Source organism: Haematobia irritans, chromosome 3 (assembly GCF_050003625.1).
Source record: "Haematobia irritans isolate KBUSLIRL chromosome 3, ASM5000362v1, whole genome shotgun sequence".
Lineage (NCBI taxonomy): Eukaryota > Metazoa > Arthropoda > Insecta > Diptera > Muscidae > Haematobia > Haematobia irritans.
In genome coordinates this window covers 164,128,118-164,272,296 of record NC_134399.1, presented here as the reverse complement: position 1 = coordinate 164,272,296, position 144,179 = coordinate 164,128,118, and the positions used below count along the sequence as shown (strand labels likewise).

General features: G+C 32.8%; 6 protein-coding genes and 1 long non-coding RNA gene across 7 annotated transcripts; 6 read left to right on the top strand and 1 right to left on the bottom strand.

The window, feature by feature from the left end:
* Positions 1-15,651: 15,651 nt before the first annotated feature.
* Positions 15,652-17,486, bottom strand: LOC142229247 (uncharacterized). The gene is made up of 4 exons (XR_012720364.1): positions 17,320-17,486; positions 16,723-17,262; positions 16,231-16,657; positions 15,652-16,166 (listed from the first exon to the last, which is right to left on the bottom strand). It is a non-coding gene; the product is annotated as an uncharacterized LOC142229247 (long non-coding RNA).
* A 336-nt stretch (positions 17,487-17,822) lies between these two features.
* On the top strand, positions 17,823-22,335 carry LOC142229593 (uncharacterized). The gene is made up of 2 exons (XM_075300163.1): positions 17,823-18,108; positions 20,141-22,335. The coding sequence occupies exons 1-2, from the start codon at positions 17,941-17,943 to the stop codon at positions 22,142-22,144; spliced, it is 2,172 nt and encodes a 723-aa protein (XP_075156278.1). The 5' UTR covers positions 17,823-17,940; the 3' UTR covers positions 22,145-22,335.
* Positions 22,336-29,421: 7,086 nt separating this feature from the next.
* Positions 29,422-39,126, top strand: LOC142231270 (pickpocket protein 28-like). Its single transcript, XM_075301886.1, has 6 exons — positions 29,422-29,813; positions 29,908-30,087; positions 30,260-30,389; positions 34,889-35,037; positions 35,109-35,899; positions 38,751-39,126. The coding sequence occupies exons 1-6, from the start codon at positions 29,422-29,424 to the stop codon at positions 39,083-39,085; spliced, it is 1,977 nt and encodes a 658-aa protein (XP_075158001.1). The 3' UTR covers positions 39,086-39,126.
* Positions 39,127-39,516: 390 nt separating this feature from the next.
* Positions 39,517-48,110, top strand: LOC142231269 (pickpocket protein 28-like). Its single transcript, XM_075301885.1, has 6 exons — positions 39,517-39,548; positions 43,614-43,814; positions 43,873-43,981; positions 44,057-44,205; positions 46,835-47,625; positions 47,686-48,110. The coding sequence occupies exons 1-6, from the start codon at positions 39,517-39,519 to the stop codon at positions 48,048-48,050; spliced, it is 1,647 nt and encodes a 548-aa protein (XP_075158000.1). The 3' UTR covers positions 48,051-48,110.
* Positions 48,111-60,417: 12,307 nt separating this feature from the next.
* Positions 60,418-73,739, top strand: LOC142231268 (pickpocket protein 28-like). The gene is made up of 4 exons (XM_075301884.1): positions 60,418-60,507; positions 67,673-67,821; positions 72,565-73,358; positions 73,417-73,739. The coding sequence occupies exons 1-4, from the start codon at positions 60,418-60,420 to the stop codon at positions 73,737-73,739; spliced, it is 1,356 nt and encodes a 451-aa protein (XP_075157999.1).
* A 5,689-nt stretch (positions 73,740-79,428) lies between these two features.
* Positions 79,429-100,277, top strand: LOC142231267 (pickpocket protein 28-like). The gene is made up of 6 exons (XM_075301883.1): positions 79,429-79,610; positions 93,567-93,767; positions 93,831-93,939; positions 94,012-94,160; positions 98,592-99,403; positions 99,925-100,277. Exons 1-6 carry the CDS (start codon positions 79,429-79,431, stop codon positions 100,275-100,277), a joined length of 1,806 nt encoding a protein of 601 aa, XP_075157998.1.
* Positions 100,278-107,807: 7,530 nt separating this feature from the next.
* ppk28 (pickpocket 28) lies at positions 107,808-127,884 on the top strand. The gene is made up of 9 exons (XM_075301881.1): positions 107,808-107,871; positions 115,213-115,360; positions 115,419-115,619; positions 115,685-115,793; positions 115,866-116,017; positions 126,503-126,707; positions 126,776-127,364; positions 127,508-127,650; positions 127,708-127,884. Exons 1-9 carry the CDS (start codon positions 107,808-107,810, stop codon positions 127,882-127,884), a joined length of 1,788 nt encoding a protein of 595 aa, XP_075157996.1.
* Positions 127,885-144,179: the final 16,295 nt, after the last annotated feature.

Below are 144,179 nucleotides of genomic sequence, written 5' to 3'. Positions count from 1 at the left end.
TTAATATACCCCCATCCTATGGTGGAGGGTATAAAAATCGTTGATGATTCTGAGCATATGATGAAAACTGGAGAACTACTTTGGTCGTATCTTCCCTCTGATTGTGGTCCACAAGATCGAACAGAATGAAAAGTGGTGGGAGTTTGAAAACAAACAAAAATGCCAACATGAATTTGGCAACGTGAAAATTGAAAGTAGTAGTCTGGAGGTGAATATGAGACACGACCGTGTGCGCCTCGAAGTAATGCGAAAGTGGTTCCGAAGTGGAAAGTATACCCCGGAGCAGGATGAGCTTTTAGCAGATTTCGTCGACTATGAAGGTATCCGGCATATGGAACTGCATAAAGTATTTTCCCATCATCACCCAAATCCGACCCTGAGCTACCACAATAGACCGATTTTTTTTTTAAGGTAGCCTGTAATAACATGCATTTTTGAAACGAGATTCTCCTAATAGAATACCTCCTTTCCCATATATGGATATCCAAATTTTCTAATCCTTTTAGAAATCTTATTTTCAATATCCTGCAATCCTAGTTGTACATTCATCACAAAGTGAAACGATTGTGTTTGGCCAATTTGATATCGGGATCAACACAAGTCATGATGCTGAAAACTTGGCCTTTCCAAACTAGGAGGACAAATAATGCCACCAATCTGCCAGTAGTAGTCCATCAAAGAACGATATCGAAACTTTGAGTAGTTGTTGTTCATCCTGGATTCAGGAACATATTAGAGTGGCGACGAGTCAATTACTTTTCGTTTTAGAGGAATATTTCAACAATTCATTGCATCCTTGTTTTGCCAAATAAAAAAATGAGAAAAAATGGAATCCAAGAGAAATGAAGATTGAGCGAATCATGACCTGAAAATTTCTCAAATGTCAGAGACCATGTAACATGCTGAGGTTCTAACGAAGTCGATGATGTTCTTTGTGGTTAAAAGCAGTCAATGGCTGCATTGATGGATATGGGTGTGTACACAATGTGTGGCATAGTGGGGAAGTCGTTCTAATGTTCATCTACCTAAACTACTGCTGCTCATAAAGCTGCTGGCCAATGATGCTGGATGGCTTACAGTTGTCAATTTGTGGCTTTTGTTGAGATATTTTCATGTCAGTCATTTCCTTGTCCTTGCCAAAACCCACTCCCTCTCCATGCTCCATCACCTTACCTCCCCAAAAATGTCAACATAAGTTGGTATTTTGGCCCACAACTTTTCGCCCCCAACGCCATTGTGTTCTTCCGTATGCGTGTTTGTCCTCTTGTAAGGTCAACATTTTGGGGCCAAATGAAGAAGAATAGACTGAAATCATTTTAGTTTAGCCATAATTATAGATAATTGACATTTAATTGAACTGTCATAAAATGTGACATTTAAAATGGAAACGATGAACGAAAAAAGAATCCCTAGTCGACATAGAGTGATGCTATCTATCTATCGTCCATAAAATTGATTTTCAACAATGAAAAGTTCTTGGATATTTTTCGAGTATCGGTTAATGGAACTTTAAATTGGCATTATTTCCATGCGATGGACTAAACGAGATTAGCTTTGGCTTTAAATAAATGATAATGAATTGAGTAGGAGGTGGGATTAATTAGGTGTGTTTTATTGTTGCCAAGAGATAATAGGAATGGTAAAAATGGAAACTAGGAAGTTAATGCTATTCATGATTTTGTGGGAAATTGTTGGAGAATGCTAATTTTGTATGTTAGGTTAAGAATTAGGTGAGTGACCATTGAAGAGATTCAAAAAAATTGAGGCTATAAATATAATATTAAAATTTCGAGGGAATTTTATAAAAAAACAAGTATATAAAGCAGTAAATTCGGCCGGGCCGAATCTTAAATACCCACCACCATGAATCAAATATAATAGTTTACTTTGAAAACTCTTCGTCGTAGTGGGTTACTTGATAATATATAGAAATTGCAGGGGGTTTGATGGCAAATCTTCTCCCAAGCAAGTCTTTTCCCGAAGACGAACTTTAAATATTTTACCTATGAAGACCAGATCAGATTCTGGATTTATGAAAACCAATTTTGTTTGAGTTTTAGAGAATTATAAACATATCGTGTATATGATGAAATTACGCCTTGATTTGAAATCTTAAATCTGTAGATTTTTTCCGCCATTATTTAAACAAATACGATGAGTTAAATCTGGAAATTCTACTTTCAGTTTCAAGCAATTTTCATGACCATGAAAGAAGTGTTTTCTTTTTTGAGAAACGTAATTTAAGACAAGCAAAGTTTTTTTGACACAAATTTTAGAGACAACCGTTGAATAAACGAAAATACTTTATAAGAAAAGGAAATTCCGTTTGTCTAAAATTTCATTATAGATTATTAATTTCCAGCAAATCGTATAAAAACTACGGATTCTAGAAGCACAAGTAATAAAGCCGGGAGATCGATTTATATTGGGGCTATACCAAAACATGGACCGATAGGTATCATTTGCTACTCACATATTTGTGATCTTAAAATACCTCCAGACTTTCAATTTAAAACAAATCGGCTAAAAAATATAGTCTCTAGACGCCCAAGAAGTAAAAATCGAGAGATCCGTCTATATGGGGGTTATACCAAAAAATGGACCTCGATATACCTCAATTTCGGCACACTTATTAGTGGTCTAAAAATACATCTCGATTTCGAATTTCAGGCAAATCGGGTAATAAATAAAGTTTATAGAAGCTCAAGAATTTCAGGCAAATCGGATGGTAAATATAGTTTCTAGAAGCCCAAAATCGGGAGATCGGTCTATATGGGGGCTATACCAAAACATGGACCGACGGGCGCTATTTTCGACACACCTTTTTATGGTCCCAAAAGAACTCTAGATTTTCAATTTCAGGAAAATCGGATAGAAAATATAGTTTCTAGAAGCCCAAGAAGCAAAATCGGGAGATCAGTCTATATGGGGGCTATACCAAAACATGGACCGATGACCTTTTTATGGTCCTCAAATACCCCTAGATTTCCAATTTCAGGCAAATCGGATGGTAAATATAGTTTCTAGAAGACCTAGAAGCAAAATCGGGAGATCGGTCTATATGGGGGCTATACCAAAACATGAACGTATGGGCATCATTTTCGGCATACCTTTTTATGGTCCTTAAATACCTCTATATTTTTTCAATATCAGGGAAATTGGATAAAAACTACGGTTTTTATAGGCCCAAGACTCCAAATCGGGAGGTTGGTTTATATGGGGGCTATATCAAAACATGGACCGATACAGACCATTTTCGACACACCTCTTTATGGTCGCAAAATACCTCTAGATTTTCAATTTCAGACAAATCGGATAGAAAATACTGTTTCTAGACGCGTAAGAAGCAAAATCGGGAGATCGGTCTATATGGGGGCTATACCAAAACATGGACCGATACGGACCATTTTCGACACACCTCTTTATAGTCCCACAATACCTCTAGATTTCCAATTTCAGGCAAATCGGATGGTAAATATAGTTTCTAGACGCCCAAGAAGCAAAATCGAGAGATCGGTCTATATGGGGGCTATACCAAAACATGGACTGATACGGACCATTTTCGACACACCTCTTTATGGTTCCAAAATACCTCTAGATTTCCACTTTCAGGCAAATCTGATAAAAACTACGGTTTTTATAGGCCCAAGACCCAAAATAGGGAGGTCGGTTTATATGGGGACTATATCAAAACTTGGACCGATATAGCCCATCTTCGAACTTGACCTGCCTGCAAACAAAAAACGAATCTGTGCCAAATTTCGGGACGATAGCGCCATTATTGAAGGCTGTAGCGTGATTACAACAGACAGACAGACAGACAGACAGACAGACAGACAGACAGACAGACGGACAGACGGACATGCTTATATCGTCTTAGAATTTCTCCCTGATCAAGAATATATATACTTTATATAGTCGGAAATCGATATTTCGATGTGTTACAAACGGAATGACAAACTTATTATACCCCCGTCACCATTTTATGGTGGTGGGTATAATAACCAATGATGCCACAGTTGCTGGAATTCTACCAAACATGGTAGATGTTCTACTGTTTGATAGATTGATAGAATCCTTGATTTTTTTTATTAGATTTCGCAAAATACTCCCCTTCACAAATTTTCTATAAATAGAATTTTGACAAAATTTTTCATCGAAATAAAATTTTGACTTTTTCTATAAACAGAATTTTTTTTATAAATAGAATTTTCTCAAAAATTTTCATCGAAATAAAATTTTGACATTTTATATAGAAATACAATTTTCACAAAATTTTCTATATATATAAAATTTTGAGAAAATTTTCTATAGAAATACAAATTTGACAAAACTTTCTATAGAAATAAAATTTTGAAAAAATTTTGTATAGAAATAAAATGTTGACAAAATTTTCTATAGAAATAAAATTTTGACAAAATTTTCTATAGAAGTAAAATATTGACAAAATTTTCTATAGAAATAAAATTTTGACAAAATTTTCTATAGAAATAAAATTTTGACAAAATTTTCTATAGAGATAAAATGATAACAAAATTTTCTATAGAAATAAAATTTTGACAAAATTTTCTATATAAATAAAATTTTGACAAAATTTTCTATAGAAATAAAATTTTGACAAAATTTTCTATAGAAATAAAATTTTGAGAAAATTTTCTACAGCATTTTGACAAAATTTTCTATAGAAATAAAATTTTGACAATATATTCTATAGAAATAAAATTTTGACAAAATTTTCTATAGAAATAAATTTTTGACAAACTTTTCTATAGAAATAAAATTTTGACAAAATTTTCTAAAGAAATAAAAGTTTAACAAAATTTTCTATAGAAATAACATTTTGACAAAAATTTTTATAGAAATAAAATTTTGACAAAATTTGTTATAGAAATAAAATTTTGTCAAAATTTTCTATAGAAATAAAATGTTGACAAAATTTTCTATAGAAATGCATATTTGACAAAATTTTCTATAGAAATAAAATTTTAACAACATTTTCTATAGAAATAAAATTTTGACAAAATTTTCTATATAAATAAAATTTTGACAAAATTTTCTATAGAAAAAAAATTTTGACAAAATTTTCTATAGAAATAAAATTTTGACAAAATTTTCTATAGAAATAAAATTTTGACAATATATTCTGTAGAAATAAAATTTAGGCAAAATTTTCTATAGAAATAAAATTTTGCAAAATTTTCTATAGAAATAAATTTTTGACAAAATTTTCTATAGAAATAAAATTTTGACAAAATTTTCTATAAAAATAAAATTTTGACAAAATTTTCTATAGAAATAAAATTTTGAGAAATAAGATTTGTTTGTTGGGTAGTTTGGTGGTAACATTATCTCGAAATTTTGGTAAATTATTTTTGACTCGAGTGACTTCACGGTTTCCGAAGTTAAATTTGCAAAACATAAGATTTACACAGCGGATGGTTATTGATCGATATCGAATGCATATTGCGGCTTTTGATAAAACACAAGATCTATTAATTGACTTTTAACGAAATAATCGAGAATTTGAATTTTAATTAAATGGGGAACACAATGTAGATTATAAACAAAATTTTGGCAAAATTTTTATGGAAATAAAATTTTGACAAAATTTTCTATAGAAATAAAATTTTAACAAAATTTTCTATAGAAATAAAATTTTAACAAAATTTTATATAGAAATAAAATTTTGACAAAATGTTCAATAGGAATAAAATTTTGACAAAATTTTCTATAGAAATACAATTTTGACAAAATTTTCTATAGAAATACAATTTTGACAAAATTTTCTATAGAAATAAAATTTTAACAAAATTTTCTATAAAAATAAAATTTTTACAAAATTTTCTAAAAAAATAAAATTTTGACAAAATTTTCTATGGAAATAAAATTTTGACAAAATTTTCCATACAAATAAAATTTTGAAAAATTTTTATATAGAAATAAAATTTCGACAGAATTCTCTATAGAAATAAAATTTTGACAAAATTTTTTTTAGAAGTAAAATTTTGACAAAATTTTCTATAGAAATAAAATTTTGACAAAATTTTCTATAGAAATAAAATTTTGACAAAATTTTCTATAGAAATAAAATTTTGACAACATTTTCTATAGAAATAAAATTTTAACAAAATTTTCTATAGAAATAAAATTTTGGCAAAATTTTCTAAAGAAATAAAATTTTGACAAAATTTTCTATAGAAATAAAATTTTGACAAAATTCTCTAAATTTTGACAAGATTTTTTATAAAAATAAAATATTGACAACATTTTTTATAGAAATAAAATTTTGACAAAATTTTCTATAGAAATAAAATTTTGACAAAATTTTCTATAGAAATAAAATTTTAACAAAATTTTCTATAGAAATAAAATTTAACAAAATTTTCTATAGAAATAAAATTTTGATAAAATTTTCAATAGAAAAAAAATATTGACAAAATTTTCTATAGAAATAAAAATTTTGACAATATTTTCTATAGAAATAAAATTTTGACAAAATTTTCTATAGAAATAAAATTTTGACAACATTTTTTATAGAAATAAAATTTTGACAAAATTTTCTATAGAAATAAAATTTTGACAAAATTTTCTATAGAAATAAAATTTTGACAAAATTTTAACAAATTATCTATAATAATAGAATTTTCACAAAATGTTCTAAAGAAATAAAATTTTGCGAAATAAGATTTGTTTGTTGGGTAGTTTGGTGGTAACATTTTCTCGAAATGTTGGTAAATTATTTTTGACTCGTTTGGCTTCACGGTTGCCACTCGAGTCAAAAACAATTTAAATTTAATAACCCTTTCTTTAAATAGAATTTTGGTAAATTATTTTTGACTCGTTTGGCTTCACGGTTGCCACTCGAGTCAAAAACAATTTAAATTTAATAACCCTTTCTTTAAACAGAATTTTTCTATAAATAGAATTATCTCAAAATGTTCTCTTATTTCATCGAAATAAAATTTTGACAAAATTTTCTATAGGAATAAAATTTTAACAAAATTTTCTAGAGAAATAAAATTTTGACAAAATTTTCTATAGAAATAAAATTTTAACAAAATTTTCTATAGAAATAAAATTTTGACAAAATTTTCTATAGAAATAAAATTTTGACAAAATTTTCTATAGAAATAAAATTTTGGCGAAATTTTCTATAGAAATAAAAATTTTGACAAAATTTTCTATAGAAATAAAATTTTTGACAAAATTTTGTACAGAAATAAAATTTTAACAAAATTTTCTATAGAAATAAAATTTTGACAAAATTTTCTATAGAAATAAAATTTTGTCAAAATTCTCTATAGAAATAATATTTTGACAAAATTTTCTATAGGAATAACATTTTGACAAAATTTTCTATAGAAATAAAATGTTAACAAAATTTTCTATAGAAATAAAATTTTGACAAAATTTTCTATAGAATTTTGTTTCTGTTTAAAAAATCAAAAAGTCGTCTTTTCATAAAGTTAAATTTTCGAAATTTAAAAAAAAAAAATACAAAGTCGACTTTTCCAAGTCGAAAATATGCAAATCTTGTTATTCAAATTATTCATCGAAAGTCGAGTCTGCTTTATTAAAAGTAGACTTTTAATAGTCAGAAATTTTCTCAAAATTTTATTTCTATAGAAAATTTGTCAACATTTTATTTCTATAGAAAATTTTGTCTAAATTTATTTGTATAGAAAATTTTGTCAAAATTTTATCTCTATAGAAAATGTTCTCATAATTTTATTTCTATAGAAAATGTTCTCAAAATTTTGTTTCTATAGAAAATGTTCTCACAATTTTATTTCTATAGAAAATTTTTGTCAAAATGTAATTTCTATAGAAAATTTTGTCAAAATTTAATTTCTATAGAAAATTTTTGTCAAAATGTAATTTCTATAGAAAATTTTGTCAAAATTTAATTTCTATAGAAAATTTTGTTAAAATTTGATTTCTACAAACGGAATGACAAGGTATAGACCCATCCTACGATTACGGTTATAATGAATGTCAGGAACACAGATACTTGATTTTGCAAACTATGTAACGTCCTTAAATTCTATCACTTAAATAAACAACATGGCCAAAAAATTTAGTCAAGAAGACAAAATACATCTTTTTGCAATGGCATTTACTGTTTTCCATATGTTTCGGTATAAAATTTTTATATTTGGAACTGACATTTTTAGCACATTATTTTTAAGTGTAAGCATATAATGTTCATAAGCTAGTATAACATGTTTGGGACATATGTTAAATGTTAGAACATATTATATTTGGGACATTATATTTTCTTAACTATAAAATTTTTGGATGCACACATAGCAGAAAAGCATGGCAGAAAATCCGCTTTTTTATCGACAAATTTTGTTCAGCGATGAGGCTCATTTCTGGTTGAATGGCTACGTAAATAAGCAAAATTGCCGCATTTGGAGTGAAGAGCAACCAGAAGCCGTTCAAGAACTGCCCATGCATCCCGAAAAATGCACTGTTTGGTGTGGTTTGTACGCTGGTGGAATCATTGGACCGAATTTTTTCAAAGATGCTGTTGGACGCAACGTTACGGTGAATGGCGATCGCTATCGTTCGATGCTAACAAACTTTTTGTTGCCAAAAATGGAAGAACTGAACTTGGTTGACATGTGGTTTCAACAAGATGGCGCTACATGCCACACAGCTTGCGATTCTATGGCCATTTTGAGGGAAAACTTCGGAGAACAATTCATCTCAAGAAATGGACCGGTAAGTTGGCCACCAAGATCATGCGATTTGACGCCTTTAGACTATTTTTTGTGGGGCTACGTCAAGTCTAAAGTCTACAGAAATAAGCCAGCAACTATTCCAGCTTTGGAAGACAATATTTCCGAAGAAATTCGGGTTATTCCGGCCGAAATGCTCGAAAAAGTTGCCCAAAATTGGACTTTCCGAATGGACCACCTAAGACGCAGCCGCGGTCAACATTTAAATGAAATTATCTTCAAAAAGTAAATGTCATGGACCAATCTAACGTTTCAAATAAAGAACCGATGAGATTTTGCAAATTTTATGCGTTTTTTTTTTTAAAAAAGTTATCAAGCTCTTAACAAATCACCCTGTATTAATTTAGCAACTTCCTATAGACATATATATGTTTAGAAACGTCAGAGAGAGAGAGAGAGAGAGAGAGAGCGAGAAAGAATCGAGATAACAAAAGACATGCAAAAATATCTTAAACAAATTTTTGGGATGTAATATTCAAATAAATTATAAACATATGTTTTATTTGACTCCATCTGAACAAAATTTATCATCTATAGACTTAAAATTTAAGTCGGCTAATGCCATGGGATGGTACACTATGTTAGTAAAAAACACGTAAGGAAAGCCTAAAGTCGGGCGGGGCCGACTATATTATACCCTGCACCACTTTGTAGATCTAAATTTTCGATACCATATCACATCCGTCAAATGTGTTGAGTGCTATATATAAAGGTTTGTCCCAAATACATACATTTAAATATCACTCGATTTGGACAGAATTTGATAGACTTTTACAAAATCTATAGACTCAAAATTTAAGTTGGCTAATCCACTAGGGTGGAACACAATGCTAGTAAAAAATATGGAAAACATTTAAATCTGAAGCAATTTTAAGGAAACTTCGCAAAAGTTTATTTATGATTTATTGCTCGATATATATGTATTAGAAATTTAGGAAAATTAGAGTCATTTTTACAACTTTTCGACTAAGCAGTGGCGATTTAACAAGGAAAATGTTGGTACCATTTTTGTCGAAATCAGAAAAACATATATATGGGAGCAATATCTAAATCTGAACCGATTTCAATCAAATTTGGCATACATAGATATATTACTAATTGTACTCCTAGTGCAAAATTTCAACCAAATTGGGATAAAACTCTGGCTTCTGGGGCCATATAAGTCCATATCGGGCGAAAAATATATATGGAAGCTATATCTAAATCTGAACCGATTTCAATCAAATTTGACACACATGACTATTCTACCAATTGTACTCCTTGTGCAAAATTTCAAGCTAATCGGGATAAAACTCTGGCTGCTGGGTCCATATAAGTGCATATCGGGCGAAAGATATATATGGGAGCTATATCTAAATCTGAATCGATTTCAACCAAATTTGGCACGCAAAGCTACAATGGTGAATCTAAGTTAGGTTCGGTTAGGTGGCAGCCCGATGTATCAGGCTCACTTAGACTATTCAGTCCATTGTGAACCACATTGGTGAACTTCTCTCTTATCACTGAATGCTGCCCGATTCCATGTTAAGCTCAATGACAAGGAACCTCCTTTTTATAGCCGAATCCGAACGGCGTTCCATATTGCAGCGAAACCACTTAGAGAAGTTTTGAAACCCTCAGAAATGTCACCAGCATTACTGAGGTGGGATAATCCACCGCTGAAAAACTTTTTGGTGTTCGGTCGAAGCAGGAATCGAACCCACGACCTTGTGTATGTAAGGCGGGCATGCTAACCATTGCACCACGATGCTGAATCTACTCCCTGTGCAAAATTTCAACGAAATTGGGCCAAAACTCTGGCTTTTAGGACCATATTAGTCCATATCGGGCGAAAGATATATATGGGAGCTATATATAAATCTGAACCGATTTCAATCAAATTTTGCACACTTGACTATACTACTAATTGTACTCCTACTGCAAAATTTCAACAAAATTCGGCCAAAAATCTGGCTTCTGGGGCCATATAAGTCCATATCGGGCGAAAGATATATATGGGAGCTATATCTAAATCTGAACAGATTTCAATCAAATTTTGCACACTTGACTATACGACTAAGTGTTATGTTTGTACAAAATTTCAAGCAAATCGGTATAAAACTCTGGCTGCTGGGTCCATATTAGTGCATATCGGGCGAAATATATATATGGGAGCTATATCTAAATCTGAACCGATTTCTTCCAAATCAATAAGGTTCTATTCTGACCCAAATTAGGAACATGTGCCAAAGTTGAAGGTGATTGGACTTAAATTGCGACGTAGACTTTGATCACAAAAATGTGTTCAAAGACAGACGGACGGACGGACGGACAGACGAACGGACGGACAGACGGACATGGCTAGATCGACTCAAGGACCCACCCAGAGCATTATTGCCAAAGACACCATGTGTCTATCTCGTCTCCTTCTGGGTGTTACAAACATATGCACTAACTTATAATACCATGTTCCACAGTGTGGCGCAGGGTATAAACATTATGTTTGCACAGTACAAACAATTGTTTGTTTGAACAAATTCTGAAAATATAAATGCCTGAAGAAAAATATGTTTGGGAGTATATGTTACAGAGGCGATTTTTTATGGTGTAGATGGTCTACTTATGTTATCTTTTAATAAACTCTTCCTTAACCAAATAGTGTGGGGGCTGCTTTCCACTGCTTTAGATAACTTCAAACATGAACATTCTACAACATGGTATGTGTATGTTGCTGTTGTTCTTCTTCTTTATGAATGAGGGTCACGTGGTCAATTGCTTTGGTAACCACAGATGGTAAAAGTTATTCCAATGACAGTATGAGTACAGTATGAGAGTTCATGACATTAATGACTATCCAATTAACTTAAAATTTAGTGAATAATATCGTGTCAAGGGAGGGCGCCAATTTCCCAATGTTTGTGGAACTCCTTTATCATCCGTTCCTACACCCTCAAAAAAATCGCATCCTCAACATAGGGTCAATTTGCCTTAAGGTTGAATTACACACCATGCGTCAATCCGTGCGTTGATGGAAGGGTTGATTTTTTTCTGTTTTCGACAGACTATTCGAACTTTCGATTTCAAAGAGAAATTTCAACTCTTCAATCATCGGACGCATTGAACGCATGGTATGTAATTCTATCTTTACATCCATGTAATTCTACCTTTACCTTCAACACTTTATCCAATAGGCTTGCAACGTAGAATTTTGTTCATTTAGAAAACTTGGTGCAGCTAATGTCTGAGAAAACACTTTCAATTTCTAAAATTGAATTCAAAGCTAATTCGGTTCAAAAAGTTTGGAAGCGTTTTGAGTATAAACATTTGGTATTGGTGGTTTATCAAAAAAAAAAAAAGCTAGGCCACCTACCAGTGCATTCAACACACGTGCATAACAGGGTGGTACAAATTTTCAAATATCTTTACTAAAATAAATCCTCAAAATAGTTTCTCATAAACCACACCGTCATCCTAGTACCATAAATAACTTGAGTTACACACCAAACCATACGCACAATATACAGTAAACAATAGCAATAAAGCATTTTGAGTGTACTACAAAGATGTTCATTAATAAATACCTGGCAAATTTATTTTTCTAGTATGTATAATTATGGCCATGTAGATGTCGCCACATCATCATATAGAAGCCTATTTTCACAAATAAATGTGAAACTTGGCACCATCGTAGTGGAGTACACAACCAACGTTATATATTCACATAGTTTCGAGCTTTTATATATAAGCACATAAAATGGTTGTTATTTTCCTATGCGCCTTGCGAACTATAAGTTTATTCAGATGACAGTGGTCGTATCAAACATATCCCATATATACGCCACATTATAAGTTCAGTCCAAATGCATATGCGGCTTAAAGACCGGTATGCACCTCTAGCGAAATTTTCGGTAGCAAAAATTTATTTAAGTCTACAACAAAAAAACAGGGCTGTGTACACAAATTTTAAACCAGCTAATCGCTTTTAAAAATTGTTAATACATGTTCCAAATATACCTCAAATAAATTATTTATTATTTACAGACCTTTTAAAACTTTTACGCACACAATGATTGTAATAAATTAAATGTTTGCTGCCAAATTATGCTTTTGACAACCCTGTTATTTTCATTAGAGGTGCGTACCAGCTTACGAAATTGAACGCTACCGAAAATTTCGTTAGCATAAATAGCAATGCATTTCTTATGGGAATGAAATTTTTCGCTAGAGGTGCATACCGGCCTTTAGAGACTATAAGTTTTTCCGGACGGAATGTCTGTGTTTATAAAGAATCTTACTGTGTGTCCAATCGATACGACAATTCGTTGATGACTAAATAATCGATAAATGTGTTATCGATCCCATTAACATGCAGCAGTCAAACATTTTTCCAGGAGCTCTTTCAAAATATCTGAATGTCTTTTTTGGAAAATACTATTATCGTAATGAAAAAATATAGAATATGTGCTAATGCGCTTTACAGAATATCAGTTATTCTGGGCGAGAGTGCTCGTATCGGACATATCCCATATATTGTGCACATTATAAGTTAAGTCAAAATCGATACTGCTGCATGTTTATGGGATCGACAACACATTTACCGGTTTTTTAGTCATCGCCGACAAGTCGTATCGATCCGACACATTGTAAGATTCTTTATGCGCTTTACAGACTATCAGTTATTCCGGACGACAGCCCTGTCAACATTTTTTGAATTTGGGGCGCTTCTGAGAATCCCCACTACGTCGAAAACAATCATATACGACATCAAAAACTCGTCGGAAAAGCGCCGTCACTATTGAGAAGTTGTACCACGCCAAGTTACTACGAAAAAGTTTCTCATCAGTGCAATTATTAGGTGCCTATTTAGATCAATTTCGAAGGACGCCAATAAGAACCCCTGCAAACTATCAGAAAAAGTGCATTTTAAGATAATTGTAGAAGAATCATTGTGGTCAAGTATAACACGATTATGTAGATGTTTATTGATTTGATTAAACATTTATAATTTCTTATAAATATAACATTTTTCGGTTTATCTCATCACATTTAACATAATTTTTTGCATTAATAAAAGAATGATGTTGAGTTTTAAGTAGCAAGTTACATATTGCAGCGTCTATCAGCCAGTTTGTTTATTTTCGATGGAGACAGCGTGCCTGGAAAAATATTTGAAAAACGATCAATTTATTCTATTTGGAAAGTCGAAAATTGTTCACCATATACCTTTCACTATTTTAAGCGTAATATCTATGTTTTCAGAACTTTATTTTCGTTTTTATTTAAATAAAATATAACAAGCTGGTTGCGCTTGGCGTTTCACAAAAAATAAAATGGCTCTTCTAACAGTAGTGATGGCAAAATACTTTTATGTATAATTTTGTACTTTTTGATATGCTTCCGCCATCACAGTTCGCGATGGTTGTGGTGACATTTACGAGTCTGTGGTAGCGATGATGATGAAATGGAATTTTGAAATGCTGGCAGGGTATTGGGTTGTAACAATAGTGATGGCAAAATACTTTCATGTACATTTCATACTTTTTCATACGATTCCCCCCATCGCAGTTGGCGATTGTTGCAGTGCCACTTACGAGTCTGTGGTAGCGATGAGAGTGAAATGGAACTTTAAAATGCTGGCAGGGATTCTTTACAAACACAGACATTACGTCTGTTTTTTTTTGGCTTTTTTGCCTAAAACGGCTTCGGGCAAAAAATTCGGCTTCGATCGAGTTCTATTGTCTAAGTTCTAAGATTATCTAATAAGATACCTAATAATTGCAATCTTGGCCCGGTACAATTGCTCTATACGCTGCCAACATTTTTTGAATTTGGGGACTCTTTTGAGAATCCCCACTACGTCGAAAACAATCATTTACGACATCAAAAACTCGTCGGAAAAGCGCCGTCACTATTGAAGGCCGGTATGCACCTCTAGCGAAATTTTCGGTAGCAAAAATTTATTTAAGTCTACAACAAAAAAACAGGGCTGTGTACAACAAATTTTAAACCAGCTAATCGCTTTTAAAAATTGTTAATATATGTTCTAAATATTCCTCAAATAAATTGTTTATTATTTACAGACCTTTTAAAACTTTTACGCACACAATGATTGTAATAAATTAAATGTTTGCTGCCAAAATATGCTTTTGACAACTCTGTTATTTTCATTAGAGGTGCGTACCAACTTACGAAATTGAACGCTACCGAAAATTTCGTTAGCATAAATAGCAATGCATTTCTTATGGGAATGAAATTTTTCGCTAGAGGTGCATACCGGCCTTGAGAAGTTGTACCACGCCAAGTTACTACAAAAATGTTTCGCATGAGTGCAATTATTAGGTGCCCTTATAGATCAATTTAGAACGACGCCAATAAGGGACCCTCCAAACAATCAGAAAAAGTGCATTTTAAGATAGTTGTAAAAGAATCATTGTGGTCGAGTAAAACGCGTTTGTTTAGATATTTATTAATTTGATTAAACATTTACAAATTCTTAAAAATATAACATTTATACCACTATCACATTACATTTAACATAATTTTTAGCATTAATGATGATGTTGAGTTACATGTTGCTGCGTCTATCAACCAGTGTTTTTATTCCATCCCAATAAACACAAACGTTTGAAAAATACTAAAATGCAATAATTTTTCAAACATTTTTTCAAAGGATTAGGGTAATATTCAAGTTGATAAATTGTTGAGAAAATCGCGTTCTCAACAAAAAACAGACATTACCCTCAACAGTAAAATTCAACACAATAGCAATAATCTCTCAATTGTAATCCTCAAATTGAAATGCATTGCTACTCAATAATTTCTCAAACAGTTTTCAATGTGAGACAAATTAAAAATTAATATTGCTGCGAATATTTTCTAACCACAATTTGCATGAAAGTCAATCCCAGTTCTTACTGAAAGTCAATACTAAATTTCTAGTGATTTTGTACATTTTATTAATTTTTTTCGTGAAAAATATAATAATGTTAAAAATAACATTAACAATATATAAAAATAATAATATCAAAACATAATTATCTTATTAAAGGTATTAATAACTAAAACTATCAATACAACTTTAAATAACTTAAACATTTTTCATGTATAATTTCCCCCATAATGTTGGTGTCACATAACTATTAATTAATTAATTATTAATTAATATGCTGACAATTTCAAATAATTACTATCGAGGAACTTGCTGGCCTGCGTGTTAGAATAAATTCCATCAAGAGGAATTCACAAATTATCAAACTGATGACGGAATGTAAATAGATGTAATGCACATTTTCATCCAGAAGTTCTTGATTTAGGAACTGTTTCACTTTGTTTTAATTGGTTGCACTTTGCAAGTTTTCTGGAATCGTTTCTTTGTTGTTTCCTTCATCATTTTTTCACCGGTCAACATCTTCCAAGAATATAACATCCAATGATTTTAGTTTTCTGCAAAACAATCGAGTTTTGCGATTTCCATTACGTTTTCATTTCACTTTTTATTTTGACTTACCAATTATAATTACCGTTTTGGATTAATTTCAGTTTTATGTCAATAAAAATAACTGACCACGTACTTCGTGGCACAAAATGTATTGAAAACCACAAAATTCCTCAAGAACGTTGGTGTCACAAAATTGTTGTAAAACTCATTAAAATTCGGGAAATTAGCAAGGAACTTGATGACTAGAGAGTTAGAATAAATTTCCAGCAATTTCAATTCACAAAATATCAAATTAAACCGATGATGCGATGTAAATTAAACTATAGGCGTGATGCGTATTATCACCCAGTAGTTGATATGGAAAAGCATAAATACCAAGTTTAATTCATTGTACTTTGATTTATGGAAACTTTCTCTTTTCGATAAGCCACCATCATTTTTCATTGGTCAACCTCTTAATGTTTCCAAGAATGCAGCATCCAAATATTTTAGTTTTCTGCAATGAGATTTAAATTTAGTGACTTCTCTAAAGTGTTGATTTAATTTTTCATATTGACTTACCAATTATTATAAACTATTTGAAGCAGTTCCAGTTACTTGTCCAACATTTTTTCTTCGGTCAGTTTTTTAATGTTTTAAAGAACGTAGAATCCATAATTTTAGTTTTCGGCAAAGAGATATAATTTAGTGTCTTCCTTAAAGTTTCATATCATTTTTTTATTTTCACTTACGTATTATTAGAAACTATTGGGAGTAAATTCAGTTTTTTGTCTAAAATGTTTTTTATTTCTTTCAATTGACCACGAACTTCGTTGCACAAACAAGTATTGAAAACCACATGGTTTTTTCGTTGCATTTTAGGGTAGTGTTTTGTCAAAGTTTTCTCATATTATCTTCAACCCCTTTTCAAAGATTTCGTCAACATTTTGGCAAATTGGAAGTAATTCGCAAACAATTTGAAGATGTATTGAATATGAGCTGTTTCAAGTCAAGCTGAATTTATGTTGATAATTATAGTTACCCTCAAACTGAAAAGTTGTTGCATTTGAAAAACGCTCATCCTGTGTTTATTGGGATGGAGGCAGCGTGTCTGTAAAATATCTGAAAAACAATCACTTTATTCCATTTGGAAAATCACCAAATTGTTCACCAATATACCTTTCACAATTTTAAGCGTATAATCTATGTTTTCAGAACTTTATTTTCGTTTTTATTTAATTAAAATATAACAAGCTGGTTGCGCTTGGCGTTTCACAAAAAAATGGCTTTTTTAACAGTAGGGATGGCAAATTACTTGCATGTACTTTTTGATGTACCTTTTCATGATGGTTGAAGTGACATTTACGAGTCTGTGGTAACGATGAGGTTGAAATGGAACTTTGAAATGCTGGCAGGGTAGTGACGGCGCTTTTCCGACGAGTATTCGATATCGTAAACGACTGCTTTTAACGTGGTGAGGATTCTCCGAAGTGCCGTTAAATTCAAAAAGTGATGACAGGGCTATAACCGCTATCTTCTGTATAAAAGTTGCATCCAGTACTAAATACAATGGGTGACATATGCAACGACGACATCTATTGGTGTATCTTACTATAGAAAAGCGTTACATGTTTATTTTAATCAGGGTGGCAGTACCGTCAATAAACAGATGTCGATTTGTTTACAAAAACATATGAAAAGCGGTAAATAGATTTTGTTTGTACAGCAGAGAGGAAAATCTTAGGAAACTTTACAACAAAATCGTGCTGCAGGTTAATTTATGTGCAGAGTGGCAAATTAATGTCAATAACGCTGGACGTCAATGCATTCCTCAATAAAGATGCCTGCACTCAATCGTATCACGATGGAGCAATGGATGTCAACGAGAATAGCGACATTATATCCATGGAGAAGGAAATGGAAACCAATATATTTGATGAAATCGAGCATTTACTTAAGTTCAATAAGGTGAGTACACTGACAATATTGGATATTTTTACTTGGAATGAATTAACGCATTTACACAAAAGTTATCTTGTAATTTCTATTGAAAGTGCTAGGGAATAGAGGACGAAACTTATCGTACAAAGTAAACAACTTACTACGTACTTTTTCGGAACCGAAAAGATATCCTTTCTATCAACCTAAAGTTTAGACATGAAGTAAAGAACTTCTGGTCCTGGGATATTGTACTAAGTAATGAAGCAGGTACACCACCTGCTTCGATCCCTTATATGTAATTCCGTTTGTATCAATTTGCTTATAGAAATTTGCTTCTCACTGTATATGGCCCATACAATAAATCTCGATTTCACATGCTAGTTAAATTTCAGTGAACCCACTACTATTCCAATATACACAAATATGGACATATAATACGTTAACCTTACACTTAAATGGTACAGCTCGCAGTTTTAGTCCGATTGTCGTAAAATTTGGTATAGGGTCCTGTTTCGGCTCAAAGACGATACCTATTGATTTTGGAAAAAATCGGTTCAGATTTAGATATAGCTGCCATATATATTTTTCACCGATCTGGTCATAATTGGCGTGTATATCAACCGATCTTCCTCAAATTCCGTACATCCGAATATTTTATGAGTCTCGAAAAACTTGCAGAATATCAGCAAAATCGGTTCAGATTTAGATATAGCTCCCATATATAGCTTTCGCCCGATTTACACTCATTTGCCCACAGAGGCCAATTTTTTGCTCCGATTTAGTTGAAATTTTGCATAGGGAGTAGAATTAGCGTTGTAACTATGCGTGCCAAATTTGCTTGAAATCGGTTCAGATTTGGATATATCTCCCATATAAAGCTTTCGCCCGATTTACACTCATATGTCCACAGAGGCCAATTTTTAACTCCGATTTAGTTGAAATTTTGCACAGGGAGTAGAATTAGCATTGTAGCTCCCATATATATGTTTTTCTGATTTCGACAAAAATGGTAAAAATACCAACATTTTCCTTGTAAAATCGTCACTGCTTAGTCGAAAAGTTGTAAAAATGACTAATTTTCCTAAACTTCTAATACATATATATCGAGCGATAAATCATAAATAAACTTTTTCGAAGTTTCCTTAAAATTGCTTCAGATTTAAACGTTTCCCATATTTTTTTACTAACATTGTGTTCCACCCTAGTGCATTAGCCGACTTAAATTTTGAGTCTATAGATTTTGTAGAAGTCTATCAAATTCTTCCAGACCGAGTGATATTTAAATGTATGTATTTGGGACAAACCTTTATATATAGCCCCAAACACATTTGACGGATGTGATATGGTATCGAAAATTTAAATCTACAAAGTGGTGCAGGGTATAATATAGTCGGCCCCGCCCGACTTTAGACTTTCCTTACTGGTTTAATTAATTAATTTAGAAATATAAAATAATTTGCAATCAATTTCTTGGATCTGTTCCATCCACTTATGGGCAAATTTGGGAAAATCGGGCGATACATATGTATGGGAGCTATTTCTAAATTGAAATTTGGCACACTTAAAGGGTGGTCAATAGGATTACTTTGTGAAAAATCGGGCGATGCATATATATGGGAGCTATATTAACATTTGATCCGATTTTTTCCAAATTAAATAGGGTTCGTCCCTGTACCAAACAAACGCCACATACCAAATTTCATCAAAAATCAATACTTCTGGTAGGCGCATGTTTTGGTTGATCAAAGTTATTATATCCTGACCACTATGTGGTTTAGGGTATAAAAATGAGAATCCAATAGTGAATGAAATTAATATGGAAAAGTTAGTGGAAATTCGGAGATATATAAATCTGATTCGATATATTGATATTATGCAAATTTAGGGGCTACTTTATGACAAATCTGTTCGTTTAATACAAACGTGTAATAGGACCATATTCGTGTAAATCGGGCTCTAATTATGGGGGATCAAAATATCTCAAATTGTACTTACATTTATAGTTACTTCCTATGGTCTTCCTAATCTATTCTAATGATTTACCACCTTTTCATTACAGAACCTAGAATTTTCAAGTGAAGCTGACCCCAAGGAAGAGGAGAAAAAATCAAAAATTAAAAAACCCGAAGACAATAAACCAAAAACAGACTCTTTAAATCTAGATTTTCTATCACATACCGATGATTTTCTTTTGGCTACCGAAACTCAAAGTCTATTGGGTGAGGATTCTTTATTATTTTCCGTGGAGCAGGATCGTCTGCAACCGTTGACTTCAAAATTTATGGTACCGGGCATTTATAAACGTATCGAAGGCATTGATTCACAGGACAAATATAAAAAAATGCCACCAAGACAAAATGTTTTCATAACTGAATTGGAAAAATCTGGAAAAATCATCACCGAAGACGAATTTCTGCGGTTATATGATCTAGGAGAAGGTATTTATCGAAATCCAATACGTAAAATATTATTGGTGGATACAAATGCCGATAATGTGGCAATTGATCTGCCAATTGAAGTTGCGGATAAGAATCAAGAACAACTAGACACCATAGAGAAAGAATCCCAACCAGAATTGGATAGTCTAAATCGTTTGGCTTGTAATATTCTAAGATTGGCCAGACGTGATCATATCGTTATCGATCGTAAAAATAATGAAATTACCCGAACTCATCATAGAACAAATCAAAAAACCATTTATCGGTTTTGCAATCCGGAAATGTTTTCCTTAAAATCTCCAAATCCATATGTGAAGTCAAATGGTGATAGCAGCAGTATAACTGAAGCAAAACATTCGAATAAGTTGGGTAGACCCCGAAAAAGGATACAAAATGATGCTATTTTAAAAATTTCCCCCAAAATTGCCAAACAGGAGGTTGCGGTTGCTAAGAGCTCAGAAGAAAAACAGGAGGTAACCATAAAACCAATACCACATTCCAGAACAAGATCTGGCCGTTTAGTAAGAAAGCCCAATGAAAAACAATTAAAGGAAACCCCCCTTGAGGTGGGGGAGGAGGAGTCTATTATCAGTTTACTAAATGATTTGAAGGACGTATCCTACCATAACAGTAAAGTAGATATGAGTTCTACAAGACTACAAGAAGAACCAAAATCTCCTCAACCCTCAATTATTTCAAGCTCAGACCAGGGCTCTGCAAATGAAAATAGCCCGCCTAAACGTAAAGTTCCTCCTGAAGCCATATGTCCAACATGTAATAAAATTTTCCTAGGAAAACGATTACAACGACATTTTGCCCAGCATCCAGATCACATAAAAGTGCCCAAGCCGAAAGAGCAATCTCTAGACCTTAATCCCCAATCCTCTCACATAGATTCTTCCAGTGCCAACTCTTTGGAAAATATGTCACTCTTTCGTTTCTTGGTTAATAAACTGCAAAGATCTCAACACCTCAATGAAGATCACAAAGCTGATCTCTTTCTATCCGAACTCAATGATTTCGTGGAACAATTACATCTAAGAAGTTCGCGATTAATACGAAACACTTCTGGTTTACATTTTGTAAATCAAAGATGTTCGAAGCTCTTGGGTATCCCAGAGGGTCAGTATGCTTTAGATTTAGCTGCTATAGAGTCTCCCATCGATCCTGAGATGAATGATAGCGGTCATGGGCAAAATTTGAATTCATCTTCATCCTCAATGCCTGCCCATATTAATTCTCGTAGTTTAGATTATACAAATCTCTCTATAACACTCGATGAAACGCTCACCGATGAAGCTGCCCAAAAATTAAACCTATCGGCTGGAGGCAAGCTATTGCCTCCATCGGAAGAAAGTCTTTTGCGAGCTGTCGACGATTTGGTGCAAACCAATATCAATAAAATACAAACCACCGCAGTATGTGCCAGTGATACATCACTCGCCCCAGCCAATACTAATACCACTTCAGTGGTAGCCAATATTTTGCCACCGCATATTGATCATGTCAGTGATAATGCCGTTGAAGCGGTCAATATGAAGGAAACCTCACCATCAGTTGTAAATGCAACGGAAAATCCTCTATTAGATTTATCTGTGGACTTTTTTCAATTTAATAACAACTAAAATCTTTAAAAGCTCATTTATAGAAAAGTATATACATTCGTATACATATGTACATATTTTAATCAACAACAAATTTCATAAAGTTTTATAAAAAACAGAAGCTTTTATATACAAAAGTATTTGGTACTTATAATTCCATGAAAAACATCGAAAAGTTTGTTGATATTTGAATAAAAAAATATAATCGGAAATTTTTATTATATTTGATAACACGGAAAAAGGTGAGTAATCAATAAAATACTACCATTAATTTGGGAAAAAAGACTGAAAAACACAAACGACAAAAACAATGAAATAAAATTTTGACAAAATTTTTTATTGAAATAAATTTTATAAACAAAAATATGAAATAAAATTTTGACAAAATGTTCTACTGAAATAAAGTAAAACAATTTTAACAAAATTTTCTATAGAAATAAAATTTTGACAACATTTTCTATAGAAATAAAATTTTAAGAAAATTTTCTATATAAATACAATTTTGAGAAAATTTTCTATAGAAATAAAATTTTGAGAAAATTTTCTATAGAAATAAAATTTTAACAAAATTTTCTATAGAAATAAAATTTTGAGAAAATTTTGACAAAATTGTCTATAAAAATAAAATATTGACAAAATTGGCTATAGAAATAAAATTTTGACAAAATTAGCTATAGAGATAAAATTTTGACAAAATGTTCAATAGAAATAAAATGTTGACATAATTTTGTGGAGAAATAAAATTGTGACAAAATTTTCTAGAGAAATAAAATTTTAATAAAACTTTAATTGTATGCGTGCATCTTTGTATATTTTGATATAAAATCCTATAAATTCGATTTTGAGATTCTGATCTAGGAATTCTGCTCATTATAAATTGAATGACAAAATCTGTTATACCATCTCACCTTATGTTGGATGGTATAAAAAGAGATGACCCAATGACCGATATAATGGTCAATGACTTACAGACATATGTATCGCTCCTTATATTAAGGCAATTTGTGTAAATAAACGCAACTACAAACGATTATCCTTCCTGGCAATTAATAATGCGTGTCTAAGTGTGTGTGTTGTATTATAATCCTAGAATTCATTCTCGCATGCCATTATATCTATGCATGTTAAGGTGTGGTTATAGCATATTGACCTATCTCCTATGGCTCAGTAAATCCTTTGGGTCACTCAACAGTTATAATTATAACTTTGTTGTTTCACGGAACTTTATCCACTTTGGTATGAGAATGTCTAAACAATCATCGACGTCAACATGCCCATCATCAAATCATTGATTTAGTAGAATCATACGTTGGGGTTAACCACCATCAATGGATGATAATTTTTGATCTAAAAAAAAAAAACAATGAATATGTTTGTTTTCCAATTTAGTTAATATGAAAAGTATCACGTAGTTAATTAGAGCGGGCAATCATGTTTATTTGGTGGTCAATATTAAGGATGGTCACGGAAGGTATGATAAGAATGAGTTCAATTCTGGTAAATAAATAAAGTAAGGACATTTTTAGTGGTTTATGGAGCCCTCGTAAAATCGCTGATTCTTTAGAGGTAGCAGTTTAAAATCCCTTGATATTCACGTGTCGCAAAGTACATTTTGTGTTATGAATAAAACACAATTATATTAATATAATTGATGGGTATAACAGTTTATACTGTCCTGATATATGTGGTATAGTTGAAGTATGACGGACATCATGTTATAATTTGTCCACAAAATATTTACACAGCAAAAATATCAACAAAATATTTCCAATGAAAAGAGTCGATTGAAGTTGAAAACGTAATCAATTAAAAAATTAAATTATATAATTAACTTTTTAATCAAATTAAAAAAAAACAAGTATATACGGCCGTAAGTTCGGCCAGGCCGAAGCTTATGTACCCTCCATCATGGATTGCGTAGAAACTTCATCTAAACACTGCCATCCACAATCGAATTACTTAAGTTGCGGTAACGCTTGCCGATGGCAAGGTATCTTAAAACCTCCTTACTCTTCTAAATTGTATGTAAGTCCTTACGTGGTATATATTAAATCAAACAAGATCGATCCAATACGTATATAATCCAGTTTGACAAAGTAGACATAAAATTTTGACAAAATTTTCTACAGAAATAAAATTTTAACAAAATTTTCTATAGAAATAAAATTTTCACAAAATTTTCTATCGAAATAAAAATTTTGACAAAATTTTCTATAGAAAGAAAATTTTGACAAAAATTTCTACAGAAATAAAATTTTGACAAAATTTTCTATAGAAATAAAATTTTGACAAAATTTTCTATAAAAATAACATTTTGGTATATTATTTTTGGCTCTAGTGGCAACCATGATTATGAACCGATATCGACCAATTTTTGTGTGATTGGACCAATTTTGGTATGGTTGTTAGCGACCATATACTAACACCACGTGCCCAATTTGAACCGGATCGGATGAATTTTGCTCCTCCAAGAGGCTCCGGAGGTCAAATCTGGAGAACGGTTTATATGGGGTCTATATATAATTATGGACCGATATGGACCAATTCTGGCACGGTTGTTAAAGATCATATACTAACACCATGTTCCAAATTACAACCGGATTGGATGAAAATTGCTTCTCTTGGAGACTTCGCAAGCCTAATATGGGTACCGGTTTATATGGGGACTATATATAATTATGAACCGATGTGGACCAATTTGTGCATGGTTGTTAGAGACCACATACCAATACCATGTACCAAATTTCAGGCGGATCGGATGAAATTTGCTTCTCTTTGAGGCTCCGCAACCCAAATCTGGGGATCGGTTTATATGGTCGCCATGTATAATTATGGACCGATTTGGACCAATCTTTGCACAGTTGTTAGAGACCATATACCAATACCATGTACCAAATTTCAGCCGGATCGGATGCAATTTGCTCCTCTTAGAGGCTTCGCAAGCCAAATCTGGAGATCGGTTTATATGGGGACTATGTATAATTATGGACCTATGTGGACCAATTTTTGCATGGTTGTTAGAGACTATATACCAACATCATGTACCAAATTTCAGCCGGATCGGATGAAATTTGCTTCTCTTTGAGGTTCCGCAAGCCAAATCTGGGGATCGGTTTATATGGGGGCTATATATAATTATGGACCGATGTGGACCAATTTTTGCATGATTGTTAGAGACCATATACCAACACCATGTACCAAATTTCAGCCGGATCGGATGAAATATGCTTCTCTTAGATGCTCCACAAGCCAAATATGGGGATCGGTTTATATGGGGGCTATATATAATTAAGGACCGACATGGACCAATTTTTGCATGGTTGTTAGAGACCATATACCAACATCATGTACCAAATTTCAGCCGGATCGGATGAAATTTTCTTCTCTTTGAGGCTCCGCAAGCCAAATCTGGGGATCGGTTTATATGGGGGCTATATATAATTATGAACCGATGTGAACCAATTTTTGCATGGTTGTTAGAGACCATATACCAACACCATGTACCAAATTTCAGCCGGATCGGATGAAATTTGCTTCTCTTTTAGGCTCCGCAAGCCAAATATGGAGATCGGTTTATATGGGGGCTATATATAATTATGGACCGATGTGGACCAATTTTTGCATGGTTGTTAGAGACCGTATACCAACACCATATACCAAATTTCAGCCGGATCGGATGAAATATGCTTCTGTTAGAGGCTCCACAAGCCAAATCTGAGGGTCCCTTTATATGGGGGCTATACGTAAAAGTGGACCGATATGGCCCATTCTCAATACCATCTGACCTACATCGATAACAACTACTTGTGCCAAGTTTCAAGTCGATAGCTTGTTTCGTTCGGAAGTTAGCGTGATTTCAACAGACGGACGGACGGACGGACGGACGGACGGACGGACGGACGGACGGACGGACATGCTTAGATCGACTCAGAATTTCATCACGACCCAGAATATATATACTTTATGGGGTCTTAGAGCAATATTTCGATGTGTTACAAACGGAATGACAAAGTTAATATACCCCCATCCTATGATGGAGGGTATAAAAATAAAGTCAATTAAGAAAATGATTGAATTTTTTACATTTTCAATTGAAATACTAATTATTAAAATTTTAATTAAATAATAAAAAAAAAAATCTAATTAAAAATATAATTGAAAGTACAGTTCGTAAATAATTATTAATTATAATTATAAATAAGTAAACAATAACACTATAAATAATTGTTACTATTAATTAAAAAATTAATTGAGTTTTTCAATCACAATCAACTAAATTTTGAATTTTACAAATTGAAAAAGTAATAAAAAGTGCGGAATAAATCAATTATTGTTTATTTCTATTTAAGCATGTGATTAATATTATCATTTTCCTGTTTGAAGAAGTTTAAATTAAAATATTAATTGGATCAATTAATTTCGTGATTGAATCAGAAAAAAGCATCCTAACAAGTTGAAATTTTGTACATTGTGTTAGTATATGGCTTCTAACAACCGTGCAAAAATTGGTCCATATCAGCCCATAATTATATATAGGCCACATATAAACCGATCCCCATGTTTGGCGTTCGGAGCCTCTGGGAGAGCAAATTTCCTACTATCGGGTTGAAATTTTGTACGTTGCGTTAGTATATGGTCTTCTACAACCCTGCAATATTTGGTCCATATCGGTTTATAATTATAAGTAGCCTCCATAACCGATCCATAGATTTTACTTCTTGAACCTCCTGGATAATTGGTACTAATTTGGTACTAGTGAACAAATTGGTCCATATCGGTTCAAAATTATACATAGCCCCCATATAAACCGAACCCCATATTTTACTTCTGGCTCTCTAATTACCGTAATTATTTATAGATTCCCCTATATATACCGGACAAGAACTAGAGGTGTGACACGTAATTGTGACTCATGAACATTTTCGTGACTCACGCTGATGGCAACGGCGAGAGTGTGCGTGAGCGTGATTAACGAACCAAATGTCGTGCGTGGTCGTGAGTCACGAAAATAATTTCTTCGTGAGTAACGAATTTCGGAAAAATAAAAAAAATACGCTCACGCTCTCGATTTTCATCATGCTCATATTTTCAGACACGTCGCTAAGGTAAATTACTCATAAAATTATTCGTGAGTCATAACATTTTTATACCCTCCACCATAGGATGGGGGTATATTAACTTTGTCATTCTGTTTGTAACACATCGAAATATTGCTGTAAGACCCCATAAAGTATATATATTCTGGGTCGTGATGAAATTCTGAGTCCATCTAAGCATGTCCGTCCGTCCGTCTGTTGAAATCACGCTAACTTCCGAACGAAACAAGCTATCTACTTGAAACTTGGCACAAGTAGTTGTTATTGACGTAGGTCGGATGATATTGCAAATGGCCATATCGGTCCACTTTCACGTATAGCCCCCATATAAACGGGCCCTCAGATTTGGCTTGCGGAGCCTCTAATAGAAGCAAATTTCATCCGATCCGGTTGAAATTTGGTACATGGTATTGGTTTATGGTCTCTAACAACCATGCTAAAATTGGTCCACATCGGTTAATAATTATATATAGCCCCCATATAAACCGATCGCCAGATTTGGCTTGTTGAGCCTCTAAGAGAAGCATATTTCATCCGATCCGGTTGAAATTTGGTACATGGTGTTGGTATATGGTCTCTAACAACCATGCTAAAATTGGTCCACATCGGTCCATAATTATATATAGTCCCCATATTAACCGATCGCAAGATTTGGCTTGCAGAGCCTCAAAGAGAAGCAAATTTCATCCGATCCTGCTGAAATTTGGTACATGGTGTTGGGTATATGGTCTCTAATAACCATGAAAAAATTTGTCCACATCGATCCATAATTATATATAGCCCCAATATAAACCGATCACCAGATTTGGCTTGCGGAACCTCAAAGAGAAGAAAATTTCATCCGATCCGCCTGAAATTTGGTACATATAAGCCGATCCCCAGATTTGGCTTGTGGAGCCTCTAATAGAAGCAAATTTCATCCTATCCGGTTGAAATTTGGAATATGGTGTTAGTATATGGTCTCTAACAACCTTGCCAGAATTGGTCCATATCGGTCCATAATTATATATATTGCCAGAATTGGTCCATGTCGGTCCATAATTATATATAGCCCCCATATAAACCGTTCTCCAGATGTGACCTCCGGAGCCTCTAAGAGAAGCAAACTTCATCCGATCCGGTTCAAAGGTGGAACGTGGTGTTAGTATATGGTATCTAACATCCATGCAAAAATTGGTCCACATAGGTTCATAATTATATATTGCCCCCATATAAACCGATCCCCAGATTTGGCTTGCGGAGCCTCTAAGAGAAGCAAATTTCATCCGCTCCGGTTGAAATTTGAACGTGGGGTTAGTATATGGCCGGTAACAACCATACCAAAATTGGTCCACGTCGGTCTATAGTTATATATAGCTGATCTCCAATCACACAAAAATTGGTCCATATCGGTTCATAATCATGGTTGCCACTCGAGACAAAAATAATCTACCAAAATTTTATTTCTATAGAAAATTTTGTCAAAATTTTATTTCTATAGAAAATTTTGTCAAAATTTTATTTCTATAGAAAATTTTGCCAAAATTTTATTTCTATAGAAAATTTTGTAAAAATTTTATTTCTATAGAAAATTTTGTTAAAAATTTATTTCTATAGAAAATTTTGTTAAAATTTCATTTCTATAGAAAATTTTGTTAAAATTTTATTTCTATAGAAAATTTTGTTAAAATTTCATTTCTATAGAAAATTTTGTCAAAACTTCAGGAGGTTTTAAGATACCTTGCCATCGGCAAGCGTTACCCCAATCCAAATAATTCGATGTGGATGGCAGTGTTTAGAAGACATTTCTACGCAATCCATGGTGGAGAGTACATAAGCTTCGGCCTGTCCGAACTTACGACCGTATATACTTGTTTTACCTTAAAATATCTTCTTGCCAAGTAAAAATAAAACTTATTTGTAAAAGAACCTATTTGGATATACATTAAAAGTAATGACTTTGGAAAAATTTATAATTTTTCTTTTGCTGGGAGGACTAAAGGGTTTCCCGACAAAAAGTTTTATTTTGAAGCATTTTATTGGAATGAATAATGTGATTTCCCGCCTTATTCATACCACTCTCACTACATTGAGTGGTTTGAAATACAAACAAACAAACAGATTCAAGAGTTATCTGTATTGTATTAACATTGAAAGGATAGCAATTGTAGGTGACTTCATTCAAAATATAATCTTGCAATAGTATCAATAACACCGTCCACCATGAATATTACAAGCCGCCCGAAATTGCATAGTCCGTCGCGAAATAGTTTCGATAAGCCTTTGATGGTAAAACGGAAAAGTTCTTTAAATCTCAAGAAAGTTTTCTCTGAAAATACTGAAGAATTTTGTACACATTCCACATTGCATGGTTTGAAATATGTAGTGGACGAGCATTTATATCCTGCTGAAAGGATATTTTTTGCTTTATCATTTGTCGTGGTGGTGGTAGTGTCGGCATTCTTTATACGCGATGTCTATTCCAAATGGCGTTCAACTCCTGTCATTGTGGGTCTCAGCCCTGAGCCAAGTTTTATTATAAATGAACCATTTCCTGCAGTCACTTTGTGTAATTTGAATCAAGCCTCCAAAAAGAGAGCTATGCAATATAAAGAGTAAGCTGTCTTGTCTTTTTTGGTGGAGAAGAAATCGCGAGTGAATATGTGTACGGAGTGATTTGAAACGGTGTGATTTCCTTTTTCTTTTCAGAGATACCAGTGAATATGCTATGCTTCAAATGCTTTGTAAAAATGATGTTAATATGACTATAGCATCGGGAATTAATTGGAATAAATTCGAAGAGTTTATATTAAATGTAAGTAAAAGTCGTAGAGATGTAAATGAAGAGTGGGGAATGTGTAGAGATTGGTTAAATGATCAAAGATTCCTGTATTGGATAAGTTGGAAAACGGAACTCCAATTCTTATCTCGACCACAGGGTTCAACCATAACCAATATGGAATATATTTTATTATATAGACAGCAGTGAATAGGAACCGGGGGCATTGTAGTTTTAGTTTCTTTTCTTAAACTTTTCTCAGTTCCCTGCCTCCTTTTTCAGTTTCGTTCCCCATGTCAATCCCTATCAAATAAACGTAAGGACCGTATCCTTACGTTTATTTGACCTTAGAAGTGGAACTGTAGGTCCGAATGTCACAGTGAGAGCACTTTGTTCCAAAAAGATCACAGTGGTACTACTATAGCTCGCACTGGGGAAACTGTAGGCCTAAAGCCTCAGTGGTGGGACAATGGGCCCGAAGGTCTCAGTACTGGAAGTGTGAACACGAAAGCCTCAGTGGAGTTATGTATCTCGTACCCTGAAGTTTAGGAATTATCTATGTTTCAAAACGATGTGCGTCAAGGTAATAATGCAAGCAAAAAAGGAGTCAAGTACCCTAATGTCAGAGATTTTATTACGTTTCATGTGCAGACTCGGTAATAGTTGAAACTGTCCAATTGTTCCGAAATGAGATTATTAAGTACTTGTTTGTAGTGTGTTTTTTACATAGACTGACATAGTCCACTAGTTGTCCAAGATTACCCATAAACCTTAAAATAAAACAGACGATTTATGCATTATTAAGCCGAACAGTACAGGTTTTATAGTTGCTCGTTTTTATGGTAGTCATGTTTAATCCTCGGGCGTGGTTTCTCGATTATAGCCGCGGTCGTTAACTGTTCGTTTGTTTGACACGCCATTGGTGGTGTTAGGGAAGCTTTACTATCCCAGCAAAAAAATTTGGAAGATCTTCCAAAGGCACAACTTTAAAAGCACTTCCAGAAGATGCACTCCCAATGATGTCCTTTATTTTAACTACCCAGGAAGTTCTTTAAATTAAAATTTTTAAACTTGGTTTTTTCATACTTTTACTGGGTAATTTTAACTTTTTATACCCTGCGCCACACTGTGGAACAGGGTATTATAAGTTAGTGCATATGTTTGTAACACCCAGAAGGAGATGAGATAGACACATGGTGTCTTTGGCAATAAAGCTCAGGGTGGGTCCATGAGTCGATATAACCATGTCCGTCTGCCCGTCTGCCCGTCTGTCCGTCTGTCTGTGAAGACATTTTTGTGATCAAAGTCTAGGTCGCAAATTAAGTCCAATCGCCTTTAAATATGATACATGTTCCTACTTTAGGTCAGAATAGAATCCTATTGATTTTGGAAGAAATCGGTTCAGATTTAGATATAGCTCCCATATATATCTTTCGCCCGATATGCACTAATATGGACCAAGCAGCCAGAGTTTTATACCGATTTGCTTGAAATTTTGTACAAACATAACACTTAGTCGTATAGTCAAGTGTGCAATTTGATTGAAATCGGTTGAGATTTAGATATATCTCCCATATATATCGTTCACTCGATTTACACTCATATGACCACAGTGGCCAATCTTTTACTCCGGTTTTATTGAAATTTTGAGCAGGGAGTAGAATTAGCATTATAGCTATGCATGCCAAATTTCGTTGAAATCGGTTCAGATTTAGATATAGCTCCCATATATAGCTTTCGGCCGATTTACACTCATATGAACACAGAGGCCAATTTTTTGCTCCGATTTAGTTGAAATTTTGCACAGGGAGTAGAATTAGCATTGTTGCTATGCGTGCAAATTTGGTTGAAATCGGTTCAGATTTAGATATAGTTCCCATATATATGTTTTTCTGATTCCGACAAAAATGGTCAAAATACAAACATTTCCCTTGTAAAATCGCCACTGCTTAGTCGAAAAGTTTTAATTTTTTTTTTTTGGGGTACAAAGACGATCGCTATTGATTTTGGAAAAAATTGATTGAGATTTAGATATAGCTGTCATATATATTTATCCCCGATCTGGTCATAATTGGCGTTTTAGCTCCCATATATATCTTTCGTCCGATTTAGACTCACATGGTAACAGAGGCCAAAGTTTACTACCGATTTTCATGAAATTGTGCACAGAGAGTAGAGTTGGCATTCTACCAATGCTTGGTAAATTTGATTGAAATCGGTTCATATTTAGATATATATCTTTCATCCGATTTGCACTTATGTGACCTCTAAAGCCAGAGTTTTGCCCTGTTTTGCTTCAAATTTTACACGAGAGGTAGGTTTAACGGTGTCGTTATGTGTGCCAAATTTGGTTAAAATCGCTTCAGATTTAGATATAGCTCCCATATATATCTTTCGTCCGATTTGGGCTTATATGGCCTCAAAAGCCAGAGTTTTGCCCTGACTTGCTTCAAATTTTGCACATGGAGTACGTTTAATAGTATCGGTATGTGTGCCAAATTTGGTGGAAATCGGTTCAGATTTAGATATAGCTCACATATATATCTTTCGTCCGATTTGGGCTTATATGGCCTCAAAAGCCAGAGTTTTGCCCTGACTTGCTTCAAATTTTGCACATGGAGTACGTTTAATAGTATCGGTATGTGTGCCAAATTTGGTTGAAATCGGTTCAGATTTAGATATAGCTCCCATATATATCAGCTCAGATTTAGATATAGCTGTCATATATATTTATAACCGATCTGGTCAGAAATGACGTATTTATCAACCGATCTTCTTCCAATTTCGTATAATCGAATATTTTGTGAGTCTCGTAAATGCAAAATATCATTCACATCGGTTCAGATTCAATATACAGTCGACTCCGCTTTACTGAAACGTTAAAAATGCAGCCATTTAATTTCAGTTATCCGAAGTTTTTGCTAAAGCGGACTACGGATAACTGAAAAAAAACTTCCAGTAATGCGAACTTCGGATAACTGAAAAAGTTTCAGTAAAGCGGACTCCGTATAACTGGAAAAAAATCCACTCAATTTCAGTTAACCGAACTTATGACCAATGCTATGTACATAAAATAATAAAAACAAGGTGTTTGATTCCGTGTGTGTGCCATCTACAATTTTACCTTTCAGTTGATTTTATTTACAGAGTGATTTAAACTGTTTTGAAAGTGTCATCTTCACTTGAAATAAAGCGTTCTCAATACGGAGAAGAAAATGTACTCTCTCTCAATAGCGAGAATGTGGCATTTTCACTAAAGCGAAGTCATACTAATGTGACGAAACTCATTTGAACACAAAAAACTTTTCAGTAATCCGATTTTTTCAGTTAAGCGGAGTTTCACTAAAGCGGAGTAATTTAAATGAAATGGACAGAAAAAACAACTGGGGAATGCGATCGATTTCAGTTATCCGAGGTTTTTCAGTAAAGCGCATTGCGCTAAAGCGGAGTCGACTGTATATAGCTTTCGCCCGATTTACCCTCCTATGGCCTCAGAGGTCAATCTTTTGTTCCGATTTACGTGAAATTTTGCACAGGGAGTAGAATTATCATTAAAAATTTCCACACCGAATTTGGTTCAAATCGGTTCAGATTTAGATATAGCTCCCATATATAACTTTCGCCCGATTTACACTCCTATGACGCCAGAGGCCAAATGTTTACTCCGAGTTGCGTGAAATTTTGCACAGGGAGTAGAATTAACATTATAAATATGCACACCGAATTTGGTTGAAATTGGTTCGGATTTAGATATAGCTTCCATACATATCTGTCGTCCGATTTACAGATATGACCACCGTAGATCAAAATTTTCCTCCGATTTACTTAAAATTGTGCACAGGAAATGGAAATAACATTTTTACTAATCATGCCAAATTTAGTTGAAATTGGTTCCGATTTTGATATAGCTGTCATATATATCTTTCCACCGATACGAACTTATATGGCCCCAGAGGTCAAAATTTCACGCCGATTTTCTTGAAGTTTTGTACAGAGAGTAGGACTAACATTCTTGCAACACATGCCAAATTTGGTTGAAATCGGTTCAGATTTAGATATAACTCCCATATATATCTATCGCCCGATTTAGATTCATATGACCACGGTGGCCAAAGCTTCATTTCGAAAATTTTGAAGTTTTGCACTGACCGTTCAATTAAAATTTAAGCAATGTGTGCCAAATTTTATCAAAGTCGGCTCAGAATTAGACAAAGCCCCCATATATATGTTCTTCCGATTTTAGCAAATATGGCCAAAATACCCACATGTTCCTTGTAAAATCGTCACTATTAAATCGAAAACTCGCAAAAATGATTCAAATTTACCTATACTCTATTTAATTAGTATATATCGACCTATAAATTATAAATGCATATTTGCTAAATTTTATGCAATTTAAAAATATTTCCGATATATTTTTACTAACGTTGTGGGCCGTTCCGATCATCAACCAATTTAAATTTTAAGTCCAGACATTTTGTGAAAGTTTAAAAAATTTTGTCCAAATCGGTTCATATTTAAATATTTGTATATGGGAATATAAATCTTTATATAGTTCCTAACAAATTTGAAGGTGTTAAGATGGTATCAAATATATTGATATGTAAGTGGTGAAGGGTATAATATAGTCGGCCCCGCCCGACTTTAGACTTTCCTTACTTGTTTTTTATTAACATTGTGTTCCACCCTAGTGCATTAGCCGACTTAAATTTTGAGTCTATAGATTTTGTAGAAGTCTATCAAATTCTGTCCAGATCGAGTGATGGTTTTACGTTAAAAATCATAATGTTAACTGCAAAGATAGTAATTGGTTGATTTAAGCCAATAAAAAGAAAGACGAATTTAGTACAATTTAGTACCAAGCCTTTTAAATTTCTGAAAATATATCCTAATAAACGTTGCTTATTTCAGATATCCCAACCCTGTGAGGAGATGATAATTGCCTGTAATTATGGGGCATTAGATTACAACTGCAAGGATATATTTCGGACAATTGTAACGGATGAAGGACTATGTTGCGTTTTCAATAAATTGCATCCGGAATTTATGTATAAGATCAGGTTTGTGCAACCATTTGTTGTTAAATTGGAAAATGTTTTAAATTTTCTTTTCCTCTCTCTCTCTCGCTTAGCAAACGCAACGAAGGCTATAAAGATGATGCCGTAGCAGTAAATTGGAATCCTGAAAGTGGTTATCCAAAAGAATTACCTCCAAAATTCTATCCTCGTACCGCAGTTGGCACAGGCCAGACTCTGGGGTTAAGTCTCACATTTGATGTCGATATTAATGATTACTACTGTTCATCGGCTACAAGTGTGGGAATTAAGATGGCTCTACATAGTCCTGCAGAAGTGCCCCATGTTAGAGAAATTGGAACACTGCTACCAGCTGGAAGTGAAACAAAAATTCGTATACGTCCTGATAAAACCGAGGCTGCTCTCAATTTGAAATCGATCAATAAACAATATCGTCAATGTCTATTCAATGGTGAAAAACATTTGGTCTACTTTTCCCATTACAATCGAAGAAATTGTGAAATGGAATGCCACGCTCGTCAGCTTCTGAAAAATTGTGGATGTTTGTCTTATTATATGCCTTTGATTGGGAATAATAGCAGGATATGTGGCATCCTCGATACACCCTGCATCGATCGGGTCATACAAAATAAATTGAATCAATCACGAGCTGTTTTGGAAGATTGTCAACATGTCTGCTGGCCCAGTTGTTTTGATTTGAATTTCTACAGTGATTTCTTTTCGGCACCCATCTCGCATCAGGGATTCGAAGTGGCCAATAAATTGGTGAAGAATGTCAGCAGTGAATATGCCGAAAAGAGTATGGCTGTGGCCCATTTTTATTTTACGGATAATACTTTCCGGAGTACAAGACAAACGGAGTTTGTGGGTATAACTGATTTTTTATGTGAGTAAAAAATTTTGGCGTGCATATTTTGGAAATCTAATTTAAAACAAATATTGGGTAGTCTAAAAAATCTAGATGTCAAATCGTGAGATTAAAATATATGGCGGTTGTTTCAAACCATATAGCGATATAATTTAATAGCTCTATATAGCGAATTTATTATAGTTATATACGATTTTAAAATACTTTTAGAGTTTAAATTTAAAGTAAATAAAATAAAAGTGCTTCCTCGATGCCCTCAAGAAATAAAACATGGACCGATGTATTCCAAAAAATCGAATATCCCTGTAACCCTAAATTCAAACAAATTTGTAGCTCCCATGCCCTCCAGACTAAAAATCGGTGTATATGGGCAATAGATCCATGTTTGAATAAAACCCCCTTATAGACCGATCTACCGATTTTATTTCTCGAGTACCGATACTAAATATTAGATACCATCGTATGGTGGTGTGCAAAAAAGAATTTTTTTTTTGACAAAATTTTAAAACTTGACTATTCGCCTTTGGAAAAGTCATTTTTCGTAAATTTTTATTTTTCAACATTTTGAAAAATCGACCTTTTCTTTCGAAAAAAAAGTCAATCATTGACTTTTATATCCCTTGGAGAATGTGAATGCAAATGATGGTGTATGAGTTTGTGGTAGGGTTTTTTTTTTCATGGGATTTTTAACTCAAAGAATATTTATCCTCATCGTTGATGGTATTTATTAATTAAGTCCATTTTATATGATTGCCTACACCCATAGAAAAAATCATGAACGGCGTTCACGTTTCAAAACGATCGTTCATCAAAGTGAATCAACACACATATGGTGTCAAACCACCATTCATGATTTGAACGGTGGTTACGAATTTATAATCAGACATGCACAATATAACTTTGAATACAAAACACGACCTAAGAGCGCCCAGGTTCAAATCCCGCATCGGACAAATTTTTTATTATAGTAATTTTTATACCCAGCACCATAGAATGGTGATAGGGGTATAAGTTTGTCATTCTGTGTGTAACACATCGAAATATCGATTACCTGTCTGTCTGTTGTAATAACGCTACACCCTTCAATAATGGCGCTATCGTCCTGAAATTTCAAGTTAGAAGATGGGCTATATCGGTCCAAGTTTTGATATAGTCCTCATATAAATCGACTTCCCGATTTGGGATCTTGGGCTTATAAAAACCGTAGTTTTTATCCAATTTGCCTGAAATTGAAAATCTAGAGGTACTTGAGGACCATAAAGAGGCGTGTCGAAAATGGTGCCCATCGGTCCGTGTTTTGGTGTAGCCCCCATATAAACCGATCTCCCGATTTTGTTTTTGGGCTTCTAGAAACTTTATTTACTATCCGATTTGCATGAAATTGGAAATCTAGAGGTATTTTGGGACCATAAAGAGGCGTGTCGAAAAGGGTCCGTATCGGTCCATGTTTTGGTATAGCCCCTATATAGACCGATCTCCCGATTTTGCTTCTTGGGCGTCCAGAAACTGTATTTTCTATCCGATTTGGCTGAAATTGAAAATCTAGCGGTATTTTAGGACCATAAAGTAGTGTGTCGAAAATGGTCTGTATCGGTCCATGTTTTGGTATAGCCGCCATATAGACCGATCTCCTGATTTTTATACCCTGTGAAACAGGGTATTATAAGTTAGTGCATATGTTTGTAACACCCAGACGGAGACGAGATAGACACATGGTGTCTTTGGCAATAATGCTCAGGGTGGGAGTACAATTAGTAGTATAGTCAAGTTTGCAAAATTTGATTGAAATCGGTTCAGATTTAGATATAGCTCCCATATATATCTTTCGCCCGATATGGACTAATATGGTCTTAAAAGCCAGAGTTTTGGCCCAATTTGGTTAAAATTTTGAACAGGGAGTAGATTTAGCATTATAGCTATGCGGGCCAAATTTGGTTGAAATCGATTCAGATTTAGATATAGCTCCCATATATATCTTTCGCCCGATATGGACTAATATGGTCTTAAAAGCCAGAGTTTTGGCCCAATTTGGTTGAAATTTTGCACAGGGAGTAGATTTAGCATTGTAGCTATGCGTGCCAAATTTGATTGAAATTGGTTCAGATTTATATATAGCTCCCATATATAGCTTTCGCCCGATTTACACTCATATGACCACAGAGGCCAATTTTTAACTCCGATTTAGTTGAAATTTTGCACAGGGAGTAGAATTAGCATTGTAGATATGCGTGCCAAATTTGGTTGAAATCGGTTCGGATGTAGGTATAGCTCCCATATATAGCTTTCACCCTCATATGACCACAGAGGCCAATTTTTAACTCCGATTTAGTTGAAATTTTGCACAGGGAGTAGAATTAGCATTGTTGCTATGCGGGCTAAATTTGGTTGAAATCGGTTCAGATTTAGATATAGCTCCCATATATATGTTTTTCTGATTTCGACAAAAATGGTCAAAATACCAACATTTTCCTTGTTAAATCGCCACTTCTTAGTCGAAAAGTTGTAAAACTGACTCTAATTTTCCTAAGCTTCTAATACATATATATCGAGCGATAAATCATAAATAAACTTTTGCGAAGTTTCCTTAAAATTGCTTCAGATTTAAATATTTTCCCATATTATTTTGCTAAAATTGTGTTCCACCCTAGTGCATTAGCCGACTTAAATTTTGAGTCTATACATTTTGTAGAAGTCTATCAAATTCTGTCCAGATCGACTGATATTTAAATGTATGTATTTGGGACAAACCTTTATATATAGCCCCCCAAGATCTACAAAGTGGTGCAGGGTATAATATAGTCGGCCCCGCCCGACTTTAGACTTTCTTTACTTGTTTTTAATATTTCAATAATTTTTTTTTTAATTTCAGCCAGTGTTGGAGGTTTAATGGGTCTCTTTATGGGCTTCAGTTTTATATCAATTGCTGAATTTATCTACTATGCAATATTACGACCATATCACAAAATTAAACGTCATGATCGTGTTAATCAAACCAATGCTAGGACAGAACCAATAAGAAATTATCAAGTGCGTTTCGTTAGTCCCAGCAACAAGCAGGGCTCTTATAATATCCCCGAACATTTGATGAATTCAACAAAGCTACAACTTTTTCCACCTCAAACAATGGGACGGCAGCAGTACAATGGATACTCCAATCAATTTAATAACGATATACAATGGAATAGAAATAATAAATTTAAGTGAATATATGGTTTGAATAAATAAACATCAGAAATTAGTGTAAATATTTGTATATCAATAATTTTTTAGGATTAGGAAAGACCAACATTTTTATTATGATAATATTGTCGTGAATAGACCTCTTTGTTGTGATTCCTATAATTTCCGTTTCCTTAGGAATACAATCAATTAGACAATTAATTAAATGCGGCATTTGACAGTGTGATTATTGAGGGAATGTTGATAATGTCCAAAATATTTTTGGGTTTAGTATAGAGTGGTATTCGTTTATTTTATCAAGTCGTATTGGTGGTATTCGTTTCTTTTTTTATTGGTGTAAAATGAAGAAATTTCAGAAATATTGTGAAAAATATAAAGATCTACATTTAAAAGAGATTTTATCACACAATACCAGAGAGTTTTGTCGTCAGACAACCTTACATGGCATGAAATATATGGTGGACAAGAATTTGGAATCAGGTGACAGGTAAGACATCGTTCGGAAAGGTCCAATAGTTATTGTAATACTATTTAGAGAAATTTTTAGAGATACAAAGCTCGGAACTCGATTTTTTGACTAATTGGCCTTTGGCGACAAAAAGTCGTACACCGAAAAAAATATTTTCATGAGCATCCTAAAATTTGGGTTCATGTACTAGAACCCAATTTTTAGGATGCTCGATTTACAAAATGTTAAGGACAAATTTCTTTAAAATAATGAAATTTTAATTAAAATAAAATTCATAATCTCTGCTTCGAAAAAGGTTATTTATTTATTTTTTTATACCCTCCACCATACGATGGAGGTATATTAACTTTGTCATTCCGTTTATAACACATCGAAATATTGCTCTAAGACCCCATAAAGTATATATATTGTGGGTCGTGGTGAAGTTCTGAGTCGATCTAAGCATGTCCGTCCGTCTGTTGAAATCACGCTAACTTCCGAACGAAATAAGCTATCGACTTGAAGCTTGGCACAATTAGTTGTTATTGATGTAGGTCGGATGGTATTGCAAATGGGCCATATCGGTCCACTTTTACGTATAGCCCCCATATAAAGGGACCCTCAGATTTGGCTTGTGGAGCCTCTAAGAGAAGCATATTTCATCCGATCTGGCTGAAATTTGGTACATGTTGGTGGTATATGGTCTCTAATAACCGTGCAAAAATTGGTCCATATCGGTTCATAATTATATATAGCCCCCATATAAACCGATCCCCAGATTTGGCTTGCGAAGTCTCCAAGAGAAGCAAATTTCATCCAATCCGGTTTTAATTTGAAACATGGTGTTAGTATATGATCTTTAACAACCGTGCCAGAATTGGTCCATATCGGTCCATAATTATATATAGCCCCCATATAAAACGTTCTCCAGATTTGACCTCCGGAGCCTCTTGGAGGAGCAAAATTCATCCGATTCGGTTACAATTTGGAACGTAGTGTTAGTATATGGCCGGTAACAACCACACCAAAATTGGTCCACATCGGTCTATAGTTATATATAGCCGATCCCTAATCACACAAAAATTGGTCCATATCGGTTCATAATCATGGTTGCCACTCGAGCCAAAAATAATCTACCAAAATTTTATTTCTATAGAAACTTGTGTCAAAATTTTATTTCTATAGAAACTTTTGTCAAAATTTTATTTCTATAGAAAATTTTGTCAAAATTTTATTTCTATAGAAAATTTTGTTAAAATTGTATTTCTATAGAAAATTTTTGTTAAAATTTTATTTCTATAGAAAATTTTCTTAAAATTTTAGTTCTATAGAAAATTTTGTTAAAATTTTATTCGTAATCATGGTTGCCATCTACCAAATCTACCAAAATGTTATTTCTATAAAAAATTTTGTCAAAATTTTATTTCTATAGAAAATTTTGTCAAAATTTTATTTCTATAGAAAATTTTGTCAAAATTTTATTTCTATAGAAAATTTTGTTAAAATTTTATTCGTAATCATGGTTGCCACCTACCAAATCTACCAAAATTTTATTTCTATAAAAAATTTTGTCAAAATTTTATTTCTATAGAAAATTTTGTTAAAATTTTATTTCTATAGAAAATTTTGTCAAAATTTTATTTCTATAGAAAATTTTGTCAAAATTTTATTTCTATAGAAAATTTTGTTAAAATTTTATTCGTAATCATGGTTGCCATCTACCAAATCTACCAAAATTTTATTTCTATAAAAAATTTTGTTATAATTTTATTTCTATAGAAAAAAATGTCAAAATTTTATGTCTATAGAAAATTGTGTCAAACTGAATTATATACGTATTTGATCGATCTTTTTTGATTTAATATATACCACGTATGGACTTACATACAATTTAGAAGACGGTATTAGGAGGTTTTATATACCTTGCCATCGGCAAGCGTTACCGCAACTTAAGTAATTCGATTGTGGATGGCACTGTTTAGAAGAAGTTTCTACGCAATCCATGGTGGAGGGTACATATGCTTCGGCCTGGCCGAACTTACGGCCGTATATACTTGTTTTTATTTAATTTAGAACACATATTTTTGAAATGTGCATCCCTCTGTTAAAGTCGTATGTGTTTGAACTAAGGCAATTTGCCCTTAAAGTAAGAAAACATATTTTTGATTTAAAGAAATCGTCCTTATATTAACTCAAAATATTGAATCTTTAGAATTAAGATAAAAACGTTTCAAATATAGGCTAAGAATCATTATGAGGAATTTGTATGTTTGGTCTAAAGATTGTTTTTTGAAGTATCTGTTTTTACTTTGAAGTATCTGTTAAAATTTGAAGTTTCAATGGCATGTTTTTTGGTGTTGGCTGATATGTCCCCGGTCTGACACATAGATGGCGTCGCTAGTATTAAATGCATATTATTTTTATATAGTACCAACCTTCAAATGATTCGTGTCAAAATTTGACGTCTGTAAGTCAATTAGTTTGTGAGATAGAGCGTCTTTTGTGAAGCAACTTTTGTTATTGTGAAGAAAATGGAAAAATAGGAATTTCATGTTTTGATAAAATACTGTTTTCTGAAGGGAAAAAATACGGTGGAAACAAAAACTCGGCTTGATAATGAGTTTCCGGACTCTGTCCCAGGGAAATCAACAATAATTGATTGGTATGCAAAATTCAAGCGTGGTGAAATGAGCACGGAGGACGGTGAACGCAGTGGACGCCCGAAAAAGGTGGTTACCGACGAAAGCATCAAAAAAACCCACAAAATGATTTTGAATGACCGTAAAATAAAGTTGATCGAGATAGCAGCGGCCTTAATGATATCAAAGGAACGTGTTGGTCATATCATTCATCAATATTTGGATATGCGGAAGCTCTGTACAAAATGGGTGCCGCGCGAGCTCACATTTGACCAAAAACAACAACGTGCTGATGATTCTGAGCGGTGTTTGCAGCTGTTAACTCGTAATACACCCGAGTTTTTCCGTCGATATGTGACAATGGATGAAACAGGGCTCCATCACTACACTCCTGAATCCAATCGACAGTCGGCGGAGTGGACAGCGATCGGTGAACCGTCTCCGAAGCGTGGAAAGACTCAAAAGTCCGCTGGCAAAGTAATGGCCTCTGTTTTTTGGGATGCGCATGGAATAATTTTTATCGATTATCTTGAGATGGGAAGAACCATCAACACTGACTACTATATGGTGTTAATGGAGCGTTTGAAGGTCGAAATCGCGGCAATCGGCCCCATATGAAGAAGTAAAAAGTGTTGTTCTACCAAGACAACGCACTGTGCCACAAGTCATTGAGAACGATGGCAAAAATTCATGAATTGGGCTTCGAATTGCTTCCCCACCCACCGTATTCTCCAGATCTGGTACCCACCGACTTTTTCTTGTTCTCAGACCTCAAAAGGATGCTTGCAGGGAAAAATTTGGCTGCAATGAAGAGGTGATCACCGAAACTGAGGCCTATTTTGAGGCAAAACCGAAGGAGTACTACCAAAATGGTATCAAAAAATTGGAAGGTCATTATAATCGTTGTATCGCTCTTGAAGGGAACTATGTTGAATAATAAAAACGAATTTTGACAAAAAAATGTGTTTTTCTTTGTTAGACCGGGGACTTATCAGCCAACCTGTTATAAGCTTATGTCACAACTAACCCTTATCCCACTAAATCCCTGAGAACGGTAGGTTTTTTGGGTATGGCAATCAGATTAGAGCAAAAGTACGCATAAGATCTTGTGTCAACCATCGCAAGACCTCGTTGCTCACATAGGGACCCTCGGGGTGACTCCAAAGGGCTACTACATTATTGAACACAGATAACGGCTTCATGTTGGGAACCATTCCGAATTCCATTTCAATAAACAATGAATCCATGAGTGAGTATAGGATACTCATCCATACAGCATTTAGAGGCTGCTCGCCAGTGAAAACGAAGCTCCTCACCGCCACGGTAATTGCTGCGAAATATTAATGGTTAGGATAGGTAAGCTATAGCGGTGGATTAGTACGTTAGGCTTCCATAGAGAAATAGTTTTCCAGTTTTCTTCAATACATACATACATTCCTCTATACATATATAATTTTCATTTCAGATGTTTCTTTGGACTCTCCATTGCGACAGTGATAGTGGCTGCTACCTACTTAATTGCCCGTGTCTATGACAAATGGTCAACGACTCCAGTTATTGTTGGTATAAATCCTCAACCAACTTTTATAACGGACGAACCTTTTCCCGCAGTGACAATTTGCAATTTAAATCATGCCTTAAATGATTCGGTCGAAATGTTCTCCATGTAAGTAGATGACTACAATATGGGAGTAATTTTTCATTTAATTCTTGGATATCTACAGTAATTCTAGCGAATATACCATGTTGCAATTACTGTGTAAAAGAGATGTCAATAGAACCGTTGTCAAGTCAATTGCGAATTGGAATCATTTGGAGAAATTTATTGTCAATGTAGGTGTATACGATACAGGATATATGTTGATACTTGGAAGAATATATTAAAAGCAATATTTTTCCTTTTTTAAGATTTCCCAACCCTGTGAGGATATGCTGGTCGATTGTCATTTTGGTGGTATTGATTATAATTGCAGTAAAATGTTTTATCCTTTGGTAACTGATGAAGGATTCTGTTGCACATTCAATATGTTGCATCCAAAGTATATGTATATTTCACAGTAAGTATTAGAATGGGGGCAGGAAGGAGAGAATTTTATGTTCGCATGCCTAAATTACCCGTGGTAAATTCAACAATACACTTACAAATTCGCTCAATTTCACACAATTTGGAACCAGTTTCCGTACTAGTTCGAGAGAGCCTAATTTATTGTTAAACTGGGTACTATGGTTAGCCTACATTCCATGCATTCGATTCGGTTGTCACTTTTTCAATCTAACGTGAAACGTTGCTCGGACTCGGCTATAAGAAGGAAGTCCCTTGTCATTGACCTAAATATGGAATCGGGGAACACTCAGTGATAAGAATAATTTAGGTAAAGGCCAATTCTTTGGAACTGGTTAATCTTTTTGCATATATGTCTGACAAATGTGCTTTCTTGAGGTCTACAACAAAAAAATTCTCTTCGTTAATTTTACGAAGAATTCTTCATTAACTATTCTTCGTGAATTCTTCATTAGTATAACGACATTTTCATTCATTTTCTAAATTTTTATTCATTAATTTTCTAAAATTCTTTTGGAGTATATGGAGGTTATCATGTTAGCTACGATCTCCTCATTGGACAGATACTGCTTTCCTTGCTTTTTAAGTTTGAAGAAATGTCGGGCAAACCCGAGAGAACATGCTGGGTGAAGCAGCAGATTCAGATTCTTCATGTCAATCATCCCACTAATGGGTCTAGTGCATCCCTAGCATCTTATCAACGACCTGGAGAATCGTTGAAGGATAACATATTTTGTTAACAGAACTACGAATATCACCTTTCCGGCCAGGAACAGTCTTCGATTGTTTGGAGCTAAGTACGGGAGTCCTCGTGGTGCAATGCCAGGATTGGACTAAGGTTAGGTTAGGTAAAGTGGCAGCCCGATATTTCAGGCTAACTGAGACTATTCAGTCCATTGTGACTGGACTCTCAATGAAAAGGATACTCCTTTCTATAGCCGAGTCCGAACAGCGTTCCACATTGCAGTGAAACCACTTAAAGAAGCTTTGAAATACTCAGAAATGTCACCAGCATTACTTAGGTGGGATAATCCACCGCTGAAAAACTTTTTGGTGTTTGGTCGAAACAGGGTTTGATCCCCCAAGACCCTGTGTATGCAAGGCGGGCATGCTAACCATTGCACCATGGTGACTCTCTAAACACCAAAACATTTTGCAGTGGTGGATTTTCGTCTCACAGTTGTGGTGGTTCACAGCAATGTAGAACGACGTTCCGACTCGGCTATAAAAAAAGGAAGTCCCTTGTCATTGAGCTACACATAGAAGCGGGCAGCACTCAGTGTTAAGCGATAAGTTCGCCACTGTCGTATCAGAGTGGAAGTTGATAATATTTAACCTAACATAACCTAGGAGCTTAAAGCAGTTTTTGTATCGACTGACTCTTAGTCTACGACTGGGACCTACCGTGGTGCAATGGTTAACATACCCTCGTTGCATACAAAAGGTCATGGGATCGGCTATAAAAAGAAGGACCGTTGTCATTGAGCTAACAATAGAGTCGGGCTCATTGAAATGAGAAAAGTTTCACACTTGTGATATCAAAATGGACGCTATAGTCAAGCCTAAAATAATGAGCAGCCACTACCGACGGAACGACACAGAAACTGTGATCGTCTTACGCTTCTCCATGTAGTCGATCGGTCACCATTACATTTCCGGCCGGGGGATAGTCTTCGATGGGTATATATAGGAACATTTTCGATAGGACCAGTCCATTGATTCGCCTGATTATTGATGGTAGTCGCGAAATAGCTCAGAAACCAGTTCACCATTCTTTGGGTAGTCGATGAGCACCAGTTGTACCTTTCAGTTTCACAAAGCACAAAGAAAATCCTTGGAATAGCCCCTAAACATTGATATGTTCAGTTCAGAAATTACACTGGCACTTACTGTGTGCGATAAGCAAATCACGCTAACAGCTTACTCATGTCAAAAATTTCGCTATCTTTTGGAATTTCTAGTATCTCAACTATTTCGTATCACTTCAAACGCGCACCACTTTCGCACAAGATAAAAATACGGATCCGATCTGGCTGAATTTTCGATAGCCTTTTTTTACGAGCATATACTGCACGATAATAAACTGCAGTACAACGGGCGGCGATTTCTTCATATTTCGGTTCTTTATACAAGGTCGAATGTAATGAATCAAATCACCGATTGCTACCATTCAGATTACTTAGGACCGGTCCCCGTACAAGTTGAAGAGGGACTGAACAGAGGCATTGTGGTACAAGGGGTTTATCTTCTCTCAGTAGTGCTGATGATATTTTGGTGACATGATTTAAAATTATCCTAGGTGATTCTGTTATAAATTCACAATAAAACCTCTTGACATAACCAACACGATCCAGACTCGACTATAAAATATCTTGTCATACAAATGGCCAATTGCCACAATTCAGATAACTTAGAACCGGTTAGCTTACCAGTTGAAGAAGGGCTGACCTAGTTTTGTACTTTTGGAATATGAAATATGGTCATTTAGGTTACTGGTACATTCATTGGGCCAAAGCATAATAAAAGCGACAATTTGTAGACAGAACTGTAATCACTCTCGTTAAATTTTCCCTAACGTAATCGGAGGTATTTTCTAATATGTATCATAATTTTCTTATTTTCAGCATTCCTTTGTCCTATTCTAATGTAAGAAAACAAAACAGTCCCACCGAAGTTGATTGGTACTCTGAATATGGATACCCAAATAGTTTACCATCGACATTCAATCCTCATAAAGTACCCGGTGTTGGAGAATCTTTGGGTCTTTCGGTGACAATTGATGTCCAAGAAGATAAATACTATTGTTCATCATCGAATAGTATTGGCTTCAAATTTGCCATCCATAGTCCCAATGAAACTCCCAATATCCATGAAATTGGAGTTTTTGTAGAGCCTGGAAAAGAGACGAACATGCAAATTAGACCAGAGAAAACAGAATCGGATAGAAATTTGAGAAAAATGTCAACAAAATTACGTCAATGTCTATTCCATAGTGAACGTAGGCTAAAGTTCTTCGCACATTACACTCAGCGAAATTGTGAAATGGAATGTGTAGCGGAAATATCTTGGCAATATTGTGGATGTTTGAGTTTTTATATGCCAAAGATTTACAGCAATGCTAGTGTTTGTAGCATTAATCAGATGAAATGTGAAACTGCTGTGCGTATGGGAGCGTACAATGCTCAGACTTCATGTTTTGATGACTGTCTACCCGGATGCTTTGAAATGGACTATGATGTGGAAGTTTTTGCTACGAGATTAGCCCATAGAGGATTGATTTATGCTAATCCTAATTTAGCCAAGTTGAAGCGGTCATATGTGGTAAAAAATGTGGCCATTGTCCATATGTTCTTTAGTGGCAATACTTTTCGCAGTAATCTTCAAACGAAATTCATTGGTTTATCAGATTTTTTGTGTAAGAATTAAATTGATAACTTTCACTTAAAATTAAATTTTAAAATTATTTTTGTAAACATTTTTACAGCCAGTGTTGGTGGCCTTATGAGTTTATTTCTTGGCTTTAGTTTCCTATCCATTGCCGAATGCATTTACTATGCCGTGATTCATCCTTGTCGAACCGTACGCAAATATCAAAAAATGTTGGATTTAAAGAAGAAGAAATTCCATAAAATTCATCCCATGGTGGAAAAGTATCGCTTGAAACGTTTCGCTTTGAAAAATCGTTACAAAAACCAATTGCAAACATCTAATCATATAGGAATGATAAAAAATCCGAAAACTATGACTGTAAGACACACTCATATTAAAGTACCCTATTCGATTACCTATGGATTCGACGAAGTTATAGACGATGATGTGCAGTTACCTTATTGTGAATAATATTTTGGTGTTGAGTATTTTTTGGGTGAAAATAAATAATAATGGACGGAGAATACGGAATTACTGTGTTTTGTGTTAATTTATTTATTCAGAAGTGGTACGTGGTTTTATGTGAACACAAAAAAGGAAAGTGTAATTAAAAAAAATTTACCTGTTTTTATACCCACCACCATAGAATGGTACGGGGGTATAATAAGTTTGTCATTCCGTTTGTAACACATCGAAATATCGATTTCCGACTATATAAAGTATATATATTCTTGATCAGGGAGAAATTCAAAGACGATATAACGATGTCTGTCTGTCTGTCTGGCTGTCTGTTGTAATCACGCTACAGTCTTCAATAATGAAGCAATCGTGCTGAAATTTTGCACAAACTCGTCTTTTGTCTGCAGGCAGGTCAACTTCGAAGACGGGCTATATCGGTCCAGGTTTTGGTATAATCCCCATATAAACCGACCTCCCGATTTGGGGTCTTGGGCTTATAGAAATCGTAGGTTTTATCCAATTTGCCTGAAATTGGAAATCTAGAGGTATTGTAGGACCACAAATACGTGTGCCAAAAATTGTGAGTATCGATCCATATTTTGGTATAGCCCCCATATAGACCGATCTCCCGATGTTACTTCTTGGGCTTATAGAAACAGTTTTTATCCAATTTGCTTAAATTCTAGAGGTATTTTATGACCAAACCTAGAGGTATTTTATGACCATAAAGAGGTGTGCCAAAAATGGTGAGTATCGGTCCATGTTTTGGTATAGCCCCCATATAGACCGATCTCCCGATTTTACTTCTTGGGCTTATAGAAACCGCAGTTTTTATCCAATTTGCCTGAAATTTGAAATCTAGAGGTATTTTATGACCATAAAGAGGTGTGTCAAAAATGGTGAGTATCGGTCCATGTTTTGGTATAGCCCCCATATAGACCGATCTCCCGATTTTACTTCTTGGGCTTATAGAAACCGCAGTTTTTATCCAATTTGCCTGAAATTTGAAATCTAGAGGAATTTTATGACCATAAAGAGGTGTGCCCAAAATGGTGAGTATCGGTCCATATTTTGGTATAGCCCCCATATAGACCGATCTGCCGATTTTACTTCTTGAGCTCATAGAAACCGCAGTTTTTATCCAATTTATCTGAATTTGGAAATCGAGAGGTACTTTAGAACCGTAAAGAGGTGTGCCAAAAATGGTGATCATCGGTCCATGTTTTGGTATGGTGCCCATATAAACCGACCTCCCGATTTTGGGTCTAGGGCTTATAGAAACCGTAGTTTTTATCCAATTTGCCTGAAATTGGAAATCTAGGTGTATTTTAGGACCATAAATAGGTGTGCCCAAAATGGTGAGTATCGGTCCATATTTTGGGAGCCACCGTGGTGAAATGGCTAGCATGCCCGCCTTGCATACACAAGGTCGTGGGTTCGATTCCTGCTACGACCGAACACCAAAACGTTTTTCAGCGGTGGATTATCCCACCTCAGTAATGCTGGTGACATTTCTGAGGGTTTCAAAGCTTCTCTAAGTGGTTTCACTGGAATGTGGAACGCCGTTCGGACTCGGCTATAAAAAGGAGGTCCCTTGTCATTGAGCTTAACATGGAATCGGGCAGCACTCAGTGATAATAGAGAAGTTCACCACTGTGGTATCACAATGGACTGAATAATCTAAGTGAGCCTGATACATCGGGCTGCCACATAACCCAACCTAACCTAACCATTGGTCCATATTTTGGTATAGCCCCCAATAGACCGATTTCACGATTTTACTTCTTGGGCTTCTAGAATCCGAAGTTTTTATCCTATTTGCCTGAAATTGGAAATCTAGAGGTATTTTCGGGCCATAAAGGGGTGTGCCGAAAACGGTGAGTATCGCTCCATATTTTGGTATAGCCCCCATAAGAACGATTTCCCGATTTAACTCCTTGGGTTTCTAGAAACCGTAGTTTTTATCTGATTTGCCTGAAATTGTAAATATTCTGGTATTTTAGGCTCACAAAAACGTGTATCGGATTAAGTTTTTATCGGTCCATTTGGTAATGCCTCCATATAGACCGACTACACTTCTTGAGGGTGTAGAAGACCAACTGATCATGAAAATTGCTTGAAACTCAATGTAAAATATCCAAATTTTACTTCTCTGGTGAAAATCTATAGATTTACGATTTTAAATCAAGACGTTATTTTATAATTTTCTTGCACACTTACAAGAGATGTTAATAATTCCACTAAAACTCAAACAAAAATGGTTCTTATAAATCCAGAATCTGATATAGTCCTCATAGGTGAAATCTTTAAATTTATCTTCCGGAAATGTCCTCAAGCCCTCCTGAAATTTCAAAGGAAACCCTAATATTTGGTTCATGGTGGTGGGTATTTAAGATTCGGCCCGGCCGAACTTACTGCTGTATATACTTGTTTGATCTGCATTTTGATATATGGTATAATTTATTTTTATTTACAGTTACATGATATCTGCGTTGGTACATTTTATAACTTATTGTTGAAATTTAACCAAAATAGGGTGTGTAAAAATATGTGATGTTTGCTTGTCCGACATTATATGTTAAATACAAAAAAAGAAACAAGGACCCAGCGGCGTAGTTCATGTGCTTGGAAGGCCTTTTTCCAGGCCTGTCTAGGCATTACAGAGGCCTGCTTAGGACATTACACCTTCCTTTCCATTTAACATAGGGTGAGATTGGAGGGCAAGGCCTTCTTTGTAGCTTACATAAAAGGGCGTTCACCAGCCCTGTAAACAGAAGGAGTTCTACAGGGGTGTATATAAGAATTCCTACATAATTACTGAAAATAAAACCACACCTTCGCTCCTTCTTATTACAGGCATGTTGCAGCGCTACGTCAAGAAGGTGTTCTGTAGTACAGGGCGGTCTTCCCTATACGTTCTCAAAAGAATGACTTTATCATTACTATAGTTATTGTTTTAATTCAGATTTATTGTTACAATAAGAAGTTTCGAGTTCAAAGATAGATAAATAAATAGATAATTAATATAAAATTAAAGAAAAAAATATACAAATTTTTAAGTCAGGACTTCTTTCGCCACATTTGTTGTTGAGATCTGGAAGAATTTAAATTCAAGAAATTATACAAAAATAATGGCCCTTTTTGGGAAATTGAAGGCAATCCAATTATGTTAGATGCTTGTCTACTTATATTTGTAAGTGGGATTTTATAAAACGAGCGATTGACTTAGAAAGGCATTGAAAATGCCTTTTAAAAGAGAGCCCAAGGCAAATCTCCTGCTGCATAACTTTAACACCCATGCTGTAAGTTTAACTTTTCACAATTTCACAAATTTAAAAACACAAAACAAGGAACGCGTCTGTACTTCACAAAATCAAAACTGAACGAACGAATGGCGTGAAATGGCGTCCGCAAAATTATTATGCACTTTTATTATCGTTTATTAACATATGCAAAGACAATTAATGAAAATATTTTCTGACATAAATATTTTCTGTCATAATATGAAATAACCACTTGACTTCCAAAGGCATTACAAATGCATTCTAATTATAAATGAATAGGGATGTAAACAATTTTAAAGCTCTCTTTTAAACGAGAGCACAAGACAACTCTCTTGCTACATCATTTTAACACCCATGCTATACAACTTCTATAAAGAAGGCAAAGAGAATGTCCGGGTGTATAAAATGAAAAAGTAAATGAAACGCAATGCTTAATTACAGGTCTGATTTTAGAATGCCTACGATGAATGTAAAATCAGTACACATGCATGTCTTATAAACACAACTCCTTCCAATTTAAGGCATTTAACATGCCCGAATTTGTAAGGTCCTTCTCGATTCCGCCGCTGGGGAATTAATTCATACATAAATAAAAACAAATAAATAAAGTTAATTTTGTGTGTTTCTTTTCTCAACTGGCGTCCTTTTTTCGAGGTTTTGATATCACAATATAGTTATTAGACGAATAAACATACTGGAAAAATATTTACCTAATACGAGGTTTGCCTTTTATATCTAGGGATTTGATCAAAAAAGAAAACAAACATTAATCGTCGAAATTCGCTTTATTGTTTTTCATAATATTCTCCATTAAGATCTATACACTTGCATGCCAGTGTTTGAACCAATTGTCGAAGCACGTTTGCAACTCTGATTGAGGTATCTTCAAAACATAGCATTCTGAAATCATCAAGCGTTTTTATACCCTCCACCATAGGATGGGGGTATATTAACATTGTCATTCCATTTGTAACACATCGAAATAGTGCTCTAAGACCCCATAAAGTATATATATTCTGGGTCGTGGTGAAATTCTGAGTCAATCTTAGCATGTCCGTCCGTCCGTCAGTCTGTTGAAATCACGCTAACTTCCGAACGAAACAAGCTATCAACGTGACACGAAATTGTCGTGACTCACGAAAATTTTCGTCACGCTGGCGACAACGGCGTGAGTGTGCGTGAGCGTGATTAACCAACCAAATGTCGTGCGTCAGCGTGAGTCACGAAAATAATATCTTCGTGAGTGTGCGTGAGTACGAATTTCGGAAAAACACGCTCACGAAAATAATCCCGCTGACGAACATAAAATGCTTACGATTTGAATTCACTTATAATTTTAGTGACATCCTAGGTGGTAAAATTTTTATAACGCAAACGATTTTAACCATACTCATGTTTTCAGTCAGGTTCTACAGGTAAATCACTCATAAAATTATTCGTGAGTCACGACATTTTTCGTGAGTCACGATATTTTTCGTGAGTCACGACATTTAAAAGATTTTCGTGCGTGGGTGTGCGTGAGTACAAATTTTCTTTTCGTGAGCGTGCGTGAGCGTGAGTCCTACCAAAAAATGAGTGTGCGTGAATAAGATTATTCCGTCGTGAGTGTGCGTGAGCGTGAGCAAAATATTACTCACGTGCACACCTCTACTATCAACTTGAAACTTGGCACAAGTAGTTTTTATTGATGTAGGCCGGATGGTATTGCAAATGGACCATATCGGTTCACTTTTACGTATAGTCCCCTTATAAACGGACCCCCAAATTTGGCTTGCGGACCCTCTAAGAGAAGCAAATTTCATCCGATCCGGCTGAAATTTGGTACATGGTGTTAGTATATGGTCTCTAACAACCATGCAAAAATTGCAATTGCCCCCATTATAAACCGATCCCCAAATTTGGTTTGCGGACCCTCTAAGAGAGGCAAATTTCATCCGATCAGGCTGAAATTTGGTACATGGTGTCAGCATATGATCTCTAACAACCATGCAAAAATTGGTCCACATCGGTCCAAAATTATATATAGCCCCTATATAAAGCGATACCCCGATTTGGCTTGCAGAGCCTCTAAGAGAAACAAATTTCATCCGATACTGCTGAAATTTGGTACATAATGTTAGTATATGGTCTCTAATGACCATGCAAAAATTGGTCTATATCGGTCCATAATTATATATAGCCCCCATGTAAACCGATCACCAGATTTGACCTTCGGACCCTCTTGGAAGACCAAAATTCATCTGATTGAATTGAAATTTGGTACGTGATGTTAGCATATGGTATGCAACAACCATGCAGGAATTGGTTCATATCAGTCCATAATTATATATAACCCCCATATAACCCGATCCCCAGATATGACCTCCGGTGCCTTTTGGAGAAGCAAAATTCATCCTATCTGGTTGAAATTTGGTACGTGGTTGTAGTATATGATATTTAACAACCTTGCCCAGAGTGGTCCATATCAGTCCATAATCATATATAGCCCCCATATAAACCGATCCCAAGATTTGGTTTTTGAGCTCTTGGAGGGGCAAACTTCATCCGAGTCAATTGAAATTTGGTACATTGTGCTAGTATATGGCCGTTAACAACCATGTCTAACTATATAGCCCTCAGATAAATCCATCCCCAATCACACAAAAATTGGTCCATATCAAGTTCATAATTTTATATAGCCCCCATATAAGCGACCCCCATATTTCAATTCTGGCTCCCTACATACCGTGCAAAAGGCCATATAAATTCGTAATTATTTGTAATTCGTAATTATATACCACGTATGGACTAACTCACAATTTAGAAAACGATTTAAGATACCACAACCCCAGTAATTCGATTGTGGATGACAGTCTTTCGTAGAAGTTTCTACGCAATCCATGGTGGAGGGTACATAAGATTCGGCCTGGCCGAACTTACGGCATTATATACTTGTTTGCTTTATAGTCAAGATGCAAACAGGCAACAAATTTAAAGACAAATTCATTAAATTTAAAGAAATTTTCTGAATTATTAAAGTCAAGTTGACTTTAGCCCAAACATTTTATCTTTCATGTTATGATACCCATTTTTAAGTCAAGTCACTTAATAACAAAGACATTACGACTTCATTGAAAAGTTTATCGACTTTTGGTCAGGGGAAAAAAAACTTTATATTAGAGAAATGCGTCTTCTATGCTAAGCAAAATTTGCATTCGTATTTTAAAGACATGAAACAATTCTTTAGAGGAATTTTGTTACGTTATAACATCTTACTATCTCTTACTATCTTACTAAGAGTAACGTCAGCATTTCATAACTGTTGGCTGAAATTTAAGTATGGGAATACTTACTCTTAGAATTGCATACTGAAGTGCCAGGAAGAAAAGCAAAACTATCTAGGTCTATATGGCAAAATTCAGGAAAATCTTAATGCGGCAACTGCTAACTACCTGAAGTTTCAGTTTTGAGATTTAATTCATTTGGAGTATTTTTGAACGGTTTTGTGCTTTGAAGGCAAGAATAAATTTAAACACCATTTTATTAATTTTGAAGATTTTTTTTGGATTTATTAAAGTCAAGTTGACCTTAGTCAAATAATATTTTCTTTCACGTAAAAATACCCAGTTATAAATAGAATCACTTATATATAAGGACAAAAAGACTTCATTTAAAAGTTTGACGACTTTTGGACAAGGAAAAAACTTTATATCGGAGAAATGCGTCTTCTATGCTTCGTATTTTAAGGTCATGAAATCTTTGGTACAACATTTTTTTCAGTGTACTGATTTCAGTGGTTAATTCTTCTAATTGTTTATCCTAACTCAGCAAAAGAAAATAAAGGAAAAATCAAGTATATACGGCCGTAAGTTCGGCCAGGCCGAAGCTTATGTACCCTCCACCATGGATTGCGTAGAAACTTCTATTGAAGACTGTCATCCAAATCGAATTACTTAGATTGCGGTAACTTTCGCCGATGACAAGGTATCTTAAAAATTCCTACACTGAAAAAAATATTGTCGTGAGGTCAAAGATTTCAAGTCTTTAAAATACGAATGCAAATTTTGCTTAGCATAGAAGACGCATTTCTCTACACGGATGAAAAAGACTGTTTTTCATATGTTTGGCTTTAAACATTATATGTTTGGAACACAAATTTTTAAACACAATATTTTTGAGTGCAAGCACATAATGTTCATAAACTAGCATAACATGTTTGGGACATATATGTTAATATGTTAGAACATATTATGTTTGGGACATAAAATGTTTGTAAATATAATATGCTTGGATGCAAACTTATATTAATTTAGAAATAGCCTATAAACATATATGTGTTTAGTAGCTTGGAGCGCTATTTAACAGGGAGCGATATTGAATTAAGTTGGTGGTTGTTGCTTGTTATTACAAAATTAACATTTTATTTTTCCTTGGGCAATTGATCAGCTACTTCTTTGATCCTTACAAACTGTGTGGTCCGCTGTTCGAATCCCCGTCCGGCAAAAGGTAAAATTAAAATAAAAAAATCATACAATTGAATAATTTCTTCTACAATGTTTGTAATACAGAAAAAGGTGCTAAGAACTAAAAAATCTCGTGGAAGTGAGAAAGATGTGGGGGAATATACAATTGGGCAGAAACAAAATTTTGAGCATTCAGGTCGAAAACCTATGTTGTTAGCACCTATATTACCTGTTTATTTTCATAATTCATTATGACTGTAAATATATAAATAAATAAATAAAATTTTGAGAATTTTTTTTAAGCATATAATAATTTTGGGTGCAAAATGCTTCCAAACATATTATATGTTCATATAATAACATATTGTTTTTTGGAAGACAACATTATTGAATTTGGATGCAAAAATACAAAATGTTTGGAACTTAGACTACCCAAACATATATCGTTTAGACCAATATGCTTTCAAACATATTATATATTGGAAGAGATCAAACATATAAATGTTTGGGCAATACCCAAAAATGTATATGCTTGAAGCAAAATATGTTTGGGAGTACATGTTACAGAAGCGATTTTTTGTGAGCGTGTAGTATAAAGTTGTTTTCCTTGACCAAATGTCGATAAACTTTTCAATGAAGTCGTATTGTGATTTGATTTAAAAATGGATATCATAACATGAAAGAAAAAATGTGTGGGCTAAGGTCAAGTTGACTTTAATAATTTAGAAAAAATCTTTAAACTTAATGAAATTGTCTTTAAATTTGTTTTCTTTTTTGCATCTTGACTACAAAGCAAAAAATCGTTCAAATATAGGACATTTTTTTTCAACACTTTATTTTAAAGACGTTTTTTACTAGACACACAGCATAATTTCTACCTGAAGTCGAGTCATAATTTGGAAAATAAAGTCGTCGTTAACTTGTTTTTAAAGGACTTTGATAGCATATGAAGAAAAAATTTTCTATAGAAATAAAATTTTTACAAAATGTTCAAAAGATTTAAAATTTTGACAACATTTTCTACAGAAATAAAATTTTGCCAAAATTTTCTATAGAAATAAAATTTGACAACATTTTCTAGAGGAATAAAATTTCGACAAAATTTTCTATAGAAATAAAATTTTGACAAAATTTTCTATAGAAATAAAATTTTGCTAGATTATTTTTGCTCGAGTGGCAAGCATGATTATGAACCGATATGGAACAATTTTTGTGTGATTGGGGATCGGCTATATATAACTATAGACCGATATGGACCAATTTTGGCGTGGTTATTAGCGGCCATATATTAACACCACTTTGCAAATTTTAACCGGATCGGATGAATTCTGCTCGTCCAAGTGGCTCCGGAGTTCAAATCTGGGGATCGGTTTATATAGGGGCTATATATAATTATGGACTGATATGGACCAATTTTTGAATGGTTCTTAGAGACTATATACTAATACTATGTACCAAATTTCAGCCGGATCGGATATAATTTGCTTCTCTTAGAGGATCCGCAAATCAAATCTGGGAATCGGTTTATATGGGGGCTATATATAATTATGGACCGATATGGACCAATTTTTGCATGATTGTTAGAGACCATATACTAACACCACGTACCAAATTTCAACCGGATCGGATGAATTTTGCTCCTCTAAGAGGCTCCGGAGTTCAAATCTGGGGATCGGTTTATATGGGGGCTATATATAATTATTGACCGATGTGGACCAATTTCTGCATAGTTGTTAGAGACCATATACCAACACCATGTACCAAATTTCATCTGAATCGGATGAAATTTGCTTCTCTTAGAGGCTCCGCAAGCCAAATCTGGGGATCGGTTTATACGGGGGCTATATATAATTATGGACCGATGTGGACCAATTTTTGCATGGTTCTTAAAGACCATATACTAACACCATGTACCAAATTTCAGCCGGATCGGATGAAATTTGCTTCTCTTAGAGCAATCGCATGCCAAATTTGGGGGTCCTGTTTATATGGGGGCTATACGTAAAAGTTGACCGATATGGACCAATCTTTGCATGGTTGTTAGAGACCATATACTAAGACCATGTACCAAGTTTCAGCCGGATCGGATGAAATTTGCATCTCTTAGAGCAATCGCAAGCCAAATTTGGGGGTCCGTTTATATGGGGGCTATACGTAAAAGTAGACCGGCCATATCGGTCTACTTTTACGTATTGCAATACCATCCGATCTACATCAATAACAACTACTTGTGCCAAGTTTTAAGTCGATAGCTTGTTTCGTTCGGAAGATAGCGTGATTTCAACAGACGTACATGCTCAGATCGACTCATAATTTCACCATGACCCAGAATATATATACTTTATGGGGTTTTAGAGCAATATTTCGATGTGTTACAAACAGAATGACAAAGTTAATATACCCCCATCCTATGGTGGAGGGTATAAAAATAACAACTTATTCTGTCAATATTATTAAACTTGTTCAAATAGTAGGTCCAATACTGATTCTATAGTTTATTTTTTTAATGCAAAAGAAACAAATACACATTAGTAAAATTAAATCTCCTATACTCGATATATTTTAATTGTGTAAATATTGTTATAGGTAATTGATATAAAAAGCAGAGTATTCGATAAAAGCATTTTAAAAATTTTCATGTTTACGATTGAGACATCCTTTATTCTGCCTCGAATCATGTCCGTTGGTGAAAAGTTGAAAAAAATTAATATATTTGCTGAAAAGTATAAAGGTTTAAAACTGAGAAATATTTTGGAACAAAACACTGAAGAATTTTGTCGACAGACAACCTTGCATGGTTTGAAATATGTTGCAGATAATGATTTAAAAATGCATGAAAGGTAAGTAGGAAATAAAATAAAAAATAAGATTTCATGTCCTTTAATTGTTAATGCGAATTTTGAAAAGCATAGAAGATCCATTTCTCTGATATAAAGTTTTTTTCCTTGTCCAAAAGTCGATAAACTTTGCAACGAAGTCGTTGCGACATCTATATACGAGTATGTTCATGAAATACATCGGAAGATATGTTTATATACTGGTCCCATAGTTGATGTTCTTACATTAATTATTTTAGTTACATTTAAGACGCAATTCACTCTTATGTTATATTTAGGTTACACTATTTTTTAATATACTCACAAATTCAAATTACTTTGATATTTCCTCTTGATATCCTAATTTTCTTCATATCTTTCCATAGATGCTTTTTTGGATTTTCTATTATAACAGTGATTATTGCGGCCATGTATTTAACCTCTCACGTCTACTATAAATGGTCTACTACACCGGTTATTGTTGGCATTAATCCTGAACCGACTTTTATAGCTAATGAACCATTTCCTGCAGTGACAGTTTGTAATTTAAATCAAGCTTTAAATGATGTCGCGAAGAAGTTCTCAAAGTAAGTAAAAGTTGTAGTAAATTAAACAAAATTTCTGTGGTATGAAAGATTATGCAATCTACATTTAGCACACGCAAGTTGTAAAATATTAAGGAAAATTTTCTTTAAAATAGAGGAAAGTTAATAAAAGAAAAATCTTTACTTTAACAAAAGGTTTGATTAAATTTAGTGACATGAATATTTGAAATACCAGGTATACCGGTATGAAGTGAGCGTCAAGATACAAATGTCTCGATAGGGAACGAGCCTTTATTTTTTTGTTTTCTATGACATGTGTAAAAAATATTTAGTATACATCAAGCCATGCAAAAATATGATATTTCGTGTTCAAATATCATATTTTTTCATCGTCTTAAAAATGTCGAATCTTGTACCAGAAAGTGATGATTTGCGGGAAGCATGAAATTTTTGTTTTCATTTTAAGAAAAGTACTGCAGAGTAGCATAGAATGCTTGTCGATGTATATGGTGATCATGCTCTATCGAAAGCAATATGCAAATGATGGTTTCAACGGTTCAGAAATAATGATTTTGATGTGAGAAATGAAGAACGTGGAAAACCACCCAAAAAGTTTGAAGACGCCGAATTGCTTGGAGATGACACTTTGAGTCAAAAGCAAATGGCAGCAATGGTTAATGTTGCACAAAAAACAATTTCTGACCGTTTAAAAGTAACGGGATAGATCCAAAAGAAAGTTTAAAAAAAAAAAATATATGTGTCCCTTCGTTAAAGTTGTATGTCATTGAAATAAGGCAAATTTTCTTCTTAAATGTTAACCTAACAGTGGCAGCCCGATTAAGATTCAGGCTCACTTAGACTATTCAGTCCATTGTGAAGTATCTGTTTTAATATGAATTTTTATACTGATATTTATTTGTACATGAACATGAAAAAGTTTTTCCTACGTTGAAAAAAATTTAAACGATATTAAAGATTACGTAACCTAAATTGTTGGATGCGCAATTTACAAAATATTTAGGACAAATTTCTTTAAAATAATTAAATTTTAATTAAAAAGAAGTTTATAATATTCGCGTAAATTTTTTTTTTCATTAAATTTAGGACACAATTGTTTTAAATTTTCGTATTTCCGTTAAATGTCTTTGAACTAAGGCAATTTTCCCTATATAGTAAAAAAAACGCATTTTTGATTCAAAGAATCATTGATCTTTAGAGTTAAATAATTTACCTTTTTCGTAAATGCAATGATCCTAAATTTTCTTATTTTCAGGAATTCCACCGAATATACAATGTTAAGACTACTATGCAAGCGCAAAGTTAACAATACTATGGTCAAATCCGTAATTAATTGGAATCACGTTGAGAAATTTATTGTTAACGTAAGTATTTTATTCAGGATTACGGATTGTAATGAGAATAAAAACAAAAATACTTTTTGAAAAAGTTGATTTTCTAATTTTGTAATTTTTTTCAAAATTTTGAAAGTTGATTTTTCCACTTTTTAAAAATGTACAAAATTTGATTTTCCGACTTTTTCCAAAAAAATTTGCAAAATTCCAGTTTTCTATTATTCAATTTTTCATAATTGGAGGATGATGTCATTTCGAATTCTTTAACTTGGACATGTCGGTTCTTCGACGTGTCGACTATTTTATATTCGATTTTCTACATTTAACAAGTAAGGAAAGTCTAAAGTCGGGCGGAGCCGACTATATTATACCCTGCACCACTTTGTAGATCTAAATTTTCGATACCATATCGCATCCGTCAAATGTGTTGGGTGCTATATATAAAGGTTTATCCCAAATACATACATTTAAATATCACTCGATTTGGACAGAATTTAATAGACTTTTGCAAAATCTATAGACTCAAAATTTAAGTTGGCTAATGCACTAGGGTGAAACACAATTTTAGTAAAAACAAGTATATACAGCAGTAAATTCGGCCGGGTCGAATTTTAAATACCCACCACCATGAATCAAATATGATAGTTTACTTTGAAAACTCTTCGTCGTAGTGGGTTATTTGATAATATATAGAATTGTAGGGGGTTTGATGACAAATCTTCTCCCAAGGCAGTCAGCTCCCGAAGACAAACTTTAAAAATTCTACCTATGAAGACCAGATAAGATTCTAGATTTATGAGAACCAATTTTGTTGGAGTTTTAGAGAAATAATAAACATATCGTGTATATGATTAAATTACGCCTTGATTTGAAATCTTAAATCTGTAGATTTTTTCCGCCATTATTTAAATAAATATGATGAGTAAAATCTGGAAATTTTACTTTCAGTTTGAAGCAATTTTCATGATCAGTGCGCCTGCTATTTTAGAGAATTTTAGAGTTGAATAAACGAAAATACTTTATAAGAAAAGGAAATTTTGTTTGTCTAAAATTTCATTATAGATTACTATAGATTACTATTTCCAGCAAATCGGATAAAAACTACGGATTCTAGAAGCCCAAGAAATAAAGCCGGGAGATCGATGTATATGGAGGCTATATCAAAACATGGACCGATAGGTACCATTTGCTACTCACATATTTGTGATCTTAAAATACCTCCAGAATTTCAAACAAATCGGCTAGAAAACAGTCTCTAGACGCCCAAGAAGTAAAAATCGAGAGATCAGTCTATATGGGGGTTATACCAACAAAAAAATGGACCGATATACCTCAATTTCGGCACACTTAGTTGTGGTCTAAAAATACCTCTAGATTTCGAATTTCAGGCAAATCGGGTAATAAATACAGTTTATAGAAGCTCAAGAATTTCAGGCAAAGCGGATGGTAAATATAGTTTCTAGAAGCCCAAGAAGCAAAATCGGGAGATCGGTCTATATGGGCGCTATACAAAAAAATGGACCGATGAGCACCATTTTCGGCACACCTTTTTATGGCCCTCAAATACCTCTATATTTCCAATATCAGGCAAATTGGATAAAAACTACGGTTTTTATAGGCCCAAGACTCCAAATCGGGAGGTTGGTTTATATGGGGGCTATATCAAAACATGGACCGATACGGACCATTTTCGACTCACCTCTTTATGGTCCCAAAATACCTCTAGATTTTCAATTTCATACCAATCGGATAGAAAATACTGTTTCTAGACGCGCAAGAAGCAAAATCGGGAGATCGGTCTATATGGGGGCTATATCAAAACATGGACCGATACGGACCATTTTCGACTCACCTCTTTATGGTCCCAAAATACCTCTAGATTTTCAATTTCATACCAATCGGATAGAAAATACTGTTTCTAGACGCGCAAGAAGCAAAATCGGGAGATCGGTCTATATGGGGGCTATACCAAAACATGGACCGATGGGCACCATTTTCGGCACACCTTTTTATGGTCCTCAAGTACCTCTAGATTTTCAATTTCAGGCAAATTGGATAAAAATTACGGCTTTTATAATCCCAAGACCCCAAATCAGGAAATCGGTTTATATGGGGACTATATCAAGACTTGAACCGATATAGCCCATCTTCGAACTTGACCTGCCTGCAAACAAAAAACGAATCTGTGCCAAATTTCAGGACGATAGCGCCAATATTTATTTATCTATTTTATTTCTTAATTTATAAAATTATAACTATAATTCATTTAAAGTGACCTCAGCGCCTTAAGGCATAGTAGAGGTAAAGCTGGCAATTAACTACTATAATATTTTTGTTATCTTATGTATGTACAAAAATTCATGACATGTTGTTAAGATAAAGGTAATACAAAAAAAAAAAAAATAAAATTATCTTATATTATCCTGAATGTATTTCTTTAAATATTTTTTAAAGGATGATATAGTATTAACAAATTTGATTGCATTTGGCAAGCAATTGAATTCAAAAGCGCCAATACATGTAATACGTTGCTTTGTTAGCTCCAATCTGCATCTAGTTACTTTTAAGTTACATTGGTTTCTAGTGTGAAAAGTAGATTGATTTTGCCGAAATTTAATTGTGTGATAACCAATAGAATGAAGAACTTTGAAGACATAAAGGATCAGCTGATATTTGTACATAGAGTATAATGGCATAACCGATGTACATATATACCCATACAAAAGCTCAGTGGAAAAACGATTTGGTAAATTATAGACCGTTTTCAACGCCCTATTTTGCATAACCTGCAGAGATTTAAACATCATTGTCTTTTTAAAACCATAAACTATACACAAATAATTAAAATTGCTGTGGATGAGTGATTGGTATAATAAGAGTTTGGTCCTGGTATCTAGAGTATATCTCAGTTTGTATAGCATTCCAATTGCGGACGCAATTTTAGACTTTATATTAGATATATGTGTCTCCCACGACAGGTTACTTTGGATGGTAACACCCAAATAATTAACCTCATTTACTTCATTGATCCTATTTTCATTTATGATCACATAAAAATTATTTTCGTCACGAAACGAACGGGGTCTAAATCTTATCAGCTTCGTTTCTGTTGCATTAAGAACGAGTTTATTCAGTCTTACATATTCTAATATCAGGGTCATATCCCGCTCTATGGTCGCAGTTAAAACTTTCTTGTCTCTGTATGGATAAAATAAACACACGTCATCCGCATACATGAAAATACGTCCTGATAAATTAAGGTTTGGCAAGTCATTAAGATAAATTAGAAATAGTAATGGCCCTAGACAACTTCCCTGTGGTACGCCACTAACTACATCCAACATCTCGCTCTTCGACCCACGAACTTGAACATATTGCATTCTGTTTGACAGATAACTTCTAAAAAGCTGTAATTCCCGACCACAAATACCATACACTGATAATTTTTGCAGTAAAATTTCGTGGTCAACTAAATCGAATGCTTTCGAGAAATCTAAAAACAATCCCGCCACACCTGGGAGTCCAGAATCCAACCCGCTGCAAATAAAGTTTATGACGTTTAAGGTAGCTTCTTCCGTACCACAACCTTTCTTGAAACCATATTGTCTATCAAACAAGAGATTTTTAGAATCCAAATAGTCTACTAATTTAGCATAAATAATCTTTTCAAAAACTTTATCCACAGTTGGCAGAATTGAAATCGGTCGGAAATGTTCAACTAATGTAGCATGTTTTATCTTTGGTATTGGGACCACTTTACAGATTTTCAAGCTTCTGGGGTATGTAGATGTGAATAAAACTTTGTTAAAAATTTTAACAAGCGCTGGCACAACTATGTCACTACAAGTCTTTATGATTTTTGCTGTTATACCATCATATCCTGCTGATGCCGACGCTTTCAATTCATTGATAACAAAATTCACATCATCACAGTCAATTGATGACATTAAAAATCTGTTTGATGTCCGCGTTAGTGTGTTGAGGCAATTGAAGTTGTCGAATGGATGATTCAGGATCCCTTGTTTCAACGTTTCCACAGAGCCAATAAAGTATCTGTTCAGAATATTAGATTTCTCTGTATTGTCTTCAACAATATGTCCACAATTGGAAATAAGTCTAATCTCCTTATTGGAGTTTCGTCCCAGAATATTATTCAAAAATGACCAACATTTCTTTTGATCAGTTCCAAACTTTTCTAAATTATCATAATAATAATTCTTTCTGGCCTCTCGAGATGCTTTCCTTATAATCTTGCTGATTTTCTTTAAAATATGATTGTATCTCCCACTTGTATCTTTCCTTCTCATTTTGAGTAACTTCTGCTTATACTTCATTAAATTTTGTAGATTCCTCCCTATCCATGGAGTAAGTTCAGACCGAACTGAAATAGTGATGTTTACTTCTTGAGTGCAATCTAAAATGCTATTCCCAATTATCTCTATGAATTTATTCGCATAATCATCTGTATCATCAAATGTGTAATCAGAGGGAAATCTATCTTGCAACAATTCTTTTACTCTACTTATATTACAGAAAGTTCTACGTTTTTCAACACAAGCGTTTGTTTTGAAATCACTTTTAACACTGCAGTTGAGAACATTGTGATCCGTTAAGTCACATTCTATTGAATCAATTTGAATTTGGTTGTAAACATTACTGTAAATTTGATCTATGCATGATAAACTTGAGGGCCTGGTTATAAGGTCATGACAGCTGTGATAATCATAACACAAAAACATGTTTTCTATATCCAGATACCGATCACTGCCAAATTTATCAACATTAGTATCTCCCAGCAACACAACTGAGACATTTGATAAACTCTTTAACTTTTCATCCATTAAATCAATAAACTCTGTGACTGAACATTTTTGTGATCGATAAAACGAAACGATTTGCAATATTTTTGAATTAACCTTTATATCGTGTAAACATATTGAAGCTAACTCCACAAAATTAGTGCTAGTACAGAACTGAATCGAATATTTCAAATTTTGTGAGATGAATATTGACGTTCCCCCATAGCCATCTGCACGGCAACAGTGAACGCTACTATACCCAGGGATAGAATAAAGTTGTATCAGGTTTTCTTCGAACCAAGTCTCCTGTACTGCAATAATATCAGGTAACCTAGTAAACCTAGCAATGAATGTTTTGAACTTATCAAATTTCTTAATCGAAGATATGCTTCTTATGTTAATAGATACTATATTTAAACAAGGGTAACTAACATTTGAAATAAAATTATTGAAACTATTGATATTTTTAAAATAATGAGATTGAGCCATAGTGGAAAATTCGAATATACATTAATCAATAAAAACAAAATTAGTTCGGGGAAGTAAATGCAGAATTATCGCCGTCACCAGAATCATCATCCTCGTCATCTTCATAATGAGTGCCACCATCATCTTCTATGTGATGTCGGGAATAACGTCTGTTTGCTGTGGCATCCAATAAAATTTTATCAACATCTGATTCATTTTTAATTATTTGAGCTTTCGATATCTCATTTCTTTTGTAATAAACTTTCCCATTTCTTGAGTAGACATAGCGAAATCCGACTTTCTTTATTGTTTTTGCATAGGTAAGTAGGCTTAAGGTCTCTTTACTCAGATAGTCGTTAATGTATATCCCAGCTGATTCTTCGCTTCCTTTTAGTTTGGGCTTTATCGACATAAGTTTTTCTTTTGTGAGCTTGTTAGCAAATTTTACAACTGCAGTTTTCTTCGGGTTGTTTGCCACTTTGCCTCGCAAAAAGAAAGCTTCGTTTACATTGTGTGCTTCAAGTTCTACACCCATTTTCTTCGATAGCCCCAAAACGGCATCAAGAGCAGATACATCTCTCTCCACTTTTAATCCACTAACTATACAGTCGTTCTGGACTCGTATATCATTCAGTGTTTTAACTGACGTTTCAAGTATTTCAACTTTCTTTTTCAAAACTTTATTTTCCTTTTCTACTTCTTTAAGCTTTTTCTTATTCTCTACTACTCCCTTTAAAATGTCATCGTACTGTTTTGACATGAATTGAATGGTGTTTTTTATCTCAGCTAACTCGGACAGCTGATCCAACTTTTTTAGTTCTGTTTTGATATTTTTTAACTCTGCTTTAAGCGAGTTCTCATTACCACCTTCGCACAAATGACAAGTAAATAGTTCGCTCTCATTATTCAGCAATTGTTCATATTCACGTTTGTCCAAATGTGTGCATTCAGCATGAAACATCTTGGAGCATTTATCACACTCGATTGAGTTTTCGGATTCCTCTTTGACTTCAAGTTTGCATTGAGCACAAATTATTTTTCTTGTACGAAGACTTCTGCGACTTGTCTTGGTCATCTTTCAATGTATCGAGATACAAAAATATCAAAATGAGATATTTTATAAAGATTTACCGTTTATAAACTCTTTCTTTTTAGTATTTTAAATTAAGAAGATTTTGGACGAGAACACACTGATATAAGCACGTCTATATGTTAGGGTTGCCAACTTTTTCCTTTTTTATTGAAGGCTGTAGCGTGATTACAACAGACAGACAGACGGACAGACGGACAGACGGACAGACGTACATGCTTATATCGTCTTAGAATTTCTCCCTGATCAAGAATATATATACTTTATATAGTCGGAAATCGATATTTCGATGTGTTACACACGGAATGACAAACTTATTATACCCCCATCACCATTCTCTGGTGATGGGTATAAAAAAATACTTTTTGAAAAAGTAGATTTTCTAATTTTGTTAACTTTTTCCAAATTTTGAAAGTTGATTTTTTCACTTTTTAAAAATTTACAAAATTTGATTTTCCGACTTTTTCCAAAAAAAAATTGCAAAATTCCAGTCATAATTTCATCTTGAAATCTGAAGTCCGAATTTGGTAACTTAAGTTACCGTTAACGCGTTCTTAAAGGACTTTGATAGCACGCGAAGAAAAAAGATGAAAAAGGAATTAATATGTTTTTGTTTTTTTAAATCAAGTACGCAAAACTCAAGTCTAAAAGAAAAAAATATGTCATTACTTCAATTCTCCGTTTCTTTGGCTCTGGGAATCGGGCCTGCTTTTTTCAGTTTAGATTACAAAAAATAGACTTTAGATTACAAAAAATAGACTTCTATTTTCGAATTTTGTACAGCTATACGAGATTTACCTTAACTACTTGAATAATAATTATTATAAATTTTTTTCAGATTTCACAGCCCTGTGAGGATATGTTTATCGATTGTCGTTTTGGTGGTCAAGATTATAACTGCACAGAGATGTTTGTCCCTTTGGTTACTGATGAGGGTTTCTGTTGTACATTTAATATGTTGCATCCGAAATTTATGTATGTTTCAAAGTAAGTTTTCATAACGAATTGCGAAATTATATAGCGAGGCTTTATCAAATCTTGGACCGATATAGAACATCTTCGAATTTGATATGCTTGAAAATTAAAAAAATGAATTCGTCCTGAATTTCAAAACGACCGGTCCGTTGTATAACGTGATTACAAAGAATGAAAGATGGACGGACATCATTGGATCGTCATGGAATTTATCCTCGATCAAAAATATATTTTCTTTATATTGTCGGAAATAGATATTTTGATGTGTTACCAAAGGAATGACAAACTTTTTGTACCCCGATCATCATGCTATGGTGGTGGGTATAAGCAAATAAACGAGAGTTAACTACGCAATACACTGGTAGGAAATGCTTTGTAATATTGACAAATTTTTTCGCTAAAATGTAGACAACGAAACAATTTCATACAATTTCTCCCTATTAATGATCACTTTCTTTGCCTCTTGGATTTTTTTTCATAACGTTAGTGAAGAAAAACTCGTGGACTTACTTTTAATGAAATTTTCTGTCGATGTATTAAGATGCTCTTGCGATACGAAGGACCAAATCCGTAGAAAGGAAAAATGGTGTCCACTTAGACCATATTGGTCCATTGTGATTCATCATGGTTGTTTCTTTCCTCTTCGACATCTGTGTTCGTCTGCCAGGGTTGGTCAAATCTTCTTTGCGTTCTGTAGCCTCCGGGTCAAGGCACCATCTATAAATATCATCGGCCATTAAGCCTTCTGCAGATCGTAATATTTAAAATGTACCCTGTATGTATATAAAGATCGCGGGAGAAAAACGTCCGTGAATATGTTACCCATGCCGCGTGCACCTTCCTTAATCAGCAGATCTGCCTCTTCATAGCGCCTTATTCCATAATGTCCAGTTACGCAGCACAGAGTTTTATTATGCTGTTCAGCGAGAACTCTAAGTTCTCTACGACAGGGGCTTACTACCTTCGACGTTATGTTCGTATTGTCTAAGGCCTTCATTGCTGCCTGACTGTCGATGAAAAAGCAGATATCGCTTCTGAATATCGGCCTCATCAACAGGAGCTCCGCAGCTTTGGCAATAGCAAATTCCTCCGCCTGAAAGATACTGCATGCGTTGTTCATTCCATATGACTCCCTGATTCCTAGCTCCTCGCAGTAGATACCACTGCCAGTGCCTTCAGCCATCTTCAATCCGTCCGATCTCCAAAAAGTATAAGCTTTTCCTCCCAGTCGTCTATACTTGGGATAATCAATCGTAGCTTGCCCTCTTATATATGTCGAGTAGCCATATAGTCCGTCCTTAAGCATTGCCCAACTGGAGCAACAAGTTCCGTGTGCCGTGTTTCCGAGCTCTTCAGTCTCATAAGTATCACCTCGGCTGTCTTCCTAATGCGCGGATCAAGCGGGAAATTCCCATTAAAACCTCTAGAGCTGTAGTGGCCATTGTCCTCATCGCACCAGTCATATAAATGAGAGCCGTTCTGTTTATCCTGCTGAATTTCTGTATATGGTTTCGATGTCTCGTAATGGCCGTGGCGTGGCAGCCATAGGTGGCTACTGGTTGTATAACCGCTGTAAAAAGCCAGTGGAATAGAGATGGCTTCATCCCCCAGCGTTCCTCGACCAGCACGCATAAAGTGCAGCATAGGCCTTCTTTTGACGGACTGCAGCATTTTCCTTGGACTTGTACTTGGTCAAGTACTTGGTCAATCTGGAGAGACTCAATCTTGAATCCCTTCAAAGTGTGGTTTTCCTTGCTCTAGTGAAGAGCACTAGCTCCGTCTTTTTTGGGTTAACGCCCAAACAGCAGTTCCTTGTCCAGTTCGATAGAACCTGCAACAATAAAAATATTCATAACTATTATGAAATATTTCGCTGTTATATAAAAAAAAAAATACAGACAAATTTCGTAAATATTCCGATACTTTTTCTACCAATGTACCTTAAATGTTAACTTTTTATTCCAATATTATTTAAATTATTTGAAATTTTCTATAACTTAATGGTAAAGTGTATGAAAGCTTCGACTTAATTTTTGCAATTAAAAAGTTAATTGAAGCTGAAAAGCTTTTCAATTACAAAATTAATTGATACAATTAACTTTTTAATCAAACTCGAATAATAAAGTCAGTCAAAAAATTATTGCGTATTTTTAATTTTTAACAAAAAACTTAATTGATACAATAATTTTGTTAGATAAACTTAGAACACAATTATAGTTAAGAGAAGTATAACGGCCGTAAGTTCGGCCAGGCCGAATCTTATGTAACCTCCACCATGGATTGCATAGAAACTTGTACTAAAGACTGTCATCCACAATCGAATTACTTGGGTTGTGGTATCTTAAAACATCTTAACATCGTTTTCTAAATTGTGAGATAGTCCATACGCGGCAGAGAACCAGAATTGAAATATGGGGGTCGCTTATATGGCGGCTATATACAATTATGAACTTGATATGGACCAATATTTTTGTGATTGGGGATAGATTTATCTGAGGCCTATATATAACTATAGAACGATATGGACCTAGTTAGGCATGGTTGTTAACGGCCACATACTAGCACAATGCACCAAATTTCAACTGACTCGGATGAAATTTGCTCCTCCAAGAGGCTCCAAAACCAAATCTCGGGATCGGTTTATATGGCGGCTATATATGATTATGGACTGATATGGACCACTTTTGGCATGGCTGCTAAATATCATATACTACCATCACGTACCAAATTTCAACCATATCGGATGAATTTTGCTTCTCCAAGAGGCACCGGAGGTCAAATCTGGGGCTCGGTTTATATGGGGGCTATATATAATTATGGACTGATATGAATCAATTCCTGCATGGTTGTTGGATACCATATACCAACATCACGTACCAAATTTCAACCAAATCGGATGAAGTTTGCTCTTTTAAGGGGCTCGGAGGTCAAATCTGGGGATCGGTTTATATGGGGACTATATATAATTATGGACCGATTTCGTCCAATTTTTGCATGGGTGTTTGAGGCCATATATTAACATCACGTACCAAATTTCAACTGAATCAGATGATTTTTTTTCTTCCAAGAGGCTCCGGAGATCAAATCTTGTGATCGGCTATATATAATTATTGACCGATGTGGACCATTTTTTGCATGGTCATTAAAGAACATATACTAATACCATGTACCAAATTTCAGCCGGATCGGATGAAATTTGCTTCTCTTAGAGGCTCCGCAAGCCAAATCTGGGGATCGATTTATATGAGGGCTATATATAATTATTGACCGATGTGGACCGTTTTTTGCATGGTTGTTAGAGACCATATACTAACACCATGTACCAAATTTCAGCCGGATCGGATGAAATTTGCTTCTCTTAGAGGCTCCGCAAGCCAAATCGGGGGATCGGTTTATATGGGGGCTATATATAATTATTGACCGATGTGGACCATTTTTTGTATGGTCATTAGAGACCATATACTAACACCATGTACCAAATTTCAGCCGGATCGGATGAAATTTGCTTCTCTTAGAGGCTCCGCAAGCCAAATCGGGGGATCGGTTTATATGGGGGCTATATATGGACCGATGTGGACCAATTTTTGCATGGTTGTTAGAGACCATATACCAACACCAGGTACCAAATTTCAGCCTGATCAGAGGCCTTCTCTTAGAGGATCGGCAAGCCAAATTTGGGGGTCCGTTTATATGGGGGCTATACGTAAAAGTGGATCGATGGCCATCCGACTTACATCAATAACAACTACTTGTGCCAAGTTTCAAGTCGATAGCTTGTTTCGTTCGGAAGTTAGCGTGATTTCAACAGACTGACGAACGGACGGACGGACATGCTCAGATCGACTCAGAATTTCACACGACCCAGAATATATATACTTTTTGGGGTCTTAGAGCAATATTTCGATGTGTTACAAACGGAATGACAAAGTTAATATACCCTCATCCTATGGTGGGGTACAAACATTACAGACAAATTTCGTAAATATTCCGATACTTTTTCTACCAATGTACCTTAAATTTAACCTTTTTTTCCAATATTATTTAAATTATTTAAAATTTTCTATAACTTAATGGTAAAGTGTATGAAAGCTTTGACTTATCCAAACTCAGCGCTTTTCTTACACAGAAAAAATATCATCATAATGTTTTCAATTTAAAAAGTTAATTGAATCTGAAAAGTTTTTCAATTACAAAATTAATTGATACAATTAACTTTTTAATCAAACTCGGACGATTAAGTCAGTCAAAATATGCATATTTTTATTTTTTAACAAAAAACTTAATTGATACAATAATTTTGTTAGACAAACTAAGAACACAATTATAGCTAAGAAAATTAGTGAACATTTTCGATTTTTTTATTAAACAGATAATTTTCTAATAACAATTTAATTAAAAAATTTAATTGACCTTGATTTCAAAACTCAACTAACTGTTTATCTTATTTAATTAAAAAATTACTTGGATATTAGACTGAAGTTTAACTTAATAATTAATTGAATCAATTAAAAAATAATTGATTTTTGCAATCAACAACAATTAAAATTTTAATTGAATCAATTCAAATCAATTAATGTTTTAATCAAATTTGTGTTTACGCACAATTAAAACTGTGATCGATACTATCATTTTCGTGATTGAAGACATTTCAAATAAGAAATTAATTGGATTAATTAATTTCTTGATTGAATCCTATTTTTTTTGTGTACTTAATCCTTCCGTTTTTTCCATTTTATTTCGTCACTTCTTCCATAGTACACCCATGCCGAATTTGAATATAACATCAAAGGTAACCAAATACAAACACATCGATTGGTATTCAGAAATGGGTTATCCTGACAATTTACCTTCGAATTATTCTCCCAGTAAAATCCCAGGAGTAGGGAAAACGTTGGGATTATCAATCATATTGGATGTTCAGCAGGCCAAATATTATTGTTCATCGGCGAGTAGCATTGGTTTCAAAATTGCTTTACACAGCCCAAATGAAACACCAAATGTACGGGAGACGGGGGTTTTCGTCGAACCAGGCAAAGAGACCAAGCTTCGTATTCGGCCAGAAAAAATTGAATCGGAGTTAAGTGTTCGGGGAATCAATAGAAAATTCCGCCATTGTTTGTTTAACGGTGAGGGAGAATTGAAACATTTTGCCCATTACACTCAACGAAATTGCGAAATGGAATGTGTGGCTCAAATGTCATTGCACTATTGTGGATGTTTGAATTTTTTCATGCCCAAAATCCGGAGTAATGCCAGTGTGTGTAGCATCAATCAGGCATCGTGTGAAGAAGCTGTACGTTTGGGTACCTATGACAGGAATAAATCATGTTTGGATGATTGTCTGCCAGCCTGTTTTGAGATGAACTATCAGGCGGAAGCATTTTCCACGAAACTGGCTCGAAGGAGTCACATTTATGCCAATCGGAAATTGGCTAATGGGAATAGTTCGTATGTGGTGAAAAATGTTGCTGTTGTCCATTTGTATTTTAAGGAGAACTCTTTTAGGAGCCACATTAAAACGGAATTTATAGGCATTTCGGATTTTTTGTGTAAGTAGAGGGATTTTTGGTAAAATAATTTTAGAAACTTCCCTACTTTTCATTTCAGCCAGCATTGGTGGTCTATTGGGTCTATTCATTGGCTTTAGTTTCCTTTCTATTGCTGAATGTCTCTACTATGCCATCATACGACCTTGGCGTTCTGTACGTGAATATCAGAAATTCATTGATGATGCCGAGAAAGGATCTGTGAAGCTTCCCACCCAGTTGATGAAGTCCAAATTCAAACGTAATGGTTTACGAAAACGCTATATGATTTCCCCCAAAGAAAATAAGAAAATTTTTGATAAGAAAATAATTGCACCATATTCGATTACCTATGGATTTGATGTGCCCCACGAAGAGGGTCTGCAATATTTCTATTGTGAATGAATTTAGAATTCTATAAGAGCTAGTATATATTTTTAAATTCACAATTAAATTATAAATAGTTATGCATATTTTATTTTAAATAAAGATAACACTATAAAAAGTGAACCCTTCATGGAACTAAAGCCAATTTAATTCTATTTTAGTTGATGAAAATTATTATGTTTTAGTTAAAATTTCTTCAATGAGGGAAAGTAGTTTAAATTCTTTTAAAATTTATAAATTTTGTTACAATCTTGAACTTCCTATGACGCTAAAGACATAGTGAGTTTGTCGGAAAATATTTACCTTTTTATACCCTCCACCATAGGATGGGGGGTATATTAACTTTGTCATTCCGTTTGTCGCACATCGAAATATTGCTCTAAGACCCCATAAAGCATATATATTCTGGGTCGTGGTGAAATTCTGAGTCGATCTAAGCATGTCCGTTCGTCTGTTGAAATCACGCTAATTTCCGAACGAAACAAGCTATCTACTTGAAACTTGGCACAAGTAGTTGTTATTGATGTAGGTCGGATGGTATTGCAAATGGGCCATATCGGTCCACATATAAACGGACCCTCAGATTTGGCTTGCGGAGCCTCAAAGAGAAGAAAATTTCATCCAATCCTGCTGAAATTTGGTACATGGTGTTAGTATATGGTCTCTAACAACTATGCAAAAATTGGTCCACATCGGTCCATAATTATAAAGGGTGATTTGTTAAGAGCTTGATAACTTTTTTAAAAAAAAAAACGCATAAAATTTGCAAAATCTCATCGGTTCTTTATTTGAAACGTTAGATTGGTCCATGACATTTACTTTTTGAAGATAATTTCATTTAAATGTTGACCGCGGCTGCGTCTTAGGTGGTCCATTCGGAAAGTCCAATTTTGGGCAACTTTTTCGAGCATTTCGGCCGGAATAGCCCGAATTTCTTCGGAAATGTTGTCTTCCAAAGCTGGAATAGTTGCTGGCTTATTTCTGTAGACTTTAGACTTGACGTAGCCCCACAAAAAAATAGTCTAAAGGCGTCAAATCGCATGATCTTGGTGGCCAACTTACCGGTCCATTTCTTGAGATGAATTGTTCTCCGAAGTTTTCCCTCAAAATGGCCATAGAATCGCGAGCTGTGTGGCATGTAGCGCCATCTTGTTGAAACCACATGTCAACCAAGTTCAGTTCTTCCATTTTTGGCAACAAAAAGTTTGTTAGCATCGAACGATAGCGATCGCCATTCACCGTAACGTTGCGTCCAACAGCATCTTTGAAAAAATACGGTCCAATGATTCCACCAGCGTACAAACCACACCAAACAGTGCATTTTTCGGGATGCATGGGCAGTTCTTGAACGGCTTCTGGTTGCTCTTCACTCCAAATGCGGCAATTTTGCTTATTTACGTAGCCATTCAACCAGAAATGAGCCTCATCGCTGAACAAAATTTGTCGATAAAAAAGCGGATTTTCTGCCAACTTTTCTAGGGCCCATTCACTGAAAATTCGACGTTGTGGCAGATCGTAAGTCTATTCATGATGAAATGTCAAAGCATACTGAGCATCTTTCTCTTTGACACCATGTCTGAAATCCCACGTGATCTGTCAAATACTAATGCATGAAAATCCTAACCTCAAAAGAATCACCCTTTATATAGCCCCCATATAAACTGATCCCCAGATTTGGCTTGCGGAACCTCAAAGAGAAGCAAAATTTCATCCGATCCGACTGAAATTTGGTACATGGTTTTGGTATATGGTCTCCAACTACCGCGCAAAAATTGGTCCACATCGGTTCATAAACATATATAGCCCCCATATAAACCGATCCCCAAATTTGGCTTGAGGAGCCTCTAATAGAAGCAAATTTCATCCGATCCGGTTGAAATTTGGAACATGGTGTTAGTATATAGTCTTTAACAACCTTGCCAGAATTGGTCCATATCGGTCCATAACTATATATAGCCCCCCACACAAACCGTTCTCCAGATTTTACCTCCGGAGCCTCTTGGAGGAACAAAATTCATCCGATCCGGTTCAAGGGTGGAACGTGGTGTTAGTATATGGTCTCTAACATCCATGCCAAAATTGGTCCACATAGGTTCATAATTTTATATTGCCCCCATATAAACCGATCCCCAGATTTGGCTTGCGGAGCCTCTAAGAGAAGCAAATTTCATCCGATCCGGTTGAAATTTGGAACGTGGTCTTAGTCTATGGCCGGTAAATAACATACCAAAATTGGTCCACATCGGTCTATAGTTATATATAGACGATCCCCAATCACACAAAAATAGGTCCATATCGGTTCATAATCATGGTTGCCACTCGAGCCAAAAATAATCTACCAAAATTTTATTTCTATAGAAAATTTTGTCAAAATTTTATTTCTATAGAAAATTTTGTCAAAATTTTATTTCTATAGAAAATAATTTCAAAATTTTATTTCTATAGAAAATAATTTCAAAATTTAATTTCTATTGAAAATTTTGTTAAAATTTTATTTTTATAGAAAATTTTGTTAAAATTTCATTTCTATAGAAAATTTTGTCAAAACTTTAGGAGGCTTTAAGATACCTTGCGATCGGCAAGCGTTACCGCAACCCAAGTAATTCGATTGTGGATGGCAGTGTTTAGAAGACATTTCTACGCAATCCATGGTGGAGGGAACATAAGCTTCGGCCTGGCCGAACTTACGGCCGTATTGTTGTTTTCTAATACTGTTCCAGCAAAAAAATGGGAGTTGTTCCAAAGGCACAACTTTAAAAGCTTTTCCAAAAATGTCCTCCCAAAGAAGTTCTTTATTTTAATTACACAAGAAGTTCTTTTAAGTCAATTTTTATACCCTCCATCATAGGATGGGGGTATATTAACTTTGTCATTCCGTTTGTAACAATAGAAATATTGTACATGATGTTGGTATATAGTCTCTAACAACCATGCAAAAATTGGTCCATATAGGTCCTTAATTATATATAGCCCCCATATAATCCGATCCCCAGATTTGGCTTTTGGAGCCTCTAAGAGAAGCATATTTCATCCGATCAGGCTGAAATTTGGTACATGGTGTTGGTATATGGTCTCTAACAACCTTGCCAGAATTGGCCTATATCGGTCTATAATTATATATATATATATATATATATATATATATATATATATATATATATATATATATATATATATATATATATATATATATATATATATATATATATATATATATATATATATATATATATATATATATATATATATATATATATATATATATATATATATATATATATATATATATATTTTTTTTTTTTTTTTTTGCCAGAATTGGTCAATATCGGTCCATAATTATATATAGCCCCCATATAAACCGTTCTCCAGATTTGACCTCCGGAGCCTCTTGGAGGAGCAAAATTCATTCGATCCGGTTCAAAGGTGGAACGTGGTGTTAGTATATGGTCTCTAACACCATGCAAAAATTGGTCCACATAGGTTCATAATTATGTATTGCCCCCATATAAACCGATCCCCAGATTTAGCTTGCGGAGCCTCTAAGAGAAGCAAATTTCATCCGATACGGTTGAAATTTGGAACGTGGTGTCTATGGCCGGTAACAACCATACCAAAATTTGTCCACATCGGTCTATAGTTATATATAAATATATAAAATTGGTCCATATCGGTTCATAATCATGGTTGCCACTCGAGCCAAAAAAAATATACCAAAATTTTATTTCTATAGAAAATGTTGTCAAAATTTTATTTCTATAGAAAATATTTTCAAAATTTAATTTCTATAGAAAATTTTGTGAAAACTTTAGGAGGTTTTAAGATAACTTGCCATTGGCAAGCGTTACCGCGACCCAAATAATTCGATTGTGGATGGCAGTGTTTAGAAGACATTTCTACGCAATCCATGGTGGAGGGAACATAAGCTTCGGCCTGACCGAACTTACGGCCATATATACTTGTTGCTTTCTAATACAGTTCCAGCAAAAAAAAAATGGGAGTTGTTCCAAAGGCACAACTTTAAAATCTTTTCCAACAATGTCCTCCCAAAGATGTTCTTTATTTTAACTACACAGGAAGTTTCTTAATTCAATTTTTATAACTCGCTTCTTTCATATTTTTAATGAGTAATTTTAATTTTTTTTCTGGCTCAAATATGTTAAAAACAATTTAATTATTAAAATTTTGTCGAAAAAAAAACAAATCCAGTCCAGAAAATTAAAAATTTTTTTAAAACATTTGAGGTCAAACGTTTCAGACCAGCATTAAAAATCATAAAAACTTATAAAAATTATTTATTTCGCAAAATATTACAAAATTTTTTAATTCACATCCAAAATACTGAATTCGAATCACACCTTAAGAAGTGATGCAAATTCAGTGCAACGGCTTTTGAAATGGCGAACATTCGTCCTATAACAAGTCCATGTTAAATTCATCGCTTCTGCGCCAATTTTGCACCACTTCCGGATCCAAAAAGAACATTTTCACTACTTTTTTTGGCGACGCTTTTTTGCTGGGTTGTTCAATGACGTTTGTGGCTGAGTGTGTTAAGCATTCCGTTATGGTGCCAACAGACCCAGGTTCATGAAAATGTGACTACGAGAGTTGACTCCCAACTAGTAGTGCAATGGTTAGCATGCCCACTTTGTATACCAAAGGTCATGGGTTCAAATTCAATTTCATACAAACACCGGAAAGATTTTCAGCGGTGGATTATCGCCACTCAGTAATGCTGGATACATTTCTGAGTATTTCATAGCTTCTCTAGTGGTTTCACAACAATGCGAAACGCCGTTCGGACTCGGCTATACAAAAAGGAGGTCCCTTGTCATTGAGCTAAACATAGAATCGGGCAGCACTCATTGATAAGAGAAAAGTTCACCACACTAAAAATAATGTATGATTCAATTACGAAATTTATTGATCCAATTAATTTTTTAATTGAAATGTCTTCAATCACGAAAATGATCAATCGCAGTTTTAATTGGACATAAAAAACAACAGTCCACCAATAGAGAAATTTCCTTGCTCCGCCGATGCTCTCAAGTATTAAACTTTGTTACACCCCTTTAATTTTACTTCAGCATTTTTCTGGTAGCTTTAATAAATTATTAGAAACACGTGGAAGATATTTAATGTTGGATGAACCCCGAGATGAGGTTCTATTTATGAACTCATGAAATTCCCTAAAGACTTTTCAATGTCAATGGCAAACTTTTTGTCTTTAATTATTGAAATCTATTGTGTGACCTTGGTCCGAGTAAATATTTAACAAGACATAAAATTCACACAATGACACCCGGATTAAATGGCCTATAAGAAAAGAATTCTTTATTTTTGTTACTAAAAACCAAAATAAATGATAGATAAACATTTTGATGGCATTTTCTTAATTCAATATCAAAACCAAGGGTCAGCCACCTTACTTAGACTAATATCACAGATATCCTGAAATTTGAATTTCCTTGGAAAACTTTTGTCATTTTCTATACTAAAATCAACGACACTTTCACACATCATTATGAATATGAGTTGGATATTTAGCTTAAGTTCACAAGGAAGAAATTATTAGTATGATATTTGTAAACAACGGTAAATTAATAAATCCAAACAAATACTATATCCGGTGGTCAATGACCTTCACTTATGATTTAGTATAAATTACGGGAGTGCTTTCGAAGGAGGTCCTAGTATTCCTGTTGTCACAATGGCAAGCGGTTATAATGTGGAGAATATACGAAGTGCGAAAACTGTACAAAAACTAAAGCCAATAAATTGTTTCCAAACTTTCCGGGTTGCAATAGTGCGGAATATTCATGAATTTTGTAGTAATTCCACACTACATGGATTAAATTATTTAACCAATAAGAATTTGTACCCTTTGGAAAGGTATAAAGAGAAACAAAAACGATAGATTATGGGTGTATGTAAAGTCAGAAAGTTAGGAAAGTGTACAAGTGTCATAAGTTAAATAAGGTTTCAAAAACTAAGCATTTTTTGATAAAACAAAAATAAATTTATTAAAAGCATGAATGGTGAAAAATGATTTCATTTTTGAATTCGAGAGTCCAGTGAGTAGGACTCTGTTTGGGGTAGTGACGAAGATCATACATTTCTGTCTCTTAAATTAAATTAAAATTTTTTACTGTTTGGATTTTAGAAATAAATTTTTGACAAAATTTTCTATAGAAATAAGATGTTGACAAATTTCACCGTAGTAATTTAATTTGTAAAAAATTTTCTGTAGAAACAAAATGTTGACAAAATGTTCTATAGAAATAACATTTTGAGAAAATTTTCTATAGAAATAAAATTTTGAGAAAATTTTCTATAGAAATAAAATTTTGAGAAAATTGTCTATAGAAATAAAATTGTGAGAAAATTTTCTATAGAAATAAAATTTTGACAACATTTTCTATGGTAATAATATTTTAACAAAAGTTTCTATAGTAATAAAATTTTGACAAAAGTTTCTATAGTAATAAAATTTTGACAAAATTGTCTATAGAAATAAAATGTTGACAAAATTCTCTATAGAAATAAAATTTTGAGAGAATTTTCTACAGAAATAAAATTTTGAGAAAATTGTTTACAGAAATGAAATTTTGACAAAGTTTTCTATCGATATAAAAACTTCGACAAAAATTTTCTTTGCTAATGAAATTTTGACAAAATTTTCTATAGAAATAAAATTTTGAGAAAATTTTATATAGATATAAAGTTTTGATAACATTTTCTATTGAAATAAAATCTTGAGAAATTTTCTATAAAAATTACATTACACAGAAATAAAGATTGGAGAAAATATTCTATAGAAATAAAATTTTGAGAAAATTTTCTACACAAACAAAATTTTGAGAAAATTTTTTATAGTAATAAAATTTTGAGAAAATTTTCTATAGAAATACAATTTTGACAAAATTTTCTATGGTAATAATATTTTGACAAAATTTTCTATAGAAATAAAATTTTGAGAAAATTTTCTATAGAAACAAAATTTTGAGAAAATTTTCTATTGAAATAAAATTTGGGAAAATTTTCTGTAGCAATAAAATTTTGACAAAATTTTCTATTGAAATAAAAATTTCGACAAAAATTCTCTATAAAAATAAAATTTTGAGACAATTTTCTATAGTAATAAAATTTTGACAAAATTTTCTATAGTAATAAAATTTTGACAAAATTTTCTATAGAAATAATATTTTGAGAAAATTTTCTATAGATATAAAGTTTTGTCAAAATTTTCTATTGAAATAAAATTTTCAAAAAAATTTTGACAAAATTTTCTATTGAAATAAAATCTTGAGAAATTTTCTATAAAAATTACATTTTTAGAAAATTTTCCATAGAAATATAGATTAGAGAAAATATTCTATAGAAAAAAAATTTTGAGAAAATTTTCTATAGAAATGAAATTGTGACAAAATATTCTATAGGAATAAAATTTTGAGAAAACTTTCTATAGTAGTAAAATTTTGACAAAATATTCTATAGAAATAGAATTTTGAGAAAATTTTCTATAGAAATAAAATTTTGACAACATTTTCTATAGAAATAAAATTTTGACAAAATTTTCTATGGTAATAATATTTTGACAAAAGTTTCTATAGTAATAAAATTTTGACAAAAGTTTCTATAGTAATAAAATTTTGACAAAATTTTCTATAGAAATAAAATGTTGACAAAATTCTCTATAGAAATAAAATTTTGATAGAATTTTCTACAGAAATAAAATTTTGAGAAAATTGTTTACAGAAATAAAATTTTGACAAAGTTTTCTATCGATATAAAAACTTCGGCAAAAATTTTCTTTGCTAATGAAATTTTGACAAAATTTTCTATAGAAATAAAATTTTGAGAAAATTTTATATAGATATAAAGTTTTGATAACATTTTCTATTGAAACAAAATCTTGAGAAATTTTCTATAAAAATTACATTACACAGAAATAAAGATTGGAGAAAATATTCTATAGAAATAAAATTTTGAGAAAATTTTCTACACAAATAAAATTTTGAGAAAATTTTTTATAGTAATACAATTTTGAGAAAATTTTCTATAGAAATACAATTTTGACAAAATTTTCTATGGTAATAATATTTTGACAAAATTTTCTATAGAAATAAAATTTTGAGAACATTTTCTATAGAAACAAAATTTTGAGGAAATTTTCTATTGAAATAAAATTTGGGAAAATTTTCTGTAGCAATAAAATTTTGACAAAATTTTCTATTGAAATAAAAATTTCGACAAAAATTCTCTATAGAAATAAAATTTTGACACAATTTTCTATAGTAATAAAATTTTGACAAAATTTTCTATAGTAATACAATTTTGACAAAATTTTCTATAGAAATAAAATTTTGAGAAAACTTTCTATAGATATAAAGTTTTGTCAAAATTTTCTATTGAAATAAAATTTTCAAAAAAATTTTGACAAAATTTTCTATTAAAATAAAATCTTGAGAAATTTTCTATAAAAATTACATTTTTAGAAAATTTTCCATAGAAATAAAGATTAGAGAAAATATTCTATAGAAATAAAATTTTGAGAAAATTTTCTATAGAAATGAAATTGTGACAAAATATTCTATAGAAATAAAATTTTAAGAAAACTTTCTATAGTAGTAAAATTTTGACAAAATATTCTATAGAAATAGAATTTTGAGAAAATTTTCTATAGAAATAAAATTTTGACAAAATTTTCTATAGAAATAAAATTTTGACAAAATTTTCTATGGTAATAATATTTTGACAAAAGTTTCTATAGTAATAAAATTTTGACAAAAGTTTCTATAGTAATAAAATTTTGACAAAATTTTCTATAGAAATAAAATTTTGGCAAAATTCTCTATAGAAATACAATTTTGACAAAATTTTTTATGGTAATAATATTTTGACAAAAGTTTCTATAGTAATAAAATTTTGACAAAAGTTTCTGTAGTAATAAAATTTTGACAAAATTTTCTATGGTAATAATGTTTTGACAAAAGTTTCTATAGTAATAAAATTTTGACAAAAGTTTCTATAGTAATAAAATTTTGACAAAATTTTCTATAGAAATAAAATTTTGACAAAATTCTCTATAGAAATACAATTTAGACAAAATTTTCTATGGTAATAATATTTTGAGAAAAGTTTCTAAGTAATAAAATTTTGACAAAAGTTTCTGTAGTAATAAAATTTTGACAAAATTTTCTATGGTAATAATATTTTGACAAAAGTTTCTATAGTAATAAAATTTTGACAAAAGTTTCTATAGTAATAAAATTTTGACAAAATTTTCTATAGAAACAAAATTTTGAGAAAATTTTCTATTGAAATAAAATTTGGGAAAATTTTCTGTAGCAATAAAATTTTGACAAAATTTTCTATTGAAATAAAAATTTCGACAAAAATTCTCTATAAAAATAAAATTTTGAGACAATTTTCTATAGTAATAAAATTTTGACAAAATTTTCTATAGTAATAAAATTTTGACAAAATTTTCTATAGAAATAAAATTTTGAGAAAATTTTCTATAGATATAAAGTTTTGTCAAAATTTCCTATTGAAATAAAATTTTCAAAAAAATTTTGACAAAATTTTCTATTGAAATAAAATCTTGAGAAATTTTCTATAAAAATTACATTTTTAGAAAATTACAATTTTTAGAAAATTTTTTTTTAGAGAAAATTTTCTATAGAAAAAAAAATTTTGAGAAAATATCTATAGAAATGAAATTGTGACAAAATATTCTATAGGAATAAAATTTTGAGAAAACTTTCTATAGTAGTAAAATTTTGACAAAATATTCTATAGAAATAGAATTTTGAGAAAATTTTCTATAGAAATAAAATTTTGACAACATTTTCTATAGAAATAAAATTGTGACAAAATTTTCTATGGTAATAATATTTTGACAAAAGTTTCTATAGTAATAAAATTTTGACAAAAGTTTCTATAGTAATAAAATTTTGACAAAATTTTCTATAGAAATAAAATGTTGACAAAATTCTCTATAGAAATAAAATTTTGATAGAATTTTCTACAGAAATAAAATTTTGAGAAAATTGTTTACAGAAATAAAATTTTGACAAAGTTTTCTATCGATATAAAAACTTCGGCAAAAATTTTCTTTGCTAATGAAATTTTGACAAAATTTTCTATAGAAATAAAATTTTGAGAAAATTTTATATAGATATAAAGTTTTGATAACATTTTCTATTGAAACAAAATCTTGAGAAATTTTCTATAAAAATTACATTACACAGAAATAAAGATTGGAGAAAATATTCTATAGAAATAAAATTTTGAGAAAATTTTCTACACAAATAAAATTTTGAGAAAATTTTTTATAGTAATACAATTTTGAGAAAATTTTCTATAGAAATACAATTTTGACAAAATTTTCTATGGTAATAATATTTTGACAAAATTTTCTATAGAAATAAAATTTTGAGAACATTTTCTATAGAAACAAAATTTTGAGAAAATTTTCTATTGAAATAAAATTTGGGAAAATTTTCTGTAGCAATAAAATTTTGACAAAATTTTCTATTGAAATAAAAATTTCGACAAAAATTCTCTATAGAAATAAAATTTTGACACAATTTTCTATAGTAATAAAATTTTGACAAAATTTTCTATAGTAATAAAATTTTGACAAAATTTTCTATAGAAATAAAATTTTGAGAAAACTTTCTATAGATATAAAGTTTTGTCAAAATTTTCTATTGAAATAAAATTTTCAAAAAAATTTTGACAAAATTTTCTATTGAAATAAAATCTTGAGAAATTTTCTATAAAAATTACATTTTTAGAAAATTTTCCATAGAAATAAAGATTAGAGAAAATATTCTATAGAAATAAAATTTTGAGAAAATTTTCTATAGAAATGAAATTGTGACAAAATATTCTATAGAAATAAAATTTTAAGAAAACTTTCTATAGTAGTAAAATTTTGACAAAATTTTCTATAGAAATAAAATTTTGACAAAATTTTCTATGGTAATAATATTTTGACAAAAGTTTCTATAGTAATAAAATTTTGACAAAAGTTTCTATAGTAATAAAATTTTGACAAAATTTTCTATAGAAATAAAATTTTGGCAAAATTCTCTATAGAAATACAATTTTGACAAAATTTTCTATGGTAATAATATTTTGACAAAAGTTTCTATAGTAATAAAATTTTGACAAAAGTTTCTGTAGTAATAAAATTTTGACAAAATTTTCTATGGTAATAATATTTTGACAAAAGTTTCTATAGTAATAAAACTTTGACAAAAGTTTCTATAGTAATAAAATTTTGACAAAATTTTCTATAGAAATAAAATTTTGAAAAAATTCTCTATAGAAATACAATTTAGACAAAATTTTCTATGGTAATAATATTTTGACAAAAGTTTCTATAGTAATAAAATTTTGACAAAAGTTTCTGTAGTAATAAAATTTTGACAAAATTTTCTATAGAAATAAAATTTTGAGAAAATCTTCTATAGAAATAACATTTTGACAAAATTTTCTATAGAAATAAAATTTTGAAAAAATGGTGAAAATTATTTCATTTTTGAATTCGAGAGTCCAGTGATTAGGACTCTGTTTGGGGTAGTGACGAAGATCATACATTTCTGTCTCTTAAATTAAACTAAAATTTTTTCTGTTTTGGATTTTAGAAATAAATTTTTGACAAAATTTTCTACAGAAATAAGATGTTGACAAAATTCTCCGTAGTAGTATAATTTGTAAAAAAATTTCTGTAGAAACAAAATGTTGACAAAATGTTCTATAGAAATAACATTTTGAGAAAATTTTCTATAGAAATAAAATTTTGAGAAAACTTTCTATAAAAGTAAAATTTTGACAAAATATTCTATAGAAATAGAATTTTGAGAAAATTTTCTATAGAAATAAAATTTTGACAAAATTTTCTATAGAAATAAAATTTTGACAAAATTTTCTATAGAAATAAAATTTTGACAAAATTTTCTATGGTAATAATATTTTGACAAAAGTTTCTATAGTAATAAAATTTTGACAAAAGTTTCTATAGTAATAAAATTTTGACAAAATTTTCTATAGAAATAAAATTTTGACAAAATTCTCTATAGAAATACAATTTTGACAAAATTTTCTATGATAATAATATTTTGACAAAAGTTTCTATAGTAATAAAATTTTGACAAAAGTTTCTGGAGTAATAAAATTTTGAGAAAATTTTCTATAGAAATATAATTTTGAGAACATTTTTATAGTAATATAATTTTGACAAAATTTTTTATTGAAATAAAATTTTGAAAAAATGGTGAAAATTATTTCATTTTTGAATTCGAGAGTCCAGTGAGTAGGACTCTGTTTGGGGTAGTGACGAAGATCAAACATTTCTGTCTCTTAAATTAAACTTAAATTTTTTACTCGTTTGGATTTTAGAAATACATTTTTGACAAAATATTCTATAGCAATAAGATGTTGACAAAATTCTCCGTAGTAATATAATTTGTAAAAAATTTTCTGTAGAAACAAAATGTTGACAAAATGTTCTATAGAAATAACATTTTGAGAAAATTTTCTATAGAAATAAAATTTTGAGAAAACTTTCTATAGTAGTAAAATTTTGACAAAATATTCTATAGAAATAGAATTTTGAGAAAATTTTCTATAGAAATAAAATTTTGACAAAATTTTCTATAGAAATAAAATTTTGACAAAATTTTCTATAGAAATAAAATTTTGACAAAATTTTCTATGGTAATAATATTTTGACAAAAGTTTCTATAGTAATAAAATTTTGACAAAAGTTTCTATAGTAATAAAATTTTGACAAAATTTTCTATATAAATAAAATTTTGACAAAATTCTCTATAGAAATACAATTTTGACAAAATTTTCGATGGTAATAATATTTTGACAAAAGTTTCTATAGTAATAAAATTTTGATAAAAGTTTCTATAGTAATAAAATTTTGCCAAAATTTTCTATTGAAATAAAATTTTGACAAAATTCTCTATGGAAATAAAATTTTGAGAAAATTTTCTACAGAAATAAAATTTTGAGAAAATTTTCTACAGAAATAAAATATTGACAAAATTTTCTTTAGAAATAAAATTTTGACAAAATTTTCTATAGAAAAAAATTTGGGAAAATTTTCTGTAGCAATAAAATATTGACAAAATTTTCTATTGAAATAAAAATTTCGACAAAAATTCTCTATGGAAATAAAATTTTGACAAAATTTTCTATAGAAATAAAATTTTAAGAAAATCTTCTATAGAAATAACATTTTGACAAAATTTTCTATAGAAATAAAATTTTGAAAAAATGGTGAAAATTATTTCATTTTTGAATTCGAGAGTCCAGTGAGTAGGACTCTGTTTGGGGTAGTGACGAAGATCATACATTTCTGTCTCTTAAATTAAACTAAAATTTTTTCTGTTTTGGATTTTAGAAATAAATTTTTGACAAAATTTTCTATAGAAATAAGATGTTGACAAAATTCTCCGTAGTAATATAATTTGTAAAAAAATTTCTGTAGAAACAAAATGTTGACAAAATGTTCAATAGAAATAACATTTTGAGAAAATTTTCTATAGAAATAAAATTTTGAGAAAACTTTCTATAGTAGTAAAATTTTGACAAAATATTCTATAGAAATAGAATTTTGAGAATATTTTCTATAGAAATAAAATTTTGACAAAATTTTCTATAGAAATAAAATTTTGACAAAATTTTCTATGGTAATAATATTTTGACAAAAGTTTCTATAGTAATAAAATTTTGACAAAAGTTTCTATAGTAATAAAATTTTGACAAAATTTTCTATAGAAATAAAATTTTGACAAAATTCTCTATAGAAATACAATTTTGACAAAATTTTCTATGGTAATAATATTTTGACAAAAGTTTCTATAGTAATAAAATTTTGACAAAAGTTTCTGTAGTAATAAAATTTTGAGAAAATTTTCTATAGAAATATAATTTTGAGAACATTTTTATAGTAATATAATTTTGACAAAATTTTTTATTGAAATAAAATTTTGAAAAAATGGTGAAAATTATTTCATTTTTGAATTCGAGAGTCCAGAGAGTAGGACTCTGTTTGGGGAAGTGACGAAGATCATACATTTCTGTCTCTTAAATTAAACTTAAATTTTTTACTCTTTTGGATTTTAGAAATACATTTTTGACAAAATTTTCTATAGAAATAAGATGTTGACAAAATTCTCCGTAGTAATATAATTTGTAAAAAAATTTCTGTAGAAACAAAATGTTGACAAAATGTTCTATAGAAATAACATTTTGAGAAAATTTTCTATAGAAATAAAATTTTGAGAAAACTTTCTATAGTAGTAAAATTTTGACAAAATATTCTATAGAAATAGAATTTTGAGAAAATTTTCTATAGAAATAAAATTTTGGCAAAATTTTCTATAGAAATAAAATTTGACAAAATTTTCTATAGAAATAAAATTTTGACAAAAGTTTCTATAGTAATAAAATTTTGACAAAATTTTCTATAGAAATAAAATTTTGACAAAATTCTCTATAGAAATACAATTTTGACAAAATTTTCGATGGTAATAATATTTTGACAAAAGTTTCTATAGTAATAAAATTTTGACAAACGTTTCTGTAGTAATAAAATTTTGACAAAATTTTCTATAGAAATAAATTTTTGAGAACATTTTTATAGTAATATAATTTTGACAAAATTTTCTATTGAAATAAAATTTTGAAAAAATGGTGAATTATGATTTCATTTTTGAATTCGAGAGTCCAGTGAATAGGACTCTGTTTGGGGTAGTGACGAAGATCAAACATTTCTGTCTCTTAAATTAAACTTAAATTTTTTACTCGTTTGGATTTTAGAAATACATTTTTGACAAAATATTCTATAGCAATAAGATGTTGACAAAATTCTCCGTAGTAATATAATTTGTAAAAAATTTTCTGTTGAAACAAAAGGTTGACAAAATGTTCTATAGAAATAACATTTTGAGAAAATTTTCTATAGAAATAAAATTTTGAGAAAATTTTCTATAGAAATAATATTTTGATAAAATTTTCTATAGAAAAAAATTTTTGAGAAAATTTTCTATAGAAATAAAACTTTGACAAAATTTTCTTGATAATAATATTTTGACAAAAGTTTCTATAGTAATAAAATTTTGATAAAAGTTTCTATAGTAATAAAATTTTGACAAAATTTTCTATTGAAATAAAATTTTGACAAAATTCTCTATGGAAATAAAATTTTGAGAAAATTTTCTACAGAAATAAAATTTTGAGAAAATTTTCTACAGAAATAAAATATTGACAACATTTTCTTTAGAAATAAAATTTTTACAAAATTTTCTATAGAAAAAAATTTGGGAAAATTTTCTGTAGCAATAAAATATTGACAAAATTTTCTATTGAAATAAAAATTTCGACAAAAATTCTCTATGGAAATAAAATTTTGACAAAATTTTCTATAGAAATAAAATTTTGAGAAAATCTTCTATAGAAATAACATTTTGACAAAATTTTCTATAGAAATAAAATTTTGAAAAAATGGTGAAAATTATTTCATTTTTGAATTCGAGAGTCCAGTGATTAGGACTCTGTTTGGGGTAGTGACGAAGATCATACATTTCTGTCTCTTAAATTAAACTAAAATTTTTTCTGTTTTGGATTTTAGAAATAAATTTTTGACAAAATTTTCTATAGAAATATGATGTTGACAAAATTCTCCGTAGTAATATAATTTGTAAAAAAATTTCTGTAGAAACAAAATGTTGACAAAATGTTCAATAGAAATAACATTTTGAGAAAATTTTCTATAGAAATAAAATTTTGAGAAATTTTCTATAGAAATAAAATTTTCTGTTGAAATAAAATTTTCTATAGAAATAAAATTTTGAGAACATTTTCTATAGAAAAAAAATTTGAGAAAATTTTCTATAGAAATAAAATTTTGACAAAATTTTCTTTGGTAATAATATTTTGACAAAAGTTTCTATAGTAATAAAATTTTGACAAAAGTTTCTATAGTAATAAAATTTTGACAAAATCTTCTATTGAAATAAAATTTGGACAAAATTCTCTATGGAAATAAAATTTTGAGAAAATTTTCTACAGAAATAAAATTTTGAGAAAATTTTCTACAGAAATAAAATATTGACAAAATTTTCTATAGAAATAAAATTTGGGAAAATTTTCTGTAGCAATAAAATTTTGACAAAAATTTCTATTGAAATAAAAATTTCAACAAAAATTCTCTATGGAAATAAAATTTTAACAAAATTTTCTATAGAAATAAAATTTTGACAAAATTTTCTATAGAAATAAAATTTTGACAAAATTTTCTACAGAAATAAAGTTTTGACAAAGTTCTTTATCGATATAAAAACTTCGACAAAAATTTTCTATGGGAATAATATTTTGACTAAATTTTCTATAGAAATAAAATTTTGAGAAAGTTTTCTATAGTAATATAATATTGACAAAATTTTTTATTGAAATAAAATTTTGACAAAATGTTCGATAGATATAAAGTTTTGCCAAAATTTTCTATTGAAAAAAAATTTTGACAAAATTTTCTATTGAAATAAAATCTTGAGAAAATTTTCTATAAAAATTACATTTTTTGAAAATTTTCTATAGAAATAAAGTTTGGAGAAAATGTTCTATACAAATAAAATTTTGACAAAATTTTTTATAGAAATACAATTTTGACAAAATTTTCTATAGAAATAAAATTTTGAGAAAATTTTCTTCTGAAATAAAATTTTTACAAAATTTGCTATAGAAATATAATTTTGCAAAACAAGATTTTTATACCCTCCACCATAGGATGGGGGTATATTAACTTTGTCATTCCGTTTGTAACACATCGAAATATTGCTCTAAGACCCCATAAAGTATATATGTTCTGGGTCGTGGTGAAATTCTGAGTCGATCTAAGCATATCCGTCCGTCTGTCCGTCTGTCCGGCTGTCCGTCCGTCTGTGGAAATCACGCTAACTTCCGAACGAAACATGCTATCGACTTGAAACTTGGCACAAGTAGTTATTATTGATGTAGGTCGGATGGTATTGAAAACGGGCCATATCGGACCACGTTTACATATAGCCCCCATATAAACCGATCCCCAAATTTGACTTGGGGAGCCTCCCGGAGCAGCAAAATTCATCCGATCCGGTTGAAATTTGGTACGTGGTCTTAGTATACGGTCTCTAACAACCATGCAAAAATTGGTCCATATCGGTCCACAATTATATATAGCCCCCATATAAACCGATCCCCAGATTTGACATCCGGAGCCTCTTGGAGGGGCAAAATTCATCCGATCCAATTGAAATTTGGTACCTGATGTTAGTATATGGTCTCTAACAACCATGCAAAAATTGGTCCATATCGGTCTATAATTATATATAGCCCCCATATAAACCGATCCCCAGATTTGACCTTATTATTTCCATAGAAAATTTTGTCAAATTTTATTACTATAGAAAGTTTTGTCAAAATTTCATTACTATAGAAAGTTTTGTTAAAATTTCATTTCTATAGAAAGTTTTGTCCAAAGTTTATTTCTATAGAAATGTTTGTCAAAATTTTATTTCTATAGAAAATTTTGTAAAAAATTTATTTCTGTAGAAAATTTTGTCAACATTTTGTTTTTATACAAAATTTTGTCAAAATTTTATTTCTATACAAAATTTTGTCAACATTTTATTTCTATAGAAATTTTTGTCAAAATTGTATTGCTATAGAAAATTTTGTCAACATTTTACTTCCATAGAAAATTTTGTCAACATTTTATTTCTATAGAAAATTTTGTCAAGTTTTTATTTCTATAGAAAATTTTTTCAAATTTTTATTTCTATAGAAAATTTTGTCAAAATTTTATTTCTATAGAAAATTTTGTCAAGGTTTCATTTCTATAGAAAATTTGGTCAAAATTTTATTTCTATAGAAAATTTTGTCAAACTAGATTATATACGTATTTAATCGGCCTTTTTTTGTTTAATATATACCCCGTATGGGCTAACTTACAATTTAGAAGACAGTGTTAAAAAGTTTTACGATACCTTGCCATCGGCAAGTGTTATCGCAACCCAAGTAATTCGATTGTGGATGACAGCCTTTAGTAGAAGTTCCTACGCAATCCATGGTGGAGGGTACATAAGATTCGGCCTGGCCGAACTTACGGCCGTATATACTTGTTTTTGTTTGGTATAATCCAAATTTTGGTAGATCATTTTTGGCTCGAGTGGCAACCGTGACCACGATCCTCCATTAATATGTGTCCACTTTCGATGAAGTTCTTTGGTCAGTACTTAGAAAATACGCTATTGGGCCGTTGAAAATTTAAATTTAAATATGGCAGAAAAAAAGAAAATCGATTAAAAAGTTAAAATATAATTAAAATGAAATTAAAAATTTCACTTTCATTGGAGTTCTTTTCAGAAAGTTTTGCAAATTACGAGAATTTTCAATTTTATATTGAGTTTAAATGGAAGAAAAATATTCATACAAAAATGTACGCAAAAAACAGCAAAATAAAAACGATGTACAACAATAGAAACAATCTTTCTGAAAAAAATGTTTGATTAAAAATTTTCCGCTGATGAGATATGAAAATTTGTTCCTTATATTTTCTAATAGAGAACATCTCGAAAAGTGTCATGTTACGATGTTGTCATAAACATTTGAATTGATTTTTCGATTGGCTTTTCCAATAAAAAAAAGTTTTTCAAATTGTAAAAATTGTGCAATAAGAAAATAAAAGTGTAATGAAAAATATTGAAAAAAAGAATAGTTTTCCAATTTCTTCATTCAAATGAACTTCCAAGGCCCAACTTCTAAAGCAATGCAAAGGAACCAAAAACGGTGTACTTCCGTCCTATGAAAAGCCCATGTAAAATTCATTGGAGATGATCCAAGTTTGCACTACTACCGGATCACAAGTTAGGGATCCAAACTACTTTTTTGGAAGCTCGTTTTTAGTTGCAGATGTTTGCAAGACCTAGACGGAAACAAGGTAGACACATTGTGTTATTGGCAATATTGCTCAGGACCGGTCCCTGAGTCGATCAAGCCTGTCTGTCAATATATTTTTGTAATCAAAGTCCAGGTGGCAGTTTTAGTCCAATCGACTTCAATTTGCACAGCTATGTAATCTTACACCCAAACTAATTCAATACCACGATTTTATAATAATTTAGGAAAAATTATGCACAACAGATATGAATAGCGAATGAAGCCGACCCATTTTTATCGGCGGCTGACACTAAATTTTTGTCTCCGAGGCGCAAAATGCTTCGATTGCATTCGACAATTAATGGACGAAAATATAAGGACTCATCATAGGAATGGGGAATGAAGGACCTTGTTGAAAGTTAAATCTAAGAAAAATACGAAGTTTGGTTCAGATCGGACCACGCCTTTACATACCTCCCATGCAAAGGGATCAAAACTATCTGATTGCATAAAAGATCTTTCATTTGGGAACGGTTACAGATCACTCTTTGAAATTTTGTACGGCTAGATCAATACAGATATAGTGAGACCGTAGGTGGACCGGAACCCTACTGACAAGCTCCTAAAATTGGTCCCTTCGGCTATGGGAAAAGTTTATCAAAATTTCTTTTTTTTTTTTTTTGAAATTTTGACTCGTTAGCTTTCAACACAAAATATATATTTTTGCTAATTTTGAAAAAAAATGACGTTGTGTTTTCAGAAGTAAAAATTTCACATTTTTTCTTTTTTTGTCCATTTTGGTTGGTGGTACTTTGAGGACTTGTAAGATAAAATTATATCTCTGAATTGCATTCCTGTCCCTTTGAATTTTTATGACTAATTTTTCTCAATTTTCCTTTGCAGAGCTTATTTCGCAGTAGCCTTCATAACTGTGATCATAGTGGCGAGTTTTTTTATATTCAATGTTTATATCAAATGGATCACAACTCCAGTCATTTTTAGTATCAATCCAAAGCCGACTTTCATAACCGACGAACCATTTCCAGCATTGACCATATGTAATATGAATCGAGTCTACAAAGCTAAGGCGGAACAATACAACGAGTACGTTTATCTTAAATTTTTGTATAACAAAATAAACAATTAATTTAAATTTTCTTATGAAAGAAATACAGTGGAACATGCCATGATGCAAATGCTATGTAGACGTGATATTAATTTCACCGTAGCTGATACTGTCAATGATTGGAATGCTTTGAATCAATTTATATCGGATGTAATTAGACTATCATGGCTATGGTGATTTATTGTGGGGCACTGAAATTAATATATTTTTTGGATCTTGTAGATTTCTCAACCATGTGAGAATATGTTGGTATCCTGTCGTTTCGGTGGTATAGATTATAATTGTAAGAGGATATTTCATGCCATTATTACCGATGAAGGAATGTGTTGTGCCTTTAATATGGTCCATCCGAAATTCCTATATACCGATGGGTAAGTATGGAAATTTAGGAAGGACACATACAAACACAAAATTAAATGATTTCCCAGCAAAAAAACATCGTCAGAAAAGTAGTGAAAATGTTTTTTTTTTTTTTTTTTTTAATTCTGAAGGTGTGCAAAATTGGCGTAGAATCAGAATCAATGTCATGGGACGATGTCCATAATGTCCAACAGCCCTTGCAATGCATTTGCATCAATTCTTATGGTTTGATTCGAATTCAGTGTTTTGAATGTAAATTAAAATATTATCTGATATTTTGCCAAATAAATAATATTTATATTTTTTTATGATTTTTAATGCATTCTTGCCTTGGTTGCCACAGTTGGTAAAATTCGGCAATTTGGTAGATTGGTAGAATTCTTGATGTTTTGTTACATTTTCAATTTTTTTGTAGAAATAACAATTTAACCAAATTCCTTTTAGAAATACAAATGTATAGAAATAAAATTTTACGAAATTTTGCAAAAAAAAATTCTATAAAAATAAAATTTTGTAAAAACTTTCTATAAAAACAAAATTTTGTAAAAATTTTTATAAAACTAAAATTTTGCAAAAATTTTCCAACGATAAAAAAATTTGAAAAAAAAGGTATAAAAATTTCGCAAAAATTTTGTATGAAAAACTTTGCAAATAAATTTGTGTCAAGCATTTTCTATAGAAAAAAAATTGCAAACATTTTCAAATTTTCTATAAAAATAAAATTTTACAAAAAAATTTCTGTAAAAATTTAATTTTGCAAAGTTTTCTATAAAAATACAATTTTGCAAAAATTTTCTTTAAAAATAAAATTTTGCAACAATTTTCTATAGAAATAAAATTTTGCAAAAATTTTCTATAAAAACTAAATTTTGCAACAATTTTCTATAGAAATACAATTTTGACAGAAATTTTCCATAGACATAAAATTGTGCAAACATTTTAAAATTTTCTATAAATCTAAAATTTTCTATAAAAATAAAATTTTGTAAAAAAATTCTGTAATGTAGTTTTGCAAAAAATTACTATGAAAATAAAATTTTGCGAAGTTTTCTTTAAAAATAAAATTTTTCTGTTAAAATAAAATTTAACCAAATTCCTTTTAGAAATACAAATCTATAGAAATAAAATTTTGCTAAAATTTCTATAGAAATAAAATTGCTCAAAAATGTTTGCAAAAAATTTCTATAAAAATCATATTTTACAAAAATCTTCTATACTTCGAACAATTTCTTGATGTTTTGTTACATTTTTCAATTTTTTGTAGAAAAAAAATTTAACCAAATTCCTTTTAGAAACACAAATCCATAGAAATAAAATTTTGCTATAGAAATAATTTTTTTAAATAAAATTTCGCAATATTTTGCAAAACAATTCTATAAAAATAAAATGTTGTAAAAATTTTCTATAAAAACAAAATTTTGTAAAAATTTTTATAAATCTAAAATTTTGCAAAAATTTTCTATAAAAGTAAACTTTTGCAAACATTTTCTAACGATATACAATTTTGCAAAAATTTTCTATAAAAATCATATTTTGCAAAAATCTTCTATAAAAAATTTCGCAAAAATTTTATATGAAAAACTTTGCAAATCTTTCTATAGAAACAAATTTGTGTCAAGCATTTTCTATAGAAATAAAAGATTGTAAACATTTTCAAATTTTCTATAAAAATAAAATTTTACAAAAAAAAAAATCTGTAAAAATTAAATTTTGCAAAGTTTTCTATAAAAATAAAATATAGAAATAAAATTGCTCAAAAATGTTTGCAAAAAATTTCTATAAAAATCATATTTTGCAAAAATCTTCTATACTTCGAACAATTTCTTGATGTTTTGTTACATTTTTCAATTTTTTGTAGAAAAAAAAATTTAACCAAATTCCTTTTAGAAACACAAATCCATAGAAATAAAATTTTGCTATAGAAATAATTTTTTTTAAATAAAATTTCGCAATATTTTGCAAAACAATTCTATAAAAATAAAATGTTGTAAAAATTTTCTATAAAAACAAAATTTTATAAAAATTTTTATAAAACTAAAATTTTGCAAAAATTTTCTATAAAAGTAAACTTTTGCAAACATTTTCTAACGATATAAAATTTTGCAAAAATTTTCTATAAAAATCATATTTTGCAAAAATCTTCTATAAAAAATTTCGCAAAAATTTTATATGAAAAACTTTGCAAATACTTTCTATAGAAACAAATTTGTGTCAAGCATTTTCTATAGAAATAAAAGATTGTAAACATTTTCAAATTTTCTATAAAAATAAAATTTTACAAAAAAAAAATCTGTAAAAATTAAATTTTGCAAAGTTTTCTATAAAAATAAAATGTTCCAAAAATTTTCTATAAAAATAAAATTTTGTAAAAATTTTCTATAGAAATAAAATTTTGCAAAAAAATTCTATAAAAACTAAATTTTGCAACTATTTTTTATAGAAATACAATTTTGACAGACATTTTCCATAGAAATAAAATTGTGCAAACATTTTAAAATTTTCTATAAATCTAAAATTTTCTATAAAAATAAAATTTTATAAAAAATTTCTGTAATGTAGTTTTGCAAAAATTTACTATGAAAATAAAATTTTGCGAAGTTTTCTTTAAAAAAAAATTTTCCAAATTCCTTTTAGAAATACAAATCTATAGAAATAAAATTTTGCTAAAATTTCTATAGAAATAAAATTTCTCAAAAATTTTTGCAAAAAAAATTCTATAAAAATCATATTTTGCTAAAATCTTCTATAAAAAATTTCGAAAAATTTTATATAAAAATACAACTTTGCAAAAATTTTCTATAGAAACAAATTTGTGTCAAGCATTTTCTATAGAAAAAAATTTTCAAACATTTTCAAATTTTCTATAAAATAAAATTTTCTATAACAATTAAATTTTCAAAAAACTTATATAAAAATTAGTTTTGCAAAAATTTACATTTTCCATAGAAATAAAATTTTTCAAACATTTAAAATTTTCTATAAAAATAAATTTTTGCAAAAAATTTCAAAACTCACAATTTTGACAGAAATTTTCCACAGAAATAAAATTTTGCAAACATTTTCAAATTTTTTATAAAAATAAAATTTTCAATAAAAATTAAAATTTTGCAAAAAATTTCTGTAAAAATGTAATTTTGGAAAAATTTTCTATACTTTTCTATAAAAATAAATTGTTTTCTATAAAAATAAAATTTTGCAAAATTTTTCTATAAAAATAAAATTTCACAGAGACCTTTTGGCCTACTGTTCTCCACCGAGACCTTCGGGCCTACTTTTCCCCCACAGAGACCTTCGGGCCTGCTGTTCCCCCACAGAGACCTTCGGCCCTCGTAGATTAGCTAGTAGCCGTTGTAGTAGTTTGCATGGCATTCGTCAACATTACTAAACCGACCGATTTCCGACCCGAAGCTGATCCCGACTGTCACACCACTGCCACACCGTCTCTACAACAATCAACTGCAGTAACACTAGCAAAAATTGAGTGAAGTAGATTTTGGAAAAAAGTGGAGTAGATTGGAAAAATTTTGGAAAAATTTTGGAAAAATTTTGGAAAAATTTTTTTACACTTTTCTATAAAAATAAATTGTTTTCTATAAAAATAAAATTTTGCAAAATTTTTCTATAAAAATAAAATTTCCCAAAAAATGTCTATAAAAATAAAATTTTGCAAAAATTTCCTATAGAAAAAAAATTTTGTAAACATTTTCTATAAAAATAAAATTTTGCAACAAATTTCTATAAAAATAAAATTATGCAAAAAATTTTCTATAAAAATAAAATTTTGCAAAAATTTTCTATAGAAAAAAATTTCTATATAAAAATAAAATTTGAAAAATATTCATTAGAAATAATATTTTAACAAATATTTTCTATAAAAATAAAATTTCGCAGAAATTTACTACGAAAATAAAATTTTACCAAAAAATCAATATAAGATTTTTTTAAATTTGGTAAAATTTTAATCAAATTGTGATAGTTTGTTTGGCAGCCGTGATTCTAACACTTATCTGGAACGTTTGACGTTTGCACAATAACAACAACAACAAAAATAAAATTTTCTATGAAATAATTTTTTGGCAAAATATTCGATAAAAATGAAACTTTTCAATAATTTGCTATAAAAATATAATTTTTTATTCAAATTTTTTTAATCAAATTTTTGTAGACTTGTTTTTGGCACAAGTGACAATCGTGATTCTAGCACTTGTCTGAAACATTTGACCTTAGAACATCTATGGGCGTATATTTTTGGAAGTGCTTTTAAAGTTGTTCCTTTAGAAGAACTTCCAGATTATTTTGCTGGGTTAATAAATATTTTGGTGGTGTTTTTCTTTAATGATATTGATGATTATTTCCGTGTTTTTTAAGCAATGTCAATTAAATATTAATTAAATCATACAATTTCTTGATTAATTCAAAGTTTTTTGTTTGATCATTTGCAGAACCCAATCTCTATTCCAAGAAATGTACAGTAACCACAGTGACATCGATGAGGCAGTGCCTTGGAATGCCGAAACAGGTTATCCGGAAAATTTGCCCAAACATTTCTACCCACGCCAAGCAGCTGGCACTGGAGAATCACTGGGCCTAACTCTCATTCTCGATGTTGAGGCAGATCAATACTATTGTTCCACCACCAATAGTATGGGTTTCAAAATGGCCATGCATAGTCCCAATGAAAGGCCAAATGTTCGTGAGGTTGGTCTTTTGGTAGCAGCCGGTTATGAAACTAAGGCCCGGGTACGTTTTGAAAAATTGGAAGCCGCTCAAGAACTTCATCGTGTCGATTTGAAACATCGCCAATGTGAATTTCAAGATGAACATGAACTCATCTATTTTGCCACTTACACTCAATCAAATTGTGAAGCTGAATGTATGGCCGGGTCCATGGTGAGACATTGTGGATGTTTTTTGAATTATATGCCCAAGAGGTTCGATAATGCCACCGTCTGTAGCATTGATGAAATCCAATGTGTGGAACGTATACGTCTGCACTCAATGCTGAATGATGACGATGATGATGAGCGTGAATGTGATGAGGTCTGTTTGCCCAGTTGTTATGATTTGCGGTATTATGCAGAGTTTTTCTCAACTCCATTGGAACATGGAAGTTTTGTGAATACCAATTCGCATATACAGAAATTGAGTGAAGAGTATGTGGAGAAGAATATTGCGATACTAACCATGTACTATAAGTTCAATTCGTTTCGAAGTAATAAGCAAACGGAGTTTATTGGAATGACAGATGTCTTGTGTAAGTTCAAATAGTCTGTGATATACAGGGGAGCTGACATAAAGTGTTACCAATTTAAATGACAATATATGTTTTTGGTGTGAAAAGATCACCTTTTGCCTTGTCTACACAGAAAAAATATCGTAAAATTTTTTTCAATTAACATTTTAATTGAGTTTTAATTATTCAATTCAATTAAACATTTAATTGATTGAACAAATTTTTAATTGAAACAAAAATCAGTCATATAAATTAAATGTATGAGTTATGTTTTTATTTAGAACAATTAACGTTTTAATTGACGATTGATTATTTCTGTGATATGAGACGACATTTCAATTCAAAATTAACTGGATCAATTAATTTCGTGATTTAAGACAAAAAATATTTTTTCCTGTGTACATTGGTAGAAAAAGATTCTAGTGTAGTTTAATGCATATATATTTGAATGAACTTGGTAACACTTCGTGGTAACTTTTAAAGAGTGAATAAATAATCGTCTAACTATTTTCTTATAATTTCTTTATTTATTTTCATTGCAGCCAGTGTTGGTGGTCTTATAGGCCTCTTCTTTGGCTTTAGTTTCATTTCTTTGGCTGAAATTGTCTTCTATACTCTAATACGTCCTTGGCGTAAGGTCCGAAAGCTTAGTATGAAATTGAAATCTCCCAGAAAACTTAAAGATCGGCGTCGTCTATCCGCTTCAGGCGTCCGTCATTATTCGCGTAATGTGAAATTTCGTAGGATATCACCAACAATCCCAAATATTTCAGAAAGTGTTAGTGGTGGTGGTCGCATTTCTAATCGCGGACGAAATTCATTGGATTATCTATATCCTGCAAATAATAAAAATTATGACGTGAATTACAGTTGGCGCAAGGATTGCATGACTTAAGATATGTGAAGAGTATTATGATATTTTTAAGATTAAGATAAGACAAATATTTTTTTTTAATTTTAGTATTTATTTAGACTTTTATTAAAGCTTTCAATAAATGTTCTTTGCATGTATGAAGTTGGCGTTTAATTTTTGGTGACAGAGCTTAGGTGGGGAAATTTAATACATAAATACATAAAATTGCCAGCTATAAACAAGTATGTACGGCCGTAAGTTCGGCCAGGCCGAATCTTATGTACCTTCCACCATGGATTGCATAGAAACTAAAAACTACTAAAGACTGTAATCCACAATCGAATTACTTGGTTTGCGGTAACACTTGCCGATGGCAAGGTATCTTAAAACTTCTTAACACCGTCTTCTCAATTGTAAGGTAGTCCATACGGGGTATACATTAAACAAAAAAGGCCTATTAACGTATACGTATATAATTCAGTTTGACAAAATTTTCTATAAAAATAACATTTTGACAAAATTTTCTATAGAAATAAAATTTTGACAAAAATGTCTATAGAAATACAATTTTGACAAAATTTTCTATAGAAATTAAATTTTGACAAAATTTTGTATAGAAATAAAATTTTGACAAAATTTTCTATAGAAATAAAATCTTGACAACATTTTGTATAGAAATAAAATTTTGACAAATTTTTTTATAGAAATAAAATCTTGACAAAATTTTGTATAGTAATAAAATTTTCTATAAAAATAAAATTTTGGTAGATTATTTTTGGGATCGGCTATATATAACTATAGACCGATATGGACCAATTTTGGCATGGTTGTTAGCGGCCATGTACTAGCGCAATGTACAAAATTTTACCATGTGCCAAATTTCAATCGAATCGGATGAATTCTACACCTCCAAGAGCTCCGGAGGTCAAATCTGGGGATCGGTTTAAATGGAGGTTATATATAATTAAGTCCCTTATGGACCAATTTTTACATGGCTGTTAGAGTTCATATACTAACACCATGTACCAAATTTCAACCGAATCAGATAAATTTTGCTCATCCATAAGGCTCCTCAGTTAAAACCTGGGGATCGGTTTGTATGGGGGCTATATATAATTATGGACCGATGTGGACCAATTTTTGCATGGTGGTTAGAGACCATATACTAACACCATGTACCAAATTTCAGCCGGATCGGATGAAATTTGCTTCTCTTAGAGGCCTCGCAAGCCAAATCGGGAGATCGGTTTATATGGGGGCTATATATAATTATGGACCGATGCGGACCAATTTTTGCATGGTTGTTAGAGACCATATACTAACACCATGTACCAAATTTCATCCGGATCGGATGAAATTTGCTACTCTGAGAGGCTCCGTAAGCCAAATCTGGGGATCGGTTTATATCGGGGCTATATATAATTCCGAACCGATGTGGACCAATTTTTGCATGGTTGCTAGAGAACATATACTAACACCATGTAGCAAATTTCAACCGGATCGGATGAATTTTGCTCCTCTAAGAGGCTCAGCAAGCCAAATCTGAACGTCGGTTTATATGGGGGCTATACGTAAAAGTGGTCCGATATAGCCCATTTGCAATACCATCCGACCTACATTAATAACAACTACTTGTGCCAAGTGTAACATGACAACATTAATTTAGTTATTGTGCCGTACATTATCAATCCAACCTACGTTACCAAACAGTCAACAGAACCAACACACACTCATACCAAACTACCACGATGTATTATTATCAACAGCTTAGTGCTTGTCTTTTGCTGCATATGAATGATTTTTGGTGACAAAAATTATTTTAAATACTTGATGCAAGGGGTGGTAATTCTCAGTCGCTTCATTGCAGTCATTACTTATATGGTGGAAGTGTTGCCAACCAAAGGCAGACTCGGATAGGCGACTGACTGAGACTTCGGACAAACATTTGCATCTACTGCAGTGTTTCCGGGTTGGGGGTTTCCCCCCGCAAATTTAAGGGTTTTTTACACGTTTAGGGGGATTTTTAGGGGTAACATTTATTTGGGGGGATTTTTGGGGGTAAAAAAATATCTTAGATCTTATAAAGTGGAGCAGTTCTCAACAAAATTTGGAACAATTCTGGCATGAATTTTGAGAAATAAATAAGGGAAGTCAACCCATGTTCGTAAATACAAGCAAGTATGCAATTCTTTTTTAAACGCATCTGTTGAAGGAACATTTTTAATAGTTGATACAATTAAAAACAAGGTTAGGTGGCAGTCTGATGTATAAGGCTCACTTAGACTATTCAGTCCGTTGTGATACCACATTGGTGAACTTCTCTCTTATCACTGTCCGATTCCATGTTAAGCACAATGTAAAGGTACCTCCTTTTTATATGCACATTGCAGTGCAGCCACTTAGAGAAGCTTTGAAACCCTCAGAAATGTCACCAGCATTACTGAGGTGGGATAATCCACCGCTGAAAAACTTTTTGGTGTTCGGTCGAAGCAGGAATCGAACCCGAATTTCTGACAAGTGGTGTAATGATTTTATCTAATAATTTTTATTTACTTCAAAAGAAAATTTTTAGCATAAAAAAACTTATTTTGTCTAAAATTATGTTTCTCAGAATAAATCTTCTGTCAGTATATATATTTGTGTTAAATTTAATTTTTAAGGTATATCACTACAGGATTTTTTAACGAAATTTTGGGTCTTTTTTGTACTATTTACATACTTAAAATTTTTGGGGGGTTTTGATCAATTTAGGGCTTTTTTTTTAAAGATTTGGGGGGAAGAATCAAAAATCACCTGGCAACACTGCTGTGGTGGAACAGTAGGCCCGAAGGTCTCTGAGGTGGAACAGTAGGCCCGAAGGTTTCTGTGCGGGAACAGTAGGCTCAAAGGTCTCTGTGGAGGAACAGTAGGCCCGAAGGTCTCTGTATAATATTTATTTCGCGTCTGGGAATAAATTCGTCAGACGAAAATATCACCGAACTTCGAACGGAACGATGTGCAATGAGCCACTAGTAGCACGATCTGCACCTAGATGTACACAGTAGAATCTTCCCCCACAGAGACCTTCGGGTATACTGTTCCACCACAGCAGTGTTGCCAGGTGATTTTTGATTCTTCCCACCAAATCTTAAGAAAAAACCCCTAAATTGGTCTAGACTTTTTTCAAAAACCCCCAAAAAATTTAAGAATGTTAATAAGCCAAAAAGGTGTCCCAAATTTCGTTAAAAAATCCTGCAGTGATACACTTTACAAATTAAATTTAACACAAATATATACTGAAAGATTTTTTTCTGAAAAACAAAATTTCTTTTGAAGTAAATAAAAATCAGTAGATAACGTCATTATACCACTATTTACAAATTCGGGTTTATTTGTCTAAAATTTCGTTCCTGAGGAAAGTAATTTTTCAATGGGTATAATAATAAAATGTATATCAATATAAAGGGCAGACAAAACAATATAATTCAATGTATAAATCTTTCAAATCAAATTAATTAAAACAACGGCTTATAAAATATGAATAATAGAAATATAAAATAAACAAAAATTAAAGTTCAGTAAATATATACATTATTCGCCAAAATTGTAGGAGTGAAATTATGAGACCAATAATTTAATGTTACAATACCATTTCTTAATTTGTTTTTAATTGTATCAAATATTAAAAATGCCCATTCAACAGATGCGTTTAAAACAGAATGTCTTTGCTTAACATACTTGCTTGTATTTAAGAACATGGGTTGACTTCCCTCATGTTTTTTCAAAATTCATGCCAGAATTGTTCTAAATTTTGTTGAGAATTGCTCCACTTTATAGGGTCTAAAATAATTTTTTACCCCCAAAAATCCCCCCAAATAAATGTTACCCCTAAAAATCCCCCTAAACGTGTAAAAAACCCCCAAAATTTGGGGGAAAACCCCCAACCTGGCAACACTGCACCACAGAGACCTTTGGGCCTACTGTTCCCCCACAGTGACCTTCGGGCCTACTTTTTCCCACACAGAGACCTTCGGGCCTGCTGTTCCCCCACAGAGGCATTCGGGCCTACTGTTCGCTCGTAGATTAGCTAGTAGCCGTATTAGTAGTTTGCATGGCAGTCGTCAACATTACTAAACCGACCGATTACCGACCCGAAGCTGATCCCGACTGTCACACCACTGTCACACCATCTCTACAACAATCAACTGCAGCAACACTAGCAACCGTCTGAAAGCCGAAGATCTCATCAGCAGTTCCCGATCAGTTAAAAATCGACAAACAAGCAAGTTCCCGATCAACTACAAATCGACGAATGCCGAACTTTCCAATCGTCAACGAGCCGAAATACTCAGCAACGACTAAACGTCCATGTCTCAACGAATTCAACAGCCTCCGATTGTCAACGAATCATCAACTACGCAGCATAGACGAACCACTACCAATTGTCTACGAACCGAATACTTCATCAATTACCGAAGCTCTATGAGCCGACGTCCTCATATATCTCCGCTCATCACAAGCCGAATTATCAACGACCACCGACCATCAAGAAAGCGACGCACTCATCCATGAATCGAATCTCTCATCAAATCCCGATCATCAAGCAACCAAAGAATCGAAGTACTTACGGTTATCTACGAATCGAATTACTTCTTCATCTCACGAAGACAACAGTTACCATTTCTACGCCATTCCGAATGCCGGCTCCCATAAGACTCCAATCATATTAGAGAGATTGTCAAATATCACACAAGTAGATTGTAATATAGTTTTCATCAATAAAACCAAATTAATTAAACTCGAAAGAGGTAAACAATTGTGTTATTATTCCGGAAGGTTTAACAGGTTGGCTGATAAGTCCCCGGTCTGACACATAGATGGCATCGCTAGTATTAAATGTATATCATTTTTATATAGTACCAACCTTCAAATGATTCGTGTCAAAATTTTACGTCTGTAAGTCAATTAATTTGTGAGATAGAGCGTCTTTTGTGAAGCAACTTTGTTATTGTGAAAAAAATTGAAAAAAGGGAATTTCGTGTTTTGATAAAATATTTACTGTTTTCTGAAGGGAAAAAATACGGTGGAAGTTTCCGGACTCTGCTCCAGGGAAATTAACAATAATTGATTGGTATGCAAAATTCAAGCGTGGTGAAATGAGCACGGAGGACGGTGAACGCAGTGGACGCCCGAAAGAGGTGGTTACCGACGAAAACATCGAAAAAATCCACAAAATGATTTTGAATGACCGTAAAATGAAGTTGATCGAGATAGCAGAGACCTTAAAGATATCAAAGGAACGTGTTGGTCATATCATTCATCAATATTTGGATATGCGGAAGCTCTGTGCAAAATGGGTGCCGCGCGAGTTCACATTTGACCAAAAACATCAACGTGTTGATGATTCTGAGCGGTGTTTGCAGCTGCTAACTCGTAATACACCCGAGTTTTTCCTTCGATATGTGACAATGGATGAAACATGGCTCCATCACTACACTCCTGAGTCCAATCGACAGCGACCGGTGAACCGTCCCCGAAGCGTGGAAAGACTCAAAACTCCTGGCAAAGTAATGGCGTCTGTTTTTTGGATGCTCATGGAATAATTTTTATCGATTATCTTAAGAAGGGAAAACCCATCAACAGTGACTATTATATGGCGTTATTGGAGCGTTTGAAGGTCGAAATCACGGCAAAACGGCCCCATATTAAGAAGAAAAAAGTGTTGTTTCACCAAGACAACGCACCGTGCCACAAGTCATTGAGAACGATTCATGAATTGGGCTTCGAATTGCTTCTCCACCCACCGTATTCTCCAGATCTGGCCCCAGCGACTTTTTCTTGTTCTCAGACCTCAAAAGGATGCTCGCAGGGAAAAAATTTGGCTGCTATGAAGAGAGTATCAACAAATTGGAAGATCGTTATAATCGTTGTATCGCTCTTGAAGGGAACTATGTTGAATAATAAGAATAAATAATTAATAATAATAATAATTTTGACAAAAAAAATGTGTTTTTCTTTGTTAGACCGGGGACTTATCAGCCAACCTGTTAGTTGGTCCTTACGGAGACCCTGGAGGCGACCGAGCTTACGTCAGCCGACGAGAAAAACCCGTTACAAAGTTTCAAGTCGATAGCTTGTTTTGTTCGGAAGTTAGCGTGATTTCAATAGACGGACGGACGTACATGCTTAGATCGACTCACAATTTCAACACGACACAAAATATATGGGGGAAGTCCATATGTAAGTCCCATATCCCGCAAACTACTAGATATATTCGCACACGCACGCGATATGTAAGGATTTACCAGATCTATAAGCAAAGATAATGGAAATCGGTTCACAATTGCGGATACACCCGAAGTGAACAATTTTCAACGCATATAGCTCAGCCCGTAGACCCACCAGGGACTCACGAACTTGTAACGTTAGAGGAAAACACTCCAGCTTTCACACAAAGAAAATGTTACGTTAATATCTTTATCCATTAAAAATTTGAAGAATTATTTCCATAAAAAAGCGAATTGGAACCACTGTAGGTCGATGAATACTAGCTTGGAGCGACCATTGACAATTACGGTGGGCCACACCATTACTTTTGGCGGTGCTTGTGGTCTGATGGCCAATCGAAGGTCTATAAGTTTTCTGCTGATCTCTTTTGCGAGTAAACCTGATTATTTTGTATGTTCACCAACTGCTCAATTTAGATTGGAAAAAATCTAATTCTGTAACCGACCACTTTCGTGCAAGCTAAGCCACTGTGCTCTCGCCAGTCTAATTTTGTTTGTGCATCGGTTAAGTTCATGAGATAATTTTCTACCACTGCGGTATGGATTCCGATCAAATCTGTCCCTCATTTTTCGGATCATTTCTGATGTTGTTTCCGTGTTTTTTTTTGTCCACTTTTTGGACGCGATGCAAAATTCTCAGTATAGCGATAACCAATAATGGTATGAGACACAAAAGATTTATTCACTTTTTAAGTGATGAATTGCTCTAACGATAGACACTTATGGGCAAATATAAAACAATCACACTATCACTATTGACTATTCCATTACGATTAACCTTATTTGTGAAAGCAATAGATCAAAATGCTTTTGATCTATTTGATACAATGAACTGTTACTGGAATAAATTTGCCAGCTGTCAGGCGAGCTCTTTAGAAATGATAGTAACCTGAAGCTGGTTGTAATATACATCAGCCACCCTTTATGCTTAAAAAAAATTCTTGCACTTTGTAACGTGACTTTTCTCTCTTTATGACATTCGCAATTTAATATAAAAGCAATTATGAAAGTGTGTGACTCGTTATGGAATAGATTCGCATGTCAAATGTCATTTGTACAACACTCATCACTTACCGTAGTGCTTGAGGTCAATATGATGGTATCAATACAGTAAATATTTTCCTATTTGCTTCGAAAACTTTTCCAAACTATATCTCTGTTGGAAAATCAGTGAAATTCTCTGCTATATAAAAGAGCCTTTTCGCAACAAATAAATCATAAAAGTAATTAGTTTTTCGCACATAAGTCGTCGTGATTGGATAAATTGAAAAATTTTATAACGGAAAAGTAGAAAAAGGAAGTGAAAATGGTTTGGTCTACAACAGGAAATAATAGTGCGCATAGATTTCGTAAAGCAAAAGTTGGGCCAAGTAAGTTCTGTCATACCTTTCCACTTGGGTTTGGCAGAGAATGAAACCGATCCTATTTTGTCGGCAGGGGCTGTTATTATTTTTTTAACCTCGGATTGCTGAATCGGTGCAAATAATAAATTGTACTCCATGTGCAAAATTTGGCTTCTGGGACTATATAAGTGCAGTAACACTGCATTTTTGTCAGTATCTTATATGGTCCCAGAAGCCAGAGTTATACATTGATGTGATTTGCACAAGGAGTACAATTGCTGATATAGTCAAATGTGCCAATTTTTTTGGGAATCGGATCTTTTTTTGTAGGGGTGTGCAATAGATAGGGTCACGTCCTAAAGAAAAAAAAAGTTGATGCGGTCACCCCCCAGTTTTGAAGCATATTCGAAGACAATTTCAGAACACCAAAAAATCGCTTCTGTAACATATACTCCCAAACATATTTTGCTTCAAGCATATACATTTTTGGGTATTGCCCAAACATTTATATGTTTGATCTCTACCAATATATAATATGTTTGAAAGCATATTGGTCTAAACAATATATGTTTGGGTAGTCTAAGACCCAAACATTTTGTATTTTTGCATCCAAATTCAATAATGTTATCTTCCAAAAAACAATATGTTATTATGTGACCATATAATATGTTTGGAAGCATTTTGCACCCAAAAATATTATATGCTTAAAAAAAATTCTCCCAAACAATATTGTGCTCAAAATTTTATTTATTTATTTATATATTTACAATCATAATGAATTATGAAAATAAACAGGTAATATAGGTGCTAACAACATAGGTTTTCGACCTGAATGCTCAAAATTTTGTTTCTGACCAATTGTATATTCCCCGACATCTTTCTCACTTCCACGAGATTTGTTAGTTCCTTTTTTTCTGTAATACAAACATTGTAGAAGAAATTATTCAATTTTATGATTTTTTATTTTATTTTAATTTTACTTTTTGCCGGACGGGGATTCGAACAGCGGACCACACAGTTTGTAAGGATCAAAGAAGTAGCTGATCAATTGCCCAAGGAAAAATAAAATGTTAATTTTGTAATAACAAGCAACAACCACCAACTTAATTCAATATCGCTCCCTGTTAAATAGCGCTCCAAGCTACTAAACACATATATGTTTATAGGCTATTTCTAAATTAATATATGTTTGCATTCAAGCATATTATATTTACAAACATTTTATGTCCCAAACATAATATGTTCTAACATATTAACATATATGTCCCAAACATGTTATGCTAGTTTATGAACATTGTATGCTTGCACTCAAAAATATTGTGTTTAAAAATTTGTGTTCCAAACATATAATGTTTATAGCCAAACATATGAAAAACATATGTTTAGCTATGTCATTTGAAGTCCGATCGAAAAGAAACGCATATCGTTGTTCGTGGTTGATCAGGGGCTATATTTCGTGCATTGGTCATTTTTGACTCCGACGTCAAATTTGATTTTTCATTTTTTTATTTCGCTTCGTATACCCCTATGATGCCCATTTCTGATAACCATTATAAAGATCTTAACAAAATATGAAACTTCTGCTTTTGAAGTATTTACTTATATTCAAAAACAAAAAAGTTACATAGATTTTAAAAAGTCAATAGGTCACCCTACACACCACCAAATAGTTTTTGCTGTGTTGTCATGATGTCCAATCGAAACCACATGCACATCGTTATTCACATCAACGAAATTAATTTATAAGGCATTTAGAACACAAAACCTGTTTATCTGTAAATTTCTAACGGTATCTTTGTATACATACTCGTTGTTTGCACTACAGCATTTTCTGCGTTATGCAAAGTGCTTGTGTTTTTGCTAGAACAATTTGAGAGCCTACTGTTTTAAAATTCAAACAATCACTTTCGCTACATGATTTTTTAAGTCTGTCCATATTTTTGTGAGAGAAAGCTGTTGTTTTCACTTTTTTTCAAATACTATCAACAGCCTTCTCTCACAAAAATATGGACAGACTTAAAAAATCATGTAGCGAAAGTGATTGTTTGAATTTTAAAACAGTAGGCTCTCAAATTGTTCTAGCAAAAACACAAGCACTTTGCATAACGCAGAAAATGCTGTAGTGCAAACAACGAGTATGTATACAAAGATACCGTTAGAAATTTACAGATAAACAGGTTTTGTGTTCTAAATGCCTTATAAATTAATTTCGTTGATGTGAATAACGATGTGCATGTGGTTTCGATTGGACATCATGACAACACAGCAAAAACTATTTGGTGGTGTGTAGGGTGACCTATTGACTTTTTAAAATCTATGTAACTTTTTTGTTTTTGAATATAAGTAAATACTTCAAAAGCAGAAGTTTCATATTTTGTTAAGATCTTTATAATGGTTATCAGAAATGGGCATCATAGGGGTATACGAAGCGAAATAAAAAAATGAAAAATCAAATTTGACGTCGGAGTCAAAAATGACCAATGCACGAAATACAGTCGACTCCGCTTTAGCGCAATGCGCTTTACTGAAAAACCTCGGATAACTGAAATCGATCGCATTCCCCAGTTGTTTTTTCTGTCCATTTCATTTAAATTACTCCGCTTTAGTGAAACTCCGCTTAACTGAAAAAATCGGATTACTGAAAAGTTTTTTGTGTTCAAATGAGTTTCGTCACATTAGTATGACTTCGCTTTACTGAAAATGCCACATTCTCGCTATTGAGAGAGAGTACATTTTCTTTTCCGTATTGAGAACGCTTTATTTCAAGTGAAGATGGCACTTTCAAAACAGTTTAAATCACTCTAAATCACAAATAAATGAATTCCAATTTTCCTTCACAAACCTGTGACGGAATCAAACACCTTGTTTTTATTATTTTATGTACATAGCATTGGTCATAAGTTCGGTTAACTGAAATTGAGTGGATTTTTTTTCCAGTTATACGGAGTCCGCTTTACTGAAACTTTTTCAGTTATCCGAAGTTCGCATTACTGGAAGTTTTTTTCAGTTATCCGTAGTCCGCTTTAGCAAAAACTTCGGATAACTGAAATTAAATGGCTGCATTTTTAACGTTTCAGTAAAGCGGAGTCGACTGTATAGCCCCTGATCAACCACGAACAACGATATGCGTTTCTTTTCGATCGAACTTCAAATGACGACACAGCACAATAAATTGTATTTCGGGGGGTCGTAGGGTGCACGAAAAAAAGTTTTGGTGTTATGAAATTGTCTTCGAATATGCTACAAAACTGGGGGTGACCGCATCAACTTTTTTTTCGTGACCCTATCTAGTGTGCAAGTTCTATACAGCAAAAAAAATACTTAATACTTCTTAACACCGTATTCTAAATTGTAAGTTAGTCCATACGGGGTATATATTAAACAAAAAAAGGGCTGATATACGTATTTATATAATTCAGTTTGACAAAATTTTCTATAGAAATAAAATTTTGACAAAATTTTCTATAGAAATAACATTTTGACTACGTTTTCTATAGAAATAAAATTGTGACAAAATTTTCTATAGAAATAAAATTTTGACAAAATTTTCTATCGAAATAAAATGTTGATCAAATTTTCTATAGAAATAAAATTTTGACCAAATTTTTTATAGAAATAAAAATTTTTTACAAAATTTTCTATAGAAATAAAATTTTCACAAAATTTTCTATAGAAAAAAAATGTTGACAAAATTTTCTATAGAAATATTTTTTTTATAGCAGTAAAATTTTCAATAGAAATAAAATTGTGACAAAATTTTCGATAGAAATAAAATTTTGACAAAATTTTCTATAGAAATAAAATTTTTACAAAACTTTCTATAGAATTAAAATTTTGACAAAATTTTCTTTAGAAATAAAATTTTGACAAAATTTTCTATAGAAATAAAATTTTGACAAAATTTTCTATAGAAATAAAATTTTGACAAAATTTTCTATAGAAATAAAATTTTGACAAAATTTTCTATAGAAATAAAATTTTGACAAAATTTTCTATAGAAATAAAATTTTCACAAAATTTTCTGTAGAAATAAAATGTTGACAAAATTTTCTATAGAAATAATTTTTATACCCTAAACCACATAGTGGTCAGGGTATAATAAGTTTGATCGGCCAAAAAATGTGCCTACCAGAAATATTGATTTTAGACCCCATAAAATATATACCGATCGACTCAGAATCACCTCCTGAGTCGATCTAGCGCTTGGTGTCCGTCCGTCCGTCTGTCCATGTATTTGTTGTTCACAGTATTCCGGTCGCAATTGTTAACCGATTTTGATGAAATTTGGTACAGGGAGTTTTTTGGGCACAAGGACGAACGCTATTGAATTTGGAAGAAATCGGATCAAATTTAGATATAGCTCCCATATATATGTATCGCCCGATTTCGACAAATAGGGTCACGTTGCGCGTTTTTTCAAACGGATCGTCACCAAATTTGGCAAAAGGTAATATTTTCCATCGCCCTTCAAGTCTGCAAAATTTCATCCAAATCGGTTCAGATTTAGATATAGCTCTCATATATATGTATCGCCAGATTTTCCCAAATTTGGCCACAAAACCTTTATTTATCAACCGATCTTACTCAAAGTTGGCTAAATATAATCTTCTATAGCACTTACTATATGTGCAAAAAATCATCGAAATCGGTTCAGATTTAGCTATAGCTCCCATATATATGTACCCCCCGATTTTTCTAAATTTGGCCATAAAACCCTTATTTATCAACCGATCTTGCCCAAATTTGGATAAATGTAGTCTTCTATAGCACTTACTATATGTGCAAAAAATCATCGAAATCGGTTCAGATTTAGATATAGCTCCCATATATATGTATAGCCCGATTTTCCCAAATTTGGCCATAGAACCCTTATTTATTAACCGATCTTACTAAAAGTTGGCTAGATCCAGTCCTCTATATTACTAATTATATGTGCAAAATTTCATCGAAATCGGTTCAGATGTAGATATAGCTCCCATATATGTATCACCCGATTTTGAAAAATTCGCCCCTAATAACCTTATGTTTGACCATACAGGCCTCATTTCTTAACTGATCTTACTCAAATCTTGCACAAGGTAACTTTTTATGGTATTAATCGAAACCGCAAAATATTATGCAAATTGGTTCAGATTTAGATATAGCTTCCATATATATGCATCGCTCGATTTTCCCAAATTTGACCATAGTACTCTTATTTATTAACCAATGCTACTCAAATTTCAAATTTTGATGTACTAGCCGATCGTACTTATACGTACTTGTAGCTCTTACATAAGAATATTGCTCGATTTTTCAAAATTGTATTTATTTCCCACACTAATTTAACGATTTTCTCTTTTTTAATAATGGGCTCAATATTAGAGGCATACTAACTCCGAAGGCGCAATATCAACACAGGCAGTGTTGCTAGAAGTAGGGGAAATTCCCTATATGTAGGGTTTTTCTAATATTTAGCGTCTTGTAGGGACGTAGGGCCGCAATGTAGGACATTTTTACTCAACACAATTTGTAATAATTTTTACATTTTGGTGGCTCTAGAGGAGGAAATTAGAAGCCGGCAAGGCTTGATCTTTAACAATGTGTGGTAAACTTTATTCCTGTAGAAAATTTTGTCAACATTTTATTTCTATAGAACATTTTGTCAAAATTGTATTTCTATAGAAATTTTTCTCAAAATATTATTTCTATAAAAATTTTTCTCAAAATTTTGTTTCTGTGGAATTTTTTCTCAAAATTTTATTTCTATAGAATTTATTGTCAAAATTTTATTTCTATAGAAAATTTTCTCACAAAACTTTGTTTATAGAAACTTTTTCCAAAATTTTATATTTTTTAGAGATTTAACAAAAAAGATTACTAATTTTTAGAATTCTACCAACTGTGGCAACCGTGGTGGCAATACAAATTTATATTTTAAGTTATATACGTTGCATATTCATGTTTTAAGATAAAAAAAATTCTTAGAACCATTTTTGTTTTGTAAAATTTTTTAAATTTAACGAAAAATATAGTAGGGAAAATTGTTTGGGAATGTATGGGAAAGTAGGGAACTTTTTTTGTCCTTGTAGGGTAAACCGAACATATTCCCTGCCAACATTGACTATGAGCTATAGTTAGATTGACACAAAGCACCCATAGACATGTACCCCTTCATTTTCTTAAAGATGCAACTGCGGTTTATCTCCCAGACCTATATGTTACCCCACAAATGTTTATGATTACTAATTCTGTAATGGTGGTTTAGGGTATGATATAGTCGGCCCCGCCCGACTTTCTACTTTACTTACTTGATTTTTATAGCAATAAAATTTTCACAAAATTTTGTATAGAATTAAAATGTTGACAAAATTTTCTATAGATTAGATTATTTTTGGCGATAAGGACCAATTTTTGTGTGACCGATATGTACCAAATTTCAACTGGATCGGGTGAACTTTGCTCCTCCAAGAGGCTCCGGAGTTCAAATCTGAGGATCGGTTTATATGGGGGCTATATATAATTATGGACCGATATGGACCAATTTTTGCATGATTATTAGAGACCAGATACTAACACCATGTACCAAATTTCGGCCGGATCGGATGAAATTTGCTTCTCTAAGACGCTCCGCAAGCCAAATCTTGGGGTCGGTTTATATGGAAGCTATACGTAAAAGTGGTCCAATATGGCCCATTTGCAATACCATTCGACCTACATTAATAACAACTACTTGTGCCGAGTTTCAAGTCGAAAGCTTTTTTCGTTCGGAAGTCAGCGTGGTTTCAACAAACGGACGGACGGACATGCTTAGATCGACTCATAATTTCACCACGACCCAGAATATATATACTTATGGGGTCTTGGAACAATATTTCGATATTGTTACAAACGGAATGACAAAGTTAATATACCTCCATCCTATGGTGGCGGGTATTAAAAAGGCTGATTAAATACGTATATAATTCAGTTTGACAAAATTTTTTATAGAAATAACATTTTAACAAAATTCTCTATAGAAATAAAATTTTGACAAAATTTTCTATAGAAATAAAATTGTGACAAAATTTTCTATAGAAATAAAAAATTTGACAAAATTTTTTATAGAAATAAAATTGTGACCTTGAAAATTTGTAGTGGGGTCACGCAAACTTCTCAACGGACTGTACCAATATTCGCCGCTCGTCTCCAAGATGAAGAGTCTCACCACCATTTCTTCTTTTCATTCTTACATTTGACAATTTGTTTTATTAAAATTAATTTTTGAACATTATTATTGTATTAAAGGAAACTTGTTTTTATGTAATTGAAACATTTCGGTGGCTCAATTTTCTCTGCATTTGGGGTGCAATCAATATATGATTCTTAATAATTCCCTTTCCGTTAAAGGTTTCGATGAGCCTCCTGAATATTCGAGTGATGAAGATAATATATGCACCAAGAAAGCAATAAAAAAGAATATCAATTATTATCTAAAAAATACAACATTGCATGGTCTAAAATATTTAGCTGAAGATAAGATAACAACTCCCGAAAGGTAATATCACACTTTTCCTTTCTTCAAAAGCAATTTAATTTATTTATAACAAATGCAGGATTTTCTTTGGAATGTCTTTTATTTTTGTCGTTTTTGTTTCGGGATTTTTCATTTCGAATGTCTATACCAAATGGTCGGCCACACCTATAATAATTTCCACTAGCTCCAAGCAAACCTTAAGTACAGAGTTACCATTTCCAGCCATAACCATATGTAATATGAACCAAGCCCAAAGAAGTAAAGTTAAGAATATACCAAAGTAAGTTGTATATCAAAGAATAATCGAATAATGTCGTAAATTCGAATTGTTTCTCTTTCAAATAGGGGTAGCTCTAATTTCTCCCTGCTGATGAGTTTATGTGAACAGGAATCTGATGATTTGGTTATAACTTACTTGGGTTTTTGGAAATATTTTAAGGCTATTTTAGTAGAGGTTTGTTTTTGAAATATATGATTCAAAGAAATGACCACTTCTTTATAATCGGCTTTGTGTTTTGTCTTATAGGTTGCCCAACCTTGTGATCAAATGCTTTTGTATTGCAGATACGGTTCACGTATGGAAAATTGTTCAAATATCTTCAATACAATGCTAACAGATGATGGTTTATGCTGCACATTTAATGCACTTGATGCGAAATTTCTGCTATTGAATTACAGGTTAGTTAGTTTATCTTTAAAAATCCTAACTTAACTGATTCTTGAAGGATAAAGCGGATTCCAGTAACGTAGACCCTAATAGAAAAACTTTGTAATGTATAGACCATTTGTCTTTTTGGCTACACTGTTTTAAACAACTGACACACGTTTCGTGTTTTGTTTCACTGTCAAATATCTTAGGTTTGGTCTGTAATGTAGCAATGTATTGTGCTCTGCTATGGTAGCTCATTGAATTAACGAATAAGGGGGATAGAAAGATTAAAGGAAGTGAAAGAAAACAATAATGGCGCCCAACGTGGGGCCTCAGCTAAGACATTTCAGAATCATTAATCGGTAGTAGCTAACACCATTTTCTGATCACCTTAATTTCTTATTTATGTCAATATACCCGTATCCATTACTTGTGAATAAAACCCCCCTATAGACTGAGCCCTGTTGCAGCTAGAAAGTAGCCACTTTTTACAGGTAATGAGTTAGATAGCGGCCAGGTCGGGCGGTTCTTCCATCAATAGGTGTGTAAATCCATATTCCATCAATGGGTTCGTAAATAAGAAGAATTGGATAATCAGTTGGAACATAAAACATGCGAATCCTTTTGAAAACATCAAAACTGGGAAGTTTTCTAATATATTTCGCTCCTCGGTATAGCCGAAACAAGATGGCCACAACCCAGTTTCGACCAAACACCAAAAAGTTTTTCAGCGGTGGATATCCCACCTCAGTAATGCTGGTGACATTTCTGAGGGTTTCAAAGCTTCTCTAAGTGGTTTCACTGCAATGTGGAACGCCGTTCGGACTCGGCTATAAAAAGGAGGTCCCTTGTCATTGAGCTTATCATGGAATCGGGCAGCACTCAGTGATAAGAGAGAAGTTCACCAATGTGGTATCACAATGGACTGAATAGTCTAAGTGATCCTGAAATATCGGGCTGCCTGACCGACAATGTCGAATTCTTTAAAAATTTTGTCTAAATCAAAACCTGGTAATCGGTGGAATGTTATTACACAACAAGCGTGTCAGAGACGTCTGTAACAATCATCTCCTAAGTTACTTATAGTGTTGGGAAAGTAACGAGTATTTGACTACAAGTACTCGTTACTGACTAATTTTTTGAGTACTCGGTACTAGTAAAAGAGTACTCAATATCTTCAATGCCAGTTTTTTTCTTCTGACGGTAAGTAAGTTGGCGGTTTGAAAGTAAAATTCTTGACTTCTTGGAAAATATTAATTGAAGTTTTCGAAAATCGTTTTATCAGTTAAAATAACACGAAAAGAATATATGGCTTCTTCCTTTGAAGAAAGTGAAAAATTTATCTGATTTCTTAAAAACGTTTGCATCTGAAAAAATTTGCATTGGGTGTAGATGGGAGCTATAATTTAAAGCATCACATGGATCACGTCTCATGCGAATAGTATGAATAATAATGTCGTTGACTTCAGCTGGTTCAATCCAATTGTTTTCAGAGAAGGTACCCAAGCTTATTCAAAAACCCTTGGAAAATTTCAACATTGGGTCTCACGATAAAAATGATTGCTTAATATTTTCATCCACTGTCAATGGTGGATTTAAAAAGTTGGCAAATTGCAAGCATCAGTAATACACAATGTCATTTAGATATACCCTGACGAAAAAATACCAAATAGTGAAAACGAAATTGGCTCTAAAAATTTGAATGATTGGTGAAAATCTTTTTCTAACGAGACCCATATATCTACAACACCACATTTTATAACACTAGAATAAGACTGGATAATGTAATTTGCTTTTCTATACTGTTTTTATACCCTCCACCATAGGATGGGGGTATATTAACTTTGTCATTCCGTTTGTAACACATCGAAATATTGCTCTAAGACCCCATAAAGTATATATATTCTGGGTCGTGGTGAAATTCTGAGTCGATCTGAGCATGTCCGTCCGTCCGTCCGTCCGTCCGTCCGTCTGTTGAAATCACGCTAACTTCCGAACGAAACAAGCTATCGACTTGAAACTTGGCACAAATAGTTGTTATTGATGTAGGTCGGACGGTATTACAAATGGGCCATATCGGTCCACTTTTACGTATAGCCCCCATATAAACGGACCCCCAAATTTGGCTTGCGATTGCTCTAAGAGAAGCAAATTTCATCCGACCCGGCTGAAATTTGGTACATGGTGTTAGTATATGGTCTCTAACAACCATGCAAAAATTGGTCCATATCGGTCCACTTTTTCGTATAGCCCCCATATAAACAGACCCCCAAATTTGGCTTGCGATCGCTCTAAGAGAAGCAAATTTCATCCGATCCGGCTGAAATTTGGTACATGGTGTTTGTATATGGTCTCTAACAACCGCACAAAAATTGGTCCATATCGATCCATAATTACATATAGCCCCCATATAAACCGATCCCCCGATTTGGCTTGCGGAGCCTCTAAGGGAACCAAATTTCATCCTATCCGACTGAAATTTGGTACATGGTGTTAGTATATGGTCTCTAACAACCATGCAAAAATTGGTCCACATCGGTCCATAATTATTCACAGCCCCCATATAAACCGATCCCCCGATTTGGGTTTTGGAGCCTCTAAGAGAAGCAAAATTCATCCGATTCGGCTGAAATTTGGTACATGGTATTGGTATATGTTCTCTAATGACCATGCAAAAATTGGTCCACATCGGTCCATAATTATATATAGCCCCCATATAAACCGATCCCCCGATTTGGCTTGCGGAGCCTCTAAGAAACGAAAATTTCATCCGATCCGGCTGAAATTTGGTACGTGGTGTTGGTATATGTTCTCTAATGACCATGCAAAAATTGGTCCACATCGGTCAATAATTATATATAGCCCCCATATAAACCGTTCCACAGATTTGACGTCCGGAACCTCTTGGAGGAGCAAAAGTCATCCGATATGGTTGAAATTTGGTACATTTTGTCAATATATGGCCTCTAACAGCCATGTAAAAATTGGTCCATATCGGTCTTTAGTTATATATATCCGATGACTTATTACACAAAACTTGGTCCATATCGCCAAAAATAATCTACCAAAACTTTATTTCCATAGAAAATTTTGTCAAATTTTATTACTATAGAAAGTTTTGTTAAAATTTCATTTCTATAGAAAGTTTTGTCAAAAGTTTATTCTATAGAAATGTTTGTCAAAATTTTATTTCTATAGAAAATTTTGTAAAAAATTTATTTCTGTAGAAAATTTTGTCAACATTTTATTTCTATACTAAGTTTTGTCAAAATTTCATTTCTATACAAAATTTTGTCAACATTTTATTTCTATAGAAAATTTTGTCAAGTTTTTATTTCTATAGAAAATTTTGTCAAATTTTTATTTCTATAGAAAATTTTGTCAAAATTTTATTTCTATAGAAAATTTTGTCAAGGTTTCATTTCTATAGAAAATTTTGTCAAAATTTTATTTCTATAGAAAATTTTGTCAAACTAGATTATATACGTATTTAATCGGCCTTTTTTTGTTTAATATATACCCCGTATGGGCTAACTTACAATTTAGAAGACAGTGTTAAAAATTTTTACGATACCTTGCCATCGGCAAGTGTTATCGCAACCCAAGTAATTCGATTGTGGATGACAGCCTTTAGTAGAAGTTCCTACGCAATCCATGGTGGAGGGTACATAAGATTCGGCCTGGCCGAACTTACGGCCGTATATACTTGTTTAGTTTAATATATACTACGTATGGACTACCTTGTAATTTAGAAGACGGTGTTAGGAAGTTTTAAGATACCTTGCCATCGGCAAGTGTTACCGCAACCCAAGTAATTCGATTGTGGATGACAGTCTTCAGTAGAAGTTTCTACGCAATCCATGGTGGAGGGTACATAAGCTTCGGCCTGGCCGAACTTACGGCCGTATATACTTGTTAAATTTAAAAAAGAGGAAGATATTATTAAAAAGTGCCCACAATGTCTTTTTTAATTTTTTTTATAAAAGTAACGAGTGGTAACGAGTACTCAATTCAAAAGTAACGAGTAGTCAAAAGTAATCAAAGTTTACAACACTAGTGACTTATTGACTTAGACCGCATGAGCAAAAATTGATACATGTATTGCTAAAATAATGAACACGAAAATATTGTTTGAAAGAGAGCGCGCTAGACTGGACAAATTGGTGAAAAAGCGCTAGATCGGACGGAAGGAAATAGAGCAATCGAATTGCACTCACTGCGCAAGTAGCAGAAGATAAGCAGGGGCGATTTATACAAATTACTATGTCGAGATCGTCGATATCAACATTCCATCCATTAGGAAACAAAAACGGCGAGTTATCGTCAATAGAAGAGGAGCAAATCGACATATGCTCATAGAACCGACGTACCCTTCGGAAAAGAGCTACACTTGACCTCAACTTGAAAAATCGCTCCAATTTGAGACTACATGCCCCAACATCCAAAAAGAGATTATGCAATTTTATCTCCGAAGTCCAATAAGTTCCGAGAACATTCTTCCTTAGATTTTGAAAGGAGACAGTAATTTGAGAAAGAAACTTTGACGTCCACTCGTATTGGAATTTGGATCAACAGATGTCTTGCTGGTGGTCTTGCTGGTGGCAACCTATCTTTAAGCAAGAACTGGAGGGAAATCACATTGCTACTTCTGGGGATTCTCCTGCAACCTCTCCTTGTCTCATTCACTTAGTTTGGATTGTAGGAGGACATCATCTACACACAAAACAAGTAAGTAAAGTAGAAAGTCGGGCGGGGCCGACTATATCATACCCTAAACCACCATTACAGAATTAGTAATCATAAGCATTTGTGGGGTAACATATAGGTCTGGGAGATAAACCGCAGTTGCATATTTAAGAAAATTAAGGGGTACATGTCTATGGGTGCTTTGTGTCAATCTGACTATAGCTCATAGTCAATGTTGCCGGGGAAAATGTTCTGTTTACCCTACAAGGACAAAAAAAGTTCCCTACTTTCCCATACATTCCCAAACAATTTTCCCTACTATATTTTTCGTTAAATTTAAAAAATTTTACAAAACAAAAATGGTTCTAAGTACACCCAGAGAAGGAATATGATCACCTCAAACATGTTTTAAGAGCAAAATTTTATTTTTGGGTGGTGACCATGTAACATGGTTTTCGCAACCATGTTATTTTCTCGGAAATCATGTATCTGATTTCGGGAAGCAGGTTATATTTGACGAGAAAATAACATTTTAGAGACAAACATGTTACATGGTCACCATACAAAAATAACATTTTGCTCTTGAAACATGTTTGAGGTGATCATATTCCTTCTCTGCGTGTACTTTATTATCAAAAAACATGAATATGCAACGTATATAACTTAGAATATAAATTTGTATTACCACCACGGTTGCTACAGTTAGTATAATTCTACCTAAATTATTAATTTTTTTTGTTAAATCTCTATAAAAATAAAATTTTGGAAAAAGTTTCTATAAACAAGTTTTTGTGAGAAATTTTTCTATAGAAATAAAATTTTGACAATAAATTCTATAGAAATAAAATTTTGAGAAAAAATTCCACAGAAATAAAATTTTGAGAAAATTTTTTATAGAAATAATATTTTGAAAAAAATTTCTATAGAAATACAACTTTGACAAAATGTTCTACAGGAATAAAGTTTACCACACATTGTTAAAGATCAAGCCTTGTCGGCTTCTAATTTCCTCCTCTAGAGCCACCAAAATAAAAATTATTACAAATTGTGTTGAGTGAAAATGTCCTACATTGTGGCCCTACGTCCCTACAAGACGCTAAATATTAGAAAAACCCTACATATAGGGAATTTCCCCTACTTCTAGCAACACTGGCTATGTTGATATTGGGCGTACGGAGTTAGTATGCCACAAATATTGAACCCATTATTAAACAAGTAAGTAAAGTAGAAAGTCGGGCGGGGCCGACTATATCATACCCTAAACCACCATTACAGAATTAGTAATCATAAGCATTTGTGGGGTAACATGTAGGTCTGGGAGATAAACCGCAGTTGCATCTTTAAGAAAATGAAGGGGTACATGTCTATGGGTGCTTTGTGTCAATCTGACTATAGCTCATAGTCAATATTGCCAGGGAATATGTTCGGTTTACCCTACAAGGACAAAAAAAAGTTCCCTACTTTCCCATACATTCCCAAACAATTTTCCTTACTATATTTTTCGTTAAATTTAAAAAAAATTACAAAACAAAAATGGTTCTAAGTACTTTATTATCTTAAAACTTGAATATGCAACGTCTATAACTTAGAATATAAATTTGTATTACCACCACGGTTGCCACACTTGGTAGAATTCTACCCAAATTAGTAACCTTTTTTGTTAAATCTCTATAAAAATAAAATTTTGGAAAAAGTTTCTATAAACAAATTTTTTTGAGAAATTTTTCTATAGAAATAAAATTTTGACAATAAATTCTATAGAAATAAAATTTTGAGAAAAAATTCCACAGAAATAAAATTTTGAGAAAATTTTTTATAGAAATAATATTTTGAAAAAAAATTAATATAGAAATACAATTTTGACAAAATGTTCTATAGAAATGTTGACAACATTTTCTACAGGAATAAAGTTTACCACACATTATTAAAGATCAAGCCTTGCCGGCTTCTAATTTCCTCCTCTAGAGCCACCAAAATGTAAAAATTATTACAAAATGTGTTGAGTGAAAATGTCCTACATTGTGGCCCTACGTCCCTACAAGACGCTAAATATTAGAAAACCCCTACATATAGGGAATTTCCCCTACTTCTAGCAACACTGGCTGTGTTGATATTGCACCTACGGAGTTAGTATGCCACTAATATTGAGCCTATTATTAAAAAAGAGAAAATCGTTAAATTAGTGTGGGTAATAAATACAAATTTGTAAAAATCGAGCAATATTCTTATGTAAGAGCTACAAGTTCGTATAAGTACGATCGGCTAGTACATCAAAATTTGAAATTTGAGTAACATTGGTTAATAAATAAGAGTACTATGGTCAAATTTTGGAAAATCGAGCGATACATATATATGGAAGCTATATCTAAATATGAACCAATTTGCATAATATTTTGCGGGTTTGATTAATACCACACAAAGTTACCTTGTGCAAGATTTGAGTAAGATCAGTTAAGAAATGAGGCCTGTATGGTCAAACATAAGGTTATTAGGGGCGAATTTTTCAAAATCGGGTGATACATATATGGGAGCTATATCTACATCTGAACCGATTTCAATGAAATTTTGCACATATAATTAGTACTATAGAGGACTGGATCTAGCCAACTTTTAGTAAGATCGGTTAATAAATAAGGGTTCTATGGCCAAATATGGGAAAATCGGGCTATACATATATATGGGAGCTATATCTAAATCTGAACCGATTTCGACACATAGTTAGTGCGATAGGAGACTACATTTAGCCAAATTTGGGTAAGATCGGTTGATAAATAAGGGTTTTATGGCCAAATTTAGAAAAATCGGGCGGTACATATATATGGGAGCTATAGCTAAATCTGAACCGATTTCGATGATTTTTTGCACATATAGTTAGTGCTCTAGAAGATTATATTTAACCAACTTTGAGTAAGATCGGTTGATAAATAAAGGTTTTGTGGCCAAATTTGGGAAAATCGGGCGATATATATATATGAGAGCTATATCTAAATCTGAACCGATTTGCATGAAATTTTGCAGACTTGAAGGGCGATGGAAAAGATTACCTTTTGCCAAATTTGGTGACGATCCGTTTGAAAAAACGCGCTATGTGCCCCCATTTGTCGAAATCGGGCGATACATATATATGAGAGCTATATCTAAATTTGATCCGATTTCTTCCAAATTCAATAGCGTTCGTCCTTGTGCCCAAAAAACTCCCTGTACCAAATTTCATCAAAATCGGTTAATAATTGCGACCGGAATCCTGTGAACAACAAATACATGGACAGACGGACGGACACCAAGCGCTAGATCGACTCAGGAGGTGATTCTGGTAGGCACATTTTTTGGCCGATCAAACTTATTATACCCTGACCACTATGTGGTTTAGGGTATAAAATTTTTTTTGATTTCAATCACGAAAGTCGCGGATTCAATAATTTTTTTAATTGAAATCACAGTTTTCATTGAATCAATTAACATTTTAATTAATTTCGCGACAAAAATCAATCAACTATTTCATTCATTCAATTAAATAATTAATTGAAATTGGCTTTTAATTTCAATCAAAAATATATATATTGCGACCCCAAAATCGTATTTAGTTTTATTTGATATAAAAGAAAATATGTTTTTCTTATAAAACATATTTATTTTATTTGCAAAATATTTTATAAATAAATTTACAAAATATAGTTTAAAGGTGCCTAATAACTAGATCATATGCACCGACAGGCATATACTGTTTGTTACAAAAGAAAACTAAACTATTCAGTTGTCGTAAATAAGAAGAAAGCGAAAAAAGAATAGGTAATAAAACATATTTAATATATTATTATTTTTTGAATTATGCAATAGACAAATAAGTTTGGTTCTTGTCATTTGTGTTCTATTCTAACATAACTTACACATACAATTACTATCAATAACAACTATGGGGTGAAAAAATAAACTATATAAATCATTATCTTCTAATCTAACTATGTCAGCATGTTCCTTCTAATATGTAGATGCGCCTAGATTTCCAATAAATCAGCAGCCTGTAAGCTAAATTAGTTTTTCTGAAAGTAAACAGAATAATTCGAATTTAATTTTGTTCAATTAAAACTTGATTTTGTTAAACATTACCTGCATAGAATATCAAGTTCAATTCTTAGTTCCAGATTGCAGATTTATAATCTCCTTTTGCAGATGTAGTCTTTTAGCATAAAAATGTGTATTAAGGAGCTCGGTAATTTAATTTTAGTAACAATTCCTTTCCAAAATTTCCACACATTGAAATCGTCTATTAAAATTTGAACCAATCAAAGACAAAAATAATGGGAAAGCAATGTAATATTTGGTATTATATTGATGATACTTTGCAAATTCTGCAAAAATATAAATGGAAAATACATATTTTTATAATTTTCGGATATTTTTCATATTTTAAAATACAAAAGAAAGAACTTTTTTACCATTACATAATTCAGCTCATTATTTTTTATATCAGATATACTGCTCTCTACTTGGGTTCAAACTGAAAAAGGCAGGTAAAACAAAAATGCAATTTAATGCCAACGCTACTTCGCAACTTCAAGGTGAATCTTCCAACAAACTCATACCGCTCTTGTTTTTAAAAAAAACTAAGAGTGAAAAAAAAAAATTATAATTTTAAAAGATCAATACTGCACCCACTTTTGGATTGCAAACATATTCTTATATTCTTATATATTTGTGACCAATTTTATTTCGTGAAATAAAATTGGTCACAAATATATAAGAAATGAATAAAAAATATATTATTTTAGTCCGTTTAATGTAAACAGGCTTCAATGGAAAACGGTATTCACATTTCAAAATTTCTTACCTTTAATAAACGCAGATTGTTTTCCATTTTTACAATACCACAAAATACAAACGCAGGTAATTTCATATGCGTTCTCTCATATATTTTTTTCAAACCTTTACCACGTGGCCATTTCTTATTTCAAACCTTTGATTTGTTGTTGCGTTCAAAATATTTATGCACACATTTTGAATGCAGCAGACAGAATGTCGCCAATCATGTTTTTCAATTTACGCGAAAAACAAAAACCCAACCATTCGTTACGAGTTACTGCCACAGACTGATCTCTCCATCATTGAATTGTTGAATAAATACCCATTCTCTTGTTCTCTTTTCGCTCTTTCCATTGCTCAAAATTATTCAATTTCAATCACAAAGGTGATTGGATCAATCACATATGTAATTGGAAACGGAAAAATTTTCAATCACGTTTGTAATTGAAAATTATTTCCGAATTGATTAACAAATTGATTGAATCAATTAATATTTAAATTGGAAACGTAACAAATATCAATCATTTTTGAAATTGGTTTTTATTCGGGTTTGATTAAATAATTAATTGAATCAATTAACATATTAATTGAATCCGTTTCCAAATTCAATTAAGTGTTTAATTGAAAAAAATTTGGTGATAATTTTTTGTGTGTAGGAGCACTTATCTTTCTACAATTCTCTTAGAAGCCTATTCGCATAGCTCTGATGTAAACAGAGCTTTCTAATGAAGCGTTGACTTAAACATCTAGTAACCTGAAAAGTTTATGAAAATGTCGAACTGTTTACAAACTTTTGTCACAATCACAACCTAGTAATCGGGTGAATTGTATTCCCCCACAAACGCAGAGGTCGATGCTCTCAGAGACACCTGTAACAACGTATCGTAAGTGACTTATTCCGAAGCACTATTCGGAGAATCCTGCACTTTAGTTATAAGATTATCTCTTAAATAAATAGATTATCTATATAGAACTTTGTTTTTAAACTTTTTTTCAATATCATCAATTATAATTTTACTTTTTTATAGTGAAGAGAATACCATAATGCCGGTTTCGGAAAGTCAGTATGTTCCCATAGACTGGACACCAGAAAAAGGCTACCCGGAGAAATTACCACCACTTTACTATCCGAGGATATCAGGGGGAGCAGGAAGCAGAATGGGTTTAACAGTTATACTCAATGTTTCATCGGCTGAATATTACTGCAGTAAATCGAAATGTTTGGGATTCAAGGTAATCTTCCCTAATATTGAATTATCCAATATTTTGGAAGTGAAGTGTATATTTAAAATTTCGTACAGGTCTTGGTTCACAATCCTGCAGAATTACCAAAAATTAGCAATTACGGGTTCTTTATGACACCGGGTCGTGAGGCTCGTGTACCCATTGAACCAATCTATCAAAATGCTCTACCCAGTATAAGGGGTATCAAAAAAGATGTACGACGATGTTTATTTTCCGATGAAGGCGATTTAGTTTACTATCGTACTTATTCACGAAAAAATTGTGAATTAGAATGTGAAGCTCAAATATTAATGAAGAAATGCTCATGTATTCTATATTATCTGCCACGTATTGATCCGAATGTTGCAATTTGTGGTCCCAATGACAATAAATGTACGACACAGGTGCAATCGGATATTGAATCCTCGAATACGAGTGCCTCATGCGATACTTGTTTACCGGGATGCTTTGAATTGAACTATCAAACCACGCTTACCTCATCCACAATGGTTAAGGAAAATGTTCACACAGCAAATAATTTTCCCATAGATATTTTCGAAAGGGCTCACAATATTACAGATTTATCGATAATGCATTTCTATTTTGTTTCGAATACATTTCGTGGGACAACCAAATCGGAAATGTTTGGTTTTACAGAGTTTTTATGTGAGTATGAATATGGCTATTTAATGTGCTTTGAAACACTGTTACACGGAAAGTAGAGTTTTCTTTTCTAAGGAACGAAATTTAAGACAAACGAAATATCTTTTGTAATACATTCTAAGGCAGATTTCTATATCATTCTCCAGCTAATACCGGCGGCCTATTGGGACTCTTTATGGGATTCAGCATATTTTCCTTAATTGAGATTATATATTATATAACTGTGCGTCCCTATTGTGCAGCGAGGACTATAGAATTGGAACATAAAAGAAAACATGAAGGATCTCGTGTAAATATCATTAAATAGAGCAAAAATATATAATGCGTAATTGATTCTTATTTTCAGTATTTTCGCAAACATCTCAAAAAAGTGGAAAATTCTGCTAAGGGCATAAAACAGAAATCATGGATAAAGAGAATCAAAAACACTCGTAAGAAATACCAACGAAAATTGCCAGAGTTATTCAAAAATCCAAAAGTTAGTCGTGAGGATGATCGTGAAGTTTTCCCATATATAGAATAGAGATATCGTAGTAGAAAATTAATATAGTAGCATGTAATGCCGAATATCCTCTTGATATATTGAGAACATGTTTGGAATATATATAAAATTATGTTATTTTCATTTCTAAAAGTTATACTATGAAAGTGGTTTGTTTAATTTAAATAAAGTTTCTTTACATCTGCTTATGTATGCCCAGCAATGTAGTTTATAAATAGAACTGTTTGACTGTATGGTTGGTTGCTTGTACGTTGATTGCTATAACGATAATTGTCTTTCAATAACAGTAAGATATACATAACCCAGTAGATAGTGTCTTTGCTTACAAATTGTATGGTCCGCAGTTCGATTCTCAGTCTGGACGAAAAGTAAAATTTTAACAAGTATATACGGCCGTAAGTTCGGCCAGGCCGAATCTTATGTACTCTGCGTTAAAACTTCTACGAAAGACTGTCATCCACAATCGAATTACTTGGATTGCGGTGTCTTAAAACTTCTTAACATCGTTTTCTAAATTGTGAGTTAGTTCATACGTGGTATATACTAGACAAAAAAGGTATGTATAGGTAAGTCTACAAATAATTACGAATCGACATGGACTTTTGCACGGTACGTAGAGAGCCAGAATTGAAATATGGGGGTCGCTTATATGGGGGCTATATACAATTATGGACCAATTTTTGTGTGGGGATCGATTTATCTGAGGGCTATATATAACTATAGACCGATATGGACCTAGTTAGGCATGGTTGTTAACGGCTATATACTAACACAATTTTCAACTGACTCGGATGAAATTTGCTCCTCTAAGAGGTTCCAAAACCAAATCTCGGGATCGGTTTATATGGAGGCTATATATGATTATGGACTGATATGGACCACTTTTGGCATGGTTGTTATATATCATATACTACCACCACGTACCAAATTTCAACCAGATCGGATGTATTTTGCTTCTCCAAAAGGCACCCGAGGTCAAATCTGAGGATCGGTTTATATCTGGGTTATGTAAAATTATGGACTGATATAAACCAATTCCTGCATGGTTGTTAGAGACCATATATTAAAATCACGTACCAAATTTCAACCGAATCGGATGAATTTTGCTCTTCCAAGGGGCTCCGGAGGTCAAATCTGGGGATGGGTTTATATGGGGCCTATATATAATTATGGACCGATTTCGACCAATTTTTGCATGGGTGTTTGAGGCCATATATTAACATCACGTACCAAATTTCAACTCAATCAGATGAATTTTGGTCTTCCAAGAGGTTCCGGAGGTCAAATCTGGTGATCGGTTTATATGGGGGCTATATATAATTATGTACCGGGGTGGATCAATTTTTTCATGGTTGTTAGAGACCATATACTAACACCATGTGCCAAATTTCAGCCGGATCGGATGAAATTTGCTTCTCTTAGAGGCTCCGCAAGCCAAATCGGGGGATCGGTTTATATGGGCGCTATATGTAATTATGGACCGATGTGGACCAATTTTTGCGTGGTTGTTAGAGACCATATACTAACACCATGTGCAAAATTTCAGCCGGATAGGCTTCTCTTAGAGGCTCCGCAAGCCAAATCGGGGGGATCGATTTATATGGGCGCTATATGTAATTATGCGTGGTTGGTAGAGACCATATACTAACACCATGTACTAAATTTCAGGCGGATCGGATGAAATTTGCTTCTCTTAGAGAAATCGCAAGCCAAATTTAGGGGTCCGTTTATATGGGGGCTATACGTAAAAGTGGACCGATATGGCCCATTTGCAATACCATCCGACCTACATCAACAACTACAACAACTACTTGTGCCAAGTTCCAAGTCGATAGCTTGTTTCGGAAGTTAGCGTGATTTCAATAGACGGACGGACGGACATGTTCAGATCGACTCAGAATTTCACCACGACCCAGAATATATATACTTTATGGGGTGTTAGAGCAACATTTCGATGTGTTACAAACGGAATGACAAAGTTAATATACCACCATCATTTGGTGGAGGGTATAAATATTATATTTTGTTATGTATGTTTAAAATCAGAGAAAAATTATATATCTCTACAATATTTTCAGTTGATGGTAATTGTAAAAAGTCAAATGTATCTGAAGTATTTAGATAGGACACGCGCAGGGCAGGTCGAATGGAGATGTTGTATACATATTGAATGGTGTTCGTGTGTGAGTTTACAATGCAGAAGTCGTAGACGAACGAAGCATTTGTTTTGAATCACAGTAGTTGATGTGGGCAGAACTAGTGAGATTCTGATTGGATTCAAAGACTGATATGGGAGTTTATATTTCTCCTATCGATTTTTTTTAGTTTACCACTTTGTTGGCCTCTTCAATTATATATTTTTTAGAAGGATGGATATATGTGTAGGTTGGAAATTTAGTATGACCATCTTTTGCGACATTGTCGGCGAGGTCGTTTCCAGGTATACTAACGTGGGTACCCAGCACCCACATTATTTTGACTTTATTTTTCATTTCGGCTATAAGTTGTTGTATGGATATAATAAGTTCATTGGTATTCCAACCGTTTAATGCTGCCTTAAAAACTGAATGATTATCGGTGCAAATTAGCGTTTTTGTACGGCGACCTTTGCAGAACTCCAGTGATTTTGGTAGAGCTAACGCTTCAGCTTCAAATATAGATGATGATTCGGGCAACAACAACAGCAAATGAAGTATTTGAAATTGTTTTAGATCATTCCGTGTATAGTGATTCCCATCCATCTTTTTCAAAAGAGTTAATGATGTTATAGGATAGTGATTTATAAACCAATGGACATGTTATCGACTTGTTTAAACACGTCAATGCAGTAACAAATGACAACGGTTTAATTGACAAGGGTGGATGCCTCACGATCGGAACCTTAAATGTTGGGACTTTTACTTTCTTTGACATTTTATATATGCTGTATAGTTCAGATTTGTGTTTAAAGGGGTCTTTCTTTTCAACAGTAGTGAAATTTCTTTAGAAAGTTTATTCTTTTTGCGACACATTATTTTGTGCACTAGACGAGCTTTTAATTCATATATCTGATCTTGCATTGAATGGAATCCTCTTTCGGCGAGAAGGTTCTTTATTGGAGTTGTTTTGTATGCGCGAAGGCTAGATCTAATAGCATTATTGAGTGTACTTTCAACTGGTTGTAATGTAGATTTAGCTGCTTTTCCGTAAATAACCAATCCATATCTTATTTTAGATAATAAAATTTTCATTTTTTTGTTTTCAAAAGTAGTGTTTATTAGTTTGCAATTTCTCTTATGACAAATGTGCAAATGTTTTGTATTTTCAAACGAAATATTTGCCTCTGATATCTTGGACCAGTTATCTATACACCGAATACAAATTTTAAATGCGTCTGAAATATTGCTGTTATTATGTTTCTTACACGCAAAGAAAAAAAAAACGTTTGGAAAACGTGTACCGAAAACGTTTTTCTTTTGTTAGAGTTTTTTGAATTGCTTCGAAAAGTATACACTTTTATCACCAAAAAAATTCGTTTGTTACAAAATTTTTATTTTTTCAGTAAAAAAAGTTATTTTTGAACCAACAACACAGTCCATTTCGTTTATATCAAACACTGTTCTTTTCTAAATTTAGGTCTGTAATAAGACATATTTTACAGTTCATAGTAAAAATTTAATATAGGTGAATGTAATGTTGAAAATTTTTTCGGAATCTTCCGATCATATTTGGAATATATGTAAAAAAAAAAAAAAACTTTGGTCGAAGCAGGGATCGAACCCATGACCCTTGGCATGCCAGTCAGACGTAGCAACCACTGCTCCACCGTGCCCAACTAAATGTATTGTTAAATAAACTTTGTTTAATCGGCTCGTGGGCGCCGCAAGCTATGCTATATAAATATAACTTAGTTATATGGGTAATTGTCTATTGATGACAATAATGGCTACATGGCTCAGTGGATAGTGTGTTGGCTTACAAATTGCATGGTCCGCGGTTCGATTCTCCGTCCAGGCGAAAGGTAAAAAAAAGTAAAAATTTATAAAATCGTATAATTTCTTCTACATTGTTTGTGTTACAGAAAAAGGTGCTAAGAACTAAAAAACTTCGTGGAAGTGGGAAAGATGTGAGGGAAAATGCAATTAACCAGAAAAAAAATTTTTGAGTTAGTCTTTGTGAAATTGTTTTTAAATCCTGGAAAAGAATAAACGTTTTTCACAAAAAAAATATACTTTTCTTCCAAATACACTTCCTTTCAACGAAAAGCAAATGAGAAACGAACTTTGTTTGTCTAAAATTTCGTTTGGGAGGAAAGAATTATTTTTTTGCGTGTAGCTACTATATACAAATCATCGGCGTATAGACAATGTTTGCTGGCAGGTCAAGTTCGAAGATGGGCTATATCGGTCCAGGTTTTGATATAGCCCCCATATTGAACGATTTTACTTCTTAGGCTTCTAGAATCCATAGTTTTTATCCAATTTGCCTAAAATTGGAAATCTAAATTAGGACCATAAAAATGTGAGTCAAAATTGGTGAGTATCGGACCATGTTTTGATATAGCCCCCATATAGACCGATCTACCGATTTTATTTCTTGGGCTTCTAGTATCCGTTTTTTTTACCCAATTTGCCTGAAATTGGTAATCTAGAGGTATTCCAGGACCATAAAAAGGTATGCCGAAAATGGTGATTATCGGACCATGTTTTGATATAGCCCCCATATAGACCGATCTCCCGATTTGGGGTCTTGGGCTTATAGCAACCGGATAGTTGCCTTGGATAGTTGCCTGAAATTTGAAATCTACAAGTATTTTAGGACCGTAAAGAGGTGTGCCAAAAATGGTGAGTATCGGTTCATGTTTTGGTATAGCCCCCATATAGACCGATCTCCCGATTTTACTTCTTGGGCTTATAGAAACCGTAGTTTTGATCCAATTTGCTTGAAATTGAAAATCTGGAGGAATTTCAGGACCATAAAAAGATATGCCGAAAATGGTGTGTATCGGTCCATGTTTTGATAGAGCCCCCACATATAGACCGATCTCCCGATTTTAGTTCTTTGGCTTTTGGAAACCGTAGTTTTTATCCAATTGCCTGAAATTGTAAATATAGTGGTATTTTAGACTCCCAAAAATTTTACAGCCTGTTTCTGTATGTCGATCGAGCTCTATCGATCGACTTAAATGGAAACAAACAGCTGAATTTATAACCAAAAATCAGCTGTTTTTATGCATTTCTGTTGATCGATTGAGCTCGTTAGACATACAGAAACAGGTTGTTAGACTATTAATTTGATACATGGTGGTGGGTATTTATGATTCGGCCCGGCCAGCTGTATATACTAGTTTTTTTGACTACACTGGTAGAAAAATCTTCGTTATATTAACGAATTGTGTATTGAAATTGAGCCAATGAAACGGATTTTCGGCCGGGGTTTAAGACTTTCTTTTATAGACTGAGTCCAAGGAGCTTACGCAAATCAATGTGAGCTAAAGTGAACAACGAACCAATTGACCCCCTTATTTTGGGGTCGATTTTCATGTTTCAGTTACAACTGTTCGGGCTCATTGTCATGGAGTTTGTATTCATTATGAAGCGTTGCCCTACTTTTCTACATAAATCTATAGGTAAAACTTTGGCTTCCATACAACTACTACTTCTAACTCTGAACCAATTTCTTCTAAAATTAATTTCGGTTCTATGTTATTCTGACTAAAAACACATAAGTGTATCAATTTTGAAATCGATTGAACTAAAACTGGTTTGATTATAAAAATGTAATCGAAGACATCGCTTGATTGACTTAGAGGCCGGCCCAGCGCATTATTGCCAAAGACACCATGTGCCTATCTCATCTTCTTCTGATTGTTTAAAATATGAAATAATTTGTTTGTATGTAAATTTAGCATCACTTTAACAAATGCCTTGTATCCTCTGAGTTTTAAAAATGTGCCAATAATTTTACCACCCAAAAGGGAAGACATCCCTAGGATAGGTTAGGTTAGGTGACACCGATGTATCAGGCTCATTAGACTATTCAATACATTGTGATACCACATTGGTGAACTTCTCTCTTATCACTGAGTGCTGCCCGGTTCCATGTTAAGCTCAATGCCAAGGGACCTCCTTTTTATAGCCGAGTCCGAACGGCGTTCCACATTGTAGTGAAACCATTTAGAGAAGCTTTGAAACCCTCAGAAGTGTCACCAGCATTACTGAGGTGGGATAATGCAACGCTGAAAAACTTTTTGGTATTTGGTCGAAGCAGGAGTCGAATCCACGACCTGGTGTATGCAAGGCGGGCATGCTAACCATTGCACCACGGTGGCCCCTAACATGTGTTGATACTTCCTACGTTATGCCGATTACTACTATTTCTATCATATAACGTTTAGAATATCAATAGTCGGTTTCCCTCAATTTTAGCTATTTCTTATTTTTTTTTTTACAGAATAAACTGACTGTGAAATCACTTGACCTGATAAATCACCTCACCTGCATCTCCTCACATACTGAATTTCTATGAAACAATTTTATATGTATATACACACATAAAATTATATATGAATATGTTTCGTACACAATTTCGAAGTAACTCCCAATTCTGGTATTTTGTTTACACTTCAGAATAATTCACACAAAGTGCCAGCGGAAATAGGCTTTCTGCCACACTTTGTGGCCAAAATTTATCTAAACAAAAGCAAATCACATGGAGCGCTTAAATTTTACTCTAAACACAAACACCCACACACACACACACAAAATAAAACTCCCATAGATGTTATTTCAAAAAAAAAAAAAGAATCAAAGATTCCTTGTAACCGGTGGGAAATTTAAAAATAAATTGAACTACATATCTTCAAAGAAAAATAAATTATTCTTCGTTTGTTACTAAAAATGAAATGGAAACAAAGATTGATGTAAATATTTATGCCTCATGTAAATGGAACAGCTTAATGAAGTATAACGAATCTATAAAAAAAAACACAGGAATATTTGCCAAAAAAGCAAAATGGAACATATGTGTAAAATAATTTTTAGATGAAAGATCATGATGATGTGGGCTGTTGTGACGATGAAGAAAAAAGGTAATAAAGTAGCGCATGTTGGCATTTTCACCACCACCACCACCATGCGCACCGCCTTCTTTGCAAGGTAAACACAATGTAGGAAAATATGTGAAACAATTTGAGGAACATGTTAAAGACATAAAAAACTACTATTATGTACATATGGGCTCTTCCATGTATTTGGAATATTTAACGGACTCGAGTACATATTTAATACGAACGAATTTAATACCCACCGCCATAGATCAAATATAGGAGAGTTGCCATTTATATTTCGCGATTGAGCAACCCTAGTTTTTTAATCTGCCACCTGTATCGTATAGATTGATATTTTTGAGGTTAAACGTACTCAGAACTTATTGACGTACGAGTGCTATTGCCCAAAATATCGAATCTAGTTTTTTTTGCAAGACAATGTCAGTTTCTGATAAAAATAAAAGAAGTATATACAGTAGCAAGTTTGGCTGGGCCGAATCTTAAATACCCACCACCATGAATCAAATATAATAGTTTCCTTTGAAAAGTTCAGGTGGGTTTGATGACAGATATTTTCCCCACCAGATCAGTTCAACCAGTACGCTTCCCACAGATAACTGTATAGATTTTACCTATGAAGACTAGATCAGACTCTGAATTTATAAGAACCTTTTTATACCCTTCACCACTACTGTGGTACAGGGTATAATAAGTTTGTGCATTTGTATGTAACGCCAAGAAGGAGTAATCATAGACCAACCTTTTAGTATACGGATCGGCTTAGAATTAAATTCTGAGTCGATTTAGCGATGTCCGTCTGTCTGTCTGTCCGTCTGTCTGTCCGTCTGTCTGTCCGTCTGTCTGTCTGTCTGTCTGTCTGTCTGTTGATGTATTTTTGTGTGCAAAGTACAGCTCGCAGTTTTAGTCCGATTGTCCTAAAATTTGGTATAGGGTCCTGTTTCGGCTCAAAGACGATCCCTATTGATTTTGGAAAAAATCGGTTCAGATTTAGATATAGCTGCCATATATATTTTTCACCGATCTGGTCATAATTGGCGTGTATATCAACCGATCTTCCTCAAATTCCGTACATCCGAATATTTTATGAGTCTCGAAAAACTTGCAAAATATCAGCAAAATCGGTTCAGATTTAGATATAGCTCCCATATATAGCTTTCCCCCGATTTACACTCATTTGCCCACAGAGGCCAATTTTTTGCTCCGATTTAGTTGAAATTTTGCATAGGGAGTAGAATTAGCGTTGTAACTATGCGTGCCAAATTTGCTTGAAATCGGTTCAGATTTGGATATATCTCCCATATAAAGCTTTCGCCCGATTTACACTCATATGACCACAGAGGCCAATTTTTAGCTCCGATTTAGTTGAAATTTTGCACAGGGAGTAGAATTAGCATTGTAACTATGCGTGCCAAATTTGGTTGAAATCGGTTCAGATTTAGATATTGCTCCCATATATAGCTTACGCCCGATTTACACTCATATGACTACAGAGGCCAATTTTTAATTCCGATTTAGTTGAAATTTTGCACAGGGAGTAGAATTAGCATTGTTGCTATGCGTGCCAAATTTGGTTGAAATCGGTTCAGATTTAGATATAGCTCCCATATATATGTTTTTCTGATTTCGGCAAAAATGCTCAAAATACCAACATTTTCCTTGTAAAATCGCCACTGCTTAGTCGAAAAGTTGTAAAAATGACTCTAATTTTCCTAAACTTCTAATACATATATATCGAGCGATAAATCATAAATAAACTTTTTCGAAGTTTCCTTAAAATTGCTTCAGATTTAAACGTTTCCCATATTTATTTTTTACTAACATTGTGTTCCACCCTAGTGCATTAGCCGACTTAAATTTTGAGTCTATAGATTTTGTAGAAGTCTATCAAATTCTTCCAGATCGAGTGATATTTAAATGTATGTATTTGGGACAAACCTTTATATATAGCCCCCAACACATTTGACGGATGTTATATGGTATCGAAAATTTAGATCTACAAAGTGGTGCAGGGTATAATATAGTCGGCCCCGCCCGACTTTAGACTTTCCTTACTGGTTTTGTTTAAGTTTGAGAGGAATCATAAACATATCTTGTAAGTGTGCAAGAAAATGATGGTTAGGTTAGGTGGCAGCCCTATGTATCAGGCTCACTTATACTATTCAGTCCATTGTGATACCACATTGGTGAACTTCTCTCTTATCACTGAGTGCTGCCCGATTCCATGTCAAGCTCAATGACAAGGGACCTCCTTTTTATAGCCGAGTCCGAACGGCGTTCCACATTGCAATTAAACCACTTAGAGAAGCTTTGAAACCCTCAGAAATGTCACCAGCATTACTGAGGTGGGATAATTCACCGTTGAAAAACTTTTTGGTGTTTGGTCGAAGCAAGAATCGAACCCACGACCTTGTGTATGCAAGGCGGGCATGCTAACCATTGCACCACGATGACTCCCATATACACGGTGGGGGCTATATAAGATTATGAACTTGATATGGACCAATTTTTGTGTGATTGGGGATCGATTTATCTGAGGGCTATATATAACTATAGACTGATATGGGCCTAGTTAGGCATGTTTGTTAAGGCCATATACTAGCACAATGTACCAAATTTCAACTGACTCGGATGAAATTTGCTCCTCCAAGAGGCTCCAAAACCAAATCTCGGGATCGGTTTATATGGGGCTATATATAATTATGGACTGATATGGAGCAATACCTGTTGGTTGTTAGAGACCATATACTAACATCACGTACTAAATTTCAACCGAATCGGATGATTTTTGCTCTTCCAAGGGGCTCCGGAGGTCAAATCTGTGGATCGGTTTATATGGGGACTATATATAATTATGGACCGATTTCGACCAATTTTTGCACGGGTATTTGAGGCCACATATTAACACTACGTACCAAATTTCAACTTGCAAGAGGCTCCAAAGCAAAATCTCGGGATCGGTTTATATGGGGGCTATATATAATTATAGACTGATATGGATCAATTCCGGCATGGTTGTTAGATACAATATACTAACACTACGTACCAAATTTCAACCGAATCTGATGAATTTTTCTCTTCCACGAGGCTCCGGAGGTCAAATCCGGGGATCGGTTTATATGGGGGCCATATATAATTATGGACCGATGTGGACCAATTTTTTCATAGTTGTTAGAGACCATATACTAACACCATGTACCAAATTTCAGCCGGAACGGATGAAGCTGCTTGTAGTCGGCTTTGACGTAGGTTTCGTCGTCCATTACCACGCTGTCAAACTTCGTCAGCATCGTCGTGTACAGCCTCCGGGATCGCGTTTTGGCCGTCGTATTTTGTTTATCATCGCGATTTGGAGTCACTACCTTCTTGTAAGTCGATAGTCCGGCTCGTTTTTTGGCTCGATGCACGGTGTAGACGATACACCCAGCTTATTTGCGGCATCTCGGAGAGAGAGGTTAGGGTTTCGCTTGAAACTACCGGCAACTCTCATTGTCGTCTCAGCGGCTTCCGGATTTCGATTTCCCCCCGATCCAGACTTCCTGGCTGTCGACAAACGTTCCCCAAACACTTTAATTACATTTGTAACGGTTCATTTGGCAACTTTTAGCGATTTTTCCAGCTTTGCGTGCGAGTAGCTCGGATTTTCGCTATGCGCGAGCAAAATTTTGATACGCTGCTCTTCTTGCTTGGACGGCATTTTGACAACTGAAGAGTGAATTCCAAAATCAAAATAGGAGCAACATTCTACACACACCTTCAAAATGAGGGGTGTTCAGGTTTTTTAAATGCAAAATTGAAAGATATACGTCAAGTTTATATTGGCCAAATTTTGACCGTATCACCCTTTATGGGGCGACCTACATCAATAACTACTTATGCCAAGTTTCAAGTTAGCGTGATTGCAACGGATGAACCATCCCAGGGTGAAGGGTATAAAAATGTAGTGTGGTTGAAACAGACAGGCGGATATCGTTATATTGTCTTAGAATTTCTCCCTTGATATAAAAATTACTCCTACCACTGTGTTTCCCCATTGACCCACTGTAAATACATTGCTCACTTAGTCATGGTGGCGTCTATGCCAGCCTGATATGACTGACAGCTAAACAACATTTTCTGCCCAATTAATAGAGCCATCGACAAGCATATCATTCGCAAATCATCGTTTAGTTGTGAAGGCAAAAGCGAAAAAAACTGTAGGGTGAGGGTCTAAACAGTTTCGTATTGGGATATGAATTGGTAGACAAACAACGTCAATGAGTGCCAAATCGGGATATTTTGGCCATTATTTTTGTCGACCATTTGTAATTAAATGTGGCAAATGGATTTTCGTACTTGTCTGTCCATTTGGGGGGCTATGTATTTGAACGATAGACGATTGTTTGTCTAATAATCAATGAAACATTTTTTACATTTGGCTTCATTGGATTCCATTCAAATCGGTGGTTTGTTCTTGTTTTCCTAAGGAATATTTTATACCTCACGTCATTGGAAGGGCGATAGTAAATAGGTAGGTTTGTAGTTATTGACCATATTGGGGGTTTTAGTGCAACTTCCGCTTATGACTTACAATTTGGCCAATAACATAAATTTTTGTGTTTGTTGTTCTTGTTCGTGTTGGCTTAATTTCTTTCCCTTTCCGCTTTTCTTAGTTGGGTGGTCTGGTCGAAAGGTGAGAAGCATTAGTTTTTGGAGAACAAAATCGTATGATAGCCATGTTGATAACCCACATTGGTTTATCATACAAAAAATGTTATTCTTATGATTTTTGTGGTTTACATCAATAAAAGCTTGCGTTAAAAAATTAAAGACTTTTTTTGTCATTTTTTATCGTTCATATGTTTTTGCTCACCCCAAAACCAATTTTGTATATAACATAGACTACATATTTTTTGGGACATAAATGGTCTAATGAAACTGTAAACAGAGAAAGTCATAAAACAAATATCTGGCACACATTTTAGCCTGTTTGGTCTAGTAACCAAATTATGGCTAATGGAGGAGAAATTTGGACATTTTTCTACGTAGCACCACAACAGGGAGACAGTGCGAAGCAACTCAACCTACAAGGAAATGAGATGGAGCCACAATACGGAAATACGGAAGCTACCGTGGTGCAATAATTGCACTAAAAAACATGTGAGGGAAGTCTAAAGTCGGGCGGGGCCTAATATGTTATACCCTTCACCAATTTGTTGATCCACATTTTCGTTACCTTTTCAAAACCTTCCCAAAAATTTTTAGACTACTAAAATCTCTTGACTTAAAATGTTAGAAAAAAAATATGGGGTGCTATATCTAAATCGCAAAGGTACACTTATGATTTATCGGTCGATAAATATGTATTCGAGTTATAGGAAAACTTCATTTCGATTTAGAAGGAAAATGTGAAAATTTTGGCTATATTAGCCCAATTCGGAAGAACATACATATGGGAGCTATATCTAAATCTGAACCGGTATCAATAAAATTTAGGACACGTGGCGGTACAACTAATTTTACCCCTTGTCCAAATTTCAGGCCAATAAGATTAAAACTTTGGTTCAGGGGCCATATAAGTGCATATCGGGCAAAAGATATATATGGGAGCTATATCTAAATATGAGCCGATTTCGATCAAATTTCGCATGTATTGCTAGAATGGTAATTCTACTCTTTGTGCATATATTCGGCTTAGAACTTTGGTCTCTATGGCTATATGAGTCTAAATTGGTCGAAAGATATATTTAGGAGCTATATCTAAATCTGAACCGATTTGAATTAAATTTAGCCTACTTGGCGGCACTATTAATTATACTCTTTTTATACCCTCCACCATAGGATGGGGGGTATATTAACTTTGTCATTTCGTTTGTAACACATCGAAATATTTCTCTAAGACCCTATAAAGTATGTATATTCTGGGTCGTGGTGAAATTCTGAGTCTGATCTGAGCATGTCCGTCCGTCTGTTGAAATCACGCTAACTTCCGAACGAAACAAGCTATCGACTTGAAACTTGGCACAAGTAATTGTTATTGACGGTATTGCAAATGGGCCATATCGGCCCACTTTTACGTATAGCCCCCATATAAACGGACCCCCAAATTTGGCTTGCGATTGCTCTAGGTTAGGTTAGGTTATGTGACAGCCCGATGTATCAGGCTCACTTAGAGTATTCAGTCCATTGTGATACCACAGTGGTGAACTTCTCTCTTATCACTGAGTGCTGCTCGATTCTATGTTAAGCTCAATGACAAGGGACCTCCTTTTTATAGCCGAGTCCGAACGGCGTTCCACATTCCAGTGAAAACACTTAGAGAAGCTTTGAAACCCTCAGAAATGTCACCAGCATTACTGAGGTGGGATAATCCACCGCTGAAAAATTTTTTGGTGTTCGGCGATTGCTCTAAGAGAAGCAAATTTCATCCGATCCGGCTGAAATTTGGTACATGGTGTTAGTATATGGTGTCTAACAACCTTGCAGAAATTGGTCCCCATCGGTCCATAATTACATATAGCTCCCATATAAACCGATCCCCCGATTGGCTTGCGGAGCCTCTAAGAGAAGCAAATTTCATCCGATCCGGCTGAAATTTGGTACATGGTGTTATGGTCTCTAATAAGCATGCAAAAATTGGTCCACATCGGTCGATAATTATATATAGCCCCCATATAAACCGATCCTCCGATTTGGCTTGCGGAGCCTCTAAGAGAAGCAAATTTCATCCGATCCGGCTAAAATTTGGTACATGGTGTTAGTATATGGTGTCTAACAACCTTGCAGAAATTGGTCCACATCGGTCCATAATTACATATAGCCCCCATATAAACCGATCCCCCGATTTGGCTTGCGGAGCCTCTAAGAGAAGCAAATTTCATCCGATCCGGCTGAAATTTGGTACATAATGTTAGTATATGGTCTCTAATAAGCATGCAAAAATTGGTCACATCGGTCCATAATTATATATAGCCCCCATATAAACCGATCCCCCGATTTGGCTTGCGGAGCCTCTAAGAGAAGCAAATTTCATCTGATCCAGTTGAAATTTGGTAAATGGTGTAAGTATATGGTCTCTAAACACCTTGCAAAAATTGGTCCGCATCGGTCCATAATTAACACATATTGCCCCCATATAAACCGATCCCCCGATTTGACCTCCGGAGCCTCTTGGAAGACCAAAATTCATCTGATTCAGTTGAAATTTGGTACGTGATGTTAGTATATGGTATCCACCAACCATGGAGGAATTGGTTCATAACAGTCCATTATTATATATAGCCCCCATATAAACCGATCCCCAGATTTGACCTCCGGTGCCTTTTGGAGAAGCTAAATTCCTCCGATCTGGTTGAAATTTGGTACGTGGTGGTAGTATGTGATATTTAACAACCATGCCAAAAGTGGTCCATATCAGTCCATAATCATATATAGCCCCCACATAAACCGATCCCGAGATTTGGTTTTGGAGCCTCTTGGAGGAGCAAATTCCATCCGAGTCAGTTGAAATTTGGTACATTGTGCTAGTATATAACCATGCCTAACTAGGTCCATATCTTTAATAACCATGCCTAACTAGGTCCATATCGGTCTATAGTCACACAAAAATTGGTCCATATCAAGTTCCTAATTCTATATAGCCCCCATATAAGCGACTCCCATATTTCAATTCTGGCTCTCTACGTACCGTGCAAAAGTCCATGTCCATTTTTAATAATTATTTGTAGACTTACCTATACATAACATTTTTGTCTACTATATACCACGTATGGACTAATTTAGAAACGATGTTAAGAAGTTTTAAGATACCACAACCCAATTAATTCGATTGTGGATGACAGTCTTTCGTAGAAGTTTCTACGCAATCCATGGTGGAGGGTACATAAGATTCGGCATGGCCGAACATACGGCCGTATATACGAGCCGTATGTTCGGCCAAGACGAGCATGGTTAGTTCGACTCAGGGGTCGACCCTGAGCATTATTGCCAAAGACATCATGCTTCTATCTCGTCTCGTTCTGGGTGTTGCAAACATATGAAAATTTTCTGTTGAACAAAAGTGTTATTTCTATAGAAATAGAAATAAAACTTTTAGAAATTTTTCTATAGACATAAAATGTTGACAAAATTTTCTATAGAAATAAAATGTAGACAAAATTTTCTATAGAAATAACATTTTGAGAAAATTGTCGATAGAAATAACATTTTTACAAAATATTCTATAGAAATAAAATTTTGGCAAATTTTTCTATAGAAATAAAATGTAGACAAAATTTTCTATAGGAATAAAATTTTCTATAGAAATAAAATTTTGACAAAATTTTCTATAGAAATAAAGTTTTGGGAACATTTTCTATTGAAATTAAATTTTGAGAAAATTTTCTATAGATATAAAATTTTGAGAAAATTTTCTTTAGAAATAAAATTTTTAGAAAATTTTCTATAGAAAAAAATTTGGACAAAATTTTCTATAGATATACAATTTTGAAAAAATTTTCTATAGAAATCAAATGTTGACACAATTTTCTATAAAAAATCAAATTTTGAAAAATTTTCTGCAGAAATAAAATTTAGACAAAATTTTCTATAGAGATAAAATTTTGACAAAATTTTCTATAGAGATAAAATTTTGACAAAATTTTCTATAGAGATAAAATTTTGACAAAATTTTCTATAGAGATAAAATTTTGAGAAAATTTTCTATTGATATAAAATTTTGACAAAATTTTCTACTGAAATAAAATGTAGACAAAATTTTCTATAGAAATAAAATTTTGGAAAAATTTTCTATAGAAATAAAATTTTTAGAAAACTTTCTATAGAAATAAAATGTAGACAAAATTTTCTATAGAAAAAAAATTTTGACAAAATTTTCTATAGAAATAAAGTTTTGGGAACATTTTCTATTGAAATTAAATTTTGAGAAAATATTCTATAGATATAAAATTTTGAGAAAATTTTCTTTAGAAATAAAATTTTTAGAAAATTTTCTATAGAAAAAAATTTGGACAAAATTTTCTATAGATATACAATTTTGAAAAAATTTTCTATAGAAATAAAATGTTGACACCATTTTCTATAAAAAATCAAATTTTGAAAAAATTTTCTGCAGAAATAAAATTTAGACAAAATTTTCTATAGAGATAAAATTTTGAAACAATTTTCTATAGAAATAAAATTTTGACAAAATATTCTATAGAAATAAAATTTTTAGAAAATTTTCTGTAGAAATAAAATTTCAACAAAATTTTCTATAAAAATAAAATATTGACATAATTTTCTATAGAAATAA

Coding starts and splice junctions, on each gene's coding strand:
- LOC142229593 (XM_075300163.1), top strand. CDS start 17,941: ATGTCAATAACGCTGGACGTCAATGCATTCCTCAATAAAGATGCCTGC. Junction 18,109..20,140: donor ATTTACTTAAGTTCAATAAG/GTGAGTACACTG, acceptor TTTTCATTACAG/AACCTAGAATTTTCAAGTGA.
- ppk28 (XM_075301881.1), top strand. CDS start 107,808: ATGGTTTGGTCTACAACAGGAAATAATAGTGCGCATAGATTTCGTAAA. Junction 107,872..115,212: donor TAAAGCAAAAGTTGGGCCAA/GTAAGTTCTGTC, acceptor TTTCCGTTAAAG/GTTTCGATGAGCCTCCTGAA. Junction 127,651..127,707: donor GAAAACATGAAGGATCTCGT/GTAAATATCATT, acceptor TCTTATTTTCAG/TATTTTCGCAAACATCTCAA.
- LOC142231267 (XM_075301883.1), top strand. CDS start 79,429: ATGGCAAGCGGTTATAATGTGGAGAATATACGAAGTGCGAAAACTGTA. Junction 93,768..93,830: donor AAGGCGGAACAATACAACGA/GTACGTTTATCT, acceptor TTCTTATGAAAG/AAATACAGTGGAACATGCCA. Junction 94,161..98,591: donor AAATTCCTATATACCGATGG/GTAAGTATGGAA, acceptor GATCATTTGCAG/AACCCAATCTCTATTCCAAG.
- LOC142231269 (XM_075301885.1), top strand. CDS start 39,517: ATGGTGGACAAGAATTTGGAATCAGGTGACAG. Junction 43,815..43,872: donor TCGGTCGAAATGTTCTCCAT/GTAAGTAGATGA, acceptor GGATATCTACAG/TAATTCTAGCGAATATACCA. Junction 47,626..47,685: donor TGGTTTATCAGATTTTTTGT/GTAAGAATTAAA, acceptor TTTTTGTAAACA/TTTTTACAGCCAGTGTTGGT.
- LOC142231268 (XM_075301884.1), top strand. CDS start 60,418: ATGTTAAGACTACTATGCAAGCGCAAAGTTAACAATACTATGGTCAAA. Junction 67,822..72,564: donor AAATTTATGTATGTTTCAAA/GTAAGTTTTCAT, acceptor CTTCTTCCATAG/TACACCCATGCCGAATTTGA. Junction 73,359..73,416: donor AGGCATTTCGGATTTTTTGT/GTAAGTAGAGGG, acceptor TTTTCATTTCAG/CCAGCATTGGTGGTCTATTG.
- LOC142231270 (XM_075301886.1), top strand. CDS start 29,422: ATGAATATTACAAGCCGCCCGAAATTGCATAGTCCGTCGCGAAATAGT. Junction 29,814..29,907: donor AGAGCTATGCAATATAAAGA/GTAAGCTGTCTT, acceptor TTTTCTTTTCAG/AGATACCAGTGAATATGCTA. Junction 35,900..38,750: donor GGGTATAACTGATTTTTTAT/GTGAGTAAAAAA, acceptor TTTTAATTTCAG/CCAGTGTTGGAGGTTTAATG.